Raw genomic sequence first — 144,179 nt, forward strand, 5'->3', positions numbered from 1 at the left:
CCGTCTCCACTGGTAGGCCGACCCATCGCTACGTCTCTGTGAGCTTCGCGGCGATAATGACACGTGTACTTGTTTATCCTTATCGGGTGACTACGTTTCACCGCCTAACAAATGGTATTGCAAAGCGCAGGACGAGCCTACATGTATTGGAAGTTTCTTAAAAGTTATCGATGGTTGTATCCACTGTCTGTTTTCATCTAACCTTATATAATCTGATTTCATCGCGCGACGCGAATGGTGTAGAACTTTCTGGAAGACACGCGGGCACCAGCGAGTACTCTGACACCTTCGATGACTGATGCATAAAAGCCGACGCGCTTGACCCGCTGATCAGATTTTCAACGATCGCCGACTGTGTTCGCCGCTATCGCTGTTGTTTGAGTGTAACTTGCTGTTGAGGGCACATGTTTGCTCATTAGAACGCTAGTTTCGTCATTCACAGTTTTGCTGCCTTTTTCACTGTCACGACCACGTCACAATATTCGTTACCACGGTAGTACCACTCCCGATGGCCAGGGGTTCTCCTTGTTCTCCCTAAGCAACTTCGTGCTACGATTCTCAAAGGACTTCACGATGTCCCAGCCGCTGACCATATTGGCGTGGTCCACACATACGAGCGCGTTCGGCGCCGGTTTTTCTGGCCTGGTCTGTACAGATCTGTGCAATACGCTGACGCGTGTTACCTTTGTCAGTGACGTAAATGACCCTCAGTGTTACCTGCAGGCCTTCTACAGCCCAATAGCATACCCAAGGAGCCATTCTACCGCATCGGTCTCGACCTCCTCGGCCTATTCTCAACGTCTGTTTCAGGGAACAAGTGGGTCGCAGTTGCGACCGACTATGCTACGCGGTATGCCACCACGTGAGCCTTGATGACTAGTTGTGCCACTGTCATCACCGATTTCCTACTTCTTGACGTTATCTTTCATCATCATCATTACCTACCTTCCACAAACGAATGATCTTACGGAACGTCTCAGCCGAACAATCACAGAGATGCTGGCGATTTACGTTTCCAACGACCACCGCGACTGGGAAGCCACGCTAGCTTACGTGACGTTCGCGTATAACGCGTCCCGACATGACACCGCAGGATATTCGCCCTTTTACCTCCTGTATGGTCGCGACCCCACATTGCCGTTTGACACCATCCTCCCTTCTGTTCCGCGTGTTTTAACTGAGTACGCCCGTGAAGTTATCGATCGCGCTCACATGGCACGTCAAGTCGCCCGATCTCGATTATGAGCCTCGCAGAATATACAAAAAGAGCGTTACGACCACTGCCATAGCGATGTCAAGTTCGTGCCAGCTGCTTGGGTGCTCCTCTAGTCACAATGTCGTCGGGTTGGCCTCTGCCAGAAACTTCTCTTCCGCTACACAGGGCCTTATGAAGTCATACGCCATGTTAACGACGTAAATGACAAGATTTCGCCGCTACACTTTGATGCATCCTCAAGTCAGATGCCTGTTGACGTCGCGCATGTTTCACGGCTGAAGTCATACTTCGCTCGCAATTCTTCGCCTACCATGCGCTGCTGCTGATGATGATGATGAAAAGCGTTTATTTGCTCTATTTTGCAGTGATTTTTGCGGCTTCAGATGGAGTCTTCCATCTTCTCTCCAGGGTCGGTTCCCTTAGTCCAGGGCTCCGCTGAGGGTAGCTGCCCTGCGTGCACGCCTTACTAGTCCTTGTTGAACTTTCAGGATGTCGCTGGATAGCATCCTCTCCCACTGTTCCGCACTCGGGTTCTTTATTATGGCTAGCCCATCTATTTTCTGGCAAGCCCATGTGGTATGGTATAGGGTTGGTTTGTCTCCACACCATGGGCACTTGCTCTCGTACTGCGTGGGGTAGATCTTGCTTAGCATGTTTAGGCACGGGAATGTTCCCGTTTGTAGCTGCCACCATGCTACGGCGTCTTCTCTATTTATTTGTTTGTGAGGGGGCGGGTATTTTCGTCTGATGCCTCTATAGTAGTTTAGTATCTCTGAATAGTTTTGGGCTACCGGCTCGGGTTCCTCAGCGGGGTCGGGATTGTTGGATGCTCGGTTTGTTGCGTGCCCTCGATCTATCCTATCCGCCTCCTGATTTCCCGTAATGTCGGTATGTCCCGGCACCCAAACTATCGTGTGTTTGGCCTGGTTGTTGACGGTGTTGCCACTTGAGCGGAGGATGCGCAGCGCGCTGTGGCTGATTCTGCCGGTTAGGTAGTTGCGGCATGCTGCTTGGGAGTCTGTGAGTATGGTTAAGGACCTGTTGGATCGGTAGCCCTCCGCTGCCGCTAGAGCCACGGCTGCCTCTTCGGCCTCAACTACCGTACAGTTCCGAATTGATGCGCTGGTGATTTCTTTTAGGTCCGAGTTGATCACCGTTGCGACTTTGCTTTTCTTGTGGTTTCTGTCCTGAGTGTAGGTAGCGGCGTCTACGTACACTGTGTCGTGTCTAGTTGCCAGTGTTCTTTGTACATACTCTGCTCTTGCTTGTCTTCGTGCCATGTGTAGGTTCGGGTCCATATTGCTGGGTATCGGTGCTACTTTGATGGTGTTTCTGTATTCGTCCGGTATCGTCTCCGTGCTTTGTGTCTCCTTTATGGTAGCTTCACCGCCGTATCTGCTCAGGAGTCTTCTGCCCGTTGCCGATAGCTTTAGTCTTTGCATTTGCGCGATTATCTGCGCTTCTTGGAGCTCCTCGAGACTGTTGTGTAGTCCCAGGGCCAGGAGTTTGTCGGTCGATGTTGACTGCGGTAGGTGGAGCGCCGTCTTGCGGGCTTTCCTCAGGATTGCGTCCGCTTGTTGCATTTCGTGCTTCGTACAGTGGTAGTACGGGAGGCTGTACGTCACTCTACTGACCACCAGGCTTCTGACCAGTTTGAGTGTGTCTGCTTCCTTCATGCCGTGTCTTTTCCGCGAGACCCGCGTTATCATGTGGGCCACTTGGTTGGCTGCAGTTTTAAGTAGTGTTAGGGTGTGGGTACATCGTTGGTTCGATTGTATCCACATTCCTAACATCCTGATGCGCGTCTTCTCCGGGATTGGCTGTCCCTCGAGGTGGATGTTCAACTTCATGTTTACTTCCTCTGGGACGGTGCGATTCCTCTTGCCTCGCCATACTCTTAGGAGCTCGGACTTCTCCGTTGAGCAGGCTAGACCTCTTGCCTTGACATACTCCTCTACGCATGTCGCAGCTTCTTGTAATATTTCTTCCTTTTTTCCTGAGTGAGCCTTTGGTGACCCATACAGTGATATCGTCGGCGTACATGGCGTGGCGTACGCCGTCGATTTGGTCTAGCTGTTGGGCCAGTCCAATCATGGCAACATTGAACAGGATGGGTGAGATGACCGATCCCTGCGGTGTGCCTTTGTTTGGGGTGTTGAACTCTTCGGATCTCAGCTCGCCCAGGCCGATTGTTGCTGTTCTGTTGGACAAAAATGCCTTGACGTAGCTGTGTATTTTCATGCCGCAATTTAGGTTGTCTAGTCCTGTCAGGATGGCTTCGTGGCTTACGTTGTCAAAGGCGCCTTTGACGTCCAGTGCCATGATGATGTGCTCTCCGTTGAGCGGGATATTGCTCAGTACCTCTTCTCTGATTTGCAGGAGTACATCTTGGGTCGAGAGCCTGGCTCTGAAACCAAACATGCTGTGGGGGTACAGCTCGTTTTCTTCCATATGATTTTGTAGCCTCCTCATAACCACTCTCTCATAGATCTTGCCTAGGCAAGATGTAAGGGAGATTGGTCTGAGGTTTTCCACTTCAAGTTTCTTGCCTGGTTTCGGGATCATGATGACTTCCGCGTGTTTCCATTCTTCTGGTACTGTTCCCGCTTGCCAGTGTCCATTGAGGTATTCGGTTAGCTTTGCGACTAGCTCGTCTCCGAGGTTGCGGATGAGAGCGTTTTTGATCTTGTCCGCACCTGCGGCTGTGTTCTTTGTTGCGCTTCTTATCGCCGCGTACACCTCTTCCCGGGTGATGGGTCTATCCAGCCTTCCATTTTCTTCTCCTTTGTAGCGCTCTGTGTAGGCTGCTGGGTCGCCGTCGCCGTAGCACTTTTTGCATACTTTGTGCAATAGTTCCGAGTCTGTTCCCTCGTACTGGTGCACCAGTCGGTATATGACTTTGTTGGTTTCGGTCTTTGATTTTGCCGGATCTAGGAGTGCCTTGAGTATGCGCCATGTTTTTGCAGTGCTCAAGGTTCCGTTTAGAGAGTCACTAAATTGTTGCCAATTTTGCTTCGATAGCTGCGAAGCGTACTCTTCTACCTTTTTCGTGATTTCCGCGATCTTTAGCTTGAGCTTTCTGTTGTATTTGTATTTTCCACCTTTTTGTGAGCCCCCTTCTGGCTTCCCATAGTCTGAGAAGTCTAGAGTCCAGGTCCGGCGTCTGCGGCGTACGCTCAATTTCTTTGGTGAATTTGCGTTGTGTTTCTTTGAGCATGTTCCCCCAGTCTGTTATAGATTCGATGCTTTTTAATGTATCGCAACATGCTTCTCTGAACGCTTTCCAGTCCGTTATGTTTGCTTTCCCTTTCTGTCGTCTAATTTTGTCTGCGATTGTGATTTGCGTCTTTAGGATATAGTGGTCGCTACCTAGGTTTTCCATTAGGTTGTCCCACTCCGCTTGCCTTGTTCTTTTGACGAACGTCAGATCGGGGCAGGTGTCCTTGTTCACGTTGTTCCCGATTCTCGTAGGGGTATCGGCTTCCGTGATTAGTTCACACTCGATATTGTCAGCTGCCTCGGTTACCGCTCTTCCCTTTTGATCCGTTCTCCTGTATCCGCAGCTCTCCTCTCTGGCGTTGAAATCTCCCAGTATGACTAGTGCATTTCCTTTAGCCAGCTTGTCTGCTCCTTTGAACAGCGCGTCGAATTTCGCCCTGCTTTCTCTCGGGGGGCTGTATATATTTACGATGAATATGCTTCCTCCCTTCCTTTTCTTTTTTGGTATGATCTCGACTATTACGTGCTCTACATCTGTGTCGGCTATCCTGTCATGGCTTATGGCGATGAGGGTTTTGTTGACTAGGATTGCCGTTCTTCTCCCTTCCTCCGGATTCTCGTAGCACGTGTAGCCCTGTAGTGTTGGGGTAATCCCTGTTTCTTGTAGAGCTATTACGTCGGGTGGAGTTAGTTGTGTGCTGATGTACTGTTGTAGTAATGCTTGTTTTCTTCTATATCCTCTGCAGTTCCTCTGGCATATTTCTAGTTTTTCTTCTTTTTTAGTTCTTTTGGCTGTACATGTTTAAATTTCGGGGTCGTCGTCTCTAGTACTGTAGTTTTCTAACGCCGGGCGTCTCTGGTTGAACTTGTCTTTGACGCCTTCGGTAATTTTCTGTTTTCGTAGGGTGCGGATTTCTGTTCCCTGCATGGTTATCTGCTGTTCCATTCTTTGCATAGCTTGCTGTATTTCTGCTATAAATTTGGTGAGGTTGGCCTGAGTCATTTCGGTAGGTTGACTTTGCGGGGGTGTTGATGGCGGCCTGGGAGCGCTACCTGACCTGAGGTCCTGTACTTCCTGCATTAGTCTATTGATTTTTGGGTCCTGTTCTTCGCGCGCTCTACGGCTAATTTCTAGCTCTCGCCTGAGTGCCCTGTTTTCTTCCTCTAGCTGTTTCTCTCTATTGTTCTGGTTATTACCCGAGTGCGGAAACAAAGTTTTGGGGGGGCCTGCTTCCCAGCTCACCTTCGTGCCACCCTTGGGCTTCTTTTTCTGCTGCTGCTGCTGGCCCTCGATGGCCGGGGGCGGCAGGGGTGGGAAGGACCGGGACCGGCTCCGTGAACGGCTCCGCGACTGGCTCCGTGACACGTTCCGTGACCCATTCCGTGACCGGCTCCGGGATCGGCTCCGCTCGCCCTCCGAGCTGAACCATCTGAGATGGCGTTGCCTCCGTTCTTTCTCCCTGCTGCTGCGCTGCTGCTGCTGCGACTGTTGCTGTCGACCTCGCAGCTCTCTGGCTTTCTTCAGGCGATCCTTGCAGTCCCTGGTTCCGGTGGCGTGGTCGCCTTCACGTATCAGGCACTTGGTTTGGCATTGGTGATTTTCCGGCGGATTCTGCATTCCATATTGCCTGCACGCCTTGGCGTTTGGCGTCGGGCAGACGTCGAAGCGGTGGCCCTGCTGGCAGCAAATGTAGCACACCTGCCTTGTCGGCCGGTATGGGTAGCATCTAAACTCTGCGCCCGCAAAGATCACGTATTTGGGTATGATGGAGGCGTCAAAGGTGATGACCGCCGTCTCCGATTTTCCTAGCATTCTTGCGGTGAGCACCACAACCCCTTGGGTGCGGACTCGTATCTTCGCCTTGAGCATTTCCGTCGGCGTTCCCGCGGGGGCTCCGTGTATTACGGCTCGCTTGACGTCCTCCGGCATTGCCACGTATCTGTTGACCTCGTAGGCTTGGCCTCTGACTCGTAGGTTGGTTATTCCGAGCATCATCTTCGCTACTCCCTCGTTCGAAGTACTTGCTATGATGATGTTCGATCCTGTCCTTAGTCTGACTATGAAGTCTTCATCCTTGAATTTGTTGTTGCATGCCTCGATGATGGCTTGCACGATTTCTATCGCCTTCAGTGCTTTGATTGGTAGGCCATTCTTTGGTTTGATAATAATTTTGGCGTCGCCCTTTGGGAGCGGTACGCGGCTGTCGTTGTTCTTTGTGCGCAGCTGGCGCGCCAGCTGTCGTTCCGCTCACACCACCTGCTGCCGAGGCGGCCGGCGCCATCTTGCTATTGTTCTCCCCGCTCCGGGTCTCGTTCGAGTTCAAAATGGCAGCGTTCCGCAATCCGCTCCTCTGCTGTTTTTTCTGGCGTTTTGAAGTATAAATCTGCCATTGCTCGGCGGTATCGTATGTGCTTGACGTACCTGGTTGGTCATGCTTCATGGCGGCACCCTCGAGCTCTCCGTCTCCGGTGGCTTCGGTGTCGGAGTAGCCGCGGTAGCGATCGTCGTCCATGTCTTGCGTTTCGGGCGGATCGTTGGTGGGTCCGCTCATGAGGGGCTTGAAGTTCGGTGGGTTCGAGCAGCGGAGGTCCATCTCAGGCCGCGTCGAAATCGTCGACGCTGCCCGTCGCCCTCGAGTGCCGTGCTCGTGCTAGGCCTCGTGTGCTTACAGGGGAAGGTAGACGGCGCTTCGCCACCCGGGGTTCCTGTTACGGAAGGATGAACGAAGAGAGGACGAAGAAGATCGCGAGACGCGTGCTGCTGCGGGTTGTTGGCGGTCAGCCATCTTCACTACTCAGACTCATTTTGTATATATATTGTAAATATAATCTTCTATACTCCCGACATCCGCTTAACAATATTTTTGTGTATATTTCCTTCTCAAGGTCAGGGTTGCCAGTGACTAATTGACTTAGATAAACGTACTGTTGCACAAACTCTACAGCGTGATTGACGATTATAATTTCTTCTACCCTTACCAAGTTAATCTGTAATACCTGCGTCTTCTGTATATAATTCTTCAAACCTACTCTTATAGCTTCTCGTTTGAGTTCCTTAAGCATTTGTTCCAATTCATCTAAACTGTTCCTGAACAGGACAATGTCATCTGTAAACGAAAGGTTGTTGAGATATTCGCCGTTGACCGTCACTCAGGAGTCTCGTGTGATATGCTGATTACTTCTAAGAATGCAACGAGTAGCATAGGAAAGATTGTCTCCTCGCCTGCCACATCTTTTAATAGGCAATTTTATACTTTTCTTGTGGAGAAGGAAGGTGGCCATGCCATGTTTGGAGGTGTTTCCTGAGATATTCACGTATGCTTCCTATACTACATGATGCCTCTTTGAATGGAGGCATCTCTAGTTAAATAATGTATTTGCATGATCTATAAAACCAGCATAGACAGATTGATTGTACTAAGCCGATTTTTCAGTTACCTGATTGATGACACGGACGTGCTCAATTCACCATTCCTTACTTAACCCGGCCTGTTCTCTTTGTTCATTATAGTCGTCTTGCTTTCATTCTATTGAAAATTAGGTTGCTGAACATTTTATACTAAACTGATAGCAAGCTAATCCGTTCATAATTGTTCATTCCTTTACCGTCTGCCTTCCCGTGTATTTGCATGTTGGCATTCTTCGAGCTCTCTTGTAGTCTTGAATTCGCTAGGGATTATATATTGAGAGCCGCAAGCTTTCAAGCACCTTGGTTCCCGTCTTGCAATGTCCTTCATTTTTAATTGCCATTTATTCTGTATCCTGTTCTTCGGCGCTTGGAATTAACCGAGTGTGGCTGCTCTGGATAGTGTAGAGGTCAGTATATAATTCTTCTGCTGGTGATACTATATCATCCATGTTTCTGATTTTATTACCCTACTTATATTCCACTGCATACAGCTTGTTATATCTTACGAAAAGCTCTCTTCTCAATGATTTTTCAATCTTTCTGGCGTTATATCCACGAATGTCAGGGTCCATTGTAACAATAATAAAGGAGAGATATTGGCGGAATTCACGAAAATAAGTAGACTCTGAATAAAAAATATTTTCCTCAGAAAGCGTAATAATGGTAAGTGTGCGAGAAAAAGACATAATGGAGAAACAAAAAGAAATCGAATAGATTTGAAACTCTTCGTTTGCCAGCATATAACAGGATGTAGAGATGTTAGCTAGGGTAAAGGGCAGTGATAACATGTTAGTGAGCTTTAAAATTGCTTTCAATTTCAAGAGAAAATCAGCAAAATTAGTCAAGAAGAGACAGCCCTGCTTAAATGAAGTTTGGGTAAAAGCAGATGAATTGAGGCTGGCGATCCCAAACAATACGAAACTTTAGAAAAGGAAGACCCGCCATGGTTGCTCGGTGGCTATGGTGTTGGGCTGCTGAGCACGAGGTCGCGGGATGGAAACCCAGCCACGCCGACAGCATTTCGACGGGGGCGAAATGCGAAAACACGCGTGTAGTTAGATTTAGGTGCACGTTAAAGAACCCCAGGTGGTCGAAATTTTCGGAGTCCCCCACTACGGCGTACCTCATCATCAGAAAGTGGTTTTGGCACGCAAAACCCCACAATTTAATTTAATTCAAGTAAAAAAAGAGACCTAAAAGAAACAACAATGCCCGGAAGTGCTGAACTCAAGAACAAAGAACAAGAACAAGAGAAAGAGAACAAAGAACAAGAGAGTAAGCGATATTCCATTATATATCAAAAGTGCCGCCATGGATATGCGCTCCTCTCCCCCCATTCAATAATACTGGGTGCATTAATGAAGTAGACGAAAAAAAAAAGATTGTTCTGATGCCTTCTCGAAACGTTGGTACAAGTTATAGATGTCGCGGCTGCCACTAGCTGACTACTTTATTGGCGCACCTCTGTACGGTATATGAAAGTAGCAGATTTGCTTGTTATTGCGACGTAGTAGGGACGGTGAAGAAAGCAGCAAAACTGTGAATGACTAAACTGATTGATAGTTCTAAGCCGATTGATTGATTGAACTGAATAATTCACTGACTGTGAATGATAGAACGAACCTGTGCCCTCAAAAACAGGCTATGGGCAACCAGCGCTGAAGCTTCGCGCGCCATCTTCAGCGCCGTATAGCACAGCCTAGCGAGCGGTAGACAGTTTCCAATAGCACATGTAGTGATTTAGTGTCAGCAAATTCACCGATTGTCTTGAGACAAAATGTTCACGGCTCCTAACAGGGAACGGATGTGCATGGACGTAGCAGCGCATGCGCTCAACGCAACGCGCGTGGTCATGGACAGAACTTGGCTGGGCGGATCGGGCTATGCAAAATGTTGATACGGGCGCGCGTGTATTATCGGTAAGTGCCATCTTCGTAGCCTCCCTACCGGGCAGTGCCAGCACATTTTAGTAACGCATGAAAACTGTAGTAGCCTCTCTTGGCTAGCGCTCGTTCCCCATACTCAAAAAACAACGATAGCGGCGAACACAGCTAGCTATCACCCAAAATCTGATCTGGCGGTCAAACAGATCGGCTTTTATACATGAGTCATCGAAGATTCCAGAGTAGTCGCTAGTGCCCACATGTCTTCCACAAAGTAATACGCAAAAACCGTCGCGCATACAATGAGATTTCACACGCATCGGTGACAACAGACAACGCATGGAACGATCGATAACATCCCGGTAAGTTCCGATCATGCAGGCGCATCTTCACTGAGCGATAACAAGTTGTCAGCGGCTGAAATGCAGACCCCGAGAAAAGGATAAATAAGTACCCGTGTCATTATCAACTAAAATACTGGAATGCTTCCATGGAACCTTGCTGTAATCCAGGAAATATTTCTGAATCGCCACATGCGCGTTCAGCTGTGGCTTTGGAAAAGGAGCGAGAAGAAATTATCCCCGATGCTGCCGCTTCTGTACCATTTAGAGGCTTGAAATTGTACAAACTGCTGGCTGAAAACTTATCAGAGTTGTCTACAAGATAAAAACAAAATTATATGGGATGTGTTCGAGCATACATTTTTCGCTGCTCTTCTCTCTCTTTTTTTTTTATTGAGGGTGGAGTGGCCTGCGACTGCCGTGATTACGAAATAGAGTAAATTCGTAGCATCGTCGAAGGCATCTGATAATATAGCACAGCCTTCAAACTTGTCGATGTGATTTTTCGCGTTTCCTTTACAAGCCAGTGTTCAGAATGAAGCGGAGCATGGAAAAACACAGCGCAGTGTAGAGACGGCTTCGCTGTATGTCCCACATATATTCGATATATACAGGTGTCGCTGATTTCGTCAGTTAAGATAAGCCTAGATCACCAACTGACTCGGGCTGCCCTATTTTGCTGCAGATGCGGAACAGATTTCTTATGCATAATTGCAGCGAGCACCCGTGATGTGAGCTTTACAATAAGGCCTATCATATAGTACTTTCTTATGTATATCAACCTACTTAGGCCCATAGAGGCAACAGTTCACTAGGGCACTGTATAATGAACTAGTATCATGCACTTTCGGAAGTGCTCATATTTGTGGGTACAGAAGAGCCGTGTGAATGGGTGGCCCATGAGCAACATCAGCGGAGATGCGCGTGTGTTCGATGGCGAGCGAGTGGTGCAGCCAGCTGTGGAGACTGCGGACGTGGGGCAGCAGGACGTATGTACAGCGCGCGCAAGGCCTGTGCACCGGCTACCGTGGCCTGCCGTTTCTGTCCATCCAGGCTAAACCTCGGGCCTTTATCGACCGCTTTGCCTGCCTCATGCTGCCCTAGCTTCTGACCCGGCTCGTGTCCGAGGCATTATCGGCGGCCTGTGTCTGCCTTCTGCTATCCTCACCCGAGTCCCGGCATGTGGCTGGGGCACAATTGGCAGAGGGATCAGCCTTATGCCATCCTGGTCGGTGAGCGGGGTCTTGACGTGGCCGGTATCGCTAGCTAAACTTGCTCATGCGGACCTGAGCTATCGTCTCGCTGTGACGTTGCAGCCTCGTCCCACTCCCGGCCGGCCACCACCTTTCTTGACGTCGCGGCCTGTTGGTATGCTTTGTAACATCAACGGTAGGGAGACCTGCACTGTCAGCAGGATTCCGAATGCGGTGCTCGACATATGTCCGAAACCACTTCCTGAGGAGTCACAGATTCCTCCCGAGGGTGTTATAGGCTACGCTGACGAAGCTAAAATCTGGTTAAAAGGTAAAAAACCCGGGGCACTTCGCCGACCAAATAAAGACTTAAAAGAAAACAAGACGTTTCGGCTCCCACACGGGAGCCTTGTTCACAGGTAAAAAATTCTTGTTCACAGGTAAACCTGTGAACAAGGCTCCCGTGTGGGAGCCGAAACGTCTTGTTTTCTTTTAAGTCTTTATTTGGTCGGCGAAGTGCCCCGGGTTTTTTACCTTTTAACCATGTTTCATCCCGACCAGACGGGCTTCCGTCAAACACTGAACTTCAAGCTAAAATCTACGGCACGTGATGTGGGCTCGAGTGCCTTGGAGCGCATTCCTGCTGACTGAGCATGGATAATTTGGGACAAGACGTGAGTCGTAATGATGCGTGCTTACATAAGGGAGGATGGCACTGTAAAGGGGAGTCCACTTCCACAGCATTACAAGTGTTCTACTGTGTTCGTCAGGATATATTGTTGTGCACGACGTTTGTGTCTTTTTATAATCCCTCAGGCGTGGGCCCACAATTATGGCACACTCATAAATTTATTCCTATTCATCTCAACAAGGAGAAACTTACTATCTCTCACCCATAGTCAAAAAGTCGTACACACTGGCTCCAACTGAGGTACCGATTCAACAATGGCTAGGACTCGAATTACTAAATAAAGTTTCCACCACGCTTACTTATCTTTTACACAAACCCAACTATTTGAATAACTTGGGGAAGTACTCTCATCCTCGCCAAAGGCGAGCGTCACTTCTACTTTTTGCCATTAGGGGCATTGCGCGATAGACGCTTTAAATATAGAGACTTTATACGCCAAGTACTTAGAGGGAGGCATTAACAGACGAACATTGAATCTGGTCAACCGTGATAAAGGTATAGTGCACCAAACTCAGTCCAAGAAGACCCGTGAGTGGTCACGAACTCCTCTTTAAAATTTTTGTGGGTGCTCACAAGTGACTGCACGTCAAATTACAACAAACCTGTGACATTACTGGATATGAATATGGCGCGCAGAGTACATTTTCCGGAACAACGCTGCCGGTGTGAAATAGACAGGAAAGAATAATCCCTCACGTATTGCCACTCACTTTATGCTTTTGGTGCAACGTTCGGAGTCGAATTTGCGTATTGAAAAGCGTAATACCAAGAACCACTAAGGTTATGCTGATGCTACACAATTTTCTTAAATGTATGAATGCAAACTTGATCGAGCAATTCGTTTCTGCCAAGACTCGAGCTGGGGTTTGTTTTGCTTTCCATAGCGCAGCTGCTTTGAACACAGCTGTCTCGCGTCGTGATCTCTTATTTGCTCTCGCACGGCTTCATGTTCCCGCCTAAACGCGGCTGCGTGAATACTAAGGGAACCAAGAACATCATGGTGTTGGAAAAAAAGTTGACTTTTCAGATCTAAGATTTAAGTGTCTCGGCATCTGGCGATATGAAAAAAGCATATTAAGAAACAATAAAATGTACACAAGATACACTGAATGCCTACGCGCAAAATAAAAGAAAATAAAGGAATAAATAGAACAGGCACCACACCAGTGAAAACAAGAACCGGCACGGTTCACTGCTGCTAACGTGCTTTTTCAACCTTCGCAAGAAGTTTCTCCATACTTACTCATGCCTTTACCCGTGGGCGAGTCGGCGGCAAGCAAGACATTGCACTGCCCACAAATTACAAGTAGCAGCTTGCAATTTGCAGGTCGCCTTGAAAAAGACAAGTCCACGTGTCGAAACGTTGGCTCCGGCTTTCCCCGTGTTCTCGTTTTGATCATCGTCTTGAAATACTATTTCCAGCCTTCCCCATGTTTTACACGGGCACCAGTTATTTAAACATACGGTGGCACATAGGCCGAGTGAGCAGTGTAATAACATCATTTACAATTAGCAGTCTATGTGTAAGAGCACTTTGCAAGCCAGTTAAGATGCCTGGCGACGTTGAACTGCCAATTAAATGCTCGCGAAGGATATGACCGTCGCCCACCGCTCAGAAACTCACGTACCTAGTATTTCTTTTACGCAATAGGCAACGTCTGCTTTGGCCAAATTCTAGCATACAGGCTCACTCGTGGCAGTCTCTGCGAAACGCAAAACATCGATGTTATCTTATGTCATTACGCAGTCTGCCTCTTTTTTGCCTCATGCACAAAATATGCGTGCTTGCTATGACGCTGCGGCCGACATATGTATTTGCGGCGATGGCATTGGCGCTTCCTCGTGAATGAGAATAGAAGCGTCGCCAATGCTTTAACGGAACTTATTGTTGTCGTTGATTCGGTCCCCACTAAACCTCAACAACTGTGCTTGCCCTGAACACCCGATCGCGAGCTTTCGCTTGGCGGCTGATCTCCGTGGTAATGCCCTCTTTCGCCGTGCGTACTCTTTGCGCGCTTTTCGCACCTGGGCTCAAGCTCAAGCTCCGCCTCAAGCTGCTTGGTTAGGGGTGCTCATGTCTGGCCATTGTATTCGTGGGCTCTGCGAGCCAACGCAGCTCGCACTGCCAGTGCAAATTCTAGCGCGAATCGCACGCGCATTATTCCCGACTGAATTGAAAGCTCGCGTCACCAGTTTGATGATTGTTTCAACAATGTCTCGTGCAGCACAATTTCTGATAGCGGCGGATCTGGCTGACAGAGGTTGCCTTCTGCACTCCACCACAAGTCACTTCATATTGAGGTAAGGCAAAAAAAAACACATTGCATTCCGCATGCATAGGTAAATCCTAATGGGGCACCTGGCGCCACTAAGGAGCTGATCTTCATGGTGATTTGGCCGTTGCTCGTAGTACGTTGGGTTCTTAATTACCTAAACACCTAGCAGTGGAAGATATGGACTTCTGTTAAATCGTTCTTCGGAGCCTCAGGAAAAGACATATGTCATAGTGTTTATGCACACATGGCCGTTGACTCGGCCTCTGTCGCTCGGTGCCATTGCCGAGTTATTGCTCGCGGTCTTCGACAAACATCCCCGCTACCGGTGACCCGACAATCTGAACGGACATGGTATCTGGTCGTGTTCTGCTATGATGCTGCTCAACTGTGCCACTAACGCTTATTATGCCGGAAAGGACGCCATGGTGACTTCAACTGCCTTAAGAGCTAACTACACAGCAATTATGTTGTGACTCCATAGTATTAGTTTCTCTTTTTCTAACTCTTGCTTCTCTTTCTCAAATGGACGTAGGGAGCTCACATGAGGGAGAAACTCTTGTGTTCATCCACCTCCAAGGTTGTTCCGTTTGATCAGCGATGCGATGCCATACAAGGTATAAACATTAAAAACAAGAAGATTTTTCATATAAAATGTTCAAAACAGTTATTCATTGATGAACATATATTCTAAAGATCTATTAATAGAGAGCCGGATATCTAAGGCGCGGTGCTTACGCCCGGTTGTTTGTCTTTGATTGCTAAACCACCAACAAAATATATTACACAAGCGACATGGTTCTGAAGCAATGTACGACTTACACAGGAGAATTTACGTCCTCATGTAAAATCACTAGGTTGCAGAGCTCAGTTTCTGAATCTGCTGCTAGGCTTCTCCGTGCACTTAGTGGGATCACGTATGAGTGACATAAAAGACACAAATTCCTGGCTGAGTGTTAGCACCTAGTTAAGTTTTAAGCTGGAAAAAATCTAATGATACATTGAGCATGAGTCAGCTTGTTTGTAGTGATGGAGCATTATTTAGAAGATGTATATGAAGAAAAATGAAAGATTTGGCCGCGTTAGCTAATCGGTACAAGGCGATCCGAAAGCCACCTGCCTGTCAGCTTCACCTGCCGCTTAAAATTTTTCGCGCTGTTCCTAAACCACTGCAGCCACCTAACTCCCCTCCCTGAACTATTCACACAAGATGTTTATTCAACAAAACCTTCTTTCGAGTAGGGATTTACCTTAGAATTGACGATTGCATTTGTAACTAGGCTCTGAGATCTTGCAATTGCACTCTTAAATTTTAGATTTGGCGTCTGTATTACAAACAACTGGGGTGCTTTCGGTGACACTGTGTTGCCTAATGCTTTGCCGAAATTATCAGAGGCAGTTGCTTACAGCTGTGTTACTGGGCACACGACATGAAGCCTGAAGCTAAACATTTGTGCAATGGAACACCACATTGAACGTAGAGTTAAAGAAAGCAATAACTGAATGCAACAATTCTTCCTGCGACACAGACTGACCAACCTAATAACACCAAATAAACAATTTCTCTTCTACGCTTGAAAAAGGCCAGCAGTGATTCCACATCAGACATCATAGTAGCGGATGAAAATTGGAGCAATCAATATGACTCTCACTTAACAGGCAATGCACCGAAATGCGTCAAGGCGAAAGGCGAATTGAAACAGAATGCTGATCCCGTGGTACAGCACTACTATATGAACTTCCGAACTGTCGCTGTACTGCCCTATATTCTACGATTTTTATTCGTCCGTGTTAAAATGCCTTTAAAGTAGATGCATCATGAAGATGTGGCAACAATTCAAAGTACTGCAACAACTGCGCTGTAGAGCATGTTTCATAACTCTTTCGCTGGGTGCTTTCATGATCTCCAAAAAAAAAAAATGGCAGCTGCGTACACATAGTTGATGGCACTAAGGCTTTGAAGACGAGGAAGACCTAGAATGAGTACATTTTACGACGCGCAGGTATTATTTTGCGCGCTTAGTCCTGCAGTTGTTCTGTCCTAAGCTGTACATGAAAGGAAATATATCCAATAAATACTTTTAGAAGGTCGTCGAGAGAATTTTCGCTGCAGCTGAAATGACGATAGCATTCGAAAAAAATTTTGATACCAATTGCTGTGACAAAGAAATAGGGTAAAGGGTTTTAACTATTTGTGAGCTTACCAAGCGTAGAAGTTTTGCCATCCGAGCTTCATCCGTCGCAAGGAAAGGTAGAGTTTCCTCTAGGCGGCAGTCTCTTGATTTTAATTTATAGAGCTCTGTTCTATGGGAATCGACGGAACAGCAATTCGTGTACACTCTCTTAGTTTTAACTAGGGGGTTATATCACATGCCAAAGCTTTATTTTATACTTTTTTGTTAAGTGAATCGCTAACAGGTATTGTTCTTTCATCGGATGATCGCTAAAATATTTGAAGTAGCGGTTGGGAAAAGCGCACTTCTTGCTTTGTGCATTGTGCAAAGACTGATGGTCGTTGCTCTGCGAATGACATGCATGCCCTGTGGAGTTGTTGCTGACGTCAATGAATACCAAGGCGCAAAATCATTATTCAAAGAGCGTGCCGGTGGGTTCGTAGAACTGTGTCGTATAACAAGCGAGTGATAGTGCGGGTAGTTGTAGTGATAGCTTTTATCTGTAAACCTCCCAGGCTTCCTGTATTTCATGACCAATTGACGAACTGCATGGTGCACTACGTGAACAGGGTGATCAATGAGAACTATGATATCAGCTCAACAGGAACGGAAACGTAGTGATCTAGATGCGTTAAGGCAATATTGTAGACCTAGAGCCATAGCTAGGAAGCTAATGGGCTGAAGGTATAGGCTGTTAGGCAAAACAAACTACACGCCAATATTTTCAGGGAAATAATGTCTCCTGCATTTACACAGTTGGCATGCTTAATAACAATTCCATTCAATTTTAGTGCGCATTATACAAAACATGTTGTATGCCAGGCTCAACCGCCGATTCCGTAATTTTTTTCATTGTGGACAGGCCTTTACTTGTGTCACGTGCTTCGCCATACCAACCAGATTGGTTAGCCAGCTTTAGTACAAGGTAGCACGAATATTGTTTCTTCCATTGCTCGGTTTTAATTGATAACTCTGCAGAGTTTCTCTGATAAGTTGAAACATGCATTGGATAGATCTGTCCCCAGTGTTCATATAACGTGTGACAACAACACATACAGACATACATTTGCCTTAGCTATCGCTTTTTGTTGCGTTTGTGCATTTTCGTGCCCTGCCTCACTGTCCAGCCATATCGTTGTTTCTTTGCATACGCTCCTTTATTATTCGATGGGAAAGGAAGATGGACTTACTGACCTGTTCAATATGGTCTGCAATATTATCAAATTACCAACACTGCATATCTGACTCTACACAGAGGAGTGATCCTTTATTGCATTTGGCGCAAATTCACGTACTGACACGGTTGCTCACAGCACGCAATTTAGCATCGTCGGTGGGACAAATTACTCGAGAAGAAAGAGGCTAGCAGTGTGGTGATCTGGGGCGGGAATCTAAAAAAATTTAGAAACATTCCACAAGATGGAGACATCTGCTACCACTTGCCGGAGAACACTGCCCTCTGCTACGCTCATGGCCCGCTTTCATCGTGAACTAGCTATTCTTTAATAAAACAGACCTGGACAAGAAAAATTTTGAGGTTTGGATGGGAGATGCGCGAGAAATAGAAAAATATGCAGACCATACTTCACAGAAAAGACCGCTAATACAGATTGTTGCTGCAAATTTTGGAGTGGAAACTGAATAGAACATTTTGAAGCATATTACTGGTTCGCAATACCTCAGCGGCCAAGTCACTGAGTAGCTCAGCCTATGCCTGCGGCGTTGAGCATTGGCGTTTTTGCATCTACACGAAAAATTTAGTTGGAGAATCAGTGAATCAAAACACCTGAATATTATAATGACAGGTTGGTCAAAGTATTTTGAGGGAAAGTGATCGATGTCTACCACGAAGATCACATGATGCAAATAACAGGAATGTTTCTGCGGTGCCCAAAGATTGTAAACTCCTTCCTTTCTCGAGAAACGACACGCTTCTTTGTTAGATTACTTTTGAATAGCGCAAGAAATGCTGGGTTTTTTTCTTCCATGCTGAAATCCACACATAACTTTCGTGGCACTCTGTGACACAATTCCTAAAATAGCGTCGTGCCCCAAAAGTTAGACGCGTGATAAGCACGTGAGATAATGCGGATGGGCTGTAAAAAGCACGAGCACTTCTATTTTGCTAGCACAGCACTCTACGATAGACTCCTTAAAGTATTCTTCTGCGCAAGCACTGAACGTGAGATAAGCGCCTGAGATAAAACGAATTGGGGCTGAATACAGCAGTAAAATTTCTACTGGTAACATGGCATAGTACGACAGGGATATTAAAGCAATCTGCTGTCACAGGTGTTGGACGGTATATATGGACGTTTGATGAAACAGTTCGAGGCTGAATACCACACGAATTCTCCTAGAAGGGCACTGTATAAACTATTCCCTAGGGGAATCTCGTGCCTCATGTGCTGTACATGAAATCAGCATGTAAGGTAAAACAGATTGGTTCTCAATGCAGCATCAACTGCTCTATACCTTGGGTATACCTAGGGGGGCACTGCACGACAAACTCCCTAAAAATGTGCTGCCCGAACCACACGACTTGCCCAAAGCACGCTATTAATTTATGTCAAACTAGTTTCTGTTGGCTTATTGCCAGTATATTCGTAGTGCCAAAAAATAACATGAGCAGTTCAGTGAAATATAAACACAGGGAGCTTTCTAGGTCGTGTTCTTGAATTTGGTTCTTTTGTGTACGTGTTCCTCTATTCGCTAATAGAATACGGTAAGATGAAATACAAACAAGCTCGCTATAAAATTGCCATCAGATTATTCTTAGCTTCGTTTATTTGAGCGTATTTGAGGTATTTGCCTACTTCAGCCGTTTTCAGTCTATCTATCTGTCTAGCAGCTAACGCCGATGCAATGGCCAAAGCTGACTATATTCTGAGGCCAATAGATATGTGCTCTTGGTCGTGATGTCATAGGCGACGTTCAGTGCATGTCATTCAAGCTTCGGGATCAAACTCTCGTCTTGCCGTCGTCCCGACACCTTCTAGTCACCCCAGCGCCGCATGTTTTTTAAGAGCATTGATCACTAGGTAGGGGTTCGTGGTTGTGCTGCCGTCGTAGCCGCGGTGGCTTCGTAATTCAAGTTTTTCCTTTGCAACGCGTTTCCATGCTTGCGAAGGGTTTGGCCGTCTCCCACAGTTTAAAAACTCACGTGCCCAGCATTTGCCTTACGCAAGTAGGCAACGTCAGCTCCGGCCGCAATCTAGCATATAGCCTCACTTATGGCAATGTCTGCGAACTGCAAAACCTCTATGTTATCTTTCGTCGATACCCAGTCTGCGTCCTTTTCTGCCTCATGCGCAAAATATGCGTGCTTGCTGTGACGGTGCGGCCGAGATTTGCATTTGCGGCAACGGCAGTGGCGCTTCCTCGTGAGTGAGCATAGAACCATTGTCAATGCTTCAACGCAACCTACTTGATGCTGCCGTGAATTCGGTCTCCCCTAAAACTCAACAGCTGTGCCTACACTCGACATCTTGTGGCCAGCGTGTGCTTGGCGGCTGAACTCCGTGGTAATGCCCTCTGTCGCCGTTCGTACATGTTGCACACCTGTTCCACCTGCGCTTCAAGGCGACGCTAGAGCTCTGACACTTCTGACATTTGCGCCTCAAGCTGCTTGGTTAGAGATGCTCATGTCTGGCGATTGTATTCGTGGGCTCTGCGAGCCAACGCAGCTCGCACTGCCAGTGCAAATTCTAGCGCGAATCGCACGCGCATTATTCGCGACTGAATTGAAAGCTCACGTCACCAGTTTGATGCCTGTTTCAACAATGTCTCGTGCAGCTCAATTTCTGATAGCGGTGGATCTGACTGATTGAGGTTGCCTTCCGCACTACAACACAAGTGACTGCAAATTTAGGTTCATCATCATCATCATCACCACCATCATCACCATCATCGTCATCCTAGCTACGCTCACTGCAGGGCAAACGCCTCTCGCATAGTTTTCAAACTACCCCGGTCATGTGCTAATTGTGGCCGTGTTGGCACTACAAACTTAATCTTATCCTATTAGGAAAGATTGGATGCGCTTTGTAGACAATCACTAGGAAGAAGACGGGGCAGGCGCAAACTAACAAATGAGGTTTATTCGAGAGAAATACCTAAATATCAGTTCATGCCAGCGCAGGCGCATCAGGGTATCAGCAGCAGATTAGAGGAGAAAAAAAACACAAAATCAGAAAAAAACTCAAGAGGCATCTCGGTAGACAGTTCCGTGGCTCTTTTGGAATTTTAGCTTAGTACTAGTTTTATAATCTTTGACAACCAAACCTTTCTGCAGCGACAGGGAGTGTGTATTGGGTCGTGTGTAGCACCAATTTTATGCAATATCTCTTTATCGAATATTGACCGCACCCTGTTTGCTATACTTCACAAAGACAAAGTTGTAGATGTTTTTAGGTATGTTGATGATTTTCTTGTGCTGCTGAAGGAACGAAATGATTCTATGTATGACGATGTCATTGCAGACATTTTAAATCTGATTCAGCATAATGCCTTAGGTCTAACCTTTACACATGAGTTCCCTGTCAAAAACATTCTGCAGTTCCTTGACCTCAAACTTACCTTTGGTAATGAGCACATTTGTTGGTGTTTCTGCCCCCGCACACAAAAACAACTGTTACCCTATGATTCAGCTCACCCTAAAATCACCAAAAGGGCCATTGCAAAACAGATTATCGAGCAATATCTAAAAAAGTCATGTATACATGCCATGCAGGCCAGCTTCGACATGCATACTTCTAGGCTGAAAGAGGCTGGCATCCCTGGTGTGGTTGTGCTGGCAGTTGTTGAAACGCTCGAAAAGAGGCTAAAAGCGCCTCAAAAAGTAAACACTGATGGAGCGAACAAAGCTGCCAAGCCAGTCGTAATCCCTTATTTTCATAGAACTGCACACAATCTGAAGAAAGCAACCAAACATGGTGTCCCACTCGTTTTCTCGGCTCCCTGCAAGCTGAGTCACCTTCGCGCCCGCATTGCGAGACATCACGCCAGAAAGAAGCAAGGTGGCTGTGGCGTGAAACAGAAGAACCCCCATGTAGTTTGCCAAGTTGGTCCCCTGACATGTGGCAAAACCTACATGGGCCAGAGCGGCCGTTGTTCGAACGTGCGAATCCATGAACACGAAAGGTCTATTAAAAACCGGCAGCAACGTCATTTACCCATGCAATGCCTAGATCATAAATGCAGGCCTCTGCTCAACCAGGTTAAGATCCTCCGCAAGTGCAGTAACAAAAAAGCGCGGGAACTTCTAGAGGCATATTATATGAAACAGAAGGGCCAAGCATCCATCAGTGACACATCGATCATACTTTACAATGGGGAGGCACGTTTTATAGCAAATATGATTCGCTGAGCCTCGTCATTGCATTTTTTCTGATTTTGTCTTTTTGCTCTTTTTATCTGCTGCTGATACCCTGATGCGATTGCGCTAGCAAGAACTAATATTTAAGTGTTTCCCTCGAATAAACCTCAGTTAGTTTGCGCCTGTCCCATCTTCTTCCTTGTGATTGTCTAGAAAGCGCATTGAATCATTCCAAATACAATGAGCCAACTTGCCCAACAACGTATCCTGCTTAATCTCATCCGTCCACATGACTTTCTGCCGCCCCCTGCTACGCTTCGCTTGTGTTGGAATCCAGTCCGTAACAATTAATGACCATCGGTTATCTTCCCTCCCAGGGACGTACCCAGGATTTTTTTCGAGAGGGGGCCCACCACCTCCATCATCATCATCATCATCATCATCCTCCTGTTCTTTGTCCACTGCAGGACGAAGGCCTCTCCCTGCGATCTCCAATTACCCCTGTCCTGCGCCAACCGATTCCAACTAGCGTCCGCGAATTTCCTCATTTCATCGCTCCGCCTAGTGTTTTGTCGTCCTCGATTGCGTTTCCCTTCTCTTGGTACACTCCAAAAATTTTAACACCCTTAAGAGTGTAAATGACTTGTCCCAAGGGTGACACCCTTTCTGGGTGTATTGCAACACCCCAAGCAGAGGGGTGTAAATTAACACCCCACAAAGGAAAAGGTGTTAATATGACGTCACTTTGCCTATGGGTGTAAAACAAACAACACCCTTCCTATATGGGTATAACACAGACACCACCCTTTCAATATGGGCGCAGCATCAGCAACACCCTTCCAAAAGGGTGTTATCCCTGCAAGTATTTTAGCGCTCACAACAGCCATGTAGTTAATGGACAGACTAGCTGTTGTTATGCTGCCTAGCCTTAGCTATGATACTACCTTGTTCAGTATGAGCGAGAATGTGTGAGGCGTCGTCATATCGCGCTTCTGGCCTGTCATGTGGTAGCATATATAACGTCTGACCCTTTCAAGTTTCACGACCGCAGCAATGCACACACCCTTTGCTTTTCGTCATCTTCCTCTGCAGTGATAGTACACTGCCGGCAGGATGCAGAGCGCAATAACAACGCACGCTGCACTAAGGACACAGGATCTCCCGCACCTTGGTGCACCAATACTTATCACTCCATGGAAACAGCCCACAACCAAAAGCATGTTACATGTATTTCTGAAATCATTAAAAACCTCCACTTTTCTTGGTCAATAATTTTTGCAGCAACACCAGCTTGACCAGGAGGGAAAGCCACCACAGCTCGTTGTAGCTCATACTGAATGCAATGGAGCGCAAGCAATATATGAATTGGTGACGGTAACCAGTGTACTACAGCAGCATACATTTGCCTATTAAGCAGTTTTTTCGTTTTAATTACATATTTTATACCTCTATTCAGCAAAGTTGTCATTTATCTCCACGGTATGCTACTACTAGTACCTTCACATATATAATGACCTAAAGGTAGCACTGAAAGCCAAACAACAAAGTGCAACAAAGCGCTTCCACTTAGAATAATGTTTCAGCATATACAAACAAAACTGCATGTGTAGCTGTGTATGCTGTTTTATAAGCATGCACTATTTTCTGAAATTTATGTATGCTTCATTTACTGCCAGTGACGTGCATATACCCTATAATTTAGTTTATTTTTCACCATGTGCTTGCACTGAATATCCCACAGGCATTGTAAGTTAAGCTACCAGAATAACAATCAGCTAGTCTGAGGTTACCTAATTGAACAAAATCATCGTAAAATTTGTGAAGAAATGTCAGAAGTATTTATTATTTCATTATAGATAAATGGTTACATAATAATGTTTGCACATTTCAAAAGCAAAAAGGAAGATAAGGATTAAAACCATACTAATACAAAGACATAAGCACTGAATAATGGCACAGGCTTGTTCAAATAAATTTTAAGCAGAAAAGTATGTTTAAATAACTTCACTACGAACTATCACATGTTTTCATTCGAAAAGCACTGCATCGTATCATACAAGTACGAAAATAACCGGCCGCATAAGAAAGAACAAGTCTGAGTGTGTCTATGTGAACAAAAGGATAGAAAGTTGGGCGAGTTGGTACGGTAACATGGTCTTGGATTGTAGCGCTAAGTGACACGGACACAGACTAGAAGCAGACAGGACGAGCGCTAAGTCTCAACTAAATTTTTATTCAAACGAAGAACATGTATATATCGGTGATTGCAAAAAACCGCAGCGTAAGAACATAACAAGGTATGAAGACTTCAGTTAAACATATCAGGAAGTAGGGAAGTCAAGAAAGAAAAGAACGAAAAGACACAACTTCATATTAACACACGTGTTGTGAAGATACTGAAATTCACATTTTAGCAGAGGCAAAGATGCATGGTTAATGCAAGTCTCTCCTAATCTTTAATGTGGAATGCCTTGATTATTTCCCGTGTGGTTTGGCATTTGTGTCTTGAAAGAATTTTAGTGTCTTCAAACAAAGGTTTACAGCCGCAATTGAAACAAAGTGATGCTAGATGTGAGGCATTAGGGTTGTTAAGTGAATGTTTGTGTTCTTTTAGTCTTATATTTATACACCTGCCACCCTGTTGAATGTAAGTCTTCCCGCATATGAGACGAATCTGATAAATTGTACGAGTGTTACAAGGCACTAAAGGGGACACATGTCTAACGCCGCAATCGTCTTTTCTTTTCTGCCACCCTGTTCAGGTTTCCTATTTATCATAGGGCACATGATAGAGAACTTGCGGGGGGCCGAGAAAACTGTATGGACGTAATATCTATTGGCTACGTTCCGTAAACCATGCATTAATCTATGTACATAGGCCACCACAGCTAACGTTTTTTCTTTTTTTGTTTTTCTTGTTTTTTAGCGGGGCTTTTTACCCATTTTAAATGTTTTCCGCAGGTCAGTGATAAATGCACAGAATAAATAGCTTTCTTGAGCCTATCTATTTGTTGTGAAAAACTGTTTCATATTGTGTGGACATGACTAGCTTACTCAGCTAAGTCTGCCATTACTGTCATGTCCACACAATATGAAACAGTTTTTCACAATAAATACATAGGCTCGAGAAGGTTAGTTATTCTGTTCATTTATTATCACTAACCTGCGAAAAGCATTTAAAATGGGTAAAGAGCCCCGCTAAGAAGCAAGAAAAACAGAAAAAGAAAGGTTTGCTGTGGTGCCCTATGTACATAAATTATTACATGGTTTACGGAACTTGGCCAATAGATATGACGTCGATACAGTTTTCTTGGCCCCCCGCAAGTTGTCTATCATGTGCCCTATGATAAATAGGAAACTTGAACAGGGTGGCAAAAAAAGAAAAGATGATTGCGGCATTAGACATGTGTCCTCTTTTGTGCCTTTTAACACTAGTATAATTTATCAGATTCCTCTCAAGTGCGGGAAGACTTACATTGGACAGAGCGGCAGGTGCATCAATATTAGACTAAAATAACACAAACATTCACTTAACAACCCTAATGCTTCACATCTAGCGCCACATTGTTTCAACTGCGGTTGTAAACCTTTGTTTCAAGTCAAAAATGCTTTCAAGACATAAATGCCAAACCACACGGGAAATATTCGAGGCATTCCACATTAAGCGGTTAGGAGAGACTCACGTTAGCCATGCATCTTTGTCTCTGTTAGAATGCGAATTTCAGTATCTTCACAACACGTGTGTTAATCTGAAGTAGTGTCCTTTTGTTGTTTCCTTTCTTCACTTCCCTACTTCCTGATATGTTTAACTGATGTCTTCATACCTTGCCATGTACTTATGCTGCGGTATTTTGCAATCACCTATATTATATATATATATATATATATATATATATATATATATATATGTTCTTCGTTTCAATAAAAATTTAGTTGAGAGTTAGCGCGCGTCCTGTCTGCTTCTAGTCTGTGTCCGTGTCACTTCGCGCTACAATCCAAGAACATATGTGAACAAAACATGCCTAGTAATAACCAGTGAGCACTGCACAAAAGTTGAACATGAAAACTAGTAATAGTAGACATATACTTCACTCAGCTGAACTGCAAAATATTGCAAATATCACAAAGACAGCATAAAAACTGGGCAAGACAGAGCACTGACTGTTAGTTATAGTTGCAATATGCACACCAAATCTAGACATAAAAAGTCAACTAAACTGCCAGAAATGGTCATGTCTCTCCAAGAGACCACTGAGGAACAAAAGGTATCTTTTTTATAATTCCATCGCATAGATCACTGATCAAAATAAACTTTAGACACATGACCCCTTGTGTCACAAATGCCGTTCTCATTACCTATGCATGATTAGCAGCCTTGGTGAATGACTGACACTAATGTTTTGAAGAAACACCAGTAAAAATGCAGCTTGTTCTCAACTTTCTGCTGTGACAGCATACTTGTGTGCAGTTGTGAATGCACTTGCCTATAGGGCTCAGCACAATATGTTTTGGCTGCACAGGTACCGTCTACCGAACACCTGGTTCAAGATAGCTTGCATCTTGGAGTGTGCAGCCAGACTGGTGGCACAGCATTCCTTTTTCACCTTGCCAGTTGATAAAGCCTCAGCAGCTGCAATCAGCTGCCACTGCTCGTAAAGGTGTCATAAGGTCAGGCAGCAAACAGATACCACGTAGCAAAACTTTCATAGTACATTGTGCGAGTCGAGGCGTGTAATTTGTGCTTTAGTTCGGCAGCATTGCCACAGTCACAACTATTCATTGCAGCTCCTAAATTTCAACCGCATCAACAAAATAAATTAGGACACTTCCTTCAGTACAGTGGCAGATGCTCAGCTGCAGGCTTTCTAGAACCATGCATTATCTTTAGACAGTGCCAGTACAGCCGTAGCATATCTTTCAAGCACTCCAGACAAGTACACTGATTACATTGTACACAGAGCATCTGGTGTCCATTTACCTGTAGAGGGAAGGTAACCCCTAGAACACATTTTGTGACAGGCATGCTGGACACTTTGTCCCCTGAAATGCAAGTGCCATTCGGTACTTCAGTGCCTGTAGTGTCCTTTGCATCTAAATGAATATGGAATACATAGTAATAACATGAAGACGACAAAAAAAGCCATCAGCCATCAACTCTGTGGCAAATCTGGGTGCAAGCTATTCTCTTATCAAATATACCTGCAGGCATTGCGACCAATGTGCTCCCAAAATGTATGAGGCATTAGTCATTGCAGAGCTGTAAGGACATGACAATCCTAGGATGATTATGTTCTCGAGGCTTTTTTTTCCCCACTTTCCATCTTTTGAAACGTGCATACTGTAGTCATGAAAAGAAAAATGCTACAACTGGCGTGTGGTAAGTTTTGCGTCTTATTTCCTAGCAGCTCATTGAAACGAGCCACGATGACAAATCCAAATGCTGTTACCTCATCAGACATTCAAATTTTTTAAACACTAACAAAACAAGATAGGCATTAAAGTGAGCATCACTTAAATACATTACACTGGGTTAAAGTTATTGCACCGCTTTGTGCCAGGTAAAAATGTTAGAAACATCAAAAATGTTCAGATTCTACAGCCAACCGTGAAAAGTAAACAAAAACATCATTAAGCTTTCTTAAAGGGGTTCAGAACTTTACAACTGGCAGTCTTGGTGATGGACACGCTGATAGATGAGCAGCCATTCCACTGAGACGAGAATGTTGAGGGCTTCGCAAGGAAGACTGCGAGACACTGAAGAGTAGTTCATGGTCCACATGAAGGAGGTTGCTTGCACACACGTCTGCGCCACCATACTGAATGCATGGTGTTACCGGAACTTTTTCTCCCTCCGTAGTGGTAAAGAAAGCATGGTTAAATTTAGATGATATTTGATATGCAAGGTGTGCAGACAGGACACAAGAGTAGAGAAGTGGACAACACAAACGCGAAAAACACGAAAAATTTCATGAAATTGTCTTAACACATAAAATTTTTGTACTATATGTTATTAATTTTAAGGGTTCATAACCGCAACATATTTCATATATAAGCAGGTACAATTATCAGCTTGGTCAGCTTGTACAAGCTCGTTTGAGGCAAGAAATCGAGTTTCAAAGACAACCTCAACATTCTTGATTGAAAAGTGAACACCTCAGATGACATGCATTCCTGTGAGGGGGAATCGCACAGTTCAAGAAAAACAAATTAAAACTGGTGCACCGATCCTGAAAAAGAATAAGCATCTGCTACTGCAAAAAGCTAATTAATTGATAGGTTTTAATAGCATAAGGGCATCTTTGGCCAAAGAGCGCCAAGTCTATACTGCAAAAGATAAACTTAGCGCATCTTTACAAAGAAAATATATAAAGATGACTGATGCCTTCTGCAGTACAGTTGCTTTGCTCTAGCATGAAGTCATTTTAATGCATGCACACGTACATACACACGCTACACCCAAGTTTAACAGCTGCAGAATTAAAATTGGGCAGCAATGAAGTCGCAACCTTTACCCCTTGATCCCGAGCTGTATTAGTGACTGGAGATAGTACCAATATCGCCAATGACGAGTCGCATTCTTTCTGCCCGATGTTAAGCTGCTCTTATTGTCAAAGATGAGTTACAGTCGGCATTGAGGGAAAGCTGCCCTCACGAGCAGCTTTTATTTTTGTGTTATTTCTAACCAGGGACCAATGAAGTAATATATCTTTAGAATGAGAATCACACAGAAAAAATGAGTACATAAAAAATTGGAAAATTTGGTGCATTTTACCGGAATCAACTTGGGGGTTCACTGGTAAAGCGGCAACCCAGAAAGTCGACGTTTTGACATGTTTGCTACCAGTGAATGCTAGAAAATATGTTGGCATTCTGTAGTTTTGTCCAACAATGCAAAAGGCATTCTTAATAACTAAAGAAATAAATGGAAAGTTATCATGAAGTATATTTCGTGAATGTAATGCAGAATCACTCAACTTCTGTTACTATATAATCTCCACTCGATTAACCTGCACTTTCTGAACTAGTTCAGGAGGTGCTGCATTTCACTACTCGTTCTACCAGTTCAACATGGCAGCAACTGCACGTTGTGATTCGTTTTACTTAGTGCAGGATTTGTAGAGGGCGAGTTCACAACATTTCCTGCACGTGGCCGAAATGTAGTGCATGTTTAGGCAGCAGGTGTGGTGCCGCTTCTGCACGATCGAGGTGCAGAAAACAGTTTCATACAATAATTACGAGAGGGAACTCTGGCGCTAGTGTCTACAAGAGCTGAAACAAGAATGGTTGTACCAGCATGGGAATTATGGGAAGTACATCCATTTGCCTAAACTTCGTCTGTTTGGCTTAAAACGGCTTTGTCACTTTGTAAACTAGCCATTTTCAACAATATACTGTGTAATAAATAAATAAACATCATTCAAACCATCTGACGACATGATTCGAACACAGGAACTCTAGAACAGCAGTCTCATATTGAAACTATAAAGCCATGGAGGCATGTAACGACAAGCGAGTGCAACGCCCTCATCAATTTATCGCGGGCATACCTGTGCCTTGACACTCTTGGCGCGTTTCAATTTGGTCACCTGAACAAGCTCAATCGTTGCAATTAATAACAATTATGCATGTTGGCGGCGTGCACTTCGAAGAGTATAGACTGCGCTGAAATTTACAATAAGATTTATATAGCGTATAATATACAAAGCCACAAGAACGTCTGAATTCACAAGCACGAAGATCAGAGAAATCCATGTGCTTCCCGTCATTCCCATGGTGGTACAACGACTGCAGTGCCAGAGTTCACTCTAGTAATTACTGTATGAAACTCTATGGCAGAAATAACCGAAGTGTCTGGCATATTGTTCTGGAGTAATAAACTAACTTTTGCAGTCCCATAAATCTTAGTGGTCATTAATTCCAAGTTTTAGTGCAGTCACATGTCTAGTAGGCAATTGTGGTATTTTGCATAAACATTGCAAAGCCAACTGTGATGAAAGTTCACTCTGGTAAATTGGTTATGATCGAGTAGCATAGACTACTGAAGCAGTCTCAGCAATCTCTGGAAGACTAGCGAAGTAATTTTCTTATTAGCAGCCTTTAAACAGCATTCGAGCATGACACATGCACCTCAGATATGCAAATATTTCCTTGACTCAGCAAGAAGCAATGCTTCATGTTCCACGAGGCTACTTCAATCAACGCAGTATTGGTGCTCTCTAAAAACAATGCCAATGTGGATCCAAATATTTTTAGGGGCAACTGTTATGCCTGAAATTCTGTTAGATTACAGCTTTTTTAAACACATGATCAGACAATGTTAGAAGCGCTTCTTAAAATCCTCCTATTTATTAGACTAGTCATATCTCTGTACACAGAGGCTACTACTTAGGTCCCATGCAATATCATCATCTTAACAAAAACTTCACTAAGTAATACACTTGCTGTGGTAAGATTTCTTTGAGACCACATTGAGATGCTGTACAAGGTGAATTTATTATTTTTAAAATGAAGCTCCTGTTCTTCCAAATGAGAAGAGAACTGAGGGTCAAAATGTTTCTTAATCACAGCTGGGAGATTCCAGGGAAGGCACGTGGAAACTTATATGTATTTTTCTATTTAAATGTAGAAATGATAAAGGCAAATGAAAATGGTAAAAAACAACAACCAGCCATTGGGTGGAGAAAGAACCTACAACCTTTGCACAACGCATGCGATGCACTAACCACTGTGCTACCAAGGCAGCATTCAACCGTCCAGAATGGCCCCTCAGATTGTCGACTCTCGAACGCGGCCGTAGTACCACAGTGGTTAGTATATCACATGCGTAATGTGAACGTTATGTCTTTTTATCCACTTTCATTTCCCTTGAATTGATCATTTCTATACTTCATATAAAAAGCTAAAAACATGTTCCTGTATGCTTTCCTTGGCCTCATTATCTGCTAGCTTCTTCCAGTTCTGTTACTTCCAACACTTATACACATTCCCATCTGGTAAGTAAACAGCTTTTGCATGATGCTGGAATGCAATATAAAACATTATTGCAGGGCCGTGTTACGTAGAAAGGCTTACATTGCCCAGGCAAAGTGTATTAAGGTAAATCTGAAAAAAAAATTCCACTGTAGACAGCAATGCTGTGTACTGCTGTGTGCAACATGGTTTAAAGAAAACAACTTGTTCAGAAATAAAGCCACGAAACAACGAGGAAATATGAAAACTAGATGAAAATTTGTGCAGTTCCATGTTAAAAATTTAGCACAGCAACAGATAAAGACATAATGAAGGAAGCGCAAGGATGGTTTGTTTTGGAAACACGAGGCAATATACTTGAAAAAAGCATATGAGCTAACATGTGGAGAAATATTGTTTATGTAGCAGCTAAACTACGAACAGGCCTAGAACACACTGATACAAGGTGCCGAGCATGTAAATCTCATCATGCCCTTAAGTCAAAGAATCATGGCTTTCTCATGATTCGCTACAGATGGCTGGCTCAAACAACTTAGCCACTTCTATATATGCCTTGTAAGTACCGGGTGGTCTGTGTGACTTGTGCAAGCTTTAAATATGTACAAGTGCCACGTAGCTGGACAGAACCAAGGTAATGTCATTTGCCATCGTTTTGAGCCAGTGAAACCAATTTTTGCATTTTCCTAATTAGGTAATTAGTTATTAACAATTATTTACCTGCTGAAATATTATATTCAAAATAAAAGTGTCAGTGCGAAAATTGTAGAGCATCCAGCAAAATTCCCAATCCAGCTTTCTACTGCTCAATAGGTGCAATACAAACTTTTTTTTTTCAAGCTTGAAAGAAGCCTGCGAATACATGCAAGAAGTGCTGTGCAACTAACCACTCGTGCAACTGAACACCATTTGGCTCCTTCTTTCATGCTAGAAAAAAACGCTTTTTGAGAAGAATATTTTAGAAATTGATTAATTATTATTGACTATGTTTTAGACAAAACGCATGAAATAGTGTGACTGCCACCTCCATTTTCGGCAACATAAATTGACTCCCTTTTCATGTCCAAATCCAGCTATACATTGTGCGTGTTTTGAGCTGGTTCTGTAATTTAGGCTGGTTTTGACTAATTGAAGCTTCGCACCCTAATAATGGAGTCTACAGACTAAAAAGAAATTGGTACATAAACGGTCACTGTCAGTACTCCATACTCCTTTAATTTAGTGCAAAGTGCTTGTGAGCCAAGAAGTTGGTAGTTCTAAGCAGTATTTCTCATTCTGACCTGGTGTTATAGCCCAGTTACTATGATGCCATGCTGCTCAGTCATGCTGGTCACAGCTTCAATGTAGGTCATGGCTGCTGCCCTCCAATGGAGGTAAAATGCAATAACGCTTATGCACTTAGATTGAGGTGTACATTAAGAAGCCCAGGTTCCCAAAACTTCAGGTTGTGACTTTGGAATGTAAAAGCCCTTAATTTTAACATCTAAAGGTGTTTATTAGGAGCAGGACATCCTCTTGAGCTTTTACTGCACTGCCATGGCACCAAGAAGCTCTGAGTAAATAAAAACAATTTCTTAGACACTCTCCACCTCTTGCAAACATTTACAAACACTTCTCTGCATGCAACTCTATTGCTGTTGTATTTAGTTCCATATGCCAAGGCGGGTTAGGATGTTAGAAGAACTTTCAAACCTGTTTTCTTTACCGCTTTAAAGTTGTTGGTTATTTTGCATCTTTGTGTGTTCCGAATGTACATTTCAGTGCATCGATTTCTTCAGAAAGTGCACTCTTTATTTGTGCATGCAAAAAGGGTTCAGAAGAACAGCTTTCTGAAGATCTGTATAACAAGCAAAAAACAATTCTATGTAGGCTGCGCAAAGAGAAAGGATTGTTTTGTAAATATGTTATTTCGTTCTTTAAAAAAAAAAAGCAGCTGTCAGTATTCTGTTCCAAAGTGAAAATTGCCCCTACCTGGCTCTGCTTCATTTTCCGATGTTGATGGTCCATTCGGGGGCACTCAACTGACCGGCTGCACTTTGGCCATGTCCGGTGTGCTGTCACCAGGCCCAAGGTCGATCGACATCCTCACCAAAAGTCGAGTCCGAACTCTATGAAAGAGACATCTCATCATTCTGCTATCAGTTTTGTCATCTTGTGTGTTTCACAAACGGCCGTCAGTAAAATATTCCGTCACTTGGATACTGAAAAAAAATTCAAGCATTTTCTTGCAATAAACGAAAAACATTAAAGAGTAAATACAGTTGTCACATTATATTGATCAAGTACAGCAGAAATGGAAATAAAGCAGTGATACTGTGTCTGTTGGCTTTGAATGCAAGAAACGTAGAAACAGGAACTTGCAGCCACGCCACTTTGAATTTCCCGCGTTTGCTACACCTCACCACAAGTTTGGCATCGTCCGGTACTCGGGGATAGTAATCGCTTAAAATTAAGATGAACGAGCGTCGGCATAAATTAACAGGATACTTAACCGGGGCAATATTTGCGCACAAAACAACTCACGTAGCGAAGCTACTGTCAAATACACGCTGACGCATCAAAAAGGAATGCCAGTTTCACTTGTTTCACGCCTACTAAGCTTAAGATAGAATTTGAGTTTCCTACTAAACTATACTGGATAATTACGCTCCGAATAGAACGCTGGAAATTTTGTAACGTCACATTGCATACGGATGAAAGTGAGAAAATTGCTTTTATGTATTCTGCCCAGGCGGCATGTAGCAGCTACCACTCTCATGCAACAAAAGCGTGACAGTGGTACTCGCGGCACGGAAAACAAACAAATACAACGCCAACGTTACACCTCTTGGAGTTAGAACTAAGCACGATCAAGACAGTTTTTTAGCCTTCATAACGCCATGAACACGACCAAACATCGAGCGAAAAAACTGTCTGCTCTCGAAAATTATTATCGCTTCCATTTACATACCTATCGCTGCCACAAGCAAAAGTCAATGGGCTAACTGTCCACAAGCCGCAGGTTAGACTGACAGCAACATATTACGGTAACGTAAAACAATTTCCACGCTGACTTAGCAGCCGTGGTGTGCGCTAAGTGCCGCAGTTCTCGTTTGCCGCTCGAAATTCACACCATGATGACGGTCACTGCATCTTTCACATGAAATATTGCACGCTATGCTCCGGAGCTCAATAGGAGGGCGAAACGCATTTGCACGTACCTTAAATCCTCATGCCGGAAACACGTCGACGCTTCCGAACCCCGTACGGCCGCTTCACTTGGACGGGAGGCACTTCCATCAAACATTTCACATGCGACATGTCTCACACCGATTATTCTAACACGAGAAAACGACGCAGGCCGCATTGCGACGCCGTGCAGCCGTGCATCCTCCGATGAGCTGCGTGCGCGGACTTGCAGAGAAGAGAACCATACAAAGCGTTAGGCGCGGAAAGATGGCGGCACTCGTTGCGGAGACGAAGCAGCGGTGAACCAATGTTGCCAACTGTTGGTTCCGATGTTATGCCGGCGGTGGTGGCTTTAGTGGCGTGTGTTGCGGCTGTCTAATTTTTTATTTCTTTTCCCCAAACAGTATGGTTAAGATCAGTTCTTTGTTTACATTTTTTTACTGTGTCACTTGGCATTATTTTTTTGCCTTTTTATGCGATTAAGCGGTAAATTGTGGTCTCCTAGATTCGCCTGCGCCAGCTTCGCATCCAAATCTCAGAGGCCATGGGACAACGCGTAAAGGATACGCCGTTCTTGTCGTTAACGTTTCATCATCGTTTCTTCAACTGAGATAGAGGCGTAGTGTCCCTTTTCCCGGGGATGGGGAGGGGACGACGAAGACGGCATCGCTCAGCGGGGGGCGGGGGAGTAGGTTGGTGTTGGTTCTTACCGCGAAATTCGCGAACACTGCGACTTTTTTATAACGTAAGCATTTCTATACTTATCCAACAAGAAAAAACATCCGTCCGTCAGTTCGTACCGCACGATATCTTTCAAAATAGAGCCCGCAGCAACGAGTGAATTCACCTTCGTGCTAGCTCTCGCTTCAACGCGACCGAAGCGGCGAGGACATAGCGCTCACGAAGCTCTCAGCTCATGCCGCACTATGCGCTTTTCGCAGATCACTTTCAAGATAGGTGTACGCGCGTCTGTTTTCAAAGCGAAGTACACGGTGAGAACACAGCGCGTTAAGTTTTCAGCAGTGGGCACACTCTTTCCGCATTGCAGTTCGCTTTCAAGATACGGTTCACGCGGCCAGGCCACAAGCAGCCGCCGCCGGAGAACGGCTGATAATTGTTCAACGCGGATGAGAAGTGCTACAGAGCGATAACAGCTTAAAATGAACGGAACGTCACTAGCGCACCTGGCCCCGCCACCTGCAGTACTTTGCTTGCGCCGCCGACTGCACTTGGCGCCGCCGACCACAGCAGCTCGTGTCGCCGCAGCGCTTTCGCTTATACACGTCGGATCAAGTTTCATAACATTGATAACGACATGCACTACGTGTAGATGAGGAAGAGTCACAATGCTTACGCATACTCAGACAAATCCCAGAGGAGTTCCTGTGTGATTTTCTTGACTGGAAATGTGCAGTCGGCGGTGACCCAGAGTTGACAATGCATGTAGAGGGGTGCGAAGCTTTTCTTTTTATGAGAGTCTTGCCCAACTCCAAGAGATCTGCTCAAGCTGAGACTTGCTGATGGCTGTATGTGTTTTTTTTTGTCGCATGCCCTCGAACCGCCATGAATCCAGCTGTGTAATGGCATTAGAGCAGTATTCACGTCCAAAAGGAAATGCAGCCGGTAATTGGGCTGCCTAAGGTTTGCGGCCTGGTGACAGCTCCCCTCCCCTCCCCCGTTTCCGTTCACAAGTTAGGGGGAGGGGTCTAGAGCAATCTTGCACCCCCCTCCCCACAGTGGCGTAGCCAGAAAATTTTTCGTGTGAGGGAGGGGGGCGGTCCCAACTGACCGTGGAGGGGGAAGGAGCGGGGCCATTGCCATAGTAGCAAAAAATTTACTGTTAGTGATCGTTACCAGTGCCCGGCGTGCCCCCCTTGGCTACGCGGCTACTCGCCCCCCCCCCCCCCCCCCCGCAATCGACGCAAATCGAGCTATCAGAACGTGCATGACGCGCATGCATGACATAACATGAATAACATGCCGCGAAGCTGGCATGGATGTCGTGACAGCATCATCATCATCATCAGCCTATTTTGATGTCCATCGCAGGACGAAGCCTTCTCCAGTCCTGCGATCTCCAATCCCTGTCTTGTGCTAACTCTTTCCACGTGTCTTCAAGTTTCCTAATTCCATCATGTCCACCTTATTCTCTGCCGTCTTCGACTGTGCTTCCCTTCCCTTAGCGCCCATTCTGCAGCTCCAATAGACTAGCAGTTATGTCCCTTACACATTGCAATGTCTGCCCAGCACGACTTCTTCCTCTTGATGTCAACCAGAATATCAGCTATCCCCGTTCGCTCTCCAATCCACATCGCTGTCTTACCGTCATGCGTAATATTTTTCATTCCATCGCTCGTAGCGCGTTCCTCAACGTCTTCCCAAGCTTCTTTGGTAACTTCCAAGTTTTGGCCCCATACGTTAGTAACGGCAGAAAGCAATGATTAGCAGTAAGCTCCATGGTCATGATTTAGTAATGCCTGCCGTAAGCTCTCCAACAATTGTTTTATTTTTTTTAGTTTCCTTGATCAGAGGCCCCTGCGAGTAATTAACCTCAATAAACGTATTTCTGCGCAGGTTCTAGAGGCTGACTGCCGACCATGACATTTCGTTCTCTCGCCAGGCTGTGGAACATTACTTTTCTCTTCTGCATACTAACTTTCAATCAAAATTTTACACTTTCTGCGCTAAGGTCCTCAAACGCTTGGTGCAAATAGTCTGCAGCGTTGCTGAGTATGCCACTGTCATCTACAAACCGTAAGTTGGTGAGCTAGTTACCGTTAGCCCTCACTCCTAACCATTCCCAGTCTAACTGGTTGCACACCTTTATTCAGTGATAGCATTGTAAATATTTTGCCATTGATCATGCGAAGCCTTTTGCAGATATGCGGCTATGCGAAGTCGGCGCGTTAGTGTGTCATCCGTTCGATATCAACATTCGTGGGAAACTTCATTTTTGACCGCTGTTCGGAGTCAGTGCGCTGCTGCCTAGATGCCCCGATCTAATCATTGCAGCTTCCTGATTCAAGCGCAGGTAGCGCGCGTTTCATGTATAGCCAATATAAACGCGTTAACTGCAAATGTTCATTTATCATATACTGTAAGCTTGTTCACTTACTCCCTTATAATTAGGGTGTAAAATAGAAAGACTAGGGTGTTCCAAGGGTGTTTTCTAAGTGAAGACCCCTTTCCGTTAAAAAAGGGTGTTTCAAGGGTGTTTACAAGGGTGAAAAGATAAGTACACCCACAATACACCCATAAGGGTGTGAAAATTTTTAGAGTGTACCCATTCTGTAACCCTAATGGTCGAACGGTTATCTAACCGGCGCATTACATCACCTGCCCAGCTACATTTTTTCCTCTTGATGTCAATTAGAATATCGTCTATACCCGTTCGCTCTGTGATCCGAACCGCTCTCTTTCTCTCTCAACGTTATGCCTAGCAATCTTCGTTCGATCGCTCTTTGCGCGGTCCTTAACTTGCTCTGAAGTCTCTGCCCATGTCAGCACTGGCAAAATGCACTGATTGCACACCTTACTTTTCAATAATAATGGTAAGCTTCCAGTCAGGAGCTGGCAATGTCTGCCGTATGCAATCCAACCTATTTCTATTTTTCTGTGAATTTCTTTCTCATGATCAGGGTTCCCTGTGATTAATTGACCTAGGTAAGCGTACTCCTTCACAGTCTCTAGTGGCCGACTGGCGATCCTGATCTCTTGTTTCTTTGCCCGGCTTCTTATCATTATCTTAATATTCTGCATATTAATATTCAACCCCACTCTTACACTCTCTTTGTTAAGGTCGCCAATCATTTGTTGTAACTCGTCTGCATTGTTGTTGAATAGAACAATGTCATCGGCGAACCCAAGGTTGCTGAGATATTTGCCGTCGATCTTCACTCCTAAGCCTTCCCAGTTTAATAGCTTGAATTCTAAGCACGCAGTGAATAGCTTTGGAGAAATTGTCTCTTCGTGTCTGACCCCTTTCTCTATAGGTATCTCCCTGCTTTTCTTGTGTAGAATTAAGGTAGCTGTAGAACCTCTGTAGATATTCTTACGGGAAGGACGAGTCAGTAAGACGAGAAACTATTTAGAGATTATATTTACAACAATGGTTGCAGCACTGAACGGTTAGATTCACAGCGCGAGCCCAGTTCGTTCTTCCTCCTCTTTTCTGGAGTGATGGCGCCTACGCGCCTCGTTCAAACAAACAAATACCACACGCATGTAGCAATATTTTTCAAGCTTTTTGCGTAAGCGTTCTGTACTCCTTGATTACTTAGTGCCTCTACGATTGCTGGTATCTCTACTGAATCAAATGCCTTTTCGTAATCTATATAAGCCACATAGAGAGGCTTATTGTACTCTCCAGATTTCGCGATAACCTGATCAATGACAAGGATGTGATCCATTGTAAAGTATCTCTTCCTGAAGCCAGCCTGATCCCTTGGTTGACAAAATCCAGTGTTGCCCTTATTCTATTGGAGATTATTTTGGTAAATATTTTATATAATACTGGGAGCAAGCTAATGGTCCCACAATTTTTCAATTCTTTAACGTCTCCTTTTTTGTAGAAAAATAGAATGTCTGCTTTCTTCCAGTTTTCTGGGACCCTTGCATTCGATAGACACTTCGTATAAAGAGCCGCTAGTTTTCCAAGCATTAAGTCTCCTCCATCTTTGATTAAATCGACTGTTATTCCACCTTCTCCTCCCGCTCTTCATCGTTTCGTGTCTTCCAGGGCCCTTCTGACCTCATCGCTAGTTATAGGAGAGTTTCTGTATCCTGTTCATTACTATGTCTATGTGAGGTATCGTGATTCCTCTGGGTACTGTATACAAGTCAGCTTAGAATTTTTCCGCTGCTTTTACTATATCTTCGAGATTGCTGATGATATTATCCTTCTTATCTTTTAGTGTATACATCATGGTTTGTTCTATGCCAGGTTTCATTTTTTACTGATTTCAGGCTGCGTTCATTTTTTACGGCTTGTTCGGTCTTTCTCATGTTATAGTTTCGAATATCAGTTATTTTTGCCTTGTTGATCAGTTTTGACAGTTCCGCGAATTGCGTAACGCTATGCGGCCGCGAGTCCCATACAACCGCGTAGAACGCAGGACTCTGCGATTCTAGACGTACTGCGCTCACCGCGAAAGGTTAGAAAAACACCTACATAAGCACAGCAGAGAAGCGGCTACGTGAAGCGGTTCGACCGATAACTGTAGAAGCGTCATTCAAAACAAGCAATTGTTCTCCACTTCCGACGGCGTTTTCTCTATTTCCTTTTCAAATAAAAAGATGTTGAGCCATAAATATTCTCATAAACAACGGTTAACTTTTTTATTATTCGCTTTTGCTCGCAGTTTGGTTGTTGCCTTGGCTCTCTCTCTTAGTAGATCGCTTAATTTGTCAACTCCTTGCGATTTTTGTTTCCAGTTGCCAATTTTGCACGAAAAGTGCTATACAATTAGGGAAAAACAGACGAGGTAACGGGCAACAGTCATCTTGCTTATGGGTTTAAGGGTTATTGCAGGGTTTCATGATGGACGCTCTTTCACATTATTTTATTTCCCACCTTATCTAACCCATATCACGTGTATATGGTTCCGGGAAGCGCTTCAGGCGCATCTGCCAGCGTCGCGGCGAGCCGTAACTCAAGGAAATAATGAAGCAAAGGGATAAGTTAAACGCAACTGGCGTTTTCTCCGGCCGCAACTCATTCCATGAGAGTACAGACCAGCTGAGTAACAGCCGCATCCCTCTCCTGGTCCCAGGATCAGCCTAAACAAAGAAGGTTGAACTAACAAAAGCAACAGCTATGCGTGTGACGGTTGAATAGATGGTGACAACTGAACGCATCTCGAGTTAATCGCGCGGGTGCGGAATCTATGAGAAAACCGTCCTTCACATTACAAGAGATGCCGATAACTACCGCCATCTAAAAGGAGTAAAAAAGGCAGCATAATGCTGACCGATGAACAGCTGCCAAGTCTCAACATTGATCTGGCGGCGCTTTAGGAATGTGTAAGCAGTGGTGGCGTGGGTGGGGAGGGGGGGGGGGTATGCCACTTGATTTCGGGAGGGGCCCGGGCCCCCCGGGCCCCCCCTTGGGTACGTGCCTGTTCCCTTCTCATTACATGCCCTGGTTATGCCCATTTATTTTTCTTGATTTCAACGCAGATGTCATTACCTCGCGTTTGTTCCCTTCCCCAATATGCTTTTTTCTTATCCCTTATTGTTACACCCACCATTCTTCTTTCCAAAGCTCGTTGCGGCGTCCTAAATTTATGTAGAACCCTTTTCCTATGTCTCCAATACTCTGCCCCGTAGGTGAGTACTGGTATGGTAAGACACAGCTATTATACACATTTCTCTTGAGGGCTAATGGCAACCTGCTGTTCATGATTTGAGAATGCCTGCCAAACGCACCCCAGCCCATTCTTATTCTTCCGATTATTTGAGTCTCATGATCCGCATCCGCTGTCACTACCTGCCCTAAGTAGATTATTGCCTTACCTCTTCCAGTGCCTCGCTACCTATCGTAAACTACTGTTCACTTCCGACACTGCTAAACATTACTTTAGTTTGCTGTATATTAACTTTTAGACCCACCCTTCTGCTTGGCCTGTCCAGGTCAGTGAGCATGCATTGCAGTCCGTCCCCTGAGTTACTAAGCAAGGCAATATCATCAGCAAATCGCAGGTTACTAAAGTATTCTTCATTAACTCTTATCCCAAATTCCTCCCAATCCAGGTCTCTGAATAGCTCCCGTAAACACGCTGTGAATAGCATTGGAGAGATCTTATCTCTCAGCCTGACGCCCTTCCTTGTGTAGATTTTGTTGCTTTCTTTATGGAGGACTACGGTGGCTGTGGAGCCACAATAGATATCTCAATATTTTTACATACGGCTCGTCTACACCCTGATACCGTAATGCATGCATGACTGCTGAGATTTCGATTGGATCAAACGCTTTCCCTTAATCAATGAAAGCTATATGTAAGGGTTGGTTATATTCCGCAAATTTCGCTATCACTTGACTGGTTGAGTGTGAATATGGTCTATTGTTGAGCAGCCCTTACGAAATCCTGCCTGGTCCTTTGGTTGACAGAAGTCTAAGGTGTTCCTGATTCTATTTGCGATTACCTTAGTAAATGCTTTGTAGACAACAGATACTAAGCTGATCGGTCTATAATTTTTCAAGTCTTTGGCGTCCCCTTTCTGATGGCTAAGGATATTGTTAGCGTTCTTCCAAGATTCCGGTACGCTCGTGGTCATGAGGCGTTGCGTATACAGGGTGGCCAGTTTTTCTAGAACAATATGCCCACCATCCTTCAACAAATCTGCTTTTACCTGATCCTCCCCGGCTGCCCATATGCATAGCCCCCAAGACTTTCTTCACTTCTTCCGGCGCGACTTGTGGGATGTCGAATTCCACTAGACTATTTCCTCTTCCATCACCATCGTGGGTGCCACTGGTGTGTGTGTGTGTGTGAAAACTTTTATTGTGATGAGGTCCGGAGCCTCGACTTCTTAAGCCAAGGCGGGCCTGCTCCCACGTTGGCACTGTCAGGCCAAGCCTTTCAGCGACATAATGGGCCCACTGGACTGCCCTTAGTTGGTCCTGAAACAATGTTCAACGAGGTTGGGGAGAGTCGCGGGACACCCAGCCAACATATGTCTGATTCCAATGATGCCATTACAATCGTTGCAGTCCATCTTAATCTCCCTCTCTGGATATATTTTATTAATGGTGTACGGTGTGGTATATGTACCCGTTTGCAATAAGCGTAGTGAGACTACCTGAGCCCTGTTCAGTTTTGAATGTGTCAATGGGAATAGTCTGCGTCCTAAATAGTAATGTTTGGTAACGTCATTGTATGGTATTAAATGATCTCTAGATTCCATGGTTTGATGGTGAACGGCTCGGTTGGGACTGTCACGGTTAGCAAGTCCTCGTGCCAAGACATGAGCAACCTCACTGAGGTTTACCGGAGTCTCGTCCACTTTCCCCATATGTGCAGGAAACCATCGGATTTCAGTTCTCATAACGCCAATGTTTTCAAAAAGGTTAGCTGCAAGTCCAGCTACGTAGCCTTTATGAAAACATTTTACAGCGGATTTGGAATCACTGTAAATGCAGGCTCATTTATTACTCCTGATGGCTATAGCAATTGCCGCTTGTTCCGCCACCATGGGGTCCTTGGTAAAAATAGTGAGAGCGTCCATCACCTTCCCTTCATAATTTGATACAGTGGCTGTATATGCATCTTTACCTTTCACCCAGGCAGCATCAACTATAGCTGCCAGTTGGTTCTGCTGCTCTGTTTCCTGCAAGAGTGCTTTAGCTCTTGCCTTTCTCCTTTCGAAATTATATTCTGGATGCATGTTTCTGGGGAGAGGGTTGGTTCTAATCTTGTTCCTAACTTCAGTTCTTAATTCTACTTCAGCCTCTATTGGGCTCCTTGATGTATTCAGTTCTGCACCTGTTGCCTGTAATATGTTCCTGCCAGCTCGTGACATTGTCAATCTTTCGTGTCGCGCTAGCTGTTGGGCCTCCCTGATTGCTTCCATTGTGTTGTGCACCCCTAGTCTCATGAGTTTGTCGGTTGCAGCGTTACCGGGCATCCCTAGGGCTAATTTAACGAGCTTTCTGAGCATCACATGAAGTTTGTTAAGTTCTGCGTTTTTCCATTTGAATAATCCAGCCACATAAGTGAAGTGACAGAGAGCAAAGCCGTGTATTAGCCTGAATGCGCTGTCTTCTCCTAACCCTCTGTGTCTATTGGTAATTCTACTTAGTAACCTAATGACTTCATCTGTTTTATTCGAGATATGTTGTATTGTTCTATATTTAGTATTGTTTCCGACTATCTGATACCCAAGAACCTTGATTTTTTCAACTAGCCTGATTGCGGATCCTTCTTGAGTGTATAAGCACACTCTTGGCTCATCTTCCGGAATGTAACCTCTTGGTTCACGACCTTTTCTGCGATGTTTAATGACTAAGATTTCTGATCTGGCTGCCGAGGATTTCAACCCCATGTCTTTCAGTGTGTTCTCTACAACATATAAACTTTCCTGCAATCTGCTCTTTGTCTGTCCTACATTGCCCTTGGCACTCCATATGGTTATGTCGTTGGCATATATCACATAATGTATACCCTCAATTTTCTCCAGATTTCTTGCAACCTTGGACATTGCTAAATTGAATAGCATGGATGAGAGCACAGCCCCTTGTGGAGTGCCCCTATTTCCCAAATTCTTAGCTTCTGATTTATGCTCACCCAGCATGCGTTGTGCAGTTCTATTTCTAAGAAAGTCCTTAATCATGTTAAAAAGTCTCTTACCTAAACCCATGTCCGAGAGAACTTCAAGTATTGCCTTATGATTTACGCGATCAAAAGCTTTTTCCACATCGAATCCCAAAAGAGCTTTCGTATGCGCTGGGCTAGCTTGTATAAGTTAGTGTTTGATCAGCAGCGTAGCATCTTGAGTTGACAGCCCGGGACGAAAGCCGATCAAGTTGTATGGGAGGATGTCGTTCTGCTCGACGTATTTCGTGAGAAGATTTAGGATGACATGTGCCTAGACATGACGTTAAGGAAATAGGACGGAGGTTGTCTAGAGTGAGTTGTTTGCCTGGGTTTGGTATGGTACTGTATAAATGTCTATAGAAATCCTCAGCCACTTGAACTTGTTGATTAGCTTGGAAAGTTGTGCGAGTTCTATTCTAGCTTTAGGGTTAGAGGCTTTCATACATTGGCGTTTCTCAGTCAGATCTTTCGTCTTCTACGATAGCTTACCGGTATCCTGCCTAACAAAGGTGCCAGCGGCTTTATTGCACACTCCTTAATGATGCCCACAAGATTGTAGTTCATTGCTTAAAAACTAAGGTCGTTTTCTTGAGCTAAAACCGAATACCTGCTCTGTAGCTTGATCCGCAATTCCTCCATTTTCCCTCTTACCGCTAACTCATACTCGTACCAGTTTCTTCCGTTCCCTCCTCAAGTCTAGGCTAACTTGAGATACTTCCATCCTATGGTCGTTGAAGCGCACCTTACCGAGCATGTCCACATATTGTATGACGCCAGGGTTAGCGCAGAGTATGAAGCCTATTTCATTTCTAGTCTCGCCATTCGGGCTCCCCCACGTCCGCTTACGGTTATCCCGCTTGTGGAAGAAGGTATTCATTATCCGCAAATTATTGCGTTCTGCAAACTCTACTAATAACTCTCCCCTACTATTCCTATAACCTATGCGATATTCCCCCACGCCCATCGGTATAGTGTATATTGTTTTGACTTTACACATCGCCGATTCCACGTCTTCATAGAAGCTTTCAACTTCCTGGTCATGATGACTGGATGTAGGAGCGTAGACCTGTACGGCCTTCAATTTGTACCTGGTATTAAGTTTCACAAGAAAAACTGCCACCCTTTCGTTAATGCAATAGAATTCCTGTATGTTACCAGCCATATCCTTATTAATCAGGAATCCGACTACTAGTTCTCGTCTCTCCGCTAAGCCCCAGTAGCACAGGAGGTGCCCGCTTTTTAGCACTGTATATGCTTCATTTCTCCTCCTAAGGTCACTGAGACCTATTATTTCCAGTTAATGTCCGCTAATTCCTCCAATAGCACTGCTAGACTCGCCTCACTAGATAACTGTTGTAGCGGCGGGTGCCGCCCAAGTACACGAACTGCTAGCAACCAAACAATCGGTTTATTGCTACATACAGTCATATATATACACATAGCGACACTGGTGCCTCTGGCGGCAGGTGATCCCCAAACCGGAACCGAAACCACATATACCCCCCCCGCCCAACATATTCCCTTTCTTATATAAAAAAAAAGACAGCTACTTGGGTTAGTGATTTAGTAGTGGTAGTACGTTAGTGCTCTTTTACAGAATTATATTTACAGTAACAACAATGTGCTTGTCTTATGCACTTAATACCAAAATATAAAACAAAACGAGGAAAACAAGATACAACTCCATTTATGTCTATATTTCACAACGTCAGCAAACTCAACACTCGTGCAGATTGTGACAGGTTCATGTTCACTGCAAAACGTGTTTTTCTGTACTTAGTGTCCATAGCGGTCTGGAGGTCTTCTATTCCTTGATGGCTGTACCCTACGCTGAGGTCCCGATGCTTCTGAGAAACCACTGGCGGCAGGCGAAGTCTCTTCCGGCTCACAGCGGCTCACTGGTGCCATAGGCGGCTGCTTCGCAGCAGCCACAGCTGAAGTTCCGGTTGGCGCTTCTGAAACGGGTCTCTCCAAGGTAGGTGGTGAGCTGCTTTCCATAGCGGTGTCATTTGTATCACTCCTTTCCCCCCACCCACAGATAGATGCAGAAGCTCGTGGCATCCTTGACAACTTTGAAGCGTTCCACGTTTTTCCATCATCAAGTTGGAAAGACGATTGCCCCTGCTTTCTTATCACTTTTCTTGGGCGGCTAAAAGCCAGGTCACCTTTAAAAGCAGTTGTTTGTCTGCGTACTCGTACAAGGTCACCAACATTCACTTTGGTTTCCCTTGCGGCCCAACGAGCGTCTGTGTATAGTTTACTGGATTACTGCTTTTGCTTCACCCGTTCGCGTAGGCGGTGGAGCTCTGAAGTAGGGTCGGTTGCATATATTGCTGACGGATACCCAACGACATCGAGCCGAGTCCTTGGCAGACGTCCATGCAGGAGAAGTGCTGGAGCCACTGCAGTTGTGGCATGCGGCGTACAACGGTAAATGCCCAAGTATTCTGTTACCGTTTGGCGTAAGGGACGCTGCTCGAGTGTAGCCACTTGAACAAAGCTTTTAAAAACTCTGTTGAACCGTTCTACCTGTACGTTTGCTTGCGGGTAGTATACGGACTAATGCCGCAAGCGGATGCCGCGATCCTGCAGAAAAGCATGGAACTCTCGAGATGCAAACTGTGGCCCGTTATCGCAAACAATTTCCTCTGGGTAACCTTCAGGTGCGAACACTGACACCAAGAAGCCTGTTACTGTGCGTGTTGTGGCTTGGTCGCAAAAGTATACTTCGGGCCACTTAGAAAAGTAGTCGACCAGCGTGATCGCATATCGACAATCGTGTGGTGCTCTCTCAAATGGGCCAACAATGTCCATGCCAAGCTTTAGCCACGGTTCTTTTGGTAAGGGGACCGGGTTCAATGGTGCAGCCATAACCTTCGTGCTCTTGTCCGCTGCCTGGCATATACTACACGTTTGAATAGCTAGCTCGACTTGCCTGTCCATGGCTGGCCACCAAAATTTTTCTCGCAGACGTGCTTTCGTTCGTACAATTCCAGGGTGAGCCTCATGATCAGCGGTAATTATCCGCGCTGTAAGTGATGCGGGAACCACAAGGCGTTTGCCACGTAAAATCAAATTGTCCACTACTGACCGTTCATCGCGAAGTTTGAGGAAAGGTTGAAGCTCACCCGGCAGAGATTTTTGCGCAGGCCAGGACGATTCAATGTAGGCCTTGGTTCGTTGCAGTGTGCTGTCTTCCGACTGGGCCTGTTCAAACTCTTCCCTGGTAATGCAAGAAGATATAAGGGCAACTGATACAGTTTCATCTGGAAAAGTCTCTTCTTCCTGAGGAGGTGACGAAGGGAGACGAGAGAGCGCATCTGCTACTCTATTTTGCGAACCCTTCCGGTACTTTACTGTATAGTTGTACTGCAGTAGGCGCTCCGCCCACCGTGCTATACGCAAAGGACGCCTTCCTGGCCCTTGAGTAGACAGCAATGCTACCAAGGCTTGGTGGTCAGTAAGCAACATGAAATGGCGTCCCCACAAGTAAACATGCCACTTCTCGCACGCCCAAACACACGCAAGCGCTTCGCGTTCTCCTACTGAATATCTCCTCTCTGCAGATGAAAGCACTCGAGAAGCAAAGGCGACAGTGTGTAGTTTCTCTCCCTCCACCTGTTGGAGAACCGCTCCAAGCCCACAGTCTGAAGCGTCAGTGGAAACAACAACTAGAAGAGATGCATCGAACATCCGCAGGACTACGATGGACGCAAGTGCCTCTTTGATCTTTCGAAAACTGGAGTCTACCTCGCCAGACCAAACAAATGGTTGCCCCTTTCGAAGCAGAACGCGCATCGGTTCAACCATATCGGCAAAGTTGGGAACGAACCTAGAGTAGTATTCGACCAGTCCCAGGAACGATCGAAGGCTGGCTGTATTGGTGGGTGCCGGTGTATCCTTGATGGAAGCAACCTTTTCCTCCAGCGGAACAATACCACTTGCTGTGATCCTGTGACCCAAAAATGAAGGTTCCTGCGTATCGAAGATACATTTGCTGTTCAGTTTGGGTCCTGCCTCTTTACTGCGTTGAAGTACTGCTGCAAGGTTATCTATGTGCTCCTGCCGGCCCCGCCCGAAGACTATAATGTCATCTATATAGAAGAGCACGCCCTTACATCCTTGCAGGACTTTGGACATCATACTCTGAAATGCAGAAGGCGCGGAAGCCAGTCCGAAGTACACTCGTTTAAAACAAAAGAGGCCTTCGTGAGTTATAAATGCGGTCAAATCGCGACTCGCAGGGTGAAGCATGACCTGGTGGTAAGCTGATGCGAGGTCTAGCTTAGAAAAATTTGTCGCCCCCACTAAACTATGCAATAGCTCTTCTGTATGAGGAAGGGGAAAGCTGTCTTTTACGACAGCTTTGTTTGCTTGTCGAAGGTCTACACAGAGGCGAATACCTCCCTCTTTCTTCTTAACGACCACAATGGGTGACACCCATTCAGATGCCTCCACCCTCTCTATCACGTCCAGATTTTCCAACCGATGGAGCTCTTCCGAGACGAATGGTCGTAGCGAGAGCGGAAGGCGCCGAAGTTTGGATTGCATTGGCTGCACCGTGGATCGCGTTTTGACGTGATGCACAAAACCTTTCGCGAGGCCAAGGCCTGGATCGAAAAGAGATCCAAACTCGCCAACTAATCCCTTTGGGAGGTTAATATCCTGCACGGCTTTCGTCGGGTCAGGGCGCTGTTCCCTTCGAGAATTAGAAGTTAGCGCCGTTTCAAGGCAATGCAGAGATGACCCATCAATCTGTAGACCGAGGGCCTTGATGGCATCGATACCCAAGAGTGAGGTGCCTTGTTCTACGACGTAGTAAAGGCTTGTTGTGCTAGCTTTGTACGTAACGTCAGCGAAGAAACAGCCACGAACCGGAATTGGCTGTTTTGAATAGTCCAGTAACCGAACAGTCACGGCCAAAAGTACTTGGCCTTCCAAATACTGCTTAAAAAGATCGTATGCAACAGTGAAAACTGACGACCCAGAATCTACAAGGAAAGTTATGTCCGCACGGCCAATCGAAACTGTGACGTGAACAGCGGAGCGAGCGGCCGTCGTCACAGCCAGAATGCTCAAAACTTCCTCGCTCGGAGAGTCTTGGCTGTCTACCTCACCCACCGGAGCGGAGCCTCGTTTCTGGCAAACAGAGCGGAAGTGACCCATGACACCGCAATGGTGACAACGCTTGCTTTTGGCTGGACAGCGAACTGATGCTGCATTGTGCTGGGATGAACCGCAGCGGTAACAATGAGACTGGCGGTTTTGCGACCGCTTCGAGCTCTCGTCGGATGCTGGTGTACGCGTAGGCGTATTTCCACGAGTATTTATGCGTCCAACATCTACAGAAGGAAATTCTTGCAGATCATTGTACGCCTACTCAAACTGCCTTGCCAGTAGTACTGCTCTAGCGAACGAGAGAGACTTTCCTTCAAGCAGAAGACGCTCGCGCAAGCTCCGAGACGAAATACCAGCAACGAACTGGTCACGCAGCGAATCTTCTTCGACAGGAAAAGAGCATGTAGCAGAAAGCTCCCGCAATGCAGTGATGTACTCATTTACTGATTCACCAGCTTGCTGAAAACGCCTACTGAAACGATGTCGTTCGGCAACAACATTGCTTGTTGCCGAAAAATGAGCATGCAGAGCGGCGACTGCGATATCGTACGACGATACTTCAGGCCTTGTGTCGCCTGTGCCCTTGCTATCTTCCGACGTTTTCTCAGTAGCAGTTTGCTCACCGAGCTTGACGTTGTCCAACGATGGAAGTGGTAATGTATAAAATATGCGCTGACCTTCTACGCCGAGGCTGTGAAGAAGTAGTGCTTTGCGACGATCCGGCGTGCAGTCAGAGGCCCCCGAAGCAAGCAGATAGTTCTCGAAGATGCGGAACCATTGCGGCCATGCAACAGCAGGTCGACCAGGCACAGGCAGGAACGGGGGCGGCTGCGCGAGTCCAGAAATGCTCATGGCGCCGGAAAGCAAGCGGCAAAAGTCACGCCCCCCGAAATGGTCCCACCCTCGTCGCCAATGTTGTAGCGGCGGGTGCCGCCCAAGTACACGAACTGTTAGCAACCAAACAATCGGTTTATTGCCACATACAGTCATATATATACACATAGTGACACTGGTGCCTCTGGCGGCAGGTGATCCCCAAACCGGAACCGAAACCACATATACAACAATAACGTTCTAGCGTTTAACGTTGCCAGGTCAAGATTTAGGTTCGGCAATACACAACTTTTGCATTCTGCACGCACAGGTAAGACCGAATGGGGCAACTGGCCCCACTAAGGAACTGATATTAACGGTACCTTGGCCGTTGCTCATTGTACGTTATTTTGTTGATTGCCTTAACATCTAGCAGTGGACGATATGGGATTCTGTTCAGTCGTTCCTCGGAACCTTAAGAAGTGGCGTATGTGATAGTGTTTATGCACACATGGCCGGTATCTAGGCCTCCGTCGCTCTCTGCCTCTGCCGAGTCGCTGCTCGTGGTCTTCGTCAAGCATCCCTGCTATAGGCAACCCGAAAATCTGAAGGAACAGGGTTTCCGGTCGTTTGTAGTCATGATGATAGTCGATTGTGCCCCTGATGTTTATTTTGCCAGAAGTGACGCAATGATGACTTCCACTGCGTTCATAGCTAACTGTACAGCAATTATCTCGCGACTTCACTAATGTAGCTTCTCTTTTTCGAACTCTTCCTTCTCTTTCACAAATAGGCGTATTGAACGCATATGGAGGAGAAGCTCACGTCTTCATTTACCGGCAACGCTACTTCGTGTGATGAGAGATGCGATGCGATACAAGCTGTAAACATTGAAAACAAGGTTTTTCATTGAAATGTTTTAAAACAGTTGTTTTTGATGAATATATATTCTGAAGCTCTATTGTGGCAGAGCCGGAGATGTAAGGCATGGCGCTTACGCCCAGAACTGTCGCGAAAGGCGGGGAGCTCGGTTCTTTGTCTTTGATTGCTAAACCACGCACAATAAATTACCACACAAACAACATGGTTCTGAAGCAGTATAGGGCGTACACAGGAGAATTTTAGTCTCATAACGTTACAATGAATACCACAAGTAAACGAACAGCATCGAAGTGTTGCTACTCAATGACGTTGTCCATTTCAGACAGACGTGATCTTCGAACATAAATTTTCGTATTGTTAAAAAGAACTTGTGTAATGAATCCACTTCCGCCACAGTATTCATCGCAATACACATCCTACGTGGCAGCAGCCGCTGTACAATGTGGGGTGAAGGAGTCTATTAGCGTAACCAGAGCACGAATGGCGTATCGCGCACATTGGCCAGCACTGTTCCACACTAAATGCCCAGCATAATTAGCAATGTTAGCATAATTAGCAATGTCTGGCGGCGTTCATTTCGAGCGAGAAGGGAGGCGGCCTTTGGTTCCTCTTCCGCATGTAAGCTGTCTTCACTCGCTTGCAGCACGTCGCTAACCTTAACAATGTGGGCTCATAATTTCACTGTCATATGACAACAACTTCTGTTTACCAGCTAATCGATCCAATCCACTTGTGCCCTTCACTGGAGAATACAGTAGTAGAGTGGCAGTCTACGACACCCTTTCGCAGAGAGTGGAGTTAGCTGAGACAAGAAGTAAGGTAGCGCTTGACGGAGGCGTAGATCACTACGAAAGGATTTCGTGCTGCAGTGGTCTTAAAGTAGTTCCCTGCTACTGTTGCGCTTTATAAAACATTCATATTGCTAGGAACAGTGTTTACAATGACGAAAAGGCGAGCAGTCAGAAGACGACGACGACGATTAGAGGCTAGCATAGGCTGTTGCCTCTGGGCCAAGTACGGCGTATTCCCTTGTAAATATACTTCTATATAGCTTTTAGTCTGCGTCTTCCTACGTAACATATCTGGTGGAGGTGCACATTTCCTGTACCTCATCACGGAGCTGTACCTCGTCACGTCGAGCCTTCCTTCATGGCTCCCGGCGATGACAACTGCACTCAGCCGCCTCCGACACCTGCTGCCACTTCAACGACCTCCATCACTCTCCCCGCTCCCCCTGATCCTGGCGTATTCTCGGGCAAAGATGTGGAAGACGTCGACGACTGGATCAGTCTGTACGAACACGTCAGCCGCAATAACCACTGGGACCCTACTATCTTGCTCGCCAACGTAGTCTTTTACCTCGGTCGCACGAAGATGAGCTCACCAGTTGGGATTCGCTGAAGCAAAAGCTCCGAGACTTGTTCGGCAACCCGTACAGTCAGCAACTTGCCGCGCAGAAGGCGTTATCCGGCCGCGTGCAGACGTCAACGGAGCCCTACGTCACGTACATTCCGGACGTATTGGCTCTGTGCCGCAAAGCTGACGCACACATGACTGAGTCCAACAAGGTCTCCCACATCCTCAAGGGTATTGCCGATGACGCCTTCTACTTGCTCGTTTTCAACAACGTGGCGACGGTGGATGCAGTTATAAAAGAGTGCCGCCGCCTGGAACTCGCTAAAACACGACGTATTGACTGGCAGTTTGCCCGTCTACCCAACACCCCAGCGACACCTTCCTGTGCCGACGCTCCTCGTCCCAAAAACACTGGCGATATTACCAGGATCGTCCGGCGTGAGATCGAGGCCGCCTATCCGGCTGCCTTCGACTCCAGCGCCTCCCACGGACCTGCAGTCACGGTTTCCCTGATCCAGGCAGTTGTCCGCCAGGAATTCGCAAACATAAGTCTTCACACCATATACTCGGCCCATCGCCCTGATAACCACCCGGCTTCATCGATTCCGCCCCGTCCCGCATCTTCTTACCCACCACGTTTCCGCAACCCATCTGAATGGCGCTCTGCTGACGACAAGCCCATTTGTTTTCACTGCAGTCGAATCCGGCACATTTCTCGGCACTGTCGCAGTTGCTGGAGTTCCCCGACCCGGTCTACTTATACTGACGACTCTTGCCCCTCAGGTGGCCCTCCTCGTTGGTATGTCGCACACTCCGATAATGCCGCCACTAATTCTCCTACTCCGAACCGCCCCTATTCTTGTTCGCCTTCGCCCCAACGACGACAATCTCGCTCACCCCAGCCCCGTCGCTCCTTTTCGCCGACTCCCTTCCGACGCCGCTCCAAGACGGAAAACTAGACAAGGCAGCGCCTCGAGGTGACGTCGCATTGCTCCCTACGCCGCCAAATCCCCTATTGACGTTGCCCACACATCTGAACCTTCTTGACGTGCAAGTCCACGGTCTTTCTGTATCGGCTCTTATACACACTGGGGCGCCTTTGTCAGTAATGAGCGCTGACCTTCGCAACCACCTGAAGAAAATAATCACGCCCGCCACGACACGTGTTGTCCGTGTCGCCGATGGCGGAAGAGCCCCCATAATTGGTATGTGTGCCGCCCGTGTTCCTTTCGCTGATCACTCCACTATCGTGCTATTTACAGTCATCGCCCACTGTCCCCACGGCATCATCCTCGGCTTAGACTTCCTCTCCGCACATTCTGCTCTCATCGATGGTTCCACCAGTACAATATAGCGGGCCCTAATATCAGATATGCACGAGTACACAAATACATAGGTTATCTTGTAGATTTTGTCTAGCGCATCGGAAAATTGCATTTTGAAAGGCAATATTTTTTATACAATAAGGTACATGGTGTACTTCATTTCTGTGTGCTACATATTTATGCCTAATATAGTCTGTACACACATAGACTAAGGGTAGAAGGTGTAATTCGGCAAAAGAGAACACAGAATGAGTTGGTACAGGTCATCATCATCATCATCAGCCTAGTTACGCCCAATGCAGGGCAAAGGCCTCTCCCAAACTTCTCCAACTACCCCGGTCATGTACTAATTGTGGCCATGTTGTCCCTGCAAACGTCTTAATGTCATCCGCCCACCTAACTATCTGCCGCCCCCTACTACGCTTCCCTTCCCTTGGAATCCAGTCCGTAACCCTTAATGACCATCGGTTATCTTCCCTCCTCATTACATGTCCGGCCCATGCCCATTTATTTTTCTTGATTTCAACTAAGATGTCATTTACCCACGTTTGTACCCTCACCCAATATGCTCTTTTCTTATCCCTTAACGTTACACCTATCATTCTTCTTTCCATAGCTCGTTGCGTCATCCTCAATTTCAGCAGAACCCTTTTCGTAAGCCTCCAGGTTTCTGCCCCGTAGGTGAGTACTGGTAAGACACAGCTGTTATACACTTTCCTCTTGAGGGATAGTGGCAACCTGCTGTTCATGATCTGACAATGCCTGCCAAACACACCCCAGCCCATTCTTATTCTTCTGGTTATTTCAGTCTCATGATCCGGATCCGTGGTCACTACCTGCCCTAAGTAGGTGTATTCCCTTACCACTTCCAGTGCCTCGCTACCTATCGTAAACTGCTGTTCTCTCCCGAGACTGTTAAACATTACTTTAGTTTTCTGTAGATTAATTTTCAGACCCACCCTTCTACTTTGCCTCTCCAGGTCAGTGAGCATGCATTGCAATTGGTCTCCTGACTTACTAAGCAAGGCAATATCATCAGCGAATAGCAAGTTGCTAAGGTATTCTCCATCAACTTTTATCCCCAATTCTTCCCACTCCAGGTCTCTGAATACCTCCTGTAAACATGCTGTGAATAGCATTGGAGATGTCATATCTCCCTGTCTAACGCCGTTCTTTATTGGGATTTTGTTGCCTTCGTTGTGGAGGATTACGGTGGCTGTGGCACCGCTATAGATAGCTTCCAGTATCTTTACATATGGCTCATCTACACCCTGATTCCGTAGTGCCTTCATGACTGCTGAGGTTTCGACTGAATCAAATGCTTTTTCGTAATCAATGAAGGCTATATATAAGGGTTGGTTATATTCCGCTCATTTCTCTATCACCTGATTGATAGTGTGAATATGGTCTATTGTTGAGTAGCCTTTACGGAATCCTGCCTGGTTCTTTGGTTGACAGAAGTCTAAGGCATGCTGATTCTATTTGCGATTACCTTAGTAAATACTTTGTAGGCAACGGACAGTAAGCTGATCGGTCTATAATTTTTCAAGTCTTTGGCGTCCCCTTTCTTATGGATTAGGATTATGTTAGCGTTCTTCCAAGATTCCGGTACGTTCGAGGTCATGAGGCATTGTGTATATATGGCGGCCAACCTTTCTAGGAGAGTGTTCCCACCATCCTTCGACAAATCTGCTGTTACCTGATCCTCCCCAGCTGCCTTCCCCCTTTGCATAGCTCCCAAGGCGTTCTTTACCTCTTCCGGTGTTACTTGTGGGATTTCAAGTTCCTCTAGACTATTCTCTCTCACCTTATCGTCGTGGGTGTTACTGGTACTGTATAAATCTCTATAAAACTCTTCAGCCACTTGAACTATCTCATCCATATTAGTAACGATATTGCCGGCTTTGTCTATTAACGCACACATCTGATTCTTGCCTATTCCTAGTTTCTTCTTTGCTGCTTTTAGGCTTCCTCCGTTCCTGGGAGCCTGTTCAATTCTATCTATATTATAGTTCCTTATGTTCGCTGTCTTACGCTTGTTGATTAACTTAGAAAGTTCTGCCAGTTCTATTCTAGCTGTAGGGTTAGACGCTTTCATACATTGGCGTTTCTTGATCAGGTTTTTCGTCTCCTGCGATAGCTTACTGGTTTCCTGTTTAACGGCGTTACCACCGCCTTCTATTGCGCACTCCTTAATGATGCCCATAAGATTGTCGTTCATTGCTTCAACACTATGGTCCTCTTCCTGGGTTAAAGCCGAATACCTGTTCTGTAGCTTGATCCGGAATTCCTCTAGTTTCCCTCTTACCGCTAACTCATTGATTGGTTTCTTATGTACCAGTTTCTTCCGTTCCCTCCTCAGGTCAAGGCTAATTCGAGTTCTTACCATCCTATGGTCACTGCAGCGCACCTTGCCGAGCACGTCTACATCTTGTATGATGCCAGGGTTCGCGCAGAGTATAAAGTCGATTTCATTTCTAGTCTCACCATTCGGGCTCCTCCACGTCCACTTTCGGCTAACCCGCTTGCGGAAAAAGGTACTCATTATCCGCATATTATTCTGTTCTGCAAACTCTACTAATAACTCTCCTCTGCTATTCCTAGAGCCTATGCCATATTCCCCCACTGCCTTGTCTCCGGCGTGCTTCTTGCCTACCCTGGCATTGAAATCGCCCATCAGTATACTGTATTTTGTTTTGACTTTACCCATCGCCGATTCCACGTCTTCATACAAGCTTTCGACTTCCTGGTCATCATGACTAGATGTAGGGGCGTAGACCTGTACAACCTTCATTTTGTACCTCTTATTAAGTTTCACAACAAGACATGCCACCCTCTCGTTAATGCTATAGAATTGCTGTATGTTACCAGCTATGTTCTTATTAATCAGGAATCCGACTCCTAGTTCTCGTCTCTCTGCTAAGCCCCAGTAGCACAGGAAATGCCCGCTTTTTAGCACTGTATATGCTTCTTTTGGCCTCCTAACTTCACTGGGCGCTATTAAATCCCATTTACTGCCCTTTAATTCCTCCAATAGCACTGCTAGACTCGCCTCACTAGATAACGTTCTAGCGTTAAACGTTGCCAGGTTCATATTCCAATGGCGGCCTGTCCGGAGCCAGGGATTCTTAGCACCCTCTGCAGCGTCGCAGGTCTGACCACCGCCGTGGTCAGTTGCTTCGCAGCTGCTGGGGACTGAGGGCCGGGGTTTGATTGTTGTGTTCATATAGGAGGTTGTGGCCAAGTACTGCACCAGGGTGGCCAATCCTGCTCTGGTGAGAGAGTGCGTTACCGGTTCTGGTCACCGGGATCAGGCCGCACTCCAGGCCTGTTTGTGCAATTTTCTCAACACATGGTTGTTGTTGTTTTTTTCTGGTATTTTCCGGTGGAGAATTGTGCGGCCCGGCATTTGAATCACGGTCCTCTTGCACGGGAGGCGGATACTCTACCGTCCCCGCAGAAGCTAAATTAAAAATTAAATTATGGGATTTTACGTGACAAAACCACTTTCTGATTATGAGATATGATGATGATGATATGATGATATGATATGTGGTTTTTTTTAATGGCGCAAGGGCCAGTTATGGCCAAAGAGCGCCATGACAAATGGTAATTTAAAGGTTTTATTCTGACTGGCATGGACAGTGAATTTATTATGGTAGGTGTGACATGGCTGTATAAGGGCCTAAAAACTTTCGCTGTAAATGACGTAAATATATAGCTAGTAAAATAATGACACTGATTAGTTATGGACGTGGACGATGGCAGTTGGGTTTTGATAAAAAGCATAAGAAAACCAGACAACGGTTACACTAAATCATCAAGATGGCCCTCGAATGCAAGGGCTGGTAATCACGTGTTAAAATTTCCTGGCCAAATTATTTTCAGGGTGTCGGTTTCGGCTAAAAAATCTAAGACTATTTGCAGTTTAAAAAATGGTTCGTCACTAAGAAAAAATGCAGGATGGAGAGGTATATTTTCTCGATACGCAGAAGGGAAATACTTTTTCCTCTCTGTTTCTATTGCAGGGCACTGGATAAGAACATGGAGGACAGTCAGGCTATCGCCGCACCTACTACAAGTAGGAGGATCCCCGCCAGTCAAGAGGTAGGAGTGAGTACTGTAAGTGTGTCCTATTCTTAATCGGCAAAGAAGTACTTCCTTGTACCGTGCTGTTTTGTCACTTATCCAATTCCGCAATTTTGGTTTTATAATGTGTAACTTATTCAATGTTTGTGTATCCCACTCTTCTTGCCAATGATTCCTCAATTTACGGCGCAGAAAGGGCTTTAGGTCGGTGGCAGGAATGGGGATATTTCCATCTGTGTTGCTAAAACTCACTGACGTAGCGTTTTCGTCAGCAGCTACGTTGCCTTTTCTGCCTTTATGGCCAGGTACCCAGCATAGTATAATCACTTGGTTGCACATATATGCGGAGCATAACAAGCTATATAGCTCATTAAAAACCGAGTTCTTATGCTTTCGTAAGCTAATTAGGGCTCTCACTACACTTAATGAGTCTGTGAAGACAATAGCCTTAGCGATATTTGTGAGCCGTATGTGTTGAATAGCCTTAAGAATGGCGTATGCTTCCGCTGTAAAGATACTGGTGTATGGGTTTAGTGGTCCAGATGTTGAAAGTGAGGGTCCCAGAGCTGCGTAAGCAACACCAGCTGGAGACTTCGAAGCATCTGTGTAAAATTCATCACATGAGTACTTCTCCTTGAGTTCCAGAAAATGCGAATATATGTGTGTCTCCGGGGCTCGTTTCGATATTTCTAAGAAGGAGATGTCGCATTGGATAGTCTGCCACTCCCAAGGCGGTGGAAGCCGTATAGGAGCCATTAGGACGTTGTGTAAAAGAGGGACCCCTGTTTTTTCTGCGAGTGCTTCCAGCCGGAGGGACAGAGGAGGCCTAGTGGCTGGGCGGTTACGAAACAGCCTAGCAGTGGACAAGTCGCATATAGTGGAATGACAAGGATGTTTAGCATCTGAGTTAACTTTCAGGGCGTAGGATAAAGTTAAATATGTCCTTTGGTAGTGCAATGACCATTCGTTTGATTCGACGTAGAGGCTTTGCACAGGGCTAGTCCTAAAGGCACCTGTAGCAAGGCGGATACCTAAGTGGTGAATAGCATCAAGCATTTTCAGAGCACTAGGTCCGGCAGAATTGTAGACTATTGCTCCGTAGTCAAGGCGTGTTAATATTAGACTTTTGTAGAGCTTTAAAAGGCACCGCCTATCGCTTCCCCAAGATGTACGTGACAAGAGCTTCAGCAGGTTCATAGACTTGAGGCACTTTGATTTCAGATACTTCAAGTGTGGTACAAAAGTCAGCTTACTGTCTAAAAGGATTCCTAGAAATTTGTGTTCATGGCTCACAGAGAGCCGTTCTCCATTTAGATCTATTGCGGGGTCCGCAAGTATACCTCTCTTGTTAGAAAACAGGACACATGTACTTTTTTGTGGGTTTAGTTTGAAACCATTTTGGTCCGCCCACTTAGATAATTTATTTATGCAAAGCTGTACTTGCCGCTCGCAGATACTTAGGTTACATGATTTGAAACCTATCTGGATGTCATCCACATATACAGAATAAAACATGCTACGTGGTATGGCAGTCTGGATCGAGTTCATTTTGACAATGAAAAGAGTGCAGCTCAGCACACCACCCTGTGGAACACCAGCCTCTTGCGTAAATGGACGAGACAGAGCGTTACCAACTCTAACACGGAACGTGCGATTGGAGAGGTAGCTCTGAATCACGTTCAGCAAGTTGCCTCGAACTCCCATTTCAGACAGGTCACGGAGGATTCCATAGCGCCAGGTTGTGTCGTATGCCTTTTCCATATCTAAAAATACTGATAGAAAAAACTGCTCGTGGACAAAGGCATCTCGGATATTTGTCTCGATGCGGACAAGGTGATCTGTTGTGGATCTACCCTCCCTAAAACCGCATTGAAAGGGATCGAGTATCTTGTTGCTTTCGAGAAAATGGATGAGGCGACGGTTAATCATTTTCTCAAATAATTTGCATAGACAACTTGTCAGAGCTATAGGCCTATAACTGTTGGGTGAGGAGGGGTCCTTGCCCTGTTTGAGGATGGGGATTACGATAGCTTCTTTCCAGGCAGAAGGAATGTAGCCGGCAGAGAACATGGAATTGAAGAGTGACAGTAGTGTTTTTTGGGTTTCAGGGTGTAAGTGTCTAATCATCTCATACATTATTCTGTCACTTCCTGGAACGGACTTGTTGCAACAGTTCAGTGAGGCCTGGAACTCAGCCATTCCAAATGGACGGTTGTATGCTTCCTTGGATGTGCTTTTCCGACCCAAATGCAGCTGTTCTGCTAGTCGCTGGTATTTTAGGAATGTTTCTGTGTAATGAGATGTACTGGAAATCTGCTCGAAATGTGCTCCTAGACAATCAGCTTGGTCCTCAAGGGTGTCGGCTTGTGTGTTTACTAATGGTAGAGGATGAGTTTCGCGGCCTTTTAATTTGTTTACCTTGTTCCAGGCTTTTCTTTCGTCTGTATAAGAGGTAATTCCGGAAATGTATTTTTGCCAGCTATTCCTTCTGGCACGGCGGCGCGTTCTTCTGCCTTCTGATTTGATTTTCTTAAAGCTGATAAGGTTTTCGATAGTCGGAGAGTCACGGAGCTGATTCCAAGCCTTATTCTGTTTCTTTCGTGCTTCCTTACATTCGTCATTCCACCAGGGAACACGTCGTTTATTAGGCGATGCATTTGTTTGCGGGACACATATTGACGCTACGTCGAGAATAAATGCGGTTAAATATGAGACTGCATCGTCAATACTGAGTGCACGAATATCATCCCAGGTCATATATGTTAGCTCTCCGTATCGCTGCCAGTTCGCTGAGTCAACTTTCCACTGGGGTACATGTGGAGAACATTCGTCCCGTTTCCTTAAGTTTAAAACAATCGGGAAATGATCACTCCCGTATGGATCCTTATGTACATTCCACTCCAAGTACGGCACGACTGTACTTGAAACAATGGATAAATCTATAGATGAGAATGTCTTGTGCGCAACGCTGCAAAAAGTTGGCTCCTTTTTATTTAGCAGGCATGCACCCGTACTGAAGAGGAAGTTTTCAATCAGACGCCCTCTGGCATCACACCTAGAGTCGCCCCACAAGGTATGATGCGCATTTAAGTCTCCAACGACAATGTAGGGTTCCGGAAGTTGCGCAATAAAGCTTTCAAATTCAGTTTTGAGGAGTTGACAGTTGGGAGGAATGTATAAGGATGCAATTGTCAGCAGCTTACTAAAAAGCACTGCTCTGACTGCAACGGCCTCTAGGGGCGTTTTAAGCCCTAACTGCCGGCAAGCAACACTCTTATCTACTATTACTGCCACACTGCCAGACGAGGCAAGGGCCTCGTTGCGGTCTTTTCGGAAAATGACATACATTCGAAGGAAGTTTGTTTGCGAAGGTTTAAGATGTGTTTCTTGGACACACAGCATCTTTGGACTGTACTTATGTAAAAGTTCTTTAATGTCGTCTAGGTTGTGGAGTAAACCCCTGACATTCCATTGTATTATCTGTTTATCCATAATGTATGTGTTTTGTGCTGTGTGTCTAAGAATAATAGATTAGATTATCTCACGGGACCTTTCCAGGCCCCGTGAAACGAGATCTCTCTATCTTGCGGGCGCGCTCGAGGGAGCTGCGCCGCTCCTTGGGCGTCTGAGACGCCAGGTTTGTGCTCGTATCCATCACCTCTTCTGAGGCGGTGGATACTGCCCGCGGAGCGGGCACTTTCGCGGGAGTGGCGGGCCGATCTGCACCGGCAGTGGCCCTGGGTTCAACAGGCCCGGAGGCCTGCTGGCCCTCATTTGCGGGAGACGGAACAGCGTTGGCTGTTCCAGTCAGGGGGGCGGATGGCGTGACCGCCGTCACTCTCCGAGTAACTTGGGCGGCCGCCGAACGATGTGGCGCTGCCCCCCGGCGCGCCACATCGGTGTAACAAGGACTGGTCTGATTGTTGGAATGAAAACGCTTGCGTGCCTCTGGGAAAGTCAGATTTAGTTTCACCTTGAGTTCTATTATTTGTTTTTCTTTTTTCCACGAAGGGCAGGATCGTGAGTAGGCAGGATGGTCTCCTTCACAGTTGGCACAGTGGGTTGCTGAACTGCAAACGTCAGAAGTGTGTTCTGTGGAGCTACACTTTGCACAAGTAGCACGCCCTCTGCAGGTTTGGGACCCGTGCCCAAAACGTTGACACTTAAAACATCGACGTGGGTTTGGAATGTAAGGCCTGACACGTAGCTTGCAGTAACCGGTCTCGATTGATTCAGGGAGAATGCTTGTTCCAAAAGTTATGATTATATGCCTAGTAGGTATTTCTTTGTCATCTCGTCTTATTTTAATCCTTTGCACTTTTACAACGTTCTGTTCTTGCCATCCTTCAAGTAATTCACTCTCACTAAGTTCGAGAAGGTCATCTTCCGAGATGACCCCGCGCACTGTATTCATCGTCCTGTGTGGGCCTACGGAGACGGGAATGTCCCCAAACGCTACAAGTTTTGAAAGATTATCATACTGTGGCTTGTCGCGAACTTCGAGTAGAAGATCACCACTTCCCATCTTCGTTACTTTATAACCTGGGCCTATTGCTTCAGTGATTGATTTGGCAACTAGAAATGGTGATATCATTCGGACTGTCTTTGTTTCGTGCTGACTGTGGACAACGTGGTATTTAGGAAAGGACACTTTCGGTTGCATGAAAAAGTTGAATTGTTCATCGGTGCGCCCCCTCTTCAGGGAGCGATCAGGTAATGGGGGAAAAGCTTCTGCCATAAAAATTGGAAAATTCGGCGGCGATGGTGGCCACCCACCACGGAGCCCAACTAGGGGACGCTACAGGATTGGAAGCCTGAAGACGCCAGCCATGCATCGCCACTATAACCTACTATAAAATACCCAAGGTTGGATAATTACACCAGGTTAACCCTTGCCGCCAGGAAATACGGAAGTAAACGAAGTGAAGAGAAGACAGGAAAGATGCAAAAGTGGGAGAGAAAGACGAAGATTGGAGAGGAAGACAGGAAGAGGCGACTACCGATTTCCCCCGGGTGGGTCAGTCCGGGGGTGCCGTCTACGTGAAGCAGAGACCAAAGGGGTGTGTTGCCTCCGCCGGGGGGCCTTAAAGGTCCGAACACCCAGCATCGGCTCAACCCCCAGGATCCCCCTTTCCCCGAACACGGCTAAGCCGCGCACGGCTACACGCGGGAGGGGCCAACCCTCGTGTGCTCGGGTACGTGGTGTCGCAACACACCAAACGCCTGCTGACGCAGACGCCCCTGCGGGGGTCTGATTATGAGGCACGCCGTAGTGGAGGACTCCGGAAATTTCGACCACCTGGGGTTCTTTAACGTGCACGTAAATCTAAGTACACGGGTGTTTTCGCATTTCGCCCTCATCGAAACGCGGCCGCCGTGGCCAGGATCCGATCCCGCGACCTCGTGCTCAGCAGTCTAACACCATAGCCACTGAGTAACCAGAGCGGGTCCCGCAGGAGTTGTACGCATCATTTAACATACAGTGGTGCCCTATTTGATCAGTCAAGGTGGACCAATCTGAGCTCGGTTATACCGCACGGATGGCACTCGGCTAGAGAACCTGGTATTTATGACCTGCACATGTGTGGCCATACATAATTGAAGATATGTATCTTTCTTTTTTTTCATTTTAGGAGGGTTCCCGTACAGTGATAAAATAAAGGAAAAGACATTAAAAAGAAAGAAAAAAAAAGAAAAAGGAAACAAAAAAAGAAGGAACATAACAGGTGATTCGAACTCGTGACCCTTCGATGTTGCCCGGAAAGATAGCTCAGTCGGTTGGTTCGTCAGGCCCCAGGCTATTTTCAAGCGCCACAGCTCCTGATCCGAGCCTCGTACTTACGTGGAAAGGGACTGATCTTGTCGGGAGAGTCGGTTTGGAAGGCATACTTTGTTGGAAAAATGGCTGCCCGAGCAGAAGAGCGAACTCGAGCGGCTTTAGAGACTAGGAAAACTGCCTTAAAATATTTAGACTTGAGGGAAAGCTTCGTTAACAAACTATAACACGGCAATCAGCACTCGAATACGACGAGAGAAATTATTGAGACGTGGAAAATTTTCTTGAAATGAATATGGTTTGCGAGACAAATGCTTGTAAGTATTGAACCTCTTAAAAGATGAGGGGAAATATGCGCTCACCGAGAGGGCATCATCCGCACGAGACCACCACCAGGCACCTTACGGAGACGTGGAGGGCTTTGCGGCCGGAACAAAGCCTCCCGTCCCCACCGGCCAAGAAGGGAAAGCGCGCTTTCCGATCGCTCAAGGTTGCGCGGACATAGTATAACTCTAGCGTCTAGGAGAAGCTTAACCAGGTGCGATGGCGGCACGCATAGCGTGGGAAGCTAGCCGCCAGAATAACTATCTCAAGGACTGCTTCTGACGAGGGCGAAATACCTTCGTGTAATTATTATAACCCTAATAGGACTACTTTCGAAAGAAAAAAAAAGGAAACGGGCCAGCGGGCTTACTACGAGAGCTATGACTGATAGTTTTATATATGTATATATATATATATATATATATTCATCTCATCTATGGGATCGCATGCGCGCGCTGTTGCTTTGTCTCTGCGTGTAGTAGTTAAGAGAGCCAGCTTAAGGGAGGAGAAGAAGGAAGGAAAGGAAAGCAAAATTGCAGCGCCGTGGTTTTAAAGCCCACCCGTGGTAGAGAAACAGAATGCGATATAAGCGTGCGTGGCCATGATACGCACACAACAAACTGCCTTAAAATATTTAGACTTGAGGGAAAGCTTCGTTAACAAACGATAGCACAGCAATCAGCACTCGAATATAATTATAACCCTAATAATAATTGTAAATATTCATCTCATCTATGGGATCTAATGCGCGCGCTGTTGCTTTGTCTCTGCGTGTAGTAGTTAAGAGAGCCAGTTTAAAGGCGGAGAAGGAATTAAAGGAAAGTCTCTGAAGCAAAAATGCAGCGCCGTGGTTTTAAAGCGCAACCGTGGTAGAGAAACGGAAGGCGATATAAGCGTGCGTGGCCATGATACGCACACGACAAACCGGCTTAAAATATTTAGACTTGAGGGAAAGCTTCGTTAACAAACGATAGCACAGCAATCAGCACTCGAATATAAGTATAACCCTAATAATAATTGTAAATTTTCATCTCATCTATGGGATCTAATGCGCGCGCTGTTGCTTTGGTACAGGTAAATATAGGTAAATGAGGGCGATACATCATATGCATAACTACAATGCTGCTATCATGCCAACTAATTATAATTAATTTGAGTAAACCTCGAAGACTTATTTTTGCTTCTCTTTCCGTCATAGACAACTTCACGAAATGGTTGTTGCTGAGTGAAAATATTAGCGTTTTGTGTTAACAAAATCGTGAAATAGTCTTCATGTAGAATCACTGGGCTGCAGAGTTCAGTTTAGGAACCTGCTCCTCGTCTTGTGTGTGAATTCAGTGGGATCGCGTATGAGTGGCACAAAAGACACAAATTACTGGCTGAGTGTTAGCAGCAAGTTAAGTTTTAGGCTAGAAAATTGTACCGAGATATTGAGCACGATTCAGCATGTTTGTACTGAAGGAGCGCTATTTGAAGATGTATTTCAATTAGGGTGAAATATTTGGCGTGGTAGGTAATCGGTACGAAGAGATCAGAAAGTCAGCTACCTGTCAGCTTCACATATCGCTGCAAATTTGCCGCCCAGTTGTTATGCCAAAGCAACCACCTGCCTCTCCTCCCTGGATTATTCACACGAGAGGTTTATTCGATAAAAGTTTGTTTAGCGTATAGATTTACCTGAAAATTGACGATTGTATTCGAAACATGGCTTTGCGATTTAGCCAGTGCACTGGCAAGCTTCACATTTGGCGTTCGTATTACATATAACCCTAGTTCTTTAGGTGATGCTGTGCTGCGTAATGCTTTGCTGAAATGCGCAAACGCCGTTGTTGCGTACGGCAGTTTTACTGCGCATACAATGTGAATTCTGAAGGTAAACATTTATGAAATGATACACCACATCACATGTACAGTTTAGGAAAACATAAGCTGAATGCGATAATTCCCCCTCAGATACAGACTGACGACCCTAATAAAACGAAATCAACGATTTCACTTTTATGTTTGGAAAGGGCCAGAAGTGATTCCACATTCGACATCTTAGTATTAGGTCAAAATTGGTGCTACCAATATGACTCACACGGAAGAGGCAAAGCACCAAATGGTGTGGCAAATGTTCAGCTCTCTATGAAGAAGTGAAGCGAAAATCTTCGAATTGAAATCGAAAATTCATTACGTGGTACAGCACTGCTATATCTGGGAAGCACAAAAAATAAACGAAAACTTCTGATGAGTTGCTGAAAGGTTTGCGCCATGCGATTCGGTGCGCCGGCCTGGCTGGCATTGCGTGAGAAGGCGAGGCACTACACGCCTGCCTCAGTTCACGAACGTATAGCCAAAAAATATATTCCTTCGCTACCACACACTTCTGACCTGTCTTTGTGACTGTCGCATATTCTACGATTTTTGTTCGCCCGTACGAAAATGCCGTTAAAGTAGAAGGCGACGAAGATATGGCAAACAATTCAAATTACTGCAACAACTGTGCTGAACAGCATGTTTTAGAAATCTTTCGCTGCGTGCTTTCATGATCTCCAAAAACAATGACAGCTGTGTATAGATATTTGGTGGTACTAAGGCTTTGAAGATCAGGAATACCTGGAATGAGTACATATTAAGACGCATAGTTATTATATTACGCATTTAGTCCTGAAGCTTTTCTGGCAAAAGTTGTACATGGAAGGAAATATATTGAACAAACTCTTTTAGAAGTTCGTCGAGAGAATATTCCCAGCAACTGTAATAACGATAGCATCGGGAAAATTTTTTGATACATATTGCTGCGGCATGCAAAACGGGTAAAAGTTTTTACTAGTGAGCTTAACAAGAATAGAAGTTTTGCCATCCGAGCTTCATCTGTTGCAAGGCAAATAGACTTTCCTCTAGGCGGCGCTTTCTTGATGTTAATTTATAGTGCTCGGTTCTTTGTGAATCGACGGAACAGCAATTCATTTACACTTGCTTACTTTTAACTACGGGGTTATAAAACATGCCAAGTCTTTACGTTGATACTTTTTTTTGTTAAGTGAATTGTTATCAGATGTTTTTTCACTGTATGATCACTAAAATATTGGAAGTAGCAGATTCGAAAAGCGCGTTTTCTGATTTGCGCATAGTGCAAAGACTGAAGGTCATTGCTCTGCAGTGTCATGCATGCTCTGGGGAGAAGATGTTGCTGACTTCAATGAATACCAAGGGAATACCAAGACCATTATTCAAAGTGCGGGATATTATGAATACATGCATATTGAGTGTTTCTCGTGGACGATGCACGCGGGAATCCAGACTAAGACAAGAAACGCTCTCTGGCTCTCAAGCCATCGGTTGAACTGGCCTGTTCTGTAGTTTTCCTTCATAAATTTAATTTGCAATGAGTCTCCAGTTCTTAGTCTTTCCTTCGCGCAGCAGTATGGCGGAGGGTGCCGTTCCCCATCCTCGCCAAGCTCCGCAGCGGCCGCACCGTCCTGTTTTCCGCCATAGCTCACGGTGACGATACCTCGTCTGCTTCTACTCCTGCGACCCCAACAACAACGTACGTAACGGTTACCAATGCCCGCCATATTGGCATTTTCACCGGCCAAGATAAAGTCAACGTTGAGGACTGGCTCAGCCTGTATGAGCGTGTTAGCCGAAACAACCACTGGGACCCTACCATTATGCTAACGAATTAATTTTCTTCTCGGGTGGAACTTTAGAAATTAATTTTTATACTTAGGAACAATAAGCAACACAAGCGTACTTAACCAACCGTTTCCAATTCGTTAATATAAACCAGACTTCCGTCAACACAATACCTGTTGCTTCTGGTGTTCCCCAGGGATCTGTTGTGGGTCCACTTTTATTGTTGCTTTATATAAAGGCCATTTGCAATAATCTATCTGTGAAAATTAATTTTTATGCGGACGACTGTATAATATATGACGAAATTGACTAACCCCAAGATCAAATCAGGCAAAATAGTAACTTTTGCAAAATAGTTGCAATAGATAAGCTATACAAGCGTACCTAACCAACCGTTTCCAATTCGTTAGGACAAACCAGACTTCCTTCAACACATTACCTGTTGCTTCGGCTGTTCCCCAGGGATTTGTGCTGGGTTCTATTTTATTCTTGTTTGATATAAATGACATTGGCAAAATTCTATTTGTCAGAATTAAACATTACGCGTATGAATGTATATTATATGAAGAAATCGACTCACCCAAAAATAATATCAGGCTAAATAGTCAGTTTGACAAAATAGTGGTGTGGTGCCATCAATGGCAAATAACTACTAATTATGGAAAAACCGTCTTTATGAGAATAACACTAAGAAAAAGGCCCTTCTCTTCTACTATTTTGCCCAGAAGTCTTATTTCTCCGAAGTATGTCTCTATAAATAACTCGGTATACACATATCTCCCAATCTTTCTTGGTCAAGACATACTGACATTATAATGGCTAATTGTCTTCGCGAATTGTTTACCTTCAGACGGTGGCTAAAATTCTCCACACCCGCTGTCCGCCTCCGCGCATTTAATACAATAGTCCGTCCCACTTTACAATATGCAATAAGCATTTGGGACCCCTACACAAAAACAAATATTTACAATTTAGAAATAATTTAAAAGAAAGCTTTCCGATTTATCTACAATTCTTACGGTCGAACTTCTATAACAGATTTCCTTAAACGTAGTGGCTTCTTTTCGATTACAGAACGAAATCGTGCTTCCCGATTAAAATTATTTTTGTAGCTAATGATTGACCACTACCACGCACATCTTAACACCTTTACCTGGTTACGCTGCTTGTCATAAAAACTCCATAGTAGTAACTCCGTTAACGCCACATAACTGCTTCAAAAACTCTTCTTTCAGAAGAACAATTGTTTATTGAAATAAACTTCCCGACGAAGTTGTTACACTAAATTAAATTAAATTGTGGGGTTTTACGTGTCAAACCCACTTTCTGATTATGAGGCACGCCGTAGTGGAGGACTCGGGAAATTTCGACCACCTGGGGTTCATTACCATGCACCTAAATCTAAGCACACGGGTGTTTTCGCATTTCGCCCCCATCGAAATGCGGCCGCCGTGGCCGGGATTCGATCCCGCGACCTCGTGCTCAGCAGCCCAACACAATAGCCACTGAGCAACCACGGCGGGTTTACACTAAATTCTTGATACCGTTTTCATGCACACCTACATTCATGATTCAACCACACATGCATTCTCTTCTTTTGCCCTTTTCTCTCCTTTTGAATTCAAGCGTCGGCATGATATCTGAAACTCTATGTTTCTATGAATGTACATTTATGTTCCCACCCTGCAAAGATCTTGTAGAAGATCGTAGTATCCATGAAAAATAAAAAATAACAATGAATAAAAAACTTATCATGTCTGGTTCCGGAGACACGAGGACAAGATCTCTAGCAGGGATGATATCCAGGAGAAGCTCCTCGAGCTCATTGGAAATCCCACCGGTAGGCAGCTTGCTGCTAGAAACTAACTTGCTACCCGGGTTCAGTCTTCTACTTAATCATATGTCTCGTATATACAAGACGTGCTCACTCTTTGCCGGAAAGTTGACGAGAAAATGGTCGAGGTTCACAAAGTCGGCCACGTACTCAACGGGATCGCAGAGGATGTTTTCAACTTGTTGGTCTTCAGCAATGTGTCCACCATCGACGCCATTGGCAAGGAATGCCGCCGCTTTGGACTCGCCAAAAGCCGCCTCGTCATTTTGCAATTCTCCCGGCTCGCTAACACGGTTGCGACATCGTCTTGCATCGACCTTACCGCTTCACCACCCTTAAATGAGCACGCCACACGTATTTTTTGCCGCGAGGTCGAGGCTACATGTCCTGCGCCTTTCCGTCCAGGCCCATTTGACCCCACCATTGGCCAACCAGCCCCAGCGATCCCCCTCATTCAGGCAGTTGTACGGCAAGACTTTGCAAACCTCGGTTTTCCTGCTGACTGCTCCGTCTCCCTACCTGACGCCCGACCGGTGCCGACACCTACGACTCACATCGATCTCTATTGCCCTCCCAGATACCGCAAACCTGCCGAGTGGAGAACTCCAGACGACAAGCCCATCTGTTTCAGTTGCCTCGGCATTGGCCACGTCGCTCGCCACTGCCGCACCTCCTGAATGTCATCGTATTCGAGCTCCTTTTTACCGTTTCCTCGCCCATATGCCGACCCACACCGTTAGTCGCCTCGCCGTATGCCTGCTACCGTTGACGTATCCGGCGAAGTCGCCTTGTCGCTCGCCGTCTCCTCAGCGCCGTTGGTCCCCGTCACCGCAACCGCGCCGCTATTCTTCGCCGACCAATTATGGACCCTCCCAGAAGGAAAACTAGACCATGCATCTCGCCGGGATAGTGCTACATTATGTTCGCCGTGCCGATACCTCCAATGACGCTCCAATGAACCACAACTTACTTGATGTTCACGTGGATGGTGGCCCTTTGACGGCGTTAAACGATACTGGAGCCCAGGTCCCCATAGTGAGTTGTAACCTCCGTCGTCGACTGAGGAATGTTGTCATGCCTGCTACTACACGAGCCGTACGCGTTGCCGATGGCCGCTCTTTTGATGGTAACAATATTTTCGTAGAAGTGTGTCGTTTAGCAGTCGAGTGACAGCGCGGGTAGTGATACAGATAGCTTTCATCTCGAAACCTCCTAGGCTTCCTGTATTTCATGACTTATTGACGAAATGCATGGCGCACTACGTAAATATGATAAATTAGCACTACCATATCAGGTCAAGAACGGCGACCTAAGTATCTACATGTTTTAAGGTAATAACATAGACCTATAGCCATAGAGAAGACGCTAATGCGCTGAAGTCATAGACTGTTAGGCAAAACAAATTAGACGCCAGTATTTTCAGTGAAATAGTTTCTTGTGCAGTTATAACTTGGCATGCTTCGTAACAACTCCGTTCAATTTAAGCACACATAATGCCTTGCAAAACGTGTTGTATGCGTGCGTGAAAGAGGAATGTTTTTCGAAGTTTCGAGATTCCTATACGAGAAGTATGATTTAACTGCTGGACGTGTTTTTTGATGCGTGTCTCTGCACCATGTTATCCCGACCAAATTGAAGGCGTGATTGTCGTACGCTATACCAAAGAATCTGTTATTTTTTTTCCGTTGTGGAAAGGCCTCTGTTCCTGCCACTTTTTTCGCCATAACACCCGGATTGGTTAGCCCGGTATAGTACAAGGTAGCACGAACATTGTTTCTTCCACTGCTCGGCTCTCATTATTGAGTCTGCAGTTTCTCTGACAAGTTGAAGCACACATTATATTGTCGCGTATACCCTGCTGGAGTATACAAGCTGAATGATGATACAGGCGGTTGCGCTTTACGAAAAAAGCAAGCGGCGACGCGCGATGCCGAGACGAACCTCGTTCTCCTCTGCTTCACTCTTCAATCGCTCTTCAGTCTCTTGTTGCGCCACACCATGTGGCATTACCCCCTCGTCAAAAAAAGAAATAAAGAAGGAAAGCATGCATAGGCTTGACCTGAGAGCGCCGACATGGTCTAGGACGAACACATAGGCTATAGTCACAATCACTGCGGTGTGCGCTATAGTCACAAGGGACTGATGGACGAGCAACCACAAAACTAACCGAAGCGGCTGAAAACGTCGAATGTTTGGGGCTATAGTACGGTTTCAACCGCACAACGTGCACAATCTCAGATTGCGGTTTTCGACGTCGGGGAGGCTGACTTCCGTCAGGAAGGACTTCGTAGTTCACGTCACTAATTCGCTGCAACACTCTGTAAGGTCCGAAGTAGCGACTCAAAATCTTCTCGGATAGTCCTTTGCAGCGCACGGGAGTCCAGACCAAAACTTGATCACCAGGTTGGAACTCAACATGTCGATGGCGGAGATTGTAACGGTGCGCATCGATGCTCTGTTGTTGCTTTATGTGCACACGGGCAAGCTGACGGGCTTCTTCCGCGCGTTGCACGAGAAGTTCGGCATCTTGGGCGAGGTCGAGATGATCGATGTTGTCGCACGGCAGCATTGCTTCTAACATAGTCTGCACTTCATGGCCGTAAACGAGGTAAAACGGCGTGAAGCGTGTTGTTTCTTGCGTAGCAGTATTATAGGCAAACGTTACGTAAGGGAGTATCTCGTCCCACGTCTTGTGCTGTACGTCTACGTACATAGACAGCATGCCAGTCATCGTTTTGTTCACTCGTTCGGTCAAGCCGTTTGTCCGCGGATGATAGGCAATTGTCCTTCGATGGGTCGTGCAGCTGAGTTTAAAAACGTCTTCGATGAGCTGTGCTGTAAAGGCTTTGCCTCGGTCTGTGAGGACGTGCGAAGGGGCGCCACGCCGTAGGACGATGCTCTGTGTGAAAAACTGGGCAACCTCGGAAGCTGTGCCTTGAGGCAGCGCCTTTGTCTCAGCATATCGCGTTAAATAGTCCGTGGTGACGATTATCCACCTGTTGCCAGAAGATGACAATGGAAACGGGCCCAGAAGATCCATGCCGACCTGGTTGAAAGGTTTGCCAGGTGGATCAATCGGATTCAGCAATCCCGCAGGCTTCACAGATGGCGACTTTCGGCGCTGGCATTCACGGCAGGCTTGGACGTACCGCTTAACACACTCGGTAAGTCTGGGCCAGTAGTAGCATTTGCGCACTCTGCCAAGCGTTCGCGTAAAACCCAAATGGCCAGACGGAGGCTCGTCATGACAGGCGAACAAAACTTGGGCACGGAGGTCTGCTGGAACGACCAAAAGGTAGGTCTTGTTGGTGGCAGCGGAGTTCTTCTTGTATAAGACGCCATGTCGTAAACAAAAAGACGACAATCCTCGAGCGATATGCCGGGGTATGGTAGGGTTTCGTCCTTCCATATGTTCGAATATAGGCCGTAGTGCGTCGTCTGCGCGCTGCCGTGTGGACAAATCAGTAACGCTTACGGCCCCAAGGAAAGTGCCGTCGTCCTCAGTGTCGTGGTCAGTAGTGTCGATAGGGGCGCGCGAGAGTGCGTCAGCATCTTCGTGTATGCGGCCCGACTTGTACACGATGGTCACGTCGTACTCCTTCAAACGTGGACTCCACCGTGCCAATTGTCCAGAAGGGTCCCGGAGATTTGCAAGCCAGCATAACGAGTGGTGATCAGTTACAACGTTGAATGGGTGGCCGTAAGGGTAAGGTCGAAATTTGGCCAGCGCCCATACGACGGCAAGACATTCTTTCTCCGTGGCGGTGTAGTTGTTCTCTGCACGCGATAGTGTACGACCTGCGTAGGTGGTCACTCTTTCAATACCTTTCTGCCGTTGTACAAGGACCGCACCAAGACCAACGTTACTGGCGTCTGTATGAACTTCCATGTCCGTTTCCTCGTCAAAGTGGGCCAAAACTGGTGCTGACACTAGACACTGTCGAAGCTCGGTGAAAGCAGTCTCTTGTTCTGAGGACCAGACGAATGATACATCGTCCCTCGTGAGGCGAGTCAGTGGCTCCGCATTGTTCGAAAAATTTTCGATGAAACGCCGGTAGTATGTGCAAAGGCCCAGGAAGCGTCGGACACCTTTCTTGTCGGTCGGTGTTGGAAACGAGGCTACAGCGGCAGTTTTCGCGGGATCGGGGCTAACGCCCTCAGCGCTGACCACGTGTCCGAGAAACATCAGCTCCTTGTAGCCGCAATGACACTTCTGAGGCTTAAGGGTGAGGTTAGTCGATCGGATGGCTTCGAGAACTTACCGCAGTCGTTTCAGGTGGTTGTCAAATGTCGCCGAAAAAACAACCACGTCGTCAAGGTAGACGAGGCAACTTTGCCACTTCAGACCAGCGAGAACGGTGTCCATCATTCACTGGAAAGTTGCTGGTGCCGAACAGAGACCGAAAGGAAGTACTCTGAATTCGTAAAGGCCATCTGGAGTGACGAAAGCAGTTTTTTCGCGGTCTCGTTCATCGACCTCAGTTTGCCAGTAACCGCTCTTTAGATCGAGAGACGACAAATACTTAGCTCGCCGCAACCTGTCTAAAGAGTCATCGATACGTGGTAGTGCGTACACGTCCTTCTTGGTAACATCGTTGAGGCGTCGATAATCAACACAGAAAAGAAGCGTTCCGTGTTTTTTCTTGACTAGAACGACCGGTGAGGACCACGGACTGTGCGAAGGCTGAATGACACAATCATCTAGCATCTCCTTGACTTGGGCTTGAATTGCCTCACGTTCTTTCGGCGAGACACGATAAGGCTGTCGTTTGATGCGACGTGCGTCGGCGGATGTAGTTATTCGGTGCTTCGTGATTGGCGTTTGGGCCACATTAGTAGCCCGAGCGGAGCACGCACTGAATTCGTTCAAGAGTTCCTGCAGTGCGCTCTTTTGGTCGTCCGTAAGCTCGGAGTTTAGATCGATGTCTCTGAGCGAACCATCGTCTGTGTCCACCTCAGAAGCAAAGCACTCGACGATGTCCGTTGATGGTTCAGTGTAGGCGATGGCAGTGCCACGAAAAATGTGCCGATGCTCAAAGGTAAAGTTGGTAACGAGGACCGTTGTCTGGCTTTCACGAAGTTCCACAAGGCTTCGCGCTACACAAATACCTTGTGCCAGCAACATAGAAATGTTGCCTTCGACAATGACTTTACCGTCTTGTAGTTCATCGGACTTGACCGGAACCATAACACTCGCACGCGGTGGTATCGTGATGCTCTCGTCCGAAACGCGAAGTGCGGATCTGTTCCAATGGCGGCGGTCTGTTTTGCCCTTTGTGTCGAGAAAGTGATGCAGCGCTCGCGGAAGTCAATAATGGCGCCATATTCCCGGAGAAAGACCATCCCAAGGATTAAATCGTGGGAACACTCGCGTAGAACCAGACAACTGGTGAGAAAAGCAGCACCACGAATTTCTACTCTGGCCGTGCATAGGCCAAGCGGTGCGACGACATGGCCACCTGCCGTACGAACTGGTGCCCCGTTGCAGGGCAACGTAACTTTTTTCAGAACGCTCGCCAGTTTTCCACTAAGAATAGAGTAATCGGCGCCGGTATGTACAAGTGCAATCATTGTTTTGCCGTCGATCAACACAGGTATGTCCAGTGAAATTTTGTTCGCGGTAACTGGTTCTGGCGTCATCGTGTTTTCGTTATTCTGCAGTTGGCACGATACGAGATCTTGAGCGCATCGAGTATCAGCGGCACCGCCTCGGAAGGTCGCTGACGTCAGTTTTCCCGGTGTGGACTTGGTGATCGCCCTTGCGTCGTCCTCGAGGTCGTATCGCGGGCAGGGAAATATCGCCGCGGTGAGGGTGAGCGTGACTGCCGCTGCGATGGACCCGGTCTGCGCTGTTGTTCGAGGAATTCTGTGATGTTGGGTGGCCTTTGGCCGAACCTAGGTTGAGGTGAACCGATAGAAAAACCCCGCAGTCCGAGTCGTAGGTAGGGGAACTCCCGATACACATGACCAGCTTCGCCGCAGTGGTAGCACAGCGGTCGTCGATCGGGTGCTCGCCAAACCTCTGATTTCCTCGCGGGTGTTCGGCGATCGGCGAAATACGGTAGCGGAGTTGTCGGAGCGGCTTGCGCCGATTGCAACGCGACTGGCGGCACCACATAAGTAGGTGCGAAAGCTTGGACGGGGCTCAATAATGTTTCTGCGTACGTCTTGCGCCGGGATTCGCTTGGCAGAGGTGGTGCGTCACTGCTGAAAAGAGATGCCTGCAGTGCCTGCTGTACTTCGTTGCGTACGACGCTGGCGAGGCAGCTGACTGGAGGTGGCGACGTGCCGTGGTGTTTCTGCAGCTCATCGCGAACCACTGAGCGAATCAGCTCGCAAAGCAAGGCGACGTCGCACCTAAGCCTACCGGCATATCCGGAGTGCAGGCGGCATGTACTTGTCGGTTGTACAAGTTCGACCACTGCTGAAGGGTCATCTCCATCGCGGTGGCTTCGGTGAGGAACTCGGCAACAGTCTTGGGCGTATTCCGAACAAGACCGCCAAAGAGCTGCTCCTTTACGCCTCTCACCAGATGACGCACCTTCTTCTCTTCCGACATGCTCGGATCGGCACGCTGGAAGAGACGCGTCATGTCCTCCATGTACATCGTGACGCTCTCGTTGGGCTTTTGGACGCGTGACTGAAGGGCCCGTTCCGTTTTTTCTCGGCGATCAGGACTGGAGTAAGTCTCCAGGTGCTTGCGCTGGAACTCAGGCCAGGATGACAGGGCACTTTCGCGGTTCATAAACCACGTGCGAGCACCATCCTGGAGGCTGAAGTAGACGGTTCTGAGTTTGCCGTTGTTGTCCCACTCGTTAAACGCAGCCACGTGCTCGAACTCCGCCAGCCAGTCTTCCACGTCTTCAAATTTGTCGCCATGAAAAGCCGTCGGCACTTGGGGGTTCAGCAGCGTTAGGTAAGTTGGTGTCACCCGTTCCGTAGAAGTCGCAGTGGTCGCTGCCATCACTGGAGGTTTCCAAATTCTGGGGCGAGGCCTCGGATTCGCCGGCTTGTGCGGTGAACTGGAGTCAACTCCAACTGTGGGGCGAGGTTCTTGCTGCCCAGTGGGGTCTCCTGCATAAGTTGAGCGTACCCAGGAAGCTCCAACAAACTGTCGCGTATACCCTGCTGGAGTATACAAGCTGAATGATGATACAGGCGGTTGCACTTTACGAAAAAAGCAAGCGGCGACGCGTGATGCCGAGACGAACCTCCTTCTCCTCTTCTTCAGTCTCTTGTTGCGCCACACCATGTGGCAATATGCATGTGTCCGCGGTGTTCACCGAACGTGTGGCGACAAGCCACATACATATTTTGCCTTAGTTATCGCTTTTTTTGCGTGTGTGCGTTTTCGTGCCCTGCCTCACTGTCGGATATTGTCAGAGGGTCCAGGTTTTCTCTAGCCATTTCGTTGTTTTTCTTTTGCTTCGCTGCTTTATTCTTCATTAAGAAATAAAGATGGTTTTATTGACACCAACACTGCATATCCTGCTCTACAGAGAGGAGTGATATTTTATTGCATTTGGGCGGTAAATCAATACGCTGACGTGGTTGGTCAGAGCACGCACCTTAGCATTGCCGGTGGGCCCAATTACTTGAGAACAGAGGAAGAAGAGAGGCTCTAGGAATAGCAGGAGGATTTATTAGTAGAGTTTGCAGAACAGAATAATGTGCGGATAATGAATACCTTCTTCCGCAAGCGGGATAGCCGAAAGTGGACGTGGAGGAGCCCGAATGGCGAAACAAGAAATGAAATAGACTTTATACTCTGCGCTAACCCTGGCATCATAGAACATGTGGACGTGCTCGGCAAGGTGCGCTGTAGTGAGCATAGGATGGTGAGAACTCGAATTAGCCTAGACTTGAGGAGGGAACGGAAGAAACTGGTACATAAGAAGCCGATCAATGAGTTTGCGGTAATAGGGAAAATAGAGGAATTCCGGATCGAGCTAAAAAGCAAGTATTCGGTTTTAGCTCAGGAAACGGACCTTAGTGTTGAAGCAATGAACGACAATTTTGTGGGCATCATTAAGGAGTGTGCAATAGAAGTCGGTGGTAACTCCGTTAGACAGGATGCTAGTAAGCTATCGCAGGAGACGAAGGATCTGATCAAGAAACGCCAATGTATGAACGCCTCTAACCCTACAGCTAGAATAGAACTTGCAGAACTTTCGAAGTTAATAAACAAGCGTAACACAGCTGACATAAGGAAGTATAGTATGAATAAAATTGAACATGCTCTCAGAAACGAAGGAAGCCTAAAAGCAGTGCAGAAACTAGGAATAGGCAAGAATCAGATGTATGCGTTAAGAGACAAAGTCGGCAATATAATTACTAATATTGATGAGATAGTTGAAATGACTGAGGAGTTTTATACAGATTTATACAGTACCAGCAGCGCCCACGAAGATAATGGAAGAGAGAATAGTCTAGGGGAATTTGAAATCTCGCAAGTAACGCCGGAAGAAGTAAAGAACGCCTTGGGAGCTATGAAAAGGGGAAAGGCAGCTGGGGAGGATCAGGTAACAGCAGATTTGTTGAAGGATGGTAGGCATATTGTTCAAGAAAAACTGGCCACCCTGTATACAAAATGCCTCATGACGTCGAGCGTACCGGAATCTTGGAATAACGCTAACATAACCCTAATCCATGAGAAAGGAGACGCCGAAGACTTGAAAAATTATAGACCGATCAGCTTACTCTAGGTAGCGAGGAATTATTTGCCAAGGTAATTGAAAATAGAATCAGGAACACTTTAGACTTCCGTCAACCAAAGGACCAGGCAGGATTACGTAAAGGCTACTCAAGAATAGACAATATTCACTCTATCAATCAGGTGATAGAGAAATGTGCGGAATATAACCAACCCTTATATATGCCTTTCATTGATTACGAGGAAGCGGTTGATTCAGTTGAAACCTCAGCAGTCATGGGGGCATTACGGAATCAGGGGGTAGACGAGCCGTATGTAAAAACACTGAAAGATATCTATAGCAGCTCCACAGCCACTGTAGTCCTCCATAAAGGAAGCAACAAATCCCAATAAAGAAAGGCGTCAGGCTGGGAGATATGATCTCTCCAATGCTATTCACAGCGTGTTGACAGTACGCATTTAGAGACCTGGATTGGGACGAATTGGCGATAAGAGTTAACGGAGAATACCTTAGTAACTTGCGATTTGCTGATGATATTGCCTTGCTTAGTAACTCAGGGGACCAACTGCACTGCATGCTCACTGGCCTGGAGAGGCAAAGCTGAAGGGTGGGTCTAAAAATTAATCTGCAGAAAACTAAAGTAATGTTTAGCAGTCTCGGAAGAGAACAGCAGTTTACGATTGGTAACGAGGCACTGGAAGTGGTAAAGGAATACATCTACTTAGGACAGGCAGACACGAGGGATCCGGATCACGAGACTGAAATAATCAGAAGAATAGGAATGGGCTGAGGTGCGTTTGGCAGGCATTCTATGATCATGAACAGCAGGTTGCCATTATCCCTCAAGAGGAAAGTGCATAACAGCTGTGTCTTACCAGTACTGAGGTACGGGGCAGAAACCTGGAGGCTTACGAAAAAGGTTCTACTTCAATTGAGGACGACGCAACGAGCTATGGAAAGAAAAACAATAGGTGTAACGTTAAGGGATAAGAAAAGAGCAGATTGGGTGAGGGAACAAACGCGAGTTAATGACATCTTAGTTGAAATCAAGTAAAAAGAAATGGGCATGGGCAGGACATGTAATGAAGAGGGAAGATAACCGATGGTCATTAAAGGTTACGGACTGGATTCCAAGAGATGGGAAGCATAGCAGAGGGTGGCAGAAAGTTACGTAGGCGGATGAGATTAAGAAGTTTGCCGGGACAACATGGCCACAATTTGTACGTGAATGGGGTAGTTGGAGAAGTATGGGAGAGGCCTTTGCCCTGCAGTGGGCGTAACCAGGCCGATGATGTTGCTGGTGATGGCCAGAACTTAATTATCATGTTACCTGATAAAATGAATTTTCATCGAACCCTTGATACAACAAAACTTATGTACAAGTCATTGTAACCAAGACTCACTGGTTCGTCTCACTCGCGTCGAAAACACTAACCTGTAAGTGCCACCTTCCCTCCAGACTTGCAAAGCAAAGACACTTATCCCAACAAACGTGCACTTGAAAACAACGGTAGTAATACGCTGGGCCTCAAAATAATTCGAAGAGGTCAGAAAAAGTACTAGCAGCAAGAGTTGAAGAATGCTAACAGAAAATCAAGGGCTCGGAAGCTTACCCACTCTTCACAAGGTGCCAACCATAAGTGATTATTGTTCATGTTTGCCAGGACGTGCACCTAAATGTCAACTTCACGGCGACTACAGTGAACTACGTGTCCAAACAGGCATAAGAAAGCTTGGCGTATTAAAAACAAGATAGCGAAGGAAAGATAAACATAGACGAAGGAATGACTCAAGCACCCGCCAAGACTAACTTGAAATAAAGAGGAAGTGCAATGTGAAAAAAGTATATCACTTTGGAGTTACAATGAATATGAAGTGATGCGTGGAATGTGCAAACGATAATGGTCCCAGCGCTAATGTTTACGAATGCCATTATTTCCTTAGAATCGCATATCTTGTCGTGGTTTAAAGTTAACCAAAGATCGGTAGGCCGATTATCTTTGTGAGCCAATGGCAAAACCACAAATGAGATAGTGCAAGCATACATGCGTTGGGTATCGTTTGAAGTTAATCAAGCACACAGCAAACTATTTTTGAAGGAAAACTCGGGAACATGAATCAAAATAAATGGGCGGGTAAAGTGCACTGTACCTGTACTGTACAATGTATCTGTACCTGAATAGTGTGGGCACATAATGGAGGAAAACGACACTAAAGTTGTCAAGAAAGTACACCGTAACTGAAACCGCAAATAGGCAACCAGGAGTCATAAGAAAGAAAGTGAGAGAGACAGTAAACTGGATGCAAAAAATCAAAATAAAGAAGACTACGAATGAGAAGGATGGAAGAATGAGAAGGAAGAAATTAGAATGGAAAATATGTACGATAACACAAAGGGCAGCGCCTTGCTATCTGAGGCTTGAGATGTTGCCTACGGACTAAGATATTCCGGAGCCAACATTTACAAATAGATGAGGCATGCGTAGGCTGCATCAACAATCCGGAGACCACTCAGCATATACTAACGGAATTCGAAGGTATTCAGCCAGAGAGAACCCTTGGTAACCTACACCTTTCAGAAGCGCTTGGGTTTAAACTGGATCTAAGCGTCAACTGGTCAGTAGTAGAGATAAACAAGACATTTAGAGGACTGCTCGAAAAATGTAGGAAGAGATTGATACTACCAAATGTCACCGGCATAGGTACTAGTACGAGATAGAGGTTTGAGGGGAAAAAAGAGAGGAAGGACATCTATAAAATATTTTGGAATCAAAAACGTGTATAAAAAACCTGATTAACTTAAGCACGCTATGTGGCAGTTTTAACCACCCCATTGCAAAGAACGTGCCAATAAATCATAACCAGCATGAGTAAAATCCTCCACAAATATAGACAAGGGAAAATGCTAATGTTAGAGGATTCCAGTAGCTTGACCTGTGAGAAAGCTTTGCGGGTTTAAAGCCAGCTGAGTGGTTAACTTTCTTTTGTAGCAGGAAAATCTAGCTACGAAAGTTTCAAGTCGTAGTCCTTGTGGTGACGTGTGTGTGCGACAAGCCTGGTCACCAGATTACGGTTCATGGTTTCCGTAGTATTGGATTGATGATGGTTCACAGACGTACGAGCGTAACTGATTCTCATCGTCTTGCAGCGCTACATCAATAGATTGCTGGGGAAACGGAACTGATGCACCAGCTTGCACAGCCGTCGTCTTCGGTTGGATGACTGAAATTATTCGAAGCCATTACAACTAGGAATGCATACATTTCTCACTTTTATCCTTTCCACGTGCACTCATTGAAAGTCTGTTATCACCGATAAGTGATATATTCGAACCGTTGTCAAGAAGCTCAGGAACCAGTATTCCCATTGTCTTTACACTGATTTTTAGTTCTGACATCTTATCAGGAGCACAGTCGCATACGGCTGAAGACCGACTTGCCGGCACGATTGTAATTTTGCATCGGGTCAACCATGGTTTCTTGGGTGTAGCACGGCCACCATTCCTGACATCCTTAGTCGCACTGATAACATATCATCGCACTTACAGTGGTTGGCTGTTGCGCGTGCTGGTTCCTCGGCGTCTAAGTACTGACAGCCAGCTTGAGTAAAAAACAATATAGAAATGTCTTCTTTTTTACATTCGAAGGCATTTGCCGGACTCAGCCTAAGCACACTGAATTCTATCTCAAGTAGAAAGCCAATGGTTTTCACCATGACGTTGCCGGAATCACTCCCAGCGTAATGAGGGTCTCGAATCCGGCAATGTTGATGCATTCAGGTAGCATGTGTGGGTTTATTGACCAGTTGCGTTCACCCAAAAAGATCACGTTCTCTTGATGCCTGCGGCAGAGAGGATGTTCCACATCCGTCGCCAAGGTTTGTGAGTCGTGGCGCTGGCTACCACTCCCAGGGTTCTACTAGGAAACATAAAACACCCAAGAAAGTGGATAGGGAAACAGCCCCACGGTAGCTCACTTGGTAGAGCATCTCACGCGAAATGCGAAGGTGGTGGGATCGCTCCCCACTTGCGGCAAGTTCTTTTTCATCCACTTTCATTTGCATTAATTTATCACTTCTTTATTTTATTTATTAAGCAGAAGTAATTTCCCCTATGTTGTCCTCGGTGTCAGAGTTTGTTGGCTTCTTATGATATTTCTAACATGATGAAATATACATCGATCAATGATCACAACTCATCTCTAGTCCCCGTAACATATGGTGTACCACACGGAAGCGTGCTTGGGCCTCTACATTCCTAATTTATATTAACAATCTAGCTGACGGCATCAAATCGGATATCAGACTATTTGCTGATGACTGCTTCATATATCGTAATATTCACTCTAACTGTGAGCATGACATTCTTCATTGTGACTTAAACACCATAAATGTATGGTGTTAACTTTGCTAATGCCTCTAAATCTTGCTAAAACTAACTTGATGTCTCCTACTAATGAGGCACCCCGAACTTCAACATCTTGCATCTTAAACGACAGCCTTGTTGAACAAGTTTCCAGCTACAAATATCTTGGCGTACATCTAACTTCTAAGTTGACATGGAATAGTCACATTAATGATATTCTCGCATTTGCGAACCGTTCGCTTGGTTTCCTTAACCATACCATCAAACGTGCTGCCGTACACTTATGCAAATTGGAGTGCAGAATACTAATACGCGCTAAAATATAGTACACTTCAGTTATATGGGATCCCCATCAGACATACCTAATAACTGATTTACAAGCCATGCAGAACAGTACTGTGCGCTTCATCTCTTCAGATTATTCGTGACAAATCCGTGTACGATCATTAAGAATCGCGCCGAGCTTGAAGCCTTATCCCTTCATCGTCATATATATCGCTTAACATTATTCCATAAGCTTTATTCTCATGTATCTGTTCATAACGAGTTCATGGGTAAATCCTCAGCCATTTTTCTGCGTCCTGATCATTCTGGCAAAGTCAAGTGCGCAAATGCATCATGTGTCGTTCCCTCGATTTTGGTCACTCATTTATACCTCGCGCCGCGATATAGGGGAATAATCTGCCATCGAACATTGTCACTGAAACAAATGCCTCGAAATATACAAACACCCTGCGCAGTAACATGCAAACCTAATATATGATGTCTCAATCTCAGATTTGTAAACAAATTTTTGTTTCATGCGCCGATAAGCCAAAAGTCACCGTGACGTTCTCATAGTTTGTGCAAATCATATATAGTTGCTGTACTGATAATTATTTTTATTTGGTTTCTTCTGTGTTTTTACGCTGACGCACTGTAATTAATTTTATCCCAATTATGTTTTTGTGTTGTATTTGTAGCTTGATCTGGAGTTCCTCTATTTTCCCTCTTACCGCTAACTCATTGATCGGCTTATGTACCAGTTTCTTCGGTTGCCTCCTCAGGTCTAGGCTAATTCGAGTTCTTGCCATCCTATGGTCACTGCAGCGCACCTTGCTGAGCACGTCCACATCTTGTATGATGCCAGGGTTAGCGCAGAGTACGAAGTCTATTTCATTTCTAGTCTCGCCGTTCGGGCTCCTCCACGTCCACTTTCGGCTATCCCGCTTGCGGAAGAAGGTATTCATTATCCGCATATTATTCTGTACCGCAAACTCTACTAATAACTCTCCCCGGCTATTCCTAGTGCCTATGCCATATTCCCCTACTGCCTTGTCTCCAGCCTGCTTCTTGTCCACCTTGGCATTGAAGTCGCCCATCAGTATAGAGTATTTTATTTTCACTCTACCCATCGCCGATCCCACGTCTTCATAGAAGCTTTCGACTTCCTGGTCATCATGGCTGGATATAGGGGCGCAGGCTTGTACAACCTTCATTTTGTACCTCTTATTAAGTTTCACAACAAGACCTGCCCCCCTCTAGCTAATGCTATAGAATTCCTGTATGTTACCAGCTATATCCTTATTTATAAGGAATCCGACTCCTAGTACTCGTCTCTCGGCTAAGCCCTCGTCTCTCCGCTAAGCGCGGCCCTCATCCGACCCTCATCCGGCCCTCATCATGCTGCTGTCTTCATACCTTTCACGCAGACCCAGTGTCCCAAGTTGTCCAATAGGTTTCGCGACTAAGAAAGAGCTCGCGATTATGATACCATCGGTATCATTTCAACGTCACCATTCGTGCTTCGTCATCCGACTCCCGTCATTCCCGTCGTCATCCTGACATCGCCGTCATATAGTTGTTATGCATTCGTTTGCATAACCTCGTCGCATGCTATCGTAGTCGTTTCATCGTCAACATTGCAGCTTCGCCACACGAATCACGCCAGGTCATATTATTCGTGCCGTCATCGCACAGTCATTGTGAAGCCATCGTTACCATAACCTCGCATTCAACCTATTTTGATACTGTTTTCATGCCATCGTCGTCATTACGTCATCGGCATGCACCGTCGTCATGAATTGATTGTCATACAGTACGGTGATTCTGTCATGACCGGTCCATAACCATCATACTAACTTCGTCATCAGACTCTCCTCGTGCCGCCGTGGCCACGCCGTCATGATATACAGCCGTTGTACCCCATTGTCATCATGCCATCACTGACATACCTTCATCTTCCTTCCATCAGCATTCCTGCTTGGTCGTTCTATATTGATCAGGCTGTCGCCATTGAATCGTTATTAGGCAGATGTGCGGCCAACATCGTCATGCATTCACTTTCATACCGTCGTCGTCATGCTGTCATCAAATACATACTTAGTCCTTCCATTGACGTCATTAGTTATTAGATACTTTATCGTAATCGTGCCGTCGTCATTGAATTGGGATTATGCCTCCGTTGTCAGGCCAACGTCATCATGTATTCTATTTCAGGCGTTCCTCGTCATGCCGTTGTGGTATTTCATTTCTGTCATCATTATTACAACTTCGGCTTCCGTTTACCAACATATTCACGCCTTCATTGTCACAGAGTCCTCGTGATACAATCGCGTCCATGCCATAGTAGTCACACACTCATCGGCATAATATTGCCTTCATGCGATTGTCATGATACCATCGTCATCATTTCATTGTCGTCATCTCAATATTGTCTGCTATCTTGGTTTTAGTGCCTTCCTCTTTCCATTAGTGTCGTTCTTTCGTCGTCATTTCTTTGTCGTCCCTGCGTCGTTGTCACGCAGCTTTCATTACCGTCAAGCTCATCGCTGACCTTCGCACGTAAGTGTCAAAACAAAGTGAGCCACTACCTCAGGCAATATGAGTCACAGGTAGCCGAAGTAAGGGACTCTCAGAAAGAAGGTTATCCATTCTAAATAAGGGTGTCTCCAGCGATATCTTGTGGGGCTCCAGTTCTTGCGTGCTAATCGCATTACTGTCGACAGTTGTGAGGAGATGTGTTCTGAAGTAATTATTTTGTCACGTGACATCCTGCACCGAAGTAGTCGAACCTGTGTAGGGCTGTAATACGCTTTGCTCTCCATGAGTCGGTGCTTCATTACAGGGTGAGGCGCTGGAGGAGGTGGGCAGCGCAACTTTCGCCTCTAACGGGAAAAAGGGTGAAACCTGTCAGCCAGCAAGAGCAATTGACCGTGCTGTGACCGTGAGCAATTGACTGGCTTGCTTAACAATCGTGCGACCACAGCTTGAGTACGCGTCTCCCATTTGCTGTCCACGGCAGAAATACCTAATTGAAGCATTGGAAATCATTCAGAATAGGACAAGTCGTTTCATTACTCACAATTACAGTGCTAAGTCTAGCATAACGCAGGTCAATGCCAAATTATCCCTGCAGTCGTTGAGTACTCGACGTGATACTGCATTGCTCTCATTATTCAAGAAAATCATTCACTTTGACGGGTTATTCCTAGCATGCTTGAAACATCCGTCTTAACATCGCTCGGATTGTAGAAAAGTTTCAAGTGTGGCAGCGTAAATGTCGCGACGCCTGCATTTATCTTTTCACCACTGCCTCGCACTATCCTCTGCAAGAGCCATCCAGATAGCACTGCTTCGCTCAGAAACCATGATGCCTTCTGCATTATTTTGGTCAAACATTTTTCTCCTTACTGTGCGTAGGGGAGAGCTAGTACACGGATACTTACCAATTCAATACTTTTACGTGTTCAATGCATTCTCAGAAGTTATGCCATGTGTGTGTTTTTTGTTTACATTACGCAGTATATAACCTCTCAACGCAAGGTAGTGTTGGAACGCGCTTCTCGGCAGGGCAAGGCGAGGGAACATCACGCGTCCCAAACAACAACTGAACTTTTATTAGCTGCGATCCTCTGGAAGATAACTCGGATTATTTCATGCGCATGAGCTCTTCGTACTATCCACAAAGCGGTATTATGCTTCACCATTGTACTCCCTCTAGTGAGTGCGCGAACAATGGGCACACTCGTACGAACTGTTGTGGTTGATAAGTTCATGCACAACGGACGTCTTTTACACCATCCAGTCCGCGTGAACCGTTTGATAGCCTGTTGGGCCTTTCCACTCTTGTCTGCGGGGGGTCCTCGTGGTGATAGAGCTGGAGCTGCTGCAGATACTTCGCTGTCGCAGTCCGCGTGTGCTGCTTTTGCCCGGTAGAGCGAAACTACGTCGTGACAGCCACCCCTGTCGATCATAATGTGCTTGTCTGCACGTTTCACCACCCTGGACCACCTATCATACGGGAGCCGGAGTAGACGCTGTACGACTTCGTGCCTCACAAGCACATGAGAGCAAGAGGAGAGATCTGTAGGTATATTTCAATACCTTGCCTTAAATTGAGCGACGGACAGACCGAGGCAGAATGCAGGCAGTCCATTACGTAATCGATTCGTGGAAGCGGGGACACCTCTTTCGTTGTGACCATGTTTAGCCGCCTGCAATCAGTGCAAAAGCTTCAAGAACCATCTTTTTTTCTTTACCAGATAGCTGGTGCTGTCCATGTGCTCAATAACTGTTGGATGACCTTTTCTTTAACATCTCATGCACTTGCTCAGCAATAATCTTCCGTTGCGATGAAGACACTCGATAAGGCTTCGGCCGGATAGGGTGAGATCAGCCGGGGTCAATCTGATGGCGAGTTCCCGAAGATGGAAGAGTGCTACAGTTTTCACCTTATAAGAAGTTTAGCACGGAAGAATGTCGGGATAGCCCTTGTACCAAGAGGTCACGTTCACGTAAACACAGACACCTGCTGACCTTGGTAAGATTGGGTAATTGCTCTCGTCGCTGACGACTGTAATAGACATGTACTTGTCATCGTCGAAGTCAGCGAGCTTCATGTGTTTCAGAATTAGTACGTCCATAGCAAAGCAGTTTAGTGTCCACAACGACGTGGTTTTATTGGTGACGGACACAGTGCTACTAGGCACCAATATGCGCTTTTTAAAATAGAAATAAGTAAGCAGTTGAACCATGGCATCAAATGAACCACTGGTATCAACAGAAGTGATGGCAGGAACAGACTACAGCGACCATGGAGGCTGCGTTACCTCATTAAGAACCACCAATTACCTTTAATAACGGTTGCATTGAAAGAAACTTTGCGTGGCCCCGAATAATTGTTCAATGAATTGACGGTCTTATATGAGTATTTACAAGACCCTATGGTAGGAGACAATTCAATTTCGCCGCCTGACTCCTCTCGCACCGCCAAGAATTCGGGGTATCACGGTGGTGTAGTCTTCCTTTGTGTAATTGTCTTATACTTCGCTATCACTATTACTGTTTTGCCTTTAGGGGAAACTGCAGCCTCTATGTCATCTTTTTCTTTCTTTTTGCCGTGAGTCCGAGTACAAGCGCTGCTGCGCATTACTGCTTTTGATTCTGATTTCAAGTGAATCCGGTATGGCCTTTTTTCGGTTACTGAGTGAATTATACATATCTACGACGTCTGCATGCAAGTGACGATGTTTCCACCTTATTTAACGTCGTAAATAATTAGAAGGGTTCTTTTTTTTATTAGCAGTTAGCGTTGCCTACTGGGAACAGAAGCAATACTGAGACACATATTATTTCCGCGCATTTCCCACGTCGTTGATAAAAGACTCTACCGAAGGGGTCACTGAAGCCTCAAGGTTGTTTCAGTATCAACAAAGCAGGCAAAGCATTTTGAACCGAGGTGAACATGAAGCAACATGTTGAATTTGTAGGCATAGAGTATCGATACCGTTAGAAAGAATTGCTAGGTGGCTACCTCCGTCTCTAGAAACAAAATAATGTTTGTCTTATGTATATATTTAAATATATCTCATGTGTGCATGGGGTTAACAGTGGCAATTAAAAAAAATGTTGAAGTAAAAGAACATATGGATGAGGTAGCCGCCGCTGGTACTTCTAATGCGCTTGTCCTCCTATTGTCAAGATTTGCATAAATAAAGGCATATTATGAATTAAAAGCAGTGCATGTCTTCGCCAACAATGACGTAGTAAGCTTTTCGCCGCGATCCAATTTTAAGTGAAAAGGTTGAGGCAACTAAAGAAACGTCAAATGATGTGGCTAAGAATACTCTGGTAATTGCACATTTGGGGGGGTCTTCAGCATCGCAGAGAGGGTGGAGTAGAGCCCCCCCCCCATAATCTCTGGTGGGACTCGGGCCTCTGAGCCCCCCCCCCCCCCCCCAGTAGTCAGCGCCTAAGGTTTGATTGATTGATAGATTGATCGATTGAATGCTGATGCTGGACATTTCATTAGTGGGAGCGGCCAGACAATGGCAAAGTATGCTTCAGAACGAAACGTTTTGTGAATTCGGTCCCTAATTCCTAGCCATGACATGACACTGTTCCAACAGTACAGCACATGCCACACAAGTAAATGGGAAATAGTGTAGGTGTATTTCTGGTAAAAAGGCATCGCTTCGAGCTTTGCTAGGGCTCACTGTATTTTGTAATTATTTTGAGGCACAGTTCATCGTTATGATTGAAATTTGCACTTGTACCACTCAAAATTTCCCTACGACCATGCACTGTGCGTGTTTAAAACGCTGCCAGGAAGCACATAAAACACCCTGGAAATAGTAAAAACAGTAGCACGGGGTCTTTGACGAGCTCGTTAGTGTACTTTGAAGACCATTGAGGCACTGTGAATTTAAAACATCATGGCAAAAGACATTTACGTTTGCCTTTATGGACGCATACACGCATATGGCCGGGCACACACACACAAACACATACACGCAGACGCACATAGGCGGTGGGGGAGCCTAACTGATAAAGATCCAGTGGAAAGGACGCCTGAGGACGCGGTGGCACTGAGTGATATTAAGGGACCATAAAGCAAGTGTTGAGTGAACCCGGCATCGGCGTGGAAGCCACGGGCGGTCACGCAGAGCGTCGCATTGGTTCCTTGAACAGTACCTTTCAGCGAAGGAAGACTGCAAGCGTGCAACCGCGCTACAAGCGCAAAGAATGGTCGTAAAGGGGAAACGGAATCGTTGCTTGAGTAGGCATAGACGCCGTATTCTCATGTTACCTTCCTAATCAACTTCTTTTTGTAAATCTGTGTAAGAGACTCACCTTGGTATAAATGGTCCACATGATAATTAACTTCATATGAAGAAAATAATCAAGAATTCTATGTGTAGAGTCCTCTCTACCAAGCATGGTAACATCATGAGTGGGCGAGGCAGCGGCAACATATATACGATGCTGAACCGTCCTCTAATGACGCAGCTTCTTGTCCACATTGGTCATGAGGTCGCGAGCGATCATTCCCTGCAGAACTCGTTTTCTTAACGGGCCGCTCCTACATCTTCGACTACCACATTGCACGCACGCATATGGGATTCCTTGTGCAAAAGGACGCTTATATTACCCGTGGGTGGCAATCTCGGCTGACTCGTCAAGATGTTTCCCTTGACCTTTATGAGCAAACTGAATATGAAGTTAACGTTGGTGATGTCACCTACGAACCGCCTAAGTTAGGAACTAAGCAGCCATGTGACGTCGGTACCTGTCGGCGTAAAGCCGCCGGTAGCACATCGTTTCTTTCATGGGTGAGGGAGCAGCAATGTATACACCACGATTAAATAATTAATAAATAATTCCTTGAATAAATAATTCTGAGCCATTACCAGCCAAAACCACGATTTGAATATGAGGCACGCCGTAGTGAGGGACTCAAGATTAATTTTGGCCACCTGGTGACCTATAACATGCCCCAATGCTCGGCGCACGGCATCTTTACAATTCGCCGCCGCCTAAAAGCGGCGCCGCAGCCGGGTTTCACTCACGCGACCTCGTGCTTAGCAGCGCAACACCATAACCGCTAAGCCGCTGCGGCGGGTGCACGATGCTGAGGCGTCTTCTTCGCTTCACGCAAGTATGTAACCTTAAAAATGCTTAATCAATTTGCTATGATTACCGTAGCCTGTTGCTGTTTTCTCGGCCATGAAGCTGTGGCCTTGACCATTTTTCTTTATGTTCTCTTGCGCTACATTGCTTCATCGGCAGCTTTCTCAGCGGGGATATTGAGCGAAATCCTTGTCCCCGCCGTGCTGCTGATAGTAGGACGTTCTTGAGATCTAGTGGGTGTATATTTGAAGGTAGGTTAAAACTGCGCAAAAAACAAGGACAGCGAAAGAAACACACAACACACCACGAGCGCTGACTGCCAGCTGTTTATTCATGAAATCAAAGTATAGGCTATTCAAGCCGGATCTCCGGCACATGAAAACAACTTCGCTCACACTTGTGCAGATAACATAAGAGAATTCTTCAGAATAACTGTACCACAGAATAACTGTACCACAGACGAACCGACCTGTTGTGTGCAGAAACACTGATCAATCAAAAATATGAAGACGGCATATATCATAACGGTAACCGAAATCTAGGGCATAAGTGATGTAATGAAAAAGCGCGATGCTACCTCTAAAACGGGGTTACAACAAGGTCAACACCAGTGACGTAAAATGACAAATAATAACGAAGATGACAGAATCAAAAGACAACAATTAACCGAAGTAAAGGCGAAGGTGAAACTAATAAAACTTGGAAACTTGTGAAATGGCATGAGGGAAGAGTCGTGAAACACGTTAATATATAATGAAGCTCAGCATAAACTCGCGAATTCACAAGTGGCTTCCGAAAAAGCAATTTCTTCCTGTAAATGCGAAACAAGCGGCGTGCTCACATACTTGTTGCTAGAATTTGTAATGTGAAATGCTGTCTCTTGACCTGAACAACGTCGTATTTTCCAAGATCGGCTTGCAAGCAGTCTTTTGCTTACCCTCGCCTTTACCTTTACATCCTTTGCAATGTTGGGCTAGGCTGTCCCCTGCGTTATTCTGGACATTCCAGTTATGTTCACTTATCGCGTTTCGCATAGCACTAAAAAGGGCGAGTCGTTACAGGTTCAAGGTAGTCTTCGCGGCTCCATGTAAACTCAGCAGAATGTGCCCTTTGTCGATGCAAGAAAGTAAGCGTAGGCTTCAGTGCACAACAAAGCATATAAGCAGTCCACTGAGTGCATTTGTGGGGTGGTTTATCAAATTCCCCTCAGCTGTGACAGGTTCTACATCGGACAAACGGGTAAGTATTTGAGCGATAGGGCACGTGAACATAACTGGAATGTAAAGAATAACGCACAAGGCACCTTAGCCCTATACTACCGAGGATGTAAAGGTAAATGTGAAGGTAAGCAAAAGACTCCTTGCAAGCCGATCTTGGAAACACGACGTTTTAGCTCAGATGGAGAGACCAGACAGAAAGGGAGATTGTGGAAGCATTCTACACTATAAACTCTAGCTACAAGTGTGTCAGCACGCCACCTGTTTCGCTTTTAAACAAAGAAATTGCTTTTTTGGGAAGCCACTTGTGAGTTCGTGACTTCGTGCTGAGCTTCATCATATATTAACGTGTTTCATTACTTTTGCGTTATGTCATTTCAGATGTGTTCAGATTTTATTAGTTTCACCTTCGCCTTTACTTCGGTTATTTGTTGTCTTTTCATTCTGTCATCTTCGTTATCTTTTGTCATTTTACGTCACTAGTATTGACCTTGTTGCAACCACGTTTTACAGGTATCATTGCGCTTTCTCATTCCCTCACTCATTGCCTACATTTCGGTTACTGTTATGACATATGCCATCTTCATGTTTTTGAGTGCTTAACGTTTGAGCGCACAACAGATTGGTTCGTTTTTTTCCCTCATGTGTATTCCGAGAAACTGTTACAGTTAGTCGGCAGAACTATCTTACGGTATCTGCACAAGTGTGAGTGACGTTGTTGTCATGTGGCGGGTATCCGGCTTGAAATAGCCTATACTCTGATTTCATGAATAAACAGTTGTCAGTCTGCGATCGTGGTGCGTTGCGTGTTTCTTTCGCTGTCCTCGTTTTTCGCGCAGTTTTAACCTACCGACATGCTAATAGTGCGCGACCTGGAAGTAAACTGAACCGCGATCGAACGGATGCTGCTGGAACAAGTACCTCGAATGTTCACGGCACTGTAGATAGGGAGAACCTTTCAACTGCCGATATGTTTGCGAGATTGCTGGCTGGTCAAGAACAAATGTCATCTGACATTAGCTTGCTCAGACAGTCTGTTGATTAACGATTGGAGGCGCTGGAATCTTGTGGGAACACCTTTCAGTCTGCTCCGTCAACGTTTAATACACTAGTTGCACGGGCAGCTAAAGCGCGGTTAAACTTAACCGTGGTCAACTATCTCGACCGTGGTTGAGGTGAACCGTAGTCCACCAGAGTTAAACGGGCTGTGCCGAGAACGGTTAATGGTCTGATGATGCGTCACGTGGTCTCTTGGGTACAGGCTTCAATTTTTCTTCCACATTTTATTACAGTGGTATAAAGATGTCATTCTTCAGCAAAACAATTGTCATGTTTGAGAGTGTTAAAGTGTAAGACAGCGTTTTCGCAGGTGTACGTTATTGATGCTCGATGATCCTGCTCTCAGTTGCGAGCATGCCTGCTGGGCACACAATTTTATAAAATTCATAATTAAGGGTCATAAATGCATAATTATAAAATGAAATTATTTCCACTGAACGAACAGGCAAAAAAGACATTCTTAATGAACAAAGGAATGTTTTAACTAACAAACATTCGTTACATAATTAAAGGTAGTACAACTTTACGCGAATGCACTTGGAACAATACGCTTGCATTTACAAAAAAAAAAAGAATAAAAAAGGACGAAAAGCAGTGCTTTCAGGTGTTAATATATGTACACTGTGATTTCACGTTGCACAAATTATCACAAAAAGTACATGTTAAAAATACTGAAGTTATAAGTTTAAAAGCAGTGCCGTCAAACTGGACAAGAAAGCGAGACAGACACAAACACAGCGTTTATGGGTGTCTCACTGGCCCAGGGTGATTGCGCTGTTCTTAAATTTTGAAATTTGTGCGTAGCCAATTTGATGACATTGTCCACAATCTAGAATGCAAAGTGAGGTTATATGCTGATGACTGTGGCATATACAGAAATGTAGAAAATGATTGTGATGTTAGTAGTTTGCAGAATGATCTAAACAAAATTCATGCTTGGTGCTTTAAGTGGGGCATGTCTTTGAACAGTGCTAAATGTCAACTTGTGTCATTCACCCGTAAACGCTTTCCTGTTAGATCAGTGTATAAATTGGACGGGCTACTTCTTGAAAAGGCCCAATACTACAAGTACCTCGGGGTCTATTTCGCAGAAAATTTAACTTGGAACAGACATATTGAAGGCTTAACCTTAAAATCATCTCGTATGCTAAACCTTGTTAGACGTAATTTTTATAAAGCCCCCGAGAAAGTAAAAGAACTGCTTTACATCACAGATGTTCGTCCGGTACTCGAATACGCTTGCCAGATATGGGACCCTCAAAGCTCTAAACGTATCCAGAAGCTTGAACGCGTCCAAAACCGCGCTGCAAGATTTATTTCTGGTAACTATAACTTCTGTAGCAGTATTACATTAGTTATAGAGGACCTTGGTTGGAAAGCACTAGCAGACCGCCGATTAACTGCAAAATTAGAACTTTGTTTCTGAATTTACTCTAATCTCAGAGGAATAAATAAGAACTTGTACATTTTCCCTCCCCAATTCATCTCTAAACGATGTGATAACGAGCTTAAAGTTCTTGAAATGCGCTGCCGTACTGATGTCTACCGTAATTCATTTTTTCCGCATGCTTCCGCACACAGGAAAGGCTTCCCAAGAGCAGTGATGAATGTAAAACGTGTTCAGAGTTTCTGTCTTTATTCTCATGCAGTCTGCCGTAGTATAATATTATGCCGTTTACTTTATATAATTTGGCTGGAATTGCGTTTCATTCGATAGTGTACCCTCTCCATTTCTGTGTTGCGATTTCGCACCGCAGTTCACTGAAGACAATTTTGCCGTCGAGATGACTCACCGATGTTACGTATTTTGTTACTTTTACCACCTGTGCTTAGCTGTTTTAAGTTTTTATCACATGTTCATTTTCCTCCTGTTGCACCCCCTGCAATAATGCTCTTGTGGTGCTGCAGGTACTTGTATAAATAAATAAAAAAATACCAGAACTTTGTCACCCACATCGTGTGAGGTTTCGCTTGACTTTCCTCGACCTTTTCACTTAAACGTTTACTGGTGCTAACAGCTTCCTGCGTCATTGTTGACACGTGCATGCGTGGCTTTTAATTCATACTTGCTCTTTATTTCTGTAAATCCTGACGATAGGACAAAAAGCGACAGGCTGCCTCATCCGTATTTTCTCACTTCAACATTGTTTGCAACTTCCACTTTAAACACCATGTACATGCACAATATGTTGAAATATTTGCAGGACAGCTTTGCGCAGGACAAAGCTTTTTTTAATATTTGAAAGGAATGATGGTACCAATCAAACATTATTTCTAGAGGTATGAAGAGCCTATTAACACGGCAAGCTGGGTGAGTTGGTGAGTGAACATGTTTCTGTGGGTGAGCAGCGCATCCCGGACGAAAGACTAGAGGAAGTACACGATACGAGCGCTGATTAACAACTGGTTTATTTTTCAAACAAGGGAATAAAATACACAAGGGAATAGCCTATGCCTAGAGAATGAATATGGTGTTGTATGTTCACGACAATTCAAATTGCTTTGCATGCTTTTTTGACCATGAAAAAATCCCATAGACTTCAGTGATCCCTTCGGCAGAGTCTTTCATTAATGGCGTGTGAAATGCAGGTGAATGTTGTGTGTCTCTGTATAGCTTCTCTTTTCAGTAAGCAATGCTAACGACTCACGAAAAAAAATGCTTCTAATAACTTTGAAGGCCCCTCGCCTTCGCTCAGGGGGTCCGATTCAGTGATGTATTCGATTCAGTGATGTATTCACTTGGGTCCGCAAAGTTCTTTACTACTTTAGACTGCAGCAGGGGCTTCCTGCAAATTCCGATCGCCCCCTGCGATATTGCAAAGACTGCATTCACTTGCCATCGGGGACTGTTCGAATTTCTCCGATTGCCTTTCGGTTTGTGCAATTCACCGGCAACCTTTCAGCGTGTAATAGATATTGTGCTTCAAGACGCCAAATTCAATTATGCGATGGCTTACATGGATGACGTGGTAGTGTTCTCGAATACGCTGGAGGAGCATCTCCTTCATCTAACCACTGTTTTACAACGAATGCAGGCCGCAGGCATCACCATTAACCCCCGGAAGGTTCAACTGCTTTCGCCCAGAATCAACCTCCTAGGTTTCATTGTCGAGCAAGGCACATTCCGGCCTGACGAGGAGAAACTCCGGGCCATACTGCAGCTTCCCCCACCAACAGACGTCAAGAGCCTGCAGCGGTATTTGGGCATGGTGGGCTTCAACCGCCACTTTATTCCCAACTGCGCTGACCTGGCAAGACCTCTCCACCAGCTCTTACGGAAAGGTGCCAGTTGGTACTGGACTGACGTGGAGCAGGGATCATTTCGGGCTCTGTCATCGGCTATCGCCGATACCGCACGTCTGGTGCTTCCCGACCTCAACCTGCCATTCACCGTGCAGACCGATGCAAGTGAGTATGGCATCGGCGCAGTCTTGCTTCAGAAGCACCAAGGGAAGCTTCACCCTCTGGCTTTTGCAAGTCGCACTCTCACAGGAGCAGAGCGGAACTATACCGTAACAGAGAAAGAGTGCCTAGCAATTGTATTTGCACTAAAGAAATTTGACATGTATCTGGATGGGGCTGACTTTACTATTCAGACTGACCACCAGGCGCTGACGTGGCTGTCAAAGCTACAAAACCCAGCCGGCCGTTTAGCCCATTGGGCCCTCTCTCTTCAGAAGTATAATTACAGAGTAGAATACAGGAAAGGTACCTTCAACAAGGTAGCTGACGCCCTGTCCCGAGCACCACTCTCCGGGGATGGCGAGCCGGCACCCGAAGTCCTGGCGGTGGCAGTGCCTGTGGACGCCTGGGGAACTCTGATCTCCCGCCAGCAGCTACTGGATGCCCAGCTAAGCGACGACCAGTGCAACTTGATACGCAAGGCACTGAGGCGGGGGTGGAGGCGGCACCATATCCCCCGTGCTTGCAAATGGAGAACCGCGCCACGCGCAAGACGGCTCGGGGGAGGCTTGAGGCGGGGGTGGAGGCTGGTAAGTTAGCTCTGCCAACATCGCCGCCTGAATATCGGATGCCGCTTTAGCGAGATCGTCAAGCGAAGAGAAGGTGCGGCCCCTTAGAAAAGCCTGGAAGCGTGGATGAGATTGCCGGATTGCCCGGGTGACTCTTTCCGTTTCGGGTGATGAAGGGTCTGCGCGCTCGTAAAGCTCCTGAAGGGACCGTATGTATTCTTGGAGGCTTTCCTCCTCCGCCTGACTACGGGCGCGAAGCTCGTCTTTCATGCGGACAACGTAGTCGGGGGGGAGGAACTCTGCTCGCAGTAGCTGCTCAAAGTGCGCCCAACTTTGGAATGACTGGCGACGACGCCAGCGGGCGGCGGACCCAGTCAGGGCGACGGGCAAGACGCGCTGAAGAAGAACGTCATGCGTAATGGCTTCCGCATCGCGGTAATCTTGCATCTCCTGAAGGAAGTCTGCCACCGATTTCTTATCTGTGTGGCCGTCATATGTAGGCACAGAGAGCTGCAAACGGAAACTGGCTGCTGGAGTTATGTTTGTCTGATGCTCGAGCAGCGCGGTCAGCTGGGCAATAATGCTGGACATGTCTTGTGCTGGTGCGCCCTGGTCCTTTTTATCAGGCATCGTACTAGTGTTTTCGCGAGTATGATTTTCAGCCGCGCCCTTCTTGACTTTACCGGAACGTAGGTGCATTAAAATACCGGCGGTGCATCTTTCGTGTTGAAATTGGACGGGCAAAGCGGTCCGACGGAATGGTCAAGCGGTTGTGCGGAGGCAGGATGGCGCCGAATAGCGGGGCGCAAGGAGAGCGAGAGGTAGTATAAAAACGTTCAGTGAGCTTACGCGGGTCAGAGGGGTTGGGTGCAGATGCGTGAGCTGTGGGACCCGATGTCGGAGCGAAACAAGTAGGCCTAGGGGGGATTACCAGCTGCCTCGAGATGGGGGCGGTTCCCTTGTTCCCGGGCTCGTGGTCCCTGCGGTGCGGAAGCGTACTCCAGAACAAACAAAAAAACAACGAGAAAGAAGAAAACCACGTTGGGCACCAGATGAAGGCCCCTCGCCTTCGCTCAGGGGGTCCGCGAGCCGCGACCAGCACGACAAACGACCAAAGGCGCAAGGAAGAACAACCGCTTGTTTTTACGATAGAATGTAACACTCAAAATTACCGCAGCCTCGCGGCCGATAGCAGAAAAGAACAAGGCAAAGAAGCAAGCAGTAAAGAAGCAAAGCAGCAAAAAGCAACAAAAGCAAAGAAGCAAGCAGCAAAACAGCGAGGCAACAAAATATACAAGCCAAAGGGAGCGACGAAAGAACGGCCGCTACAAACCATCAACCAACACAATCTTTCGGGCGATAACAGAATGCATAAAGCGCAGAAGGCAAGCAAGCACCGAACCAGGCGCGCAGATAGTCCCAAAAGCGAACAACAAGAGCACTCTTTCATGCAGACACAGTACAAAGACGCTTTTCCCCCTGCTCTGTAGCACGCTCGCACAGAAACCTAGACGGGCCACGCCCAACCAGCGCCTCCCCAGGCCCGTGCCCCGCAAAAAGCCCCGAGTGCCGTCTTCGCTGCCTTCTTATCGGGCAGCTCCCTTCCCGGAAGTCCCCGCGCGAGTTCTTACGATAACTCGATCGGTGCACATGCTCCATGCGACGAGTGCCGTTGTGGCGCGCGTTTCAAAGGCTTCCCCCGTGCGCGCTACAGAGAGGGCTTAAGGGCCCGACAACTTATAACATTTATTAGGATTGGAAGCATCGTGAGTTGTACGCAAAGGTCATAAATATATACAGGGTGTGCCAATTAACTATCATGGACAAACACTTAAGAAAGAGCAATGTATCACTCGAAGAAAACTTAGTGCATAATGTTTACAGCACAGTGGGGTAGCTGCCCGTAATTTTTTTTATGGAGCTTTTATTAGGTAATTGTGAATGATTACCTAACTCGAGACGTACCATCCTAGTTATCAAAGGGTGAATGACGCATTTGAAGGTACAAACATGGCACATCCAACCACCATATTTTGAGCGAAGTACTAATTGCGTGCTAATTCCTTTCCGACCGATATATAAACCCTGCGTAATTTGCAAAATGCCATGTGACTGCGCTCCCACCCGGATCATAAAGCAGCACCCTCGAACAAGCTCCCATGACTTATCCATGACGAAATAACGGAAGTAAAGAAAAACATCGTGATCGACCAAGTGCCTTATCTGCGACGCCACGAGAAAAGTAACACGTCACGTTTGGGGTTAGTTGGAAACAAGCTGTGATAGCTGCTGTCTTAGCGTAGATCGAGTGCCAGATGTCTTTTTTTTTGTCACAATACCTATTACCACAAAAGCGAATTCACATCAGTGCAAAGGTTTAAAGGTGCATTTGGTTCCGTACCAGTCGTCATGTATTTCTCTAATGAGCAGAAGGTACGCATGATCCTTGCCTTGGGACCTGCAGTGGCAACAAAAGCAAGACCGCAAATAGATATATCAGCCATGCAAATGTGGCAGTAAACCAAAAGCATCGACTACCATAAGAAATTATGAAAATCTGAGACAAACCGGCAGGTTCGAGAAACAGCGGCGGAGGACTCCATCTTTGAGTTCTGACCTACGCACGGATGTTCTAGCATTTATGGCCTCAAACCATCATACTAGTATGCGGAAAGTGGCCGCCCAGGTGCCAGTTTCCAAGTCATCAGTTTGAAGCATTCCAAATGACGGCCTTTCACCCGCACTACAAGCACCAATGCTTAGAAGATAGGGAACTGTATAATCGTCCAGATGTCTCGAATTGGGTCCTCGCTAAAGCCGATGAGTCATCGGACATTTTGAGCAACATCGTGTGCACAGATGAAACCAATTTTCGTAAAAACGCCTAGGTAAATTGGTGAATTGGCCTAGGTAAAACGCCTAGGTGATTAATGCACAAGTGAAAGAAATGCTTGACAATAACGTCATACAACCATCCCAAAGCCCTTGGTCGTCGCCCGTGGTCCTCGTCAAAAAGAAAGACGGAACGCTTCGGTTCTGTGTTGAGTATAGAAAGTAGAATAACGTCACAAAAAAAGACCTTTATCCGCTAAAGACCTTTATCGATGATTCGTTAGATGGACTGCGGTGAACCAGGTATTTTTCATCCATAGATTTGAAGAGTGGATATTGGCAAATCGAAGTTGACGAACGAGATCGCAAAAAAAACTGCCCTTGTTACCCCGGATGTACGAATTTAAAGTACTTTCATTCGGCCTGTGTTCTGTACTGGCCACATTCCAGAGAATGATGGGCACGGTTCTGACGGGTCTGAAGTGGCACAGTTGTTTATTATGCCTAGATGACGTCGTCGTGTTTGCGGCGACCTTCGAAGAACATCTGAAGCGTTTAGAGGCGGTACTTGAGGCGCCCCGTTCCGCTAATCCCACACTAAAGCCAGAAAAGTGTCACTTCGGTTACGAAGAGTTGAAGTTTCTCAGCCATGTCGTGAACGCCGACGGCGTCCAGCCTGACCCAGACAAAACATTTGCTGTTGCTGCTTTTCCAACTCCTCGTGACAAGAAAGCAGTACGCCGCTTTCTCGGTCTGTGTGCGTACTATCGTCGCTTCATCGCTAATTTCTCCCGAATCGCCGAACCACTCATACGCCTCACGCGAGAAGACACACCCTTCGTTTGAACGGATGAGCAGGACGCAGCTTTCACCGAGTTACGGCAGCGCCTACAGGAATCACCCGTCCTAGCTCACTTTGACGAGGGCGCTGACACCGAGGTGCATACCTACGCAAGCAACATCGGTCTTGACGCTGTACTCGTTCAACACCAGGAAGGCGTCGAGCGAGTGATCGCTTACGCCAGTCGCACCCTTTCGTGTGCCGAAATCAACTACTTCACCTCCGAGAAAGAGTGTCTAGCGGTTGTGTGGGCCATCATGAAATTTTGGCCTTATCTCTACGGTCGCCCTTTCAAGGTGGTGAAAGACCACCATTCCTTGTGTTGGTCCGGGTGACTTGCTCGATGGAGTCTCCGTCTGCAGGAGTTCGATGTTACCATCGTCTTAAAATCGGGCCGCAAACACGCAGATGCGGACACGTTGTCGCGTGCTACCGTCAAAACTTGCGATGAGGACATGGACGAAGACGGCACATTCCTTGGAGCGCTAACCGCACATGACGTGATAATACGCCAGCGCGAGGACGCCGAAATATGCCCTCTTATCGATCACCTAAAACACAAGAATGTTACAATCCCACGACACATTTCTCGCAATCTATCGATCTTATGCCTCCGAAAGGGTGTCCTCTACAAGAAAAACTCGAGTGCCAGCGATAAAGAGTATCTATTGCTCGTACCTGCCGCCCTCCGTGATGACATTCTCCTAGCCTGCCATGATGAACCCACGTCTGAAGACTTGGGATTTTCACGTACTCTTGCAAGAGTACGCCAGACGTACTACTGGCCCAGACTTTCTACCACGGTGAAGCATTACGTGCAAAGATGCCGTGAGTGTCAACGCCGGAAATCACCGTCTTTGAAGCCCGGGGGGTTACTCCAACCCATCGCACCACCTAGCGTGCCATTTGATCAAGTCTGCATGGATCCTCTGTGACCCTTTCCCTTGTCAGCCAGAGGAAACAAGTGGATTATAGTCGCCACAGACTATCTAACACGCTACGCCGAGACGAAAGCTGTACGACGTGCCACGGCCTACAAAGTTGCCCAGTTCTTTATTGATCACATAGTCCTGAGACATGGTTCCCCATCACATGTCATCAGCGACAGAGGCACTGCCTTTACAGCCCAACTGGTAGAGGCAGGCACGTACGCAGGATTTTTTTTCCGTGGGGGGCAACCCAAGGTAACTTTTCTATGCAAATGAGGTGGAGGGTACTTTACTAGTACAAATGTGAATAAGGCCCACCATTTGCGCTAAAGACGCGTAAAGCCGCAAAAGAGAATTCAATAAAAGTGTATCGCACAAGTACCCCTGTGAGATGCACTTCTTCTTTACTTGGCAAACAAAGAACCACATCAAATGGACTTGCGCATGAAAGATGCGCAGCAAGAACTTTGCCAAGAACAAGTTCACGAGCGAAAGTGTGAAATAAAGATTTCTAGTAACGTTTTTTCAATTAGCTCTGGAAGAATTTTAGAGAAATATATATTTGCGGAACGGTCACAGTTCTTTTGCATCCCTCGTTTACTGCTCTACCAAGTAGCAAAACCGACTCGTGTTGTTATTTCGGAAGTTGCGTACCGATGCGTCGTCACCATTCCCGTACAAACGCGTACACAGGACGCTGCGGTTCTAGACGTACTGCGCCCGCTGCAGAAGGTTAGAACCCCCCCCCCCCCTTCCCGTTAGCAGAGCAGGGAAGTAGCTACGTGAGGCGCCTCGATCGATAACTGTAGACGCGTCATACAAAATACATGGAATTATTCTCCAGTTCCGGTGGTGTTTTCTCGACTTACTTTTTAAATAAGATGTTGATCCATAAATATATTCACAAACAATTTTCGCTTTTCCTCCCTGTTTAGCAGTTGCCTTGGCTTTCTCGCTTAGTAGACCGCCTAATTTCTCATTTCCTTGTGAGTCTTATTTCCAGTTGCCAATTTTGCACGAAAAGTGCTGTAAAATAAGGGAAAGACCCGACGAGGTAACTGGTGACCGTCATATTGCTTATGGGTTTAAGGGTTATTGCTGGGTCTCATGATCTACGCCGTTTCGCAATATTTTATTTTCCACTTTATCTAACCCATGTCGTGGATATAAGGTTCCGAGGATCTGCCAGCGTCGCGGCGAGCTGTCACTCGAGGAAATGAGGAAGCAAAAGTAAAAGTTAAACGCAACTGGCGCTTTCTCCGGCCACAACTTGTTCCAGGAGCATACAGACCAGCCGACTATGAACCGAATCCCTTTCCTGTCCCCTATATCAGTCTAACGAAGGAAGGTTGAACTAACGAAGCAACAGGGATTCGCCTGATCGTTGAATATATGGTGACATAAAAATTGTGTTGGCCATTATAAATAAACTAATATATTATAATTAAAACAATAAACTACGCCCTGCTTACTGCAAAGATGGTGACAACTGAATTCATATTGAGTTAATCGCGCGCGCACCGAATCGATGACAAAACTGGCCTCTACACCACAGGCGATGGCGATAACTACCGCCATCGAGAAGGAGTGAAAAAAGTGACAACTATTCCACTCCGTGACGATGGAATGACAATGAAAGCTGACGACAGTCAAAGCTCTCAAACGCAAAGCAAAGTGCTTCACATCCGCTGCGGGTCCGCCAGAAGAGAGTGCAATATGAGGCCGACCCACGGTGGAGATGAAGCAGGCATTAAGAACTCCCCATGCATAGACCTACCCTGAAGATATTCCAATACCGGGCCCACCCGCGGCGGGGCTGAAGTAGGCGGTAAGCGCTCCCCACATGTGGATCCATCCCGAAGGTTGTGCAATGGCGGGCTGACCCGCGGTAGAGGTGAAGCAGGCATTAAGGACTCCCCATACATAGGCCGATCCCGAATATATTCCAATACCGGGTCCACCCGCGGCGGGGGCGAAGCAGGTGTTAAGCGCTCCCCTCATGTGGGTCCTTCCCGAAGGTAGTGCAATGCCGGTCAGACCCGCGGTGGAGGTGAAGCAGGCGTTAAGCACTCCCAATATGTGGGCCCATCCCAAAGATTCCCAAGGGCGCGTTATAGAACGACAGAAAGCTGAGCAGTTGGTAAGTATTCATTATACAAAAAAGAGGTGAGGCGTGCCGACAGGACACAAGAGTAGAGAAGAGGCGTTCGTATTGTCCACTTCTCTTACTCTTGTGTCCTGTCTACACGTCTCACCTCTTTTTTGCGCGTTATAGGTTCCCGAGTCCAAAGGGGTATGTGCCACTGATCTTGGACCCTTTGTGCCCTATCACCAGGATCGGCCCACATGATGATTTTTTTGTTAACGGACACCGAAAGAAACTACGGAGGTTAGTAATACATTGCTTGAGCTGTGAAAGGCAGGAAAATGTTGACCGCCGAATAGATTGATTTGCCGACGCTTTAGGAATGTCTGGAAGGAGTGGTGCCTTGGGCGGAAAGGGGGGGGGGGGCGTGTACCCCGCTTAATTTCGGGGGGGGGGGGAAGGCCGGGCCCCCCCCCTGGGCACCTCCCTTGGGTACGTGCCTGGTTAGAGGACATATTAGAGCTGAGTTGCACGCAGAATCGCAAGGCCACTGCCTATCATCCGCAGACCAACGGACTGACGGAACGGCTTAACAAAACCATTGCTGAGATGCTGTCTATGTATGTAGACGTCCAGCGTAAAACATGGGAGCAAGTCCTGCCCTATGTTACATTCGTGTACAACACCGCCATTCAGGAAACTTCACAATTCACGCCGTTCCGTCTTGTCTACGGGCGCGAGGTCCAGACCACGCTAGACGCAATGCTTCCGCATGAAACCAACGCATCACTTACTTCCGACGCCGAGCAACTTACTCAACACGTAGAGGAAGATCGTCAACTCTCGCGCATAAACATCACGAAGCAGCAGAGTACAGACGCATGGCGCTACAACCTTCGACATCGGCAAGTCAAGTACCAACCAGGTGACCAAGTTTGGGAGTGGACTCCAATCCGTCGCCAGGGGTTGTCTGAGAAGCTGCTGAGTAGATGCTTTCGGCCCTACAAAGTGATACGTCGCCTTAGTTAAGTGAACTATGAGGTCATTCCCGACGGTGCCGCGTCCCCTCGGTGTCGATAGCACCACTCAGAGATAGTGTATGTTATTCGCCTCAAACCGTATTTCGCGCGTTAAGGCGGCGCCAACCCGATCTCATATGACTTCCACACTTCCACTTTCTCTTAGTAAGCATCGGGTCGATGCTTTTCTTTTGGCGGGGGATTGATTGATTGATTGATTGATTGATTGAAAACATCTTTATTTGCAGGATATTCGTAGAACTTGTGGGTGGGCCGCCTATTCCGGTAGCCCACTGGTTACTGCTGCTGTGCTGGCCCTCCCCACCAGCCAGTGCTGACGGTCAGGATCATCGCTGAGCAGAATAGCCTCCCACTGCTCTTTTGAGGGATTTGGATTGGGGTCAACTATGGGATTAAATTGGCAAGTCCACACCATGTGGTAGAGGTTAGCTACCTCTCCACAGTGTGGGCATTGCGGGGAGTATAGTGTAGGGTACCACTGGTGTAACTGGGCTGGCGTTTGGTATGTATTAGTTTGTAGTCTCCTACGAGTGTTCTCTTCCAACTTATTGAGGGATTTATTTGGTGTTGGGTACTCCTTCCTGGCTGTTCTGTATGGTGCAAGGTTGTCAGCATACACTGCTAAAGCAGTTAGGTCCCAGCATTCTTCACGGTCATCAGGGGGAGACACCCGGTATAGAAGAGCTCGGGCATGCCTGTGAGCGGCTTCGTTTCCTCCTGGTAGTTCCAGGTGACCGGGAAACCAGATGACTGAGGCTTGGCTGGGTGGATGCTTAGTCAGCAATGACAACCCTGACCGGTGAATTAATCCATTATTGAAGTTGCGACAGGCGTTCTGGGAGTCAGTGAGCACATCGGCGTTGGGGTTAGATGCTATAGCTAATGCAATAGCTGCTTCCTCTGCGTGAGTGGGGTTGGATGTTTTCATCGAGGCGCAATTCACCATCAATCCTGAAGGCGTTGAGACCACAATAGTCATCACTCCATTCTTTGGCCCTGCGGCGTCCACATAGAGGGTGTTAGGTTGCTCGTCCCATTTCTTCTGCAGGGCTTCCCCTCTTGCGTTTCTCCTTTCGATGTTAATGCGGGATGCATGTTCCGCGGAATGGGGTACACGTTGATGCATCTCCTCACATCACGTGGTACTTCTTCCCTTTCGTCTATCGTATAGGGCAGATTAATATGGATCTTTTCGAGCAGATCTCTACCTGGTTTTGTGAGTGCGAGCCTATTGAATTGTGAGAGGCAGTGTGCTTCCCACACCTCTTTGAGTGTATCATGTACTCCTAGAGCCATGAGCTTTGCCGTTGGCGTGGAGTTTGGTAGCTCCAGTGCCGTCTTGTAGGCCTTCCGGATCAGTGTCTCCAACTTTTCAATTTCCGACTTGGAGAGGTTAAGGAATGCCGTCCCGTACATTATCCGAGAAATCACGAAAGTCTGCATTAAGCGGATGGCGTCCCTTTCCTTCATGCCATGGTGCTTATTTCTGATACGATGCATCATCCGGAGGATTTGCTCGGTGGATGTTGTAAGCTTCTCCATAGTGGTGGTGTTCTGGCGCCCCTGCGGGATATACAGCCCTAGGATCTTGATCTCCGTGGGTTTCGGTACTGAGTGGTTGTCTGTATACACCGTGATGTTCTGTGCCAGGGGTGTCCTCGGGTTCTTCAGGATGAGCAACTCGGACTTTTCCGGCGCACACTGGAGGCCTCTTTCCCTGGCGTACTGGTCCACCGTGTCCGCTGCTGCTTGAAGACGCTCCTCGATCTCGGCGTCAATCCCCGAGTTGCACCACACAGTGATATCATCCGCATACGATGTGTGTTTGATACCCGGGATTTCGGACAGAAGGCCTGGGACATCTGTCATAGCCAAACTGAACAAAAGGGGTGACAGTACCGCCCCTTGCGGAGTTCCTCTCGGGCCTAGAGTGATGGGATCTGTTTTTATTCTACCGAAGTTTATAGTGGCTTGCCTTGCTGATAAGAAGTTTTTTGACATACTTGTAGGTTCTGGCGCCACAGTTTGTGTCGGCGAGGCTTTGAAGAATATTTTCATGCAGAACGTTGTCAAACGCTCCTTTCAAATCAAGTGCCAGGATGGCCCTTGTCTGTGACTTGGGGATGTCTCAAGGAGATCCTTGTACAGGTACAAGAGGGCATCCTGGGTCGATAGGTGAGGGCGAAAGCCGAATTGAGTGTTAGGTAGGAGGTTGGTCTCTTCTAAGTATCTACTGAGTCTCGTGTTGATGACCCTCTCTATGAGCTTGCCCAAACACGAGGTCAGCGATATCGGTCTTAGATTATCCAGTTTAAGGGGTTTGTTCGGCTTCGGAATAAACCGAACCTCGGCCGTCTTCCAGGATATTGGTAGCGTTCCTGTAGCCCAATGCTGCTCGTTGAAGCATTCCACCAGGGAGATGATGGTGTCATTGCTGAGGTTAAATAAGAGTTTTGCTTTCATTTGATCTGGACCTGGAGCTGCATTTTTGCTCATGGCCGCTATTTCTGCTTTGATCTCTTCTTCCGTGAGTGGGATGTCCAGCTTCGCATTCGGCAGCCCAGAATAGTTCGGTTGTTCCACGACTGGGTCCGTGCACAGATACCTGGTCCTGAGCTTTTCCATCAACTCTGTGTCCGTACCCGGGATGGTGTGTACAATCTTCGTGAGCCTGTCTTTAGTGGCCGACTTGCTGCTGCTGGGGTCGATTAGAACACGCAGGAGCTTCCAAGTCTTTGACACACCTAGCTTCCCCTGAATACCATCGCAGAGCGTATTCCAGTTCTATCTGGCCAAGGATATGGCGCAGGATTCTGCCTTTTTGCTTATATGGTCTATTTTTTTCCTGATTTGCGGTTAAGCTGTTGTCTTCGCCATCTCTTTGTCAAGGAGTGTCTTGCTTCCCATAAATGTAGAAGGTGCGGATCGACGGATGGGCATTCTTCTGTCTTGCAGACCTCTTTCCCAAAGGCTTTCAAAGCTTGCACCTCACCCTTCACCCATTCCTCTAGGTTTGTAATAGGGTTTGCAGTAGATGCCCGGGCCTGTCTCCACCTGTCCCAGTTCGTAATTCTTGCGATACCTATTTTGCGTTTGCACGCGTTTGTGCTTATGTCTAGAGAGAGGATGAAGTGATCCCTTCCCAGGTGCTGTTCGGTATTCTTCCAAATCGCGCTGTTTATGTTCTTGGTGAACGTCAGGTCCGGACACGTATCTCTACTAACACTGTTTCCCAGCCTCGTACGGTAAGTGGGATCGGTGAGGATCCACAGCCCTTCTTGCGTCACTACTTCTTCCAGTTTTCTGCCTTTTGGTGTCGCCGTCGGGTAGCACCATGAAGAGTGCGGTGCGTTAAAGTCGCCCCCAATCACGCAGGGGGCATGGCCCGCTAAGCTCAGACATTTCTTTATTAGGGAACCCAATCTTGCGTGCCTGTCTTTGGGAGGGCTGTAAACATTCAATACATGCGTGCTTGTCGCTCCTCTTTGGAGGGGAAGAATAGTAATATAGCAGTGCGCAATATCCGGCTCGAAAGGGTCGTGCAGTATGGCAGTGTATAGTTTGTGCACTAACGTGGCAGTTAACTGGTCTTGCTGATAAGTCACATAGTCTTGGAGTTTGAAAGGTATTAGGTGTGGTTCTTGAATTAGGATAGCTGCCGGTGGGTGAGATTGCTGAGATAGTAGGAGATTAAGAGCCGCCTGCTTTCTCCTGTAGCCCCGGCAGTTCCACTGCCAGATCTTTATTCTTGGTTTGGCTGGCATGGTGAGTCCCTATCGGAGGGCTCCTCCACTTGCATTGTACGAGCGAATTTCGACTTATGTCTTTTATCCGCATGTTCCTTCCGAAGTGCAGAAATTGCCGTCTCCGTGTATCGTCTGTTGTTTGCAATCTGCTCTCGAATTTCTTGGAATTGGGCGTTCACGTAAACTGCAAAGGCTCGAAACTCCTCCTTGAAGGATCGGAGTTCTTGGATAATTTGTTGGTAGACCTCGCCTAAGGCAGGCTGGGAGTTAGGTACCTGCTGTGTTTGGCTTTGAGGAGTCGGCTGAGTTACCAGCGTTATTGCATTAGTAGTGGCTCGCTTAAGCTCTTGATTTTGGATTGTTAAAGCACTGACTTGTTTTTTAAGACTTTCTATCTCTTTTTTGAGTGTGCCAACTGCGTGTTATTCTGCGGGGAGGACGAGGGTAGGGGAGGCCACTCTGCACAGCTCACCTTCGAATCTGAGAGCTCACCCGAGGATGTCTTCTTCAGCGCCCCCGGGGTCTTGGTGAGGTTCTCCTTCCCTTGTTCTTTACCCGCCTCCACGTGACTGGCGTTCTGGTTGGAGCCGGTTGCCCGGCGTCTCGAGCTCGAACGGCCGCGAGAGGTGGAACGAGAGTGGGAGACTGATGACGACGCTCCTCGCCATCGCTGTTCAGGCTGCTTCTTCTGCCTCGGCTTGCTCCTACCTTCTTCAAGTTCCGTTGTTGATGCCGCGTTTGTTGACGTGGCACTAGCGTTTTTGTTTAGCTGTCTGTGTAATTTCTCCTTGCAGTCGCTTGAATAAGTCTTGTGCGGACCCTTGCACAGCGTGCAAACGGGTGCGCACTCGTGCGTCTCATCTGGACTCGGCGTTCCACAGTTCTGGCAAGCAGCCCCCTTGGGTTTCGGGCAGACGTCTGCTCGGTGATCTGGCATTCCACAGTTGATGCAAGCCGCCCTCGTTTTCCGGTAGATGTAGCAGCGGCGCTCTGACCACCCGTAGTTGACCGTGAATGGAACTTTCTGGCAGGCGAAGACGATGACTGCCGACGTAGTCTTGCCCAGACGGCGCGCTGCCAGGATTGTATGGAAAGTCACTAGAACGCGCGCTTGGTAATAGCTGGGCGCTTCAGGACGCCGGCTTGAGTTTTCGTACGCCATCTCGCACAACTGTCCGTCTCATCGACGCCGGGTACATCTTCAAGTGTCTGTTCGTGACAATATATATATATATATATATATATATATAGGGGGTTCGTAAAGCTGGTCAAACGCAAGCCCCCGCCCCCCCCCCCCCCCCCCCCTCCTGGAAAAATGACAACTTTCCGCCTGTGCGGCTGGTGACGCCCCGCCTTTTACAGCGCATCGCGGCGTGGCACAACAGAGAATTCACGCTTCCCGAACAGTGGATACATTATAAAATATGCAATACTTACATAATCGTTATATCGAAAGAAAACTGGAACTTAGCTGTTGTTTTGTTGAAGTTGCCAGGGTGCACCCAACAGTGTACGCTTTTAAAAGGTTGAGGAGGGGTGGGGTGGGGGGCAAATCGCATACTTTGCCCCTCTACCCCATTTCTGCTAGCGAGAATTACAGTTACTATGCAGGCGAGAGCTTGCACGTACAAGGAACGCGCGCATAACATAGGCTTGCGAGAGCGACAGCGAGGCTGGCATCGCATCGAGGTGTGCACTCTGCACTCAAGCAACATCTCATGCGCTACTCCGGCTGCTACTGTTCGTTTTCTCCAGCTGTGCTCCGTAGAGGCGAACTCGTGCCAGGCGTTCTGGCTCAATTGGCATGATCGCTTTGAAGGAGCCGGATCTGGCGAGAACACTTGACAATTCTGTGCTAAAACCTTAGCAGTTTTTGCCACTAGAAATGTCATGTGTAGATGCACATAGGCACAAGTCACAGTGGAGCCAAACAATGCTTACGCATTAGTAGACAATTCTCAGGATTTATGTAGCTTTCTGTGGTAGAGCCAGGCACACAGTCAGGGGTTTTGCTGTCGTACAAATACTTTTTTGGGAAATGCCCTGTAGCATGGGAGGGCTGTAATGCAGAAAACCTTCACAGAGGGCCGTATACATGCGTAGCAGAGCACTTACGCAGTAGCCCCCAGTGTCCCTTGATAGCATACAGATGTTCCCGTATGAATCAAGTTATTAAAGCGACAACATTACTGGCCTCAAACTTGTGGTTTTGCCGTAGTGGTGCTCCAAGAAGGCACATGACGTCACAATGCGCGCCTCGCCGCTGATATTTCTCTCTCTCTCGCTCCCTAGTCACTACTGCGCATGCGCCACTGGTAGCACCGAGCCACAGGTGTTTCGCCGCTGTGCAGCGCCGCGCCTTTCGGCCGCCGCCATTTGGTATGACGTCACACCGCATTCTTCGTCGTTGCGCTCACCTCCACTCTCTTAACAAGCTGCGTCGCCTGCCTGATAACATGTCGGAGGATTGAAAAGGAGAGCTCGCGTGCGCTGCAACCAACGTTGAGGAGGCAGTATGGACGGCGACAATTCTGATAAGAAGGAGGAGGCCTGGAATCGACATCAAAACGAAATGAAGAGGAAACGAATCGCCTAGGAAACAGACGAACAGCGCGCCGAACGACTGGCTCAACTTCGCAACATAGCTAGACGACCAGACTAACCTGGATTTGCAATCAAGATGAACCAAGGCTAACCATGCTATCTATGCCTTAGCTTTCGCTACGTATATCCTGGCATAACAGAGCTAAGCCACTGCCAATGTTTTTTAGGTAATGTTCGAACAGCAAGTGTCCACGTGATTTGTTTGTCGATTGACACGCCGGGAAACTTGTGACCTGACACATAACGAATGGGAGAGTTCGCAGCCTTTAACGTCTAGCACGACATATCACGCCTAGGGAAAGCAATGGTGGCACATTTTTCTGGTGACCTCGGGCGTGTAGAAATTTCTCATGCTAACAACCAGGCTAACATCTGCAGGACATCATTAAAGCTTGTATCTCTCTCTCTCTTTGTCTCATAAGACCATTTAACTAAAACAAACAGATATTTCAATTTCAATTTCAATTTATTTTCCCATCTTACAATACAGATGGAGGGGTTGCAGAAAAAAGCTACACCAGGGCAGCTTGACAAGTCTACAAACCTAAAGTTCAGCAGGCAGGCAGTACTGGAACTTGTACAAAAAACAAACAAACAGATACGTATATCAAGTAATCACTAAAGTATGCACGAAACAGCAATACGTGCACACAAGTAAACTCAAGCCATATTATTTAAACACATAGTATGAAGCTCCTTGCGCGAACAAGAAAACAAGTCAAAATTAATGAGAGTATAACCATTAAGAAGAGATGGAAGAATATAGTGAAGGCGTTCTTGTCCGAGTTTAAGTCGAGGTGTCGGTACTATCCATTCCTCGCCATGTCTTGTTTGATAGCTTAACGTTTTTTTCTTTAGTTCTGCTAATTTTCTGAGATTGGTTATATTATTCCTGATTTCCGATTTAAAGATGACACTGAGACGATATTTAGAGATTATGTACTTTAATCACTCTAGAATGACTAAATAAATTTGCACTTGGATGTCGGTATGACGTATTGTACACATGTCGGAGATACCTTTTTTGGATTAGGTGAATACGTTCAAGGTTAGTGAAGGTTGTGGTACCCCAAACTAAGTGGCAATAATTCAAATGCGAGTTAAAGATCGAGTTGTAAATGAGCATTTTAGTTTGTGTAGGAAGGATGTTCTTTAAACGGCCGATAGCACCAGTGATTTGAGCTATTTTGTTTGAGACGCAATTAACGTGATGATCCCATGACATATTCGAGGAAAATATAACCCCTAGGCATTTGAACTGCTCTATTATTTCTACAGGACGTGAATTCAATATTATATCTTCATGCGGTGGGATAAGTTTATTTTTTGGTTTGAAAATGACTGCCTTAGTCTTACCCTCGTTTATTTTCATTGAATTAGCAATGGACCAATCCTCGAGGGCTTTCATTGCAATGTTGCATTGATCAATAAGTTCGGAAATGTTATTACCGGCAAAAAACAGACTTCTATCGTCCGCATAGATGACAAACTTTGCATCATGGTTAATATTTATTATATCATTTATATAAATGTTGAAGAGTAAAGGTCCTAGCGTACTTCCTTGAGGGACACCGCACATGAGAGGTTTCGCTTCAGACTGCATACCATTAATTAATACCACTTGTTGCCTAAATGATAGATAAGAGTTCAATATTGATAGTGCTTTCCCTCGGATACCATAGTGCTGTAATTTATTAAGCAGTATTTTATGGTCCACGAGGTCAAAAGCCCTTGAAAAGTCCACAAACACACCAATGACAATAGCTTTGTTTTCTAGTTGTGTTATTATATATTCTTTTTGTTCGAGCAATGCAGACTCAGTTGATTTGCCTTTGCAGAAGCCAAACTGAAATTGTGTTAGCAGGTTAAATTTATGAATGAAATTAGACAGTCTTAGATGAAGCATTCTTTCAAAGGCTTTTGAGAACACTGGCAGAATTGAAATTGGTCTGTAATTACCAAGAACATTTCGATCTCCCTTTTTAAAAAGGACAACGACTTTCGCTAATTGCATTTTTTTGGGAAATACTGCAGTTACTAAACAGATGTTAAAGATGTGAGCAAGTATAGGAGCGATAACTTCAGCTACATGCTTGACTGGCCGAATTTGAATGTCATCAATGTCACAGCTACTGCTGTTGTTAAGATTTCTTATTAATGACACTACTTCACCTTCCGTGACAGGATGCAGGAAGACTGATTCATCATTTCGAATGTGCATGTATTTGTTAGCATCAGATTGAGCAGCGCTAGTAGTCAGGTTAGTTAAAAACGTATTGAATACATTAGCCACTTCCAAACCACAAACTTCCTTTCCATCAATATTTAGTTTGGTTAAAGCAGTGTGTGCACTATTACGCTGTAATAGAGTATTTAATCTTGCCCATAGTGCACTATGTCGAGCATTCTTGACGTCTAGTAGTGATAGGTGATAGGAAGTTCTTGCAGATCGCAGTTTTTTAGTCAATTTATTCCTGTATTTCCTAAAGACCGCAAGGTCCTCAGCCTGACGAGTGCACAAAAAACTTCTGTATAACTTTTGTTTCGTTTGTATTTCTCTGCGGAGCTCTAACGTTATCCAGGGCTTGCGGGTTTTGCGACATTTTATGCGGGTCACAGGGGGTAAGCAGTCATGATAAATTTGTTTAAATGTATCAAAAAACGAATTATAGGCTAAATCTGCGTCATCTAGTTCAGCTATCTTGCTCCGATCTATTTTCACAAGCTGGTCCCCAAAGGATGTCAGTGATGTCTCTGTAATTGCTTGGTATGTGACTGATGTAGATTTGCTCCCCATTGCACCAGGCTTCTCTATGCAAACAAACACGGGAAGGTGATCACTAATGGAACACGATAAAACGCCCGATATAACATTCGTCTGCATAGAGCTAGTGATAATTAAATCAAGCACAGAATGGCTTTTACTTGTGACTCTCGTTGGTATATCAATCAGGTTAACAAAACCATTAGACGCAATGGATGTATTAAAATCTCTAGCAGACGGACTGGGAATATTCATGTCAATATTAATATCGCCGCAAGCTATTAACGTTTTCTGATTATGACGCACAACAGAAGCCATAAACAGGTCATAGAACTCCAGAAATGACGAAATATTACCGTCCGGAGGCCGGTAACATACAGAAAACACAGTGCTTTGCGTACAAACCGACAGAATGTCATAGTCTCGGGTTATTACAGTGTATGATTCAAGTAATTGACCTTCTAGATCGTTGCTGAGCAATAGTGCAACACCACCGCCGCGGACATTTTGCCTATTTACGTAGTATATGGTGTAGTCTTTCAATCTGAAAACATCATAGTCACAAGTGCTCCATGTCTCTGTTAACATTATTGCAGAAAATTGAAAAGAGAAACCGGCAAAGAATTCTTCTAAGCACAATATTTTGTTTTTCACTGACCTAGTATTGAGGTGAATACATTTCTGAATAGCCGTCGAGAACTTTGACACCGCTTGGTTAATATCATTAGTCAAATAATAGCCAGTCTCATTCATCGTGCTTTCTTTGAACACAAAATAATAAACTTGTCATCAGTTATAGTTTGCCAAGGTCGTCTTTACTCCTAATGACAGTGGTAGCTGCTCCACTGGACTTTCGAGCAAGAATTTTTCCATTTACATACCAGACGAAATCATAGCCTTTTGCTTTTGCCCTCTCTTTCGCAGCTCGAAGAAGTTCGCTGTGGAAGCGAGTTAAATTTTCCTGAATGAAAACTTTCGGTTCACTGTTCTTGAGCGCGCTCTTTTTCTGCAGCCATGTGTCCCTTATCTGTTGTCTGGCAAACCTGATAATAATTCCGGGAACATTATCTTGCCTCGCTGGCAGTCGGTGAGCTGATACAACGTCAGCATCAGTCAGCCGAGGAACACGAAGCCTGCCAGCAACCTGATCTAGTGACGTTAATAGGTTCTCGCCAGGAACAACAGGGACACCATGTACTTCCAGATTAAGCCGCCGGCTGCGAAATTCCAAGTCATTTACCTGTTGCCGAAGCTCATGTTGTACTGCGGTGTTGACCACGTCCTTTTCCTCTAGCCTTGTCACTCGCGTTCTGAGAGCCTTTATTTCACTGTCTTGTCGGGCTATCTTTTGTTCAAACTCGTCAAACTTTCCCGACATAAACTGGAGTGATTTTTCCATATCACTGATTTTTCCAACTAGGGCAGGCAGGCTTTCGAGCTTTTGATTTATGGCCGCGAGAACCTCCGTTTCAGGTTCGCTGTGAGTAGCGCGTGCTGCAGTGTTTCTGCATACTGGGCATCTCCAGGTGATTTTTGCAGTTTCCGATTTTGTTTTAAATGATTTCTCAGCTACACCAGCGCACTTGCCAAAGTGGTATTCGAGAGAACACTCGGAGCATTGCGCCGACCCTTCGTCTTTACGAACGGGCAACTGACAAGAAGAGCAAGTATGGGACATAGCTGAAACTTTCACAATGTGAGCACAAAACAAGGGAAACCTTAACAACAAGAGCAAACAGGACTACAGGGCAACACTGAGGCAGCGGCAGTAGCAACGTTGTAGGTTGACGTTTAACACAATAATAAGAAATAATTGGAGCACCAACCTGTAACAAGCAGGATTCAACGATTAGTAGGTGTTCCCACGAGCTGCCACCGCTGCCAAATGATCGCCAAGGAGCCAAAACGCCCACTTATAACGGCTCCCGGAGCTTGCCAGGTGCGCATGCGCTTGGCAAAGATCGTGGAAAAACGGCGAAGCAAGATGATCAGTACATCGGGGCTTCCGGCGTGGCAGTCCTTGCAGCGCTTCCCGCAGGTACAGTACGAGGTCAAAAGGCACGTACGATGGCTTGCATCAGCAGTGCATGGAAGCTGTAACAAGCAGGATTCAACGATTAGTAGGTGTTCCCATGAGCTGCCACCGCTGCCTTTTGTGTTTAGTGCAACATAGCAAGGGATCTCCAACAATTATACCGCGTGCCCCAAATTACCTGTTTTGCTGGTGGTTGTAGGCTATCGTGTCTCTGAAAGAGATAATAGAAGGAGCGGCAGAAACCGGTGCTGGTAAAAAAAAAGGAAAATACTAAAATTGGCATAAATAAACAAATAAAGGGGTCCAGGCGCACTTCAACAAATCGCAGGGCACTGAATAAAGTTATTTGAATGAATGAAGTGAAAAAAATGGAAAAGAGAACAAGGGAAAAGGGAGAAAGAAAGAAGAAAAAAAAAACGCTAAGAAACCCACGCATATCTTCGCTACATTGACGACACATTTATAATATGGGAACAGGGAACAAGCGTATTAACTGATTTAATTAACCATTTCAATCACTGTCACTCGAGTATTAAATTTACTGCTCACCACTCTCCGAGTCAGATCAACTTCCTGGACACGACGGTCTACATCGAAAACGGAAAACTGAGAACGGCACTTTACCGGAAGCCTACGGATAGCCAGCAATATTTAGACTACAATAGTCATCATCCGTGACACTGGAAGTAAGGAATTTTTGTCGCACAAGCGAAACGCATAAGAACAATCTGCAGCGAAGACCGCGATTATATCGACCACCTAAACGACCTTAAAACAACGCTAGCAGAAAGGAACTAGTGCCCAAGTCGCTCGCGAGAGAGCTTACGATGTGGCGTCAAGATTGGAGAGACAGTTGGAAGTGGCGAAGAAGCACCCTGCACCAGAATCTGACAGACCGCCGGCCTTTATAACAAAATATTCGAATGCACTCCCAAACATAAACAACATACTACGAAAATACCACCCAATATTATCAAGTAACGAGCGTCTGAGAAGAGCGTTGCCGGATGTACCTAGGGTTATCTATCGCCGCAACGGGAACTTTAAAGACATGTTAGTGCACGCAAAAGTAAGCCAACAGCATTTCCCCGCAATAAAACATGTTGTCGCCCCAGGTGAAAAACCTGCAGGCACCTTCAAAGTGACATTATAATTAAAGGCACCGCAAATAGTTATACACACGAAGTCAAATCTAGCTTCACTTGTACAAGTTACGATGTGATTTACATGTTTGAATGTTCCTTCTGTAAGAAACACTCTATCGGCGAAACAGTATAATAAGTAAATGTTAGATTAAACGGACATCGCGCAGACACAGCTAAAAAGCTTCCCAAACACATCGCCGAACATTTCAACCAACCAGGTCATAACTTTGATGAACCAATACTCTACATCTTACAGTGAAATTTCCGTTATGAACGAGAAAGTAAATACAGAGAATCATACCTTATCCATAAGTTCAAGACATTGCAACCAGTAGGCATAAACGTTTCAAAGGGAGCTTTAGAATCTATTCGCTATGCTAAGTTTCAAGCCATATTCAACAACACTTAGTTTGGTTTCTTAGCGTGTTTCTTTCTTTTTTTCCTATTTATCTCTTTTTTCCCTTTTCCTTGCGATGTTTTTCCCTTTATTGATTTATACCGTTTCAGTATTTTCCTTTTTTTTTACGAGCACCGGTTTATGCCGCTCCTCCTATTATCTCTGTCAGAGACACGATAGCCCACGACCACGAGCGAAACAGGTAGTAAAGGGCTGCTGTGCACGTCGTTGAGACGCCGGCTGACACACGGGCATTGACAAGTGATTGAGAAATGGCCGTGTCCCTGGCCTTTTGCACTGCATGCTTTTATTCTCAATGCGACACGCTAACACACCTTCGCTCGTTGCCGCGCCCACCCGCCTTACGCCCTCTCCCCTTTAGAAGAACGCCACCTATGTATGCTGTGGCGAGGAAAGCATATGTCGCCTTGTAGAAGAGAAGTCCACTTGTCGAAACGTTGGCTCGTGCTTTCACTTTGTTCTTGTTTTGCTCATCATCTACTAGATATAGTGATATTGACTAGTGGAACAGCAATATCGCTTTTGGCGTAAAGCGACAGTATATTTTTCGCTATTCTTCACCATTTCCATTTTCGGCCTGCTTTGAACATATGTCTTTCGATTTTTACTAGCTGTAGTTAATAATATACTGTGTTTCTTGTGCTTGCTAGTCAAGCAGATTTTGTGAAGAAATTGGACTTTGGGCCTCAGCTAATTAGCCTGGGCAAAGGGAAAGTCCGATTGACCGAAAGTGAAGTGGGTCATCGTAATGATTTCGTGAAATTGAACTTGACACTAAGAAATGACAAATTTCGCAAATGGCGCAAAGGGCTTCAAGTATTAGTGCTTATTTTGCCTATATTAGGTGACTTTCCCATGGAGCGAAAAATAGCTTAACAGTCACAGAACCCGCTTCCCTTAGTGGATAACATATTTCATTGTTCTCAAGAAATATTGTTTGAGAAATGTGTCGCCAAATTACTCGGGGCTTGGACTTCTCATCAAATTTTGCCCTTCTATTATCAGCATTTCATTGTGGATATATCGGTTTCTCGGCAGTAACAATAGTTCGCTTACGTGGCAAAAAAGCAAGAATGTAATTAAACTATTGTGCGTTTAAAGCCGCGGTACATTTTTATCTCGTGTTGTTCACAGAGGGGGAAATTTTTGGCCTTAAAGAAATCCACAGTTAATTACAGTGTACTTATAAAATATAATTATAATTAAAGCTGTGGAGCAAATCGACGAAGGGACAGGACCAAAGCGAGAAAACAAAAGACGGCACCCGAGCGCAGCAGCTATACATTTGCAATTTTGCCTAACCAACTACCCGACTGCTGAATTTTCCTTAAATAGAAAATGATATCTTTGTGAAACGTTATTTAATTTAAAGAAATGGTATTACCAGATCCGTAGAGGGCGGCAGAAAGTTAGGTGGGCGGATGAGATTAAGAAGTTTGCAGGGACAACATGACCACAATTAATACATGACCGGGGTAGTTGGAGAAGAATGGGAGAGGCCTTTGCCCTGCAGCGGGCATAACCAGGCTGAAGATGATGATGATGATGATAATGATGATGATTACCAGATCCATACAGTATTCCATAGGTCGTTCAGTGAAGAGAAAATGATTAAAACGAAGGAAAGCTTTCTAGAATTGATCGCAGCAACATATTAAACATAGATACTTGGAAACTTATACGATATGAGCATGACATGAATGCATGAAAAGGTTGGACATGAATGCAAGAAAAGTATTACGGGCTAAGACAAGATATGTAACCAGCCGTGATAATGATATGTAATTAACTTAATACAAAATACAATGATCGTACAAGAGGAATCAGTTTTTTACCTAGGCCAGTCCACTTGAACGATGGCAGTGACCCTTCAGTGAATGTCCCCACGTGAAGCCAGTCGATGTGCTTGGTTCTTTATAAGGATCGCTAACTAAAAAGGTATACTTGTCGAACGTAGTATCAGATTTTGTATGTAAATATTATTTTATTATTATTATTATTATTTATTAAAATGTCTTTCATTTCTATAAAAATAGTTTACAGACGACTACACTGATTCATGAAGAAATGACTCATAAGATGATTAGTACATGTTTTATGCATTACCCAGCAAAAAAAAATTAAAAGAAGTTAAATGCTCTACAAGGCAGGCACATCGAATGAATACCCATATAGTACATCACTGCCAAGGGAACATTAGATTTAAACCGACGTCAACACATGCGCCTAAAAGCCTCAGTAAGGAAATGTACCAGCTACAACGCCCAACACCTATCCTTGACTATACTCGATGACAATAGTAAATAATTACCATAAAACTGAGCTGCATCGCTGAACCATACCTACAAATTTAACGGTGGTTGGAAAACACTTAAAAAGTCAGCGTACTCTACGTAGTCACCAGTTTGAAATGCTCATGAATCTGTATTTATAACAGACACATAAACGAATACTTTCTAACTTGCTTGCATGAATATAGTAAGCCGGAATGTCGTGAACTATCTTGCAAAATGGCGCGATTTGCTTTAGCGTATACATTCTCATAATAACTGCCTGCGTTATTGCTATTAGTACAATTTAAAAAAGAAATAAGATGCTCTATTTAGGCAGAGGCGGAAACGGAAATACATATTGTTAGGAGTGAGCATAGAACGCAGCTCTGATAAAGAAGTGCTTATTGAAGTTTAATAAAATAATATATGTGCTAAACATAGTGTCTACCAGTACACGTGGTAAGAAATATCGCGATTGCTATGTGAGAATTTTAGTGCAGTGCAATTTCAAAGCCGCCTGATACTTATGCGTAATAATACGTTATCTGAGGCCCTTCTGCTAACCTATTACACCTAAGGTTCGAGAACAAAGAGGATTAACCGAGGGGCCAGATGTTTTTTTATTAGTCATATCATAAGAAGCCAACAAACACTGACACCAAGGACAACATAGTGGAAATTACTTGTGCTTAATAAGTTAAAAAAAGAAACGATGAATTAATGGAAATAAAAGTGGGTGAAACTACAGCTTGCCGCAGGTGGGGACCGAACCCAAAACCTTCGAATTCCGCGTGCGATGCTCAACCGATTGAGCTACTGCGGCGCCATTTCCCCACCTACTATCTTGGGTATTTGTGTTTCCTAGTGGAACCCTGGGAATGTTAGCCAGCGCCACCACTCACAGACATTGGTAGCGGACGTGGAACGTCCTTTATACCGCAGGCGTGACGAGAACGGGATCTTTTTGGGTGAAGGCGACTGGTAAACAAAACCACACATGCTACCTGAAGGCATGAATGTTGCCGTATTCGAGACCCTCGTTATGTAGGCACGCGGAGGCAATCTAATTACATAAAGAATGTTTTGCTATAAGAGCAGTGACAACATTCGAGAAAACTGCGATACGGAATGCACAGCTTACACCTAGTCCTCAGAAAATAGTCCTCAGAAAAAAGTTGCAGGACGCTTAGGCTTCGTCTTTAAACGCCTTTAAGTGTGGAACGCGGAAGCTCTCAACGATCCCTGACTGCTTCTCACGCCTCCTCGCAACTGCAGCTTACGTGAATGTAATGTTTACCGGGAAACGCTGGCGGTGAATGTTCTGCATGAAGAAAAGCTTTCGATAGAAACACGGCCTGTTGCAAGGGCCGATTCCCCTGGTAGGGCACAGCGGCGCTAGAAAAATACATAATTTTTAAATATATGGCATTGTTTCGCACTTTTATTATTCAAGTCTGAGAAGATTTACCACAAAAGGCACGCGCTGTTGGTGTTTTGTTTTATGACATTTGTTTGTGGGCAGTCACTGAGAAAGTTCCGTCTTTCTCAAGAATGTAAGACAAGGTATGAGCAACTTCAGTGATAGAATGGTATGGCAATATGACCCGCATACAACGCATGTCATATAGCAAGGCGTTGCATATACATATACCTAAATATATACGGAAAATTTCACTCATGGTCCACTCCGCCGATGCCCGCGGCGACACCAGATTCTCCGCGACACAGGGCTTTTAAGGCTTTTGTGGTATAAAGGCTTGAGAGGACGTTCGTCGACGAATGAATTTCAAGAGAAGTTATGAAGACGCTCGCAAAATTATGAAACATTTGTTTGCTCACCGCAGTGCCGATGACTTGAAAGAAGGGTTTGGCATTGAATTCAAAATAGTTCTGATTTAATACGACAGCCGCAAGTGCAGACAAAGCCTCGTCCGGCCTCATCGAGCCCGTGACATTCACACAGGACCAATGGGGCTAGTTCTCGCAGGTGACGCCAGTGCCGCCTGGATTCTAATGGTAGCTGCACTGATACCAGAAAAATGTTCGCTTACTAATACTAGATTGTTTTCACTAATATTCGTTCTTAATTGAAACCTAAAAAAGCACATGCAACGTCTGAATAACTTCTAGTTGTTTAGAAAGTGGAATGTCTGTCGGAGGCGGAAAGACGGGCCTGCGAGTACCCTACAGCAGAGGACCGACGCCAGCGTCGTCTGCTTCTGCAATTGTGTTGCGCGGCCCGCTTGTCTTGCCCAGGTATATCCCTATGTTATCTTGCGCACCTAACATATATATATATATATATATATATATATATATATATATATATATATATATATATATATATATATATATATATATATATTGTCAAGAGGCGTTATAGTTCCATTGCTGAAACGCTCAGATAGCAGAGCACCGCAGCGATAGGACACAGAGCTTCGGCAACACAGGCACAAGGCTTCGAACCACTCATTGTCGTCGTTTTTCTCGAAGCAGTTCCTGCTGCTCGTTGTTCTCCAGTACAATTGCCCCCCCCCCCCCCCCCCCCCCGGAGAAGAGGAGCCGTCTCAGCGACCTACGGGCGGTGGAGGAGGAGGCGGTGTAGGAGGTGTAGCAAAGTACGGTTTGAGCCGCTGAACGTGCACGATTTCGCACCATCGGCGGCGCTTATCGGAAGGCGGCTCAAGGAGTTTTTCCAAATAGTTCCCAGGAGACGTTTGATTGACGACACGGTAGGGACCCTGGTACTTGGACACAAGCTTGGGTGAAAGTCGAGCGCTGGTAGCGGGAGCCCAAAGCCAGACTAGTGAGTCAGGGGCATAGGGTGCCAGAGAAGAGTGAATATCCCGAAGGTGCTTCTGTCGCTGCTGATCTTCCGAAGAAAATGTGCGGGCGAGCTTCCGGCACTCTTCCACGTGTGCAGCAGCTTCGGACAGGGTAGTAGCCTCCGTTGTGTCAGGGCGATATGGAAGGATGGTGTCCATTGTGCAGGAAGGCTCGCGTCCATAAAGAAGAAAGAACGGGGAAAATCCCGTTGTGGTCTGTGTGGCGGTATGTGTGACGAAGGGTAGAATTCAGTCCCAATTGGTTTGGTCAGATGCGACGTACATGGCTAACATATCGCCAAGAGTGCGATTAAAGCGCTCAGTCATGCCATTGGTTTGCGGGTGGTATGCAGTAGAGGTACGGTGAATTACGTTGCATTCCTTGAGCAGGGCTTCTATAACATCAGACAGAAAGACGCAGTTTCTGTCGCTCAGCAACTCTCTGGGGGCTCCATGGCGAAGTATGATGTTACGCTGAAGGAACCAGGCAACATCCCGCGCAGATGCGTTGGGCAGTGGCGAAGTTTCGGCGTAGCGTGTGAGATGGTCTATCGCCACTATCACCCAGCCGTTGCCATTTCAAGTACACGGAAGGGGCCCCTAAAGATCAACTTCGACCCTGTCAAAGGCCCGTCCTGGACAAGGCAATGGTTGCAGTGGAGCAGCTAAGGCATGAGGGGTATTCTTGCGCTTTGGCAAGCGAGGCAGGAGCGGACATATTGGCGGACGAATCGGTACATCCCGCGCCAGTAATAACGAATTCACAGGCGCGCGTATGTTTTGAGTACTCCTGCATGTGCCCATTGCGGGTCATCGTGAAACGCTGCACATATATCCGAACGTAGATGCCGAGGAACCATGAGTAACCATTTGCGCCCATCCGAGAGGAAGTTACGGCTGTAAAGGAGCTCGTCACGAACAGTAAAGTGGTGTGCTTGGCGACGCAATGCACGGCCAAGAGAAAGCCCTGATGGGTCTGACAGAAAAACCAGCCTGGCAACAATCCATGGATCCTTCTGCTGCTCCGAAAGCATATCCGTGGTGGTGAGACAGGACTCGCATATTTGGGCTTTCTGATGATTGGGCTGGCCTGACACTGGGAAGCGAGACAAGGCATCCGCATCCGAATGTTTACGGCCAGAGCGGTACAGCACTCGAATATCATACTCTTGGAGGCGAAGCGCCTATCGAGCGAGGTGGCCTGAGGGATCTTTCAAGGACGACAGCCAGCAGTGTGAATGGTGGTCCGTGATGACGTCGAACGGGCGGCCGTAGAGGTAAGGACGAAACTTAGTTGTGGCCCAAATAATAGCCAGGCATTCTTTTTCTGTAACGGAATAGTTTGCTTCCGCTTTCGTGAGTGCGCGGCTACCGAAGGCAACAACGTATTCATCGAAGTCAGTCTTTCGCTGTGCAAGAACAGCGCCAATGCCGGCGCCGCTGGCATCAGTGTGTATTTCTGTCGGTGGGCTTGGGTCAAAATGTCGGAGTATGGGGGATGAGGTTAGAAGATGACGCAGCGTCGTGAATGCGGCACCGCAAACTGGCGGCCAGGCCAAGAGGTCGTGGTTACCCGCGAGAAGCTGCGTCAAAGGCGCTATTATGGTGGCGAAGTTGCGGATGAAACGACGAAAATAGGAGCATAATCCGATGAAGCTGCTGAGTTATTTTGTGGTCTTTGGTAGTGGGAATTCGGCAACGGCTTGGAGTTTGGTTGGATCTTGGAGCACACCATCTTTCGAAACAACGTGGCCAAGGATGACTAGCTGCCGGGCGGCGAAGCGACACTTCTTTAGGTTGAGCTGGAGTCCAGCATCGGCAAGGCATGTGAGCACGCGTTTGAGTAGGAACAGGTGAGAAGAGAAGTCCGGGGAAAAGATGACAATGTCCTCGAGATAACAAAGGCATGTCTGCCATTTGTGGCCCCGGAGGTTGTTATCTATCATTCTTTCAAATGTTGCAGGCGCATTACAGAGGCCAAAGGGCATCACGGTAAATTCATATAAGCCATCAGGCTTAACAAATGCTGTTTTCGGGCGGTCTGCGTCAGCCGCGGGGACCTGCCGATAACCGGATGGTACGTCTAAGGACGAAAAGAATTCAGCGCCTTGGAGGAAGTCCAGTGCGTCGTCGATACGGGGAAGAGGGTAGACATCTTTCCGGGTTATCTTATTTAGACGTCGATAGTCCACACAAAAACGAAGAGTCCGAGCTTTCTTTTTGACCAGCACTACCGGAGAAGCCCAGGGACTGTGTGATGGCATGATTCACGCCGCGTCGAAGCATGTTTCCTACGTGCTCATCAATGACACGGCGCTCCGTCGCGGACACACGGTATGGACGTTGGCGTAGAGGCGCGTGGCTGCCGGTGTCGATGCGATGAACGACTGTGGAGGTACGTCCTAAACATTCTTTTTGAAGGTCGAAAGAAGTTCGAAATTGGTTAAGCAGGTCGACGGTCGGCGTTCGCTGACTCGGAGTGAGGTTAGGATCAATAAATGGAGCAAACGCTTGGTCACATGCAGGCGCAGGCGCAGAGACTGGGAGAGCCATGGCGTCAACGTGAATAGGAGTCGAGTCATCAGGCACATCGTACACAGAGCTCGTGTCGAATTCATCAGCAAAACTGAGGCACTCGCCACGATGTAAGCTAGATGTGTCATATGGCGAACCACAGGCACGTACCCAAGGGGGGGCCCGGGGGGGCCCGGGCCCCCCCCGAAATTAAGTGACATACCCCCCCCCCCCTCCCCACCCACGCCACCACTCCTCACACATTCCTGAAGCGCCGCCAGATCAATGTTGAGACTTGTCAGCATTATGCTGCCTTTTTCACTCCTTTTAGATGGCGGTAGTTATCGGCATCTCTTGTAATGTGAAGGACAGTTTTCTCATAGATTCCGCACCGGCGCGATTAACTCGAGATGCGTTCAGTTGTCACCATCTATTCAACCGTCAGGCGCATAGCTGTTGCTTTTGTTAGTTCAACCTTCTTTGTTTAGGCTGATCCTGGGACCAGGAGAGGGATGCGGCTGTTACTCAGCTGGGCTGTACTCTCATGGAATGAGTTGCGGCCGGAGAAAACGACAGTTACGTTTAACTTATCCCTTTGCTTCATTATTTCCTTGAGTTACGGCTCGCTGCGACGCTGGCAGATGCACCGGAAGCGCTGCACGGAACCATATACACGTGATATGGGTTAGATAAGGTGGCAAATAAAATAATGTGAGAGATCGTCCATCATGAAACCCTGCAGTAACCCTTAAACCCATAAGCAAGATGACTGTCGCCCGTTATCTCGTCTGTTTTTCCCTAATTGTATAGCACTTTTCGTGCAAAATTGGCAACTGGAAACAAAAATCGCAAGGAGTTGAGAAATTAAGCGATCTACTAAGGGAGAGAGCCAAGGCAACAACCAAACTGCGAGCGAAAGCGAATAATAAAAAAGTTAACCGTTGTTTATGAGAATATTTATGGATCAACATCTTTTTACTTAAAAAGGAAATAGAGAAAACGCCGCCGGAAGTGGAGAACAATTACTTGTTTTGAATGACGCTTCTACAGTTATCGGTCGAACCACCTCACGCAGCCGCTTCTCTGCTCTACTTATGTGGGTGTTTTTCTAACCTTTCGCGGTGAGCGCAGTACGTCTAGAATCGCAGAGTCCTGCGCTCTACGCGGTTGTATGGGACTGGCGGCCGCACAGCGTTACGCAATTCGCGGAACTGTCAAAACTGATCAAAAAGGCGAAAAAACCTGATATTCGAAAATATAACATGAGAAATACTGAAGAAGCCGTAAAAAATGAACGCAGCCTGAAATCAGTAAAAAAAGAAACCTGGCATAGGACAAACCATGACATATGCCCTAAACGATAAGAAGGATAATATCATCAGCAATCTCGAAGATATAGTAAAAGCAGCGGAAAAATTCTAAGCTGACCTGTATACAGTACCCAAGGAGTCACGATACCTCACTTAGACACAGTAATGAACAGGATACAGAAACTCTCCTATAACTAGCGATGAGGTCAGAAGGGCCCTGCAAGACATGAAACGATGAAGAGCGGGAGGAGAAGGTGGAATAACAGTCGATTTAATCAAAGATGGAGGAGACATAATGCTTGGAAAACTGGCGGCTCTTTATACGAAGTGTCTATCGACTGCAAGGGTCCCAGAAAACTGGAAGAATGCAGACATTCTATTAATCTACAAAAAAGGAGACGTTAAAGAATTGAAAAATTATGGGACCATCAGCTTACTCCCAGTATTATATAAAATATTTACCAAAATAATCTCCAATAGAATAAGGGCAACACTGGATTTTGTCAACCAAGGGAACAGGCTGGCTTCAGGAAGAGATACATTACAATGGATCACATCCATGTCATCAATCAGGTTATCGCGAAATCTGCAGAGTACAATAAGCCTCTCTATGTGGCTTATATAGATTACGAAAAGGCATTTGATTCAGTAGAGATACCAGCAATCGTAGAGGCACTACGTAATCAAGGAGTATAGAACGCTTACGTAAAAAGCTTGGAAAATATTGCTACATGCGTGTGGTATTTGTTTGTTTGAACGAGGCGCGTGGGCGCCATCACTCCAGAAAAGAGGAGGAAGAACGAACTGGGCTCGCGCTGTGAATCTAACCGGTCAGCGCTGCAACCGTTGTTGTAAATATAATCTGTAAATAGTTTCTCGTCTTACTGACTCGTCCTTCGCGTAAGAATATGTACAGAGGTTCTACAGCTACCTTAATTCTACACAAGAAAAGCAGGGAGATACCTATAGAGAAAGGGGTCAGACAGGGAGACACAATTTCTCCAAAGCTATTCACTGCGTGCTTAGAATTCCAGCTATTAAACTGGGAAGGCTTAGAAGTAAGGTGTGCAATCAGTGCATTTTGCCAGTGCTGACATATGGGGCAGAGACTTCAGAGCAAGTTAAGGACCGCGCAAAGAGCGATCGAACGAAGATTCCTAGGCATAACGTTGAGAGAGAAAGAGAGCGGTTTGGATCAGAGAGCGAACGGGTATAGACGATATTCTAATTGACATAAAGAGAAAAAGATGTAGCTGGGCAGGTCATGTAATGCGCCGGTTAGATAACTGTTGGACCATTAGGGTTACAGAATGGGTACCAAGAGAAGGGAAACGCAATCGAGGACGACAAAACACTAGGTGGAGCGATGAAATTAGGAAATTCGCGGGTGCTAGTTGGAATCGGTTGGCGCAGGACAGGGGTAATTGGAGATCGCAGGGAGAGGCCTTCGTCCTGCAGTGGACATAAAACAGGCTGCTGCTGCTGCTGCTGCTGCTGATGATGATGATGATGGAGGTGGTGGGCCCCCCCCGAAAAAAAATCCTGGGTACGTGCCTGGCGAACCATATGGCATATGGCGAACCACTTTTCTTATTTCTGCTCTTGAAATATTTATACTAATAATTTGTGCTCATGTAGTTATCATACCTCTCCGAAGACGTGAGAATTTTGGCTTTAGTTATGTTTTGTTATCATAATACACAAACTCACTGCGACTTTTGAGACTTTTGTTTACTGCGCTTGTGCGTACTCAGGAAAAAATGACATAACGTATTACATACCTTTGACACGGGTGGCTCTTTATATATTTTATATACGTAACCTTGATGTACCCCACCTCGTGTGACTAACCAGCGAAGTGAACAAGAGCTGACCGCACAGTCATTTGCTTCGTGGAGGGGGTGACGTGTGCAATGTTCGTTGTTCTCGGTGACATTTGGCGGCTTCTCGCAAGCTGAGGCATTTGTGTTTCGTAAAACAGCGAGGACGTGTCGCAGCAGGAGCGCGTTGGAGCCATACTTCGAAAAGACTCCGTTTTCTGGGCGACGCATCCCGCAACGTACGTGCGGCAGAGAACATATTTGTACTCTGAAAACTAATTTAAAAACGTTTTGGTCATCGAATTGAAAGCTTTTAGCTGGCGAGTTGATTTTTAAAGAAGAAAGGAGTCTGTTACAGTGGATGACATTTAAAATGCATAAACATCAAAATTGCGACACGCAAAGAAGGTGGGTCGTGAATTTATATGACTACCTGCAGTTCAATTAGGTACATCTGACGCATACATCAAGCTCCATGAGATATGGGGAATATCCAGACGCGCCAAATAAAACGGGGTGGACGAGTTGCAGTATTTGTTCGAGATACCTTGATCGTAACAAAGCTAAGTTTTAGCTTTCACAACGCTGAAGCTATTGCCCTCCGACTAAACGCGAATTCTTTGTAATTGGTTCTGTTCGCTCTTTATCGACCTCCTTGTTTCAATGGTCGATTGTTCTTAGCCGAATTCGATCACGGACTTTCGACTCAGTCACACGAAGATTACGTTTGCCAGATAGGCGACATCAATATCGATATACTACGCCCTGCAGGTCGCAGATTACCTTGATACGTTGTCAAAATGGGGACTGCGGACTACTGTTCAAAAAGCAACGCGTGAAGAATACTTATCTGGCCGGCTTACCGCTTCCTGCATTGACCACATGGATATTCGTTCTCAAGCTTTGATCTTGCAATCTGCGGTTGTGGAGACAAAACTGTCCGATCATTAATTTGTCACTACTGAAGTGATTGCTCGTTGACTCGGCAATCTAGCTTATCTGCCCCCCCCCCCCCCCCCCGGCGGCCTCCAGTAAAAAAAGAAGTTTCCATCTGAGGAACCCACGGATACCAACTATTCAACGGTGGGTGGCCGTTTCGTCGGTTTTTCGAGCTGCTTCTCTTCCGTGACACCGCGCTTCCCTCAGTCTGACGGCAAGGCCCAACCAGGTAAAACTCTTGCTTGGGCTAGTTGGTTCATGCTTGAAGTAGGTAAAGGCAAGGCGCAGAAGACCAGGACTTAGGAAGAAGAACACAAACGACAAGACGGGCGCCACTCACAACTAAGTCGGACACTCACAACTATATCGGACAAACAGGTCGATGTTTCAATGAGCGGGCAATGGAACATTGTCGTAATCTGCGCAACAAGGAAGGGAGTTTCCTTGCAGAGCATTGCAGAGACTGCTCTAATTGCCGGCCTCAGTTTGACAAAACCAAATTTTTGAAGTATGGAAAAGACAGGTATGAGCGGGAAATTGTGGAAGCCTTTTTCATCAAAAAAGAGGGGAACGCATGCGTCAGCAGGCCGTCCATTATGCTTAGTGACAAGGAGACGACTTTTTTAGAAGGTTTCATTTAGGCCTCTTGTTAGAGTGATTTCATTTGTTTTACCGTCTGTCATCCTTTTATTTAACTAGTTTTATTTTGCTGACGATTTTCTAGTGGCTCTTAGGCTTTTGTTGTTTTTTGACGCAGACGCTGTTCTTAGACCTTTATCGTTCATCATCACTTCTGTCCATTTCATTGTTTGTCGCGTGGTTCTTCTTTTTTCGCGCGGTTACATGTTCTATCAATTTTTAGGTGAGTGACTATTAGAGATTTTAGTTTTGACGCAGACACTGTTCTTAGACGCATTTTTCATGTTATTTCCGTGTTATTCGTTGGTCATTATTCCCATCGTCGTGCGGGTTTTATCACTGACTGGGTCTTAGGCGTTTGAAGTGTGTTATGTTGTGGTTAGATTGGTTGGTAGTGAAGTGTAGACCGTACTTTTTATGTCTGGTTTTTTGTCCCCGTTGGCGTTGAAAAAAAGGCTGCACTAGATCAGTTGGCTCCTGTGCTGATCCACGTGTTGTTCTTGTTTACTCTGTCGATAGCTGCGCAGATAACATTCCTGAATGGTCGATAGATTGCTGTGTTATTTTTCCTTCTAAAGTTTTGTGCGTGACTCGGCGTGAATGACCTACATAAGGCAGGCTTGTTGCGAAATTAAACTTAGTTGTGAGTGGCGCCCGTCTTGTCGTTTGTGTTCTTCTTCCTAAGTCCTGGTCTTCTGCGCCTTGCCTTTACCTAGCCCAACCAGGATTCGCCGGGCAGGGTTAATACCGCCTCGTCATGACAGATGGAATGGTTGTTGTAATGGAAGGAGACGATCTTCCTCCGGAAGAATTTGGTGCGGAGCACGGCTGGCGCTCCGCCGCTGTCAAGAAAAACGCCCTGCGTGCCTCTCGTCGCGACAGTACCCGTGAAGCGGCAAGCAGCGAGGGGCACCGCGAGCGTCTCAATGGCAGCATGAAGCCCATTGGCCTAAAGCACAAGATCATCAAGTCGTCGCGAATGCCTCAGCTCCCGAAGGAATACTGGAAGATTATCGCCCGCCCCAGGGGTGGTCTGGATGTTCAGAAAATGGGCTCCGCAAGGCTTGGTCGGGCCGTTGCCGCCGCGGCAGGACCCATGTCCGAGCAAGCTAGCCACGACATCGTCTGCCCCAACGCAACACAAAATATCATCGTCGTCAGCACCGCGTCTCGCGATAACGCAGATCCTTATCTAAAAATGAATTGCATCACTCTGGGAATTAAACAATACGAACTCAGCACTTACGAAGCCGCGCCGCACGCCACGTGCAAGGGTGTCATACGCCAAATTGATGTGTCAGAGAGCCAGGCCGACCTGGACAGAAGCATCCTCAACGAGAGAAATATCTTAGCCCTGGGAGCCAAGCAAATCAAGAATAGCGAAACGGTAAACGGTAGTCATCGTTTTCGACAGCTACGAAGTCCCCAACTTCATTTCTACGACTCGGCGCTAGTCAAGTGCTCCTTGTACATCAGGCAGCACGACTGCTGCTATGCCTGCGGTAGACTAGGCCACAGAGCCGACGTCTGCCCATCGCCGGAGGACAAACTATGCAGGAAATGTGGGGCCAACAACCCCGACGACAACCACACCTGCTCGCCTACTTGCGGCCTCTGCGGGGGCCCGCACGCCAAAGTGGACAAGATTTGCAAGGAAAGATTCCAACTCCCGTACATCGTTCGACAGAGAAGGGAAAGAAATGCGGAATCCAGGAATCGAGACCCGTCACCAGCACAGACATGCGCCGGAAGCGAACCGGCTAGATCGTCGAGCCGGTGCTCCCGCTCGAGAAGACGCTCGAGGTCCAGGAGCCGTTCCCGGTTCAGGTCCAGGAGCCGTTCTACGTCCAGGTCCCGGCGCCCACAGAACAGGGTCCGGATCGAGGAGTCAGCCGGTCCTGGGAAACAAGGCGCCACATGGGCAGACAGGGTGCGGAGTGGAGCGAGAACTACCGAAAAGGTAACCGGGGGTGCGGCGCGCCAGAGCATGGTTCCTCTGAAATAGCTCAGCTCAGGAAAAAAAGTGCCGACATGCGCAGCATAATGCGAGCCGAAATAGCAGAACTCAGAAAGGCTAATCAACCTCACCACGATCTAGTCCCTAGTTCAACCCCCTCAGGGACCCCCTCGGCAACCCCCTCGCCCCATCCCCCTCGGGGACCTCAACACGTTCCAGTCCCTAGTTCATCCCCCTCCGGGACCCCCTTTCCCTAAACAGCAGACATTCTCATGGTCGTGGAAGCAAGCCACTCGGGCAACCCAGCGAAACGAAAGGCCGTTCCAAGCATACCCGATAATGTACAGGCTAAAGCCAAGTCGGAAGTCAGAGAAATGTTGAATTCCATCTGCTTCGAGATCAAGAAGATTAATGAACGACTATCTGCAGTGCATCAGCGGCTCTTGGTCGTGGATGAGAAGTTAGACGCGCAAAACGTCAAAATTCAATGCTTAGAAAACAGAATGCCAAAGATAGAGTGCAAGGTGCAGGAAATGGACATCAGGACGTCGACCCACGTACGTGCCGTTTACTTCCCGGATGGCGCGTCAGTGCCTACGCCGCCACCACTGCACATCCCCGGACCGACTAGTAGAACCATCTCCCTCGAGACCCTAGTAGCAACGCCGGAAGGTGCTCGATACAGCAATGTGTGGCCCCATCATTGCTGTATCGAGCACCTTCCGGCGTTGCTTCCAGCGAGCACCTTCCGGCGTTGCGTTCCACTCCCAAATTTAAGAATTTGGGAGTGGAACTGCAGGGGACTCCACCATAAAAGATGTACCCTGCAGCAGTTTGTTCGCACTCACAAACGAAAGCCACATGTTATATTATTGCAAGAAACGATGACTTATCAGGTTTCATTCCAGGGATACAAAGCTCTGGCCCTCCGTGGGGACGGCAGAGGAATCTGCGCATTAGTCTGCAGCTAGTTCACTTTCGTCGCACACGATCTAGGGGTCCGGCCTAGCAAGACGGAGACCTTCCTAGTAGAAGTCATCGCAAGTCAATCCAACATCTCCAGCATTTTTATACTTAACGTAAATAGCAGCCCGAGCGATCACAGACAACGTTTCAGAACCATCATCACTAGGGCAACGAAACTCGCCAGAAACTCTCCACTGGTTGTGGCCGGCGATTTCAACGCCCCTTTTCACGCGTGGAACTACACGCACGACACGGTCAAGGGCAGAAGCCTGTGGCGGGAGATGCGGGACTCTCTTTATTGACGGACCCAGCCTTTCCCACCAGATGTTGCACCTCCTCGCCTTTGTTAAAAACGCTGGCTCAGCCGTGTGGTCGAATCTGCTCATAGACCTCGGTAGCGATCACTACATCACAGTCACCAGCTTACAAGTGGAGCAGAAAAGAAAGAAGGCCTTCTCGGTCCCTGACTGGGACAAATTCCGCGAGGTTCGCAGGGCCCGCGCCACCCGTGGAGAAAAGCCGGAAAGTCTCGTCCAGTGGTGCGGATTAATTCTGCAAGATGTCTGCTCCACTACCAAAACCATAGAGACGGATCTGCAGACAGACAAAATGGATAGCAGGCTAGCACACCTTCTCGAGGCCAAGCAATCACTTCTCGAGAGGTGGAAAAGCCAACGCTTAAATCGCAAGCTCAGAAAAAAGATAGCCGAGATCAACAAGCAGATCGACGAGCACTGCCAAGCCCTGTCTAGGCAGCAATGGGACGAAATTTGCAATTCAATCGATGGGCGATGCCCACGGGAGGCAAGTGGAATCTTCTCAAACACTTGCTCGACAACTCCGGCACCAAGTCAAACCAGAGAAGTGTCCTCGTTAAAGCGCTCTACGAAGCCAAGAAGTCGTATTCGGAAAAGGACGTGCTGGAGATGCTAGCTAAGAAGTACCTGCCGCTCAAAACTGTGGCCGATGATGCGGCATACCCAGTATACAAAGGGAAGCCGAACTCCGCGCTGGACGAGCCTTTCAAAGCAAGTGAAATCTGTCGTGCCCTACATCACCTCAATGGTAGGTCTGGCCCGGATCACATTAACAACAAGGCTCTCAGAAACCTAGAGGACGCATCGATCGAGTTTCTCACAGATGAGATCAATCGGATTTGGGAGGAGGAAATTGTACCGGAAGAATGGAAATTGGCGAAGGTCATACTAATCATGTTCCTATGGGTGTGCAGCGCAACCCGGACGAAGGACGAGAGGAAGTACACAACACGAGTGCTCGTGTTGTGTTCTTCCTCTTGTCCTTCGGGTTGCGCTACCCACCCATAGGAACATGTTCAATCACCAACTCGCCCAGCGTCTTAACTCATACTAATCCCAAAGCCCGGTAAACCGCCGAGCTTGGACAACCTCCGCCCCATCTCACTGACGTCATGTGTAGGGAAGGTGGCCGAGCACGCCATGCATAACAGAATTGCGGAGTATATCGAGACCAACGACCTTTTCCCTCACAACATGATAGGCTTCAGGCCAGGCCTCTCCACCCAGGGCGCCCTGAAGCTTATCAAGGTACAAATCCTGGAACGCTGCACTCGGGACACGAGAGCCATCCTTGGTTTGGACCTGGAGAAGGCCTTTGATAACATCCGTCACGAGTGCGTTCTCGACGCCATCTCCAAACTCGACCTAGGCTCGTCCTTCCATGCCTTCGTCAGATCTTTCTTGAGCAAGCGATGCGCCATCCTCAAGGCTGGAGATTAGGAATCGGAGAAAACGGTGCTTAGCAGAAGAGGCACCGCTCAGGGGTCAGTCATCTCACCGCTCCTCTTTAACATCGCAATGGTCGACCTCTCAAGGTACCTAGGCAAGGTCCAGGGCATCGGTCACACGATCTACGCAGACGACATCACTGTCTGGTGCGCGGGTGACAGTGACGGACAAGTCGAAGCCGCTCTCCAGGAAGCTGTTGACACTACAGAGCGCTTTCTAACCGACACGGGACTCTGGTGCTCCCCAAAGAAATCGGAGCTCTTTCACTACAGCCGAACTTGAAAGGGCCGCAAGCCACAGAACTAGAAACCCGCCACTGGAATTGACATTAATCTCTAGACCAAGTGCGGAGATCCCATTCCCAAGGTCGCGTCCATTCGAATCTTGGGAATGACACTCGAAGGGGCGGGCACGAATAGCATCACCATTCACAAACTAGCAAAGAAGACGGATAGCGTCATCGGTCTAATCAGGTGGGTAGCTAACAGAAGGAGAGGCCTGAGCGAAGAGAATCTGATAAGGCTAGTCCACGCTTTCTTGTTATACCATTTCACGTACGTAGCGGTCATGCACCTCTGGAAGAGGGCCGAGCGAGACAAGCTAAATGCCATGATAAGGAGGGGGATCAAGAGCGCGCTTGGATTACCAAACTACACATGCACCGACCGACTCCTGCAGTTGGGTATTCATAATACCCTGGAAGAAATTGCAGAAGCACAAGAAGGGGCACAGATTCTCAGGCTCTCCGGCACCAGGGCAGGCAGACGACTCCTAACAGAGATGGGCGTCCCCTCGGCCACTGTCGAAGGCGCCTATCAGGGCCGTCCGAAAGAGCAGAAAGATAGCATCATCATATCGCCCGCCCGCGCAATATGCATCCCCAGCGCAACGTAGAAGGAAGGCCAGGGCGGTGGCGCTCCTACGCCGCGCGACAGAACTCCCTGGCGGCAGCTGCTTCGTTGACGCCGCCCAGTATGGCAACAGCAACAATTTCACGGTAGTGTCGACCAACCCCAGGGGTTCGACCGTTAACACCGCTTCGGTACGAAGCACGTCGTCGCGTGCGGCTGAGCAAGTGGCCATTGCCTTGGCCCTCCTGGACGACAAACATGCCCATATCTTCAGCGACTCCAGGGCAGCGATCGGCGCCTTCAGCGTTGGCGCTGTGTGTAAAAAAGCCTGTGGCATCCTCGACGGCCAAAGCATCGTCACCCACACACTCACGTGGTTCCCCGCTCACATGGGATCCATTATGGGAGGCCCCACAAACCTCAACGAGCTGGCTCACTCCAAGGCGCGAGGTCTCGCTTTACGCGACCATGGAGAACTCCGACGCCGGTCAGCAGTGGTGGAGAACAGAGATCAACCGACCACATACAATGACATTGCGCAGCACTTTCATCTCGGCAGGAGGGACTTTCCCCTTCCACACAAGAAGTTCCCCTTCCACACAAAAACAGGCTCGTATGCCATCCCAGCTTTATTCCACAAGCTTTATCCCGACACCTATGCCACTAGTTCTCGCAGGCAGTGCAATGACATCGCTAGCCTAGACCATATGTTCTGGCGTTGCCCCTCGTTACGAGGCGCAGAACAAATCAATGAGGACAAGTGGCTCTCCGCTATGAAGAGCCCCGATGCCGGGGCGCAACTATGGGCTGTCCAGAGGGCCCACGATGCGGTGGTCGGGCATGGCCTGACTGTCCCAACGTGGGAGCGGCCCGCAGCGCGCTGAGTCGCGTACCTCAGGACCTTCATTAAAGTTTTGCATCCATCCATCCATTTGTGATTCAAAAAAACCTTTTACACGCTAGTTTCAAACTACGAGTAGAACGCGTTCTTAAAATATGTTGCACCAGCCGATATCTACGACAGGTTTATTGAAGTATTACACCGGCTTACTCGTCAAACAGCGTAACAAGGAAAATAAGTGGATGACGTCAGAAATTCTGGCTGCATTAAAAGGAAAGGACCTTCTTTGGGTCCAAACTAAACGTTATCCTGCCTCTCAAGCGATGCGGCCAAAATTCGGAGAAGCCAGAAATAGGGCAAACGCGATCATTCTTCGCGCCAAGGGAATGCATTTACGGAATTAATTTAAATCCGTTCGGACAGACACCAGAAATACATGGTCCTCTAATAAATAACCTTAGAGGCGCTAATAAGCACCGCAATCACAAATGTGATTTCACTTCTTTCGGTACTGAAAACCGCACTCTTGCTAATGATTTCAATACTTTATTCTCTCGAGTGTCGGGTAATGCATCACCGCTTCCACCTTTCTGTACTTTGCATAATAGTACATTGGAATCTGCGCAATTGCCTTTCCTAGCCGAAGAAGAACTTAGGTCCTTATCCTTAGCCTAAAGTGTAACAAATCACCAGGTATCGATAACATTTATGTAAATGACTTGCGCGCCATCTTTGGTGTCACCAAGGATGTATTTCTGTCACTTTTTAACAATGTTATTTCCAGTGATACAATCCCATTAAATATGAAAACTTCTGTAGTATTTCCACGTTATAAGGGAGGAGCACATAATAGAGCAGAAAACTATCGCCCAATTTCTGTGTTGCCATGCTTAGCTCAAGTATTGCAAAAGCATTTATTACTGACAATTACAAGTTTCTTGGACAAACACGGAATTTTATCCTCTTCGCAGTATGGTTTCATTCCCGGAAAAGGTACCCAATCGCTTCTTGATGATCTCTCTCACGTGTTGAACTTGTCTTTCGAACGTAATCAGATCTTATGTGCCGTCCTCCTTGACGTCAGCAAAGCTTTATATAGCGTGAGTCATGGTATTCTGTTAACCAAGCTTTCATAATTAGGATTTCGTGGCACATTCCTGACGCTCCTGGCATCTTTCTGCATAACAGGCGCCAGCAGGTTTCATTAGGGCAGGCTAAGAGCGATTTCTTTGTAATCAAATCTGGTGTCCCGCAGGGGTCTACTATTGTATAATATTTATGTGAATGACCTTGCGGACATGGTGCCTGTTGGATTGTATCAGTATGCAGATGACACTGTCATTATAGTTGAATCAACAAACTTTATGCATGCTATTACTTCCTTAGAAGCAAAGGCAACTCAGGCTATGGAGTGGTTTTGTGCTAACTTAATTAATTTTAATACGTCAATGAGAAAACTTCTTTGTTTTAACAATCCTCTGAAAAAACTAGACATCGATTACTTGTTTGTGCTACACAATTCAAAGTGTTGTCCATGTCTGCGTAAACCTTTAGATTATGTGACTTCTGTAAAATACCTCGGTTTGGACTTCGACAGTGATCTTTCTTGGAACTCCCACTATGATTAGGCATGCAAACAATTTCTTCAGGTATCTTGTCTGCTATACAGTTTGAGATATTATATGCCACTCTCTGTTCGAAAAGATGTTGTACATGCGTTGTGTTATAGTGTGTTAAGGTACAGCATAACAGTTTATGGTCATTGTGCAATTCATTGGCAAACTAGGGTCAACATTATTCTTCGTTCTATTTTAAAGAAAATCAGCTACGATTTAAATCCTAATGACAGAAGTGACGGTTTCAAAACCATATTTATGCCGGACTTTAATCAACTACTGCTGGAAAATGTTGTGATAAAGCATTTCTAGAAAAGTAATATCAAGGTCAAGTACTTTCCCTCACGTTGTCTGCGGCCAAAGAATGTTTACCGCGTACCCAGGCGTTGTAGAAAATATGGCAAGAGAATACGAGACTACTATGTTCCTGTATATTTTAACAAATTGTCTCAAACCGTCTTGCGCGCTCAAACCAAATACAAGTTAAAAAGGCACTCAGACAAATTTACAACTAGTCGCCTCAGGGAACTATTCAGTTCTTTTACTTTATTTGTTTCCTTCATAGAATACTTTAAATGCAAAAATATGTCAAATGAATAACCGTTCGGTTCCGCTGCCTGCCAGCCGCTGCCACTCAAGCCCTGTGTGGCTTTGGCAGGCCTGATATGTACGCTTTGTATCTTTGTGGAATAAATTATTATTATTATTATTATTATTATTATAAAGAATAGCCACTTCTTTCAATGCTATCCTCGTCCGAGGGCTAGCAGGTTTTTGTGATACATGGCGATGCAGCAGAGCGTATACTGTTGCAATGGTTTTCTCTCAGGTATCATTTTATTTTCCCGCCCATTTATACGTTCGGTCTCTGTAGAAGTAAGCTTGTTCATATTAAAATTTATATTTACATTGGCAGACATATCGCAGTATCTATGCGCCTAGCCACATGGTACATTTTTAAAAAAGTTTGCACCCTTTGGTGCTTAGCTTGTCTCACAACAGCAATCGTCATGTGCTTTGCTCGCGTTTCCTTTCTTGAAAAATCTACGCTCGCTGCTTTCTTGTCCAGGAGGCTATGTCACGCTGATAACGTGCATACCGTTCTTGAAATGGAAGTACAGGGCGCACAGCGTTAAAGAAAGGAAACGCAAGGAAGACATATAGCGATTATTCTTGTGTGGCATGAGGCGCCCCAAGGGGTGCGAAATTTTTTGAGAGTGTAACTTCTCAGGGGTTCCGAACATCTTTATTTAAACCTGAGAAATAACACTGCAGCAGCTATCTTCAGGACAAGAATAAATTGCATCATGCTCCCTGCTTTGGAAAACTTCTGTTCCCCTTTCCAAAAACTTGCTCAGTAAAAATCAACACATATAGCTAATTAGGTTTGTAAATTGTTGATGTCATCTCAAAATTAAGATAGAACAAAAGAGCTCAAAGCTGTATAATAGCTGGCGTGCACGCGTTGTACACGCCACTTTTTTATTCTAAACAGGCAGTTTAGAAGAGCGTTTCTCGCCTTACATACGTTAAACATAAGCACTTTGTAGCCTCTCACGGTGCGCATCCCTTCAATACCAAGTTTACTGTACGGGAACGCAAGCATTGAAATATGTCAGGAGACAGGATACAGTATTGGGTCTCGTGACAGACATATCCAAGCCAACACACTTCACTGACAACGATCCTGCCCTGTCTATAGCCCGGCGCGTCTCGTTAGACCGACAGATGCCGGAATGTCAATGGCGGACGCTCGACGCTCTGCCCCGGCAGCTTTGTATTAGGCGCTTGAATGGCCGACCTCGCTCGGAGGAAAATGTCCTACACTCACGGCCAACTTTCTGTGGCAATGCAGCCTAAAGTTATGGAGGCAAGGCGCGCACAAGTGAGAGCGCTTCTGAAAAGAGTCCCGTGTTTTCATCCGTGTTAGTATAGGCTGGGGAAGGGAAAACTTAAACACCTTATTGGCAACACGTTAATGACATAAAACACAGGAGTGAAGGTAAATGTTTACTTACCTTGCGGCTTTTCCCTTCCGCGTCTGGGCAAATGCGACACCATTGCCCGAAACTGCATCGATTCAGCGTCCATTCCGAGTCACCAAAGGCACTGTCCAAGGCTGCCGGACTACATGGCGCCGTAACACATGTGCAGCAGCCACGCGGCCGTAGCTTCCCTTCAGTGAGGGCTGTTTATGCTAGCTCGTGGTTTAAGACAAACGACGCTCTTCACGCAGCAGTTTCGTCTCATGCGTGCTTGGGAAGCGGAGTCAAAGGCAGGCGGAAAACATGCCGTCCCAAAATGAAATATTCTGGAGAATCGCCCTCCCTTTCATTGGTGGACGCATGTAAAGGGTTCAGAATACGAACGGCCTTCGAATCGCTATCAGAGTACAAAGGAAAAACTCAAATGGATCGTTTTTAGGTGAAGAGATATCCAAAAGATATTTTTGTTGAATTTCCGTTCTCTCCCGTGCGGGGAAACCTGAATAATAAGATATAATTTATTTATTTCTCTTAAGACATCCTACAAATATCCAAGTTCCTCTATTTTGCAATTTGTGAGAGGAAAATGCAGTTGTGGTTTATAATATATTGTGTTAGAAGAGTAAACGCAAGCGGTGCGAAAGACTATGGTCCACTTACCCGTATTCACTCAATGAAAATGTAGCACATGTTTACTGTGATATAGAAGTGATGGTGAAGAGAAAAGAAACTTCCAACACTTTTAGTCGCGAATCTAGCTTCATAATTCGCGCACTTGTGCCCTGAAAAATAAGTAGCACTAAAAGCACAACGATAGCAACACGCACTGTCACCCGTCGTCGGAATCTGATCTGCAGGTCAACGTTTTGGTTGATCAAACATGAATCACCGTAAATTCCAGTACTATCGCTGGCACTCGCAAGTATTCGCATATACGTATAACCATATATGTACGCAAGTATTCGCTTCACGCGAGAATTCTGACTATATAGCAGTATTACGCTATAACATAGACGGCAACGTTGTCGAAATTTTGTATACATGCAGGCGCACCTTGCGCCAAACGCTAACATTATAAAACTGGTTAGACGTTGAAGGAAGCTCAACGGAAAATAAAAATTGGAAAGAAATGTAGCAGAGTTACCTTAAGTAGTACCTCCAACGTGGCCCAAGGGCCCCCAAGGCTACAATGCGCCGCCGACCTACACCTATATATACAACTATATATATATATATATATATATATATATATATATATATATATATATATATATATATATATATATATATATATATATCCGCGAATATCGTCGAATAGCGAAGCTCTGTTAATTATACCGAGCGTTATACCATGCAAGTCCAACTTCGCAAGCACTCTGTATTGCAAATCTTTTTCGATTCACCATTCCTTTTGCTCATTTACGCTTTTGCCTGCTTGCGTCGTGAGCATGCTTTAGGAGTGCTTTTTCTTGCGGTTCTCTCTGTGTTGCTGTTTTTTTTTTCTGCGCGTGTGGTTTCTATCTGGGGGCAAAATGTTTCTCCGCCTCTTTTTGCGCGCCAGTACTGAGAGGAATAGCAGGGGAGAGTTATTAGTAGAGTTTGCAGAACAGAATAAAAGGCGGACAGTGAATTCCTTCTTCCGCAACCGGGATAGCCGAAAGTGGACGTGGAAGAGCCCGAATGGCGAGACTAGAAATGAAATAGACTTTATACTCTGCGCTAACCCTGGCATCATACAGGATGTGGACGTGCTCGGCAAGGTGCGCTGCAGTGACCATAGGATGGTAAGAACTCGAATTAGCCTAGACCTGAGGAGAGAACGGAAGGAATTCGTGCATAAGAAGCCGATCAATGAGTTAGCAGTAAGAGGGAAAATAGAGGAATTCCAGATCAAGCTACAGAACAGGTATTCGGCTTTAACTCAGGAAGAGGACCTTAGTGTTGAAGTAATGAACCACAATCTTGTGGGCATCATTAAGGAGTGTGCAATAGAAGTCGGTGGTAACTCCGTTAGACAGGATACTAGTAAGCTATCGCAGCAGACGAAAGATCTGATCAACAAACGCCAATGTATGAAGGCCTCTAACTCAACACCTAGAATAGAACTTGCAGAACTTTCGAAGTTAATCAACAAGCGTAAGGCCGCTGACATATAGAAGTATAATATGGATAGAATTGAACATGCTCTCAGGAACAGAGGAAGCCTAAAAGCAGTGAAGAAGAAACTAGGAATAGGCAAGAATCAGATGTATGCATTAAGAGACAAAGTCGGTAATATCATTAATAATATGTATGATAGTTAAAGTGGCTGAGGAGTTCTATAGAGATTTATACAGTACCAGTAGCACCCACCACGATAATGGAAGAGAGAATAGTCTAGAAGAATTTGAAATCCCACAAGTAATGCCGGAAGAAGTAAAGTAAGCCTTGTGAGCTATGCAAAGGGGGAAGGCAGCTGGGGAGGATCGGGTAACAGCAGATTTGTTGAAGGATGAAGGGCAGATGGTTCTGGAAAAACTGGCTACCCTATATACGCTATGCCTCATGACTTCGAGCGTACCGGAACCTTGGAAGAACGCTAACATAAGCCTAATCCATAAGAGAGGGGACGCCAAAAACTTGAAAAATTATAGACCGATCAGCCTACTGTCCGTTGCCTACAAAGTATTTACTGGGGTAATCGCAAATAGAATCAGGAACACCTTAGACTTCCGTCAACCAAATGAACAGGCAGGGTTCCGTTAAGGCTACTCAACTATACTGTCAATCAGGTGATAAAGAAATGTGCGGAATATAACCAAGCCTTATATATAGCTTTCATTGATTACGAGAAAGTGTTTGATTCAGTGAAAACCTCAACAGCCACGGAGGCATTACGAAATCAGGGCGTAGACGAGCCGTATGTAAAAATACTGAAAGATATCTATGGCGGCTCCACAGCCACCGCAGTCCTCCACAAAGAAAGCAACAAAAACCCAATGAAGAAAGGCGTCAAGAAGGGAGATACGATCTCTCCAATGCTATTCACAGCGTGTTTACAGGAGGTATTCAGAGACCTGGATTGGCAAGAATTGTGGATAAAAGGTAATGGAGAATACATTAGTAACTTGCGATTCGCTGATAATATTGCCTTGCTCAGCAACTCAGGGGACCAAATGCAACACATGCACACTGGCCTGGAGAGGCAAAGCAGAAGAGTGTGTCTAAAAATTAATCTGCAGAAAACTAAAGTAATATTTAACAGTGTCGGAAGGTAACAGCTATTTACGATAGGTAGCGAGGCACTGGTAGTGGTAAGGGAATACATCTACTTAGGCCAGGTAGTGACCGCGGATCCGGATCATGAGACTGAAATAATCAAAAGAATAAGAATGGACTGGGGTGCGTTTGGCAGGCATTCTCAGATCATGAACAGCAGGTTGCCATTATCCCTCAAGAGAAAAGTGTATAACAGCTGTGTCTTACCAGTACTCACGTACGGGGCAGAAACCTGGAGGCTTACGAAAAGGGTTCTACTTAAATTGAGGATGACGCAACGAGCTATGGAAAGAAGAATGATAGGTGTAACGTTAAGGGATAAGAAAAGAGCAGATTGAGTGAGGGAACAGATGCGAGTTAATGATATCTTAGTTGAAATCAAGAAAAAGAAATGGGCATGGGCAGGACACGTAATGAGGAGGGAGGATAACCGATGGTCATTAAGAGTTACAGAATGGATTCCAAGGGAAGGGAAGCGTAGCAGAGGGCGGCAGAAAGTTAGGTGGGCGGATGAGATTAAGGAGTTTGCAGGGACCACATGGCCACAATTAGTACATGACGGCATAGTTGGAGAAGCATAGGAGAGGCCTTTGCCCTGCAGTGGGCGCAACCAGGCTGCTGCTGATTATGATGACTGAGAGCGATTCCGTGGCTCGGGTGCGCTGCCCGGGGCCAGCTTCTCGGCATTGTCTTTAAACTCAGCATCTCTGGGGCGAAGCTTTCGGTCGGCCCTACGACGATAAGCCAGTTCCCGAGCCAACTCTCGCTGACGCTCGCGGTAGGCAGCTCTTTCCTCAGGAGTACGCACTACTAGTGGTCTTCCATAGTTGTGGCGGAGTTACCAGCAGTTTTCCTGCATTCCCGCTTACAAAATCTTCTAAATTAAATTTCAAAATTAAATATGTCCGTCACGTAAGACATTGAATGGATCATACCATTTTGAGCAATGGCTCATAGCCCCTAAATGCGACCTCCCCATTACGACGACAGAAGTGAATTTCTACGCTGAAACGAGCCGCAACGAAGCCGGCTGTAGAACACGCTCGAAGCCATTGCTGATGATGATGGCTTTAGTGAAGACCGCCAACAATGGCACAGGGTTCGCATGAACAGCTTTGCTAAAAATTGAAGCGCGTACACTGTTCCCATTATTGATATTTAATAAAGCAATATTTCGTGTACCAATGTAGCTGTGCGGTTTTGGGGCTGCTTCCACCACTGGAGCCACTTCAGAGCCGATGGTTAATACAACTTTACACATGTCAGTATTGTCCCAGTATGCCTGCATTTTCTTATTTTGGTTTCAACCTAATGCAGGAAATCTTTTGAGGCAAAGCACTGATCCTGGTACATTAACGGTTTTCGTTCAAACGCACATGTCTGCGCTGCTCTATCTCTTACGAATTTCTGAAAGAAACATTATCAAGTGGTTTTCCCCAGGCTGCTGCTTTCGAGCACAGCTCTTACACACCCGTTCCTGCATTGAGCATCGGCTTCGTCGGCGTCCGTCAGCGTAACCGAGCAAATAAGCTATGCGAACAATGAAAGAGTGAACGTGGAGGGCAGCGGAGGATGAAGGACGGGGAGAGCTTCATTTCACGTATTAAGATGACACTGCTGAAAAAAAGTCTTAGTGCTCGAGGACAGTGCTGTGGAGATCAACGCCACGAGTCTTGAACCGCGCGCACGCAGGCAGGTGTTCCTCCCGTGGAAGTTACTCCATCCGTTGGACAAGGCAAGGTACAGTTTAGAAGCCTACCTCCAACGATTTCAGCACGTTGCAGCGTATTTGGTGTGTGCACCTTCTAAATAGGCGCTGTGCCTCAAGTTGTATCTATCAGAGAAGAGGCGTCCTTACTTTATTCGAACGACTGGATTCCAACGCCGTCCATGATTATGACGATCAACGCTGTCGCTTCATTTCCGCTCCACCTCCGGAGGATATAGTGAGATGTTACGCAAGGTCAGACCAGAAATCACCCGAAACTGAACGAGAATTCGTGACAAGACTCTCGATATACATCGACTGCTGAGCATAAAGGGCAAAGATAGAGAGAAAATTTTACACCGTGAGAGATGTGGTCATCGCAGAACAGTTAATGAAAGGCTGTTCGCCAGCGCTACAAGTTTTCCTTACCGAGAGTGTTGTAAGGTCCTCAGAAACTATCGAAGCATGTTCATTGCTTTCCGGAAGCAGCAGGCTCGTCTAACTTGGGGAAAGCAAACACCACAAGGAGACCTCTTCAGATGTCTTCAGGAAGACAGATCCCTCGACGAAGACACTGAGACCAGCGATCACACTTTGTTGTGTGGCAAAGCAGGCTATCGAGCGTTATCGTTGGTCTCGTACCAGAGAACACGCTGGTGGATAACGGGCGTATCGCAGAAACGTTGAGCGAGTTGGTGGCCCATTTAGGAGAACAGACTCGAAGCAGTTCTTTTTTTTTTTTTTGTCGCAGCTAAGCTGCTTTCAACCCACCTGCCTCGCGTCGTGATGCTTTACTCGCTGTCCCTCGCATTCACCTGCACGCTTTAACTCTTTGAGGCACAGAGGTTTGTTTTTGCAAGAAAATTAAATTATATTGAACAAACTACACAAGGCCACTCAGAAAATAGATATTAGCAAAACGAAAAACATTTAAATATGGCAGCAATGATGATCTGAGGTGGCCACCTGAGGTAACCAACATACTGGAATGGGGTCTCCGTACACTTTCTGTGA

General features: G+C 46.2%; 1 protein-coding gene across 1 annotated transcript; it reads right to left on the reverse strand.

The window, feature by feature from the left end:
• Positions 1-45,050: 45,050 nt before the first annotated feature.
• Positions 45,051-96,087, reverse strand: LOC126535426 (uncharacterized). The gene is made up of 4 exons (XM_050182307.1): positions 95,432-96,087; positions 94,735-94,860; positions 46,257-46,388; positions 45,051-45,120 (listed from the first exon to the last, which is right to left on the reverse strand). The coding sequence occupies exons 1-4, from the start codon at positions 96,085-96,087 to the stop codon at positions 45,051-45,053; spliced, it is 984 nt and encodes a 327-aa protein (XP_050038264.1).
• Positions 96,088-144,179: the final 48,092 nt, after the last annotated feature.

The sequence above is a fragment of the Dermacentor andersoni genome, chromosome 7, assembly GCF_023375885.2.
Source record: "Dermacentor andersoni chromosome 7, qqDerAnde1_hic_scaffold, whole genome shotgun sequence".
Taxonomy (NCBI): Eukaryota; Metazoa; Arthropoda; class Arachnida; order Ixodida; family Ixodidae; genus Dermacentor; species Dermacentor andersoni.

Bases quoted from the DNA above. Each gene is read 5' to 3' on its own strand.
- LOC126535426 (XM_050182307.1), bottom strand. From the start codon at position 96,087: ATGCCTGATAAAAAGGACCAGGGCGCACCAGCACAAGACATGTCCAGC. The intron at 94,861-95,431 runs GCGCGGTTCTCC...TGGCAGGTTGAG, and splicing joins CCCGAGCCGTCTTGCGCGTG to GTCGGGAAGCACCAGACGTG. The intron at 46,389-94,734 runs GTCAGCGCAGTT...TTGCATTACCAG, and splicing joins TGGTGGAGAGGTCTTGCCAG to GGAAGAGTTTGAACAGGCCC.